The following is a 144,179-nucleotide window of genomic DNA, read 5'->3' as shown; positions in this document are numbered from 1 at the left end:
CCAGGGGTGTCACCACCCACAACAGGGTAGGTCCTCACCCATCAATCACTAATTAAGAAGACGCCCTATAGGCCTGCCTACAATCCAGTCTTAGAAAGAGGCATTTTCTCAATTGAGGGTCCCTCCTCTCAGATGACTTTAGCTTATGTCAAGTTGACATAAAACTATCCAGCACAACAAACTAAGGTATAGTTTCACATAAGTCCACGGGGAAACCACAGAGTTTAGATGGCTTGCTTACAGAACAAGGAGGAAGAAGTTATGGGCAGAAGAACAAGTGACCTTCAAGCCACCATCATGGACGGCTACCCAGCAGGCATGATGGCTTCCCCAAGGCTGCATAGACGGAGGCCTCCTTCCTCCATTCTTCCACACTTACATACTCACGCCCCTCCCAGAGACCCGAGACTACCTGCAATTGGGGCGGAACTGCATAGAAATGGTTGGCAAGGGTGGCTTGATCTCAGATGGGGTCCCATAATTCTCGCTAGCCCTCCTTCCTAGACGGAGTGTCAGCAGTCAGCAAGCCCAGCTGGGATGACCTTTGGTGAACAGCACCAGCTGTACTCCTGAAGACAGCAGCGGCTTGGCCCAGAGGGTGATCCTGTGCAAGAAGACAAAACATGAGCCAGGTGATGACTGGCTCTGTGAACCTGCCTCCTGTGGGTTAGAAGCCTGCCCCATCCCCTACGGCGCTTCTCCACGTTGATTGGATTCAATCAATAGTTGTCCTCTCTGGTTAAATTAGGCAATTTTCAATGTTTATCTTTGCCATCTGTACAAGTTAGAAGGGTTTTTTGGTTTTGTTTTTTGGGCTTTTTTGGTTTTGTTTGTTTGTTTGTTTTTGATGGTGTGTGATGGCTTTGAGGAAGGAATGAAGTCCTGGGAACCATGTGATGCTAAATTCTGCTTGACGTGGGAAGGGGGACGAAGGGGAGCCCAGCGACTGTGTGCCATGTGAGAAGACAGGGGCCTGTCCTACTCTCAGCAGCTCCTGCTCGGCAGGAGGGATGTCGATGGCGAGGACGGCCCAGGCTACCATCCCTGGTCATTTACTCCTCCCTCCTCTCTCCAACCCCTGGGTCATAGCCGGGGTCACCTGCCACAGAGACGGCGGTGGCAGTTAAGACCTGGGCAGGGTCTCGTCTTGCTGCTGTGTGGGAAGACGTCCTGCCAATTGCTGACACCCTGTTACTCCAGGGGAACTCCTGAAGGTAAATATTTCCTTAGTATTTCTTTGCAGGGGGACCTGAAAGTCACCGTAATCACAAATGATATTTTTATAATAAAATTCCTCTCTGAAATGTGGCCTTTGGTAGCCTGCCTTTTTTGACTGTGTTACCTGTTAGGATTCTGCCACTCCAGCTGCATGGCCGCACATGCGCAGTTCAGTAGCTAAGTAAGGGGTCTTACATCTTATATCATCAATGCTCTGCGTGATTGCACAAATGCACACAGCGTGGTCACACAATCTGCACATGCATGGCCCAGCTCGGCTTACACACCTTCGAATGTTCAGGGGAATCCTTAAAAAGCTGGAGACAGACTCCTCCCTCTCCTTCTGCTCTCTCCTCCCTCCTCTCTCTCTCCTGCACCTGTCTCTGCCCCAGGCCTGGCCATGCTCTCTTCTGTGCCCCCGTCTTCCTCCTAATAAAGCTCTGATACTGGATTTTGTCGTGCCTCTGACCGTTCCTCACACAGTAACCAGCACCGCTTATTATTTTTTAAAAACCAACGTTGGTGCTGTGACGAAGCAGGCTCTCCCAGTGTGTCTGGGATCCTGTACTGAGGTTTATTGGATCTACGACTGCACGACTGCCCGCTTTTCCCATTTGTCCAGCCGCTGGACCACTCTGCACAACACACCAGCTAACCAGATTGGTGAGTTTTCTCTTTCCGATCCCTCGCCATCACCCACGACTGTAGCCTGAGATATATTTCTTGCACCAGACCCTCGGGGGGTCCTCGGACTGTGTACCACAACACATTCTCTCTTGACTTAATATTGAATGCTGTTGGACTCCCAGAGGGTCCTCCAGTACGCACCCGTGACAATGGGTGGGGTAACTTGTGCTATTAATGTATGCTGGTCCACAGATTACCTGCTCTCCAGGATGCTCGAGATGAGAGTCTAGGATCAGGTTTGTTATTTTAATCTTTTTATTTTTTTCCTCTGGGCTGCAGTCATGGGACATAGAGGCTTCTTCCTCTTGGCCCCACTCCTCCTCTAAGAAATGCCTTAAATATCCTGATACCATGTATGATACACGTAATGGCTGCTTGAATCCTGATATTTCGTGGGAATTATCTAACTTCTGCCAGTGAACAGCAAATAAAAAGAGTTACCTGATCCCCACGATTTCTGAACCCTCCCTTTCTGAGTCTTTCTCTCCTCCCCACTTGCATTCCTGAGTGAGGAATCTCTGACTCCAAAGAACCTTCACCTACTGACGTCAGCTCTGTTCTCTGGTACTGGGCTGGCCACTAAGCACGGACAGGTCTGTAAACAGGCTAGGATGCATGCAAATGAGTTTATGATCAAGACCCACATTAGGATCATAATAATCCGGATGGCTCTTTAGCCAGAGATCAGTTTACAACCTGCCTCCTGGCAGGTCTTCCTAAAGCTGTCCTCAAACCATCAAACTATCAAAAAAAAAAAAAAAAAAAAAAAAAAAACTAATTCAAGACACAGAATAAAATCTGTCTCTTGTCTCCTAGAGCTTCCCGACATTAGGGATAAAACTTAAGCATCTGGAGAGCAAGGCTCCTAACCCCACAGGTGGAAATTTCAGCTATGGCATTTAAGGTGTACCATAGGAGAGACGAGAAAGCCAAATGTTGGCACGTGCTATCTGAGCAGCAGCTGCATAAGGGCTTCCAGGTCCCTGTTTTAGAAGGCCACATGGGCTAGTGCATGCCCTGCCAGGCCATCAGTTGAGCCTTGTTCCAAGTGCCACCTAGAGAGATGCTGGTCAGCTGACTGCCCTTATGCACCTCATGGCATGGGGACATCAAACAAAGACCTCCAGCAGACCTCCTAGGCTTGGTCACAGGCTCACAGAGAGCCCAGGATGCAGCATGGGGTGATCTGTTTCCTTCCTGTTGGACACTGAGCCACTTACTCAGTCCTGAGGGAGTTTTGGGGTCCCATCTCCCCTCATTTCCCTATTGTCAGGGTATGGGGACAGCCTTACCCACCTCACCAGACTTAATTGTATTTTCAGGGTTACCTAATGGGAAGAGATTTTCTAGCTAAGGTAGGAGCTTTCATTTCATTTGCTCCCTCCATGTGCCTCACTCCAGACCTGTCAGCAGTGCTTCTCCTCCTCATACACAGTGACACAGACAGGGCCCTGCTCTCTCTCAAGTTCCAGAGGACATCAGGATCCACTGCCTTGTCCCCAATTCTAGAATAATGAGGTCTCACCCCACAAGCTTTTCTCTTCCTGCTTCTCTCTTCTAATTAACTACTCAGCTAATTGTTACAGGATCACCATAGAGCCAGAGTCCAAGGACCATCAAAAATATACCCAGGTGGTAAAGGAACAGTAACAGTTAAAGGTATTTACACCCCCAGACCAAAAAGGGTCTGGGCTCTGCAAAAAAAACAGACTTTAATATAACCATTTATTACTGTTAAATGCTCTCAGCAATTGATCACCTGTGTTTCCTGCATGCTAAACTACTAAAGGAAACAGGTGACCTAAAATAATCTGTCTCTGATAAAGCTTATCTCGGGTAAAAATTAAAAACATGTTCCAATCTCTCTCTCTCTCTCTCTCTCTTTCTCTCTCTCTCTCTCTCATTAACACTAACCAATATAAGCAAAATACTAAACACTACAATGGTCACCAGCCCAAGACTTTAATTTTCTCATGACTGCTTCTCAATATGTTCAAAATTTTTTCTAAGCTCCAGAAACCAGCTTAAATCCATCAGACAGGTCGGATCTACTTCATTCTCCCAGACACAAGCAGCCAGAGTCTCAGGACAAGAGGGATGATGGACAGGTCCAAGGCAGCAGACAATAGCCCACCATCCCAGGACGCCTGTCTACCTCAGAAGCCCCCTTCCTTATGCCCTCAAGAGTCAACCAACACTCACCATGTCAACTGGAAGCAGTTTTTTTTGGGAGAAACGATGCCCCTATTCCTGTTCACCTGCCTTTTTTATAATAAGCAAAACTATTATAATGTTAGGATTCTGCCACTCCAGCTATATGACCACACATGCGCAGTTCAGTAGCTAAGTAAGGGGTCTTAAGTCATCCGTGCGCTGCGTGATTGCACAAAAGCACACAGCAAGGTCACGCAATCAGTGCATGCGTGGCATAGCTCTATAAGCCCACCTGTGCATGTGCAAGGGAATCCTTAAAAAGCCGGACACAGACACCTCCCTCTCCTTCTGCTCTCTCCTCCTCCTCCCTCCTCTCTCTCTCCTCCGCACATGTCTCTGCCCCAGGCCTGGCCATCCTCTCTTCTGGCCCCTCTCCTCCTAATAAAGCTCTGCTACTGGGTTTTGTCATGCTTCTTGCCTCATGGCCTCTCTCACACGATAACCAGCACCATTTTTAAAACCAACATTACCTCCTGCTCTTTCTTCTGTTCCCTTTGTTTGTGACTCTGCGATAGCCTTTCCCTAACTACTTCCTCTTCATGAAGCACCTTTAGCTTGTTCTTCTTGCCTGTTTCCTCTGCTTGTTCCATCTCTACCTTAAGGTCTTAGCTTCAGCTGCATTCAGTTTGTGCTGGCCCCTTCCTTTCCTTACAAGTTCCCATATTCTAATGAACAACCTCCTGTTTTGGTTTTCTGATTTGCTTTTTGACACAGGGACTCATGTAGCCCAGGCTGACCCTGAACTCCTGAGGCCTCTGCTTCTGCCTCCCAAGTCCTGGGATTACAGGCATGTGCCATCATACCCTGCTCACACCTTTCTTGGCACTCTTTCCCACTGGACTGCACCAGGGACAGGGTTATGTCTGTGTCAACTGTTAGACTCCCAACTGTGGTGATTTGAATGAAAATGGTCCCCATAGGCTCCTAGTGAGTGGCACAGTGAGGAATGTGGCCTTGTTGGAGGAAATGTGAAACTGGGGTGGGGGGCTTTGAGGTTTCAGATGTTTGAGACAGACGGGCCCAGTGTCACTCTCCCTTCCTGTTGCCTGCTAATCCAAATGTAGAGTTTTTAGCTAGCTCTCCAGCAACATGTCTGTCTGTGTGCTGCCATGCTTCCTGCCATGATGATAACAGACTAAATCTCTAAACTGTAAGCCAGCCCCAGTTAAATACTTTCCTTTATAAGAGTTGTCGTGGTCACTGTATCTCTTCACAGCAATAAGAAACCCTAAAAAAGACAAAAGTTGATACCAAAGACTGGGGTGCTGCTATGATAGGCAGGATCATGCTTTTGTTTGGAGGAATATGGAACACTTTGTCTTTGGACTAGAAAAGCAATTGATACTTTAAGCAGGCCATACAGTAGGAGCATGGATGACAGTGGTGGTGAGGATGATTTGAACTGTGGGGATCTGGCTCAAGAGGTTTCAGAGGAGAAGAATATTAGCATGTAGCCTAGAGACTGTTCTTGTGATATTTTGGTAAAGAATATGGTTGCTTTCCACTCTTGTCCAAAAACTCTGCCTGAGGCTAAATTGAAGAGTTATGGATTAACAGCTTTGTCAGAGGACCTTCCCAACAGTCTAGCACTGACTATGTTATGTGACTATTAGTGGCCAATCTTATGCAGATCTACAATGAAAAAGAGCAAGCTGAGCAAGGAAAAATACAAAATGTATTTTTTAATGTATTAAAATGTATTAAAGAAAAGCCTGTTGGATTCCTGAGCGCTGAGTGCACCCTGTGACTGCTGCTGAAGCCCAACATGGCAGAGACCTATTGGGCCTTCATGAAAAACTCTCCCCTTCTGATGCCAATGGGGATTGAGAGCCCAATATGGCCAGCTTTGGCAAGCATTAATGTAAGCCTAAGAACTGTATTCATGCGGTTGGATTCTCCAGAAGGTAATGTATGGTAACTGCTTTTTCAAGTATGTTTGAGAACGTGTCACCCAGACACCTTGAAGATTATGGATAACCCTGAAGGTCACTGACCTCCATTTGTTAACAGTTGCATGCCAGTTAAGTCTTTTCATTTTCAAAATCCTCTTCAAGCTGGTATAGTACCTACTTTTCAGGAGTGTCTCTGTGCAACATTTATTGGCCTCCTGAAATTCATTTAGCCCCCTTTGAAGATACCTTAAAATTTATGAGCCTGAATGTAGCCATTATAAGACCATTAGTTATGCTCCTTGTGAGCTGCCTGTTTTTTCTTTATGGTTCTTAGTTGTTCTTTTGCAGAGCTGCCAGCTTAAGTCGTGCTGGGATCAAGAAAAATGGGCCTTGGCAGTTCATGTTCCTGGAATTGTATCCATGCCAGTGGATGCCCACACTCTCCAGAAGAGAATTTGACATTGCTGCTGCCATTGTTGCTGTTACTGCAGTGGCGGCCACCACTGCTACTGTTTCTGGGATTACCATTTCATAATTGCTTACTACAGCTAGCACAGTGGAGACCCTGGCATCAAAAGTAGCTACCACAGTTAATTAATCTTTCGTTCTATTGGGCATGATAAATTTAATTCAATAGTTATATTCATTTCGATTGGCTTTGAAAATTATAAATTTATAAACTCAAGTTCCATTTGCTTTTGGGATACTATCTTACAAGGACTTCAATTTGCAGTAAGGCTCGTTAAAGAAGGGAATGGCTCAGTTGCCTTTAACCTACTGACTATGGGTGAGTTAGGACCTCTGTTGGTCTTTTCTGTATCGAACACACAGATTGCAAGCCCAGTGCCACTTTGAGATCTTTGGCAGCAGTTAACTCTGCAGTTCACACACGATTGAGCCTGTATGATAATGAGTATTCAGAGATGGGTAATTCCTGGGGGGCGCTCACCAACCTAAGACAGAGCACCTGTGTGACATGGGCAGGCATCTCCATGACGGGTAAGGTGACCTGCTGACATCCCACACAACCTAAGTCAGAAGCTCATTTTCTAGTAAAAGGGGAACCTGTAGGTTCCTGGCCCCCATTTTGGGTAACTGTTGCCTTGCTTGCTGACCTTGACTTTGATATCCTCCCTATGCTAATTCCCTGCCGGGTTCCAACCTCCTGAATGCTTAAGGGAAGTTCCTTGACTATGTATCCTGCATAATGGGTGTTAACAGCTTAGATGCAAGACTGTAAAACATCGGTAGTGAACTTCTGTCCTCTGGAGTTCTCCCATTGTGCTGTAAGCCTGTATTTAAGACCTCCTCCCTCCTTTAATAAATGGCATTCGGCAATCAATCAATCAATCAATAAAAGCCTGATGCTAAGTGGAATAAACGGAGTAGTGACCTCACAGCAAGACCCCACCCAGTCAAGCTTCCAACTTGTAAAAAGGAAATAAAGAAAAGCTTAGGGCCGGGCATGGTAGTGCACACCTCTAATCCCAGCACTCAGGAGACAGAGGCAGTCAGATCTCTGAGTTCAAAGCCAGCTTGGTCTACAGATTGAGTTTCTGGACAGCCAAGCTTAGGCAGTGAAGGAAACCATCAAAAACAGAAAGCTAATGAAAATGTTATTTGAACTAACAAAAACACCAATCCCTATGTGTGTCTGGAATTATAATCTTTAAAATTAAAGAAAAAAATGTATCTCAAAAGCCAGGCGGTGGTGGCGCACGCCTTTAATCCCAGCACTCGGAGGCAGAGTCAGGCGGATCTCTATGAGTTCGAGGCCAGCCTGGGCTACAGAGTGAGTTCCAAGAAAGGCACAAAGCTACACAGAGAAACCCTGTCTCAAAAAAACAAACAAAAAAAGTATCTCACAAGTTGATTTTTGAGAAACTTGTGTTTAATGAATGATTAAATAAATAGTTCAAAAGTTACATTTACAGAGAATAACTTTTTATTAAAATCTTACATCATCCCCTCATCCGGAAAACTGATTTGGTAGCTCCTTTTTTTTTTTTTTTTTTTTTGGTTTTTCAAGACAGGGTTCCTTGTGTAGTTTTGGTGCCTGTCTTGGATCTCACTCTGTAGACCAAGCTGGCCTCAAACTCACAGAGATCCGCCTGGCTCTGCCTCCCAAGTGCTGGGATTAAAGGCGTGCGCCACTGCCGCCCAGCTGGTAGTTTCTTAATAAGGTTCCTCTTGGAATATGCAATAAATGTCAACAATTGAATTGATTAGACACTAGGCAGGAAATAAGAATATCTCTTGTTAAAAAAATTAGTACTGGGGATTAAACCTATGGTCTCATGAATGCTAGACACGTACTCTATCACTAACCTACACTCTCAACCCTCTACTTGGTTTAGTTGGTGAACAAAGCCATGGGCTTCACTGTGACATCTTCAAGCACATATGTCATTATACCCTGTTCCCACTGAGTCACTCTCATTGCCGTTCTTATCCCTAAACTCTTTTAATTTGAGACGAGGGTCTTGTTGATTTACTCAGACTGGCTTTGAATTCACTTCGAAGCTCAGGCAGGTCTTGAACTTCTGATCCTCCCGCCTCAGCCTCCCAAGTTGTAGCGATCTGAGACTATGCCACCAGATCCAGCAAGGAATCTCTTTAAGTCTTTCATACAAAGGAAAAACAATGGGGGAAACCAGTGTTGGAAGAACTAAGATGTCCAAGAGTCTGGTGAGACCACCCAGCAGCCAGGACTACCATCCCTAGGCTCAGAGGAGCAAATACAAAATGTTGTCTTATTCCAAGATACATATCTGTCCTCATCCTTGACTTTTAAAAGTATTTCACGATATGTAGATATAATCATGTGAAGCGAATTCAGCCAATTTCAGAAAAACAAATATCGTATGTTTTCTTTAATTTACAGTTTCTTGATTTTATTTAGAAATTAAACTGTCTATGGGTCCACAGGGGACTAATAGAAGATAAGGGTAAGAAAAGGAAGGATAGCAGACAATGTGTGAGAATATGCTCAACATACAATACATAATGTATAAAACTTTTAAAAACTGCCCAATTGGACTAAAGGTCCACTCAGTAGGAGGGAATTCATCCCCAGTACTGGAAACCCAGACAACTACTCATGGCTGGAGAGGTCACAGACCCCAGAGGAGAACCTACTACTGCCATTTTCCCAAAGTCAGTGTAATTTCTAACTATATCTGTGATAGTCTGAATGTAATTGTCCCCCATAAGCTCACCGGAAGTGGCACTGTTAGGAGGTGTGGCCTTATTGGAGGAAGTGTGTCACTGTGGGGGTGGGCTTTGAGCTCTCTTTTGCTCAAGCTTCACTCAGTGTAGACTCAGACCACTTCTTTTTTTCTTTTCCTTTTTTATTACTAAGAAATTGTCTATTCATTTTACATACCAACCACAGATGCCCCCTCCTCCCTCTTCCCACCTCCCAGGTTTTCACCCCAATCCTCCCCCCATTCCCACCTCCTCCAAGGCAAGGTCTCCTATGGGGAGTCAGCAGAGCCTGGTACATTCAGTTGAGGCAGGTCCAAGGCCCTCCCCACTGCACCAAGGCTGCACAAGGTGTCCCACCATAGGCACTGGGTTCCAAGAAGCCTGCTCATACACCAGGGACGGATCCTGATCCCCCTGCCTGGGGCCCCCCAAACAGTTCAAGCTAAACAACTGTCTCCACTATCCAGAGGGACTAGTCCAGTCCCTCAGACCACTTCTTGTTACCTGCGGGTCAAGATGTAGAATTCTCAACTCCTTCACCAGCACCATGTCTTCCTGCCATGATGATAATGGACTAACCCTCTGAAACTGTAAGCCACCCAGTTAAATGTTTTCCTTTATAAGAGTTGCTGTGGTCGTGATGTCTCTTCACAACAATAGAAGCCCTAACTAAGACAGTATTCAAAATACTTATCCTAACCGGGCGGTGGTGGCGCACGCCTTTAATCCCAGCACTCGGGAGGCAGAGCCAGGCAGATCTCTGTGAGTTCGAGGCCAGCCTGGTCTCCAAAGCGAGTTCCAGGAAAGGCGCAAAGCTACACAGAGAAACCCTGTCTCGGAAAAAAAAAAAAAAAAAAATACTTATCCTAATGCCCACAGATAAATGTAGTTCTCATCCCTCATCAAAGAAGCTTATTTTTGCAGCAGATGGAGGCTGCTACAGAGGTCCACAACTGGTCAAAATGCAGAGCATACATGATGGTGGGGTGCTCAACCCAATTTATCCAACTGCAATGTAATCCCTGAACCCTACGATCCAGGAACATCATGGAAGAGGAGGGAGAAAGGATGAAAGAGTCAGAGAACCAGGATGCCTGCTACAAGATAGTGTCTTCCAGATACGACAAGGACCCTGAACCCATGAAATCTCAGCAACGTGGTTGCCTAAGCAAGACCTACATAATAACAATGCCAGTTGACATGCCAATGTAGATGGGGGAAAATTCACGAGGTCCCACCCCTCGATGAAAAGCTGCAGGCAACAGTAACTGCCGAAGAGGAAGACTCAGTTTTCTGTAGGGATAAGACCTCCTGAGAGGTTTTCTAATCCCAAGTGGTCAGCCTTAAACACTTGCGTGTGTGCGCGCGTGTGCGCGCATGTGCGTGCATGTCAAATAATAGTAATTTAAGAAGAGGTCATGAATTTAACAAGAAGTAGAGGGGCATGGAAGGAGTTGGATTAGGGAAAGAGAGTGGTAGAAATGATGTAAATAAAGTACTTATGTAAGAAATTCTCAAAAATTTTGAATAAAAACTAAAAATTCTTTTTACTTTTTGAGACAAGGTCTATCTGTGTAGCCCTGGCTGGCCTGGAACCTACTACGTAGACCAGGGTGGCCTCAAAATCACAAAGATCTGCCTGCCTCTGTCTCCCAAGTGCTGGGTTCAAGGGTGTGCACTACCGTGCCTGCCAAAAATACTTTTGAAAATGCAGGTTATGATTTTGTCCTGTGTAAAAGCTACTGTAGACAAGGCTAGAAGTGTTTGTCTAGCACGCATGAGGCCCCAGATTCAATCCCCGGCTTCAACAACAGCAAAAGAAGCTTCTAAAATTATATTTTGTTATACAACTCAGTAGCAAAAACTTACATTATTATTAATCTTACACTTATCAGTCAATACTAGGATTTCCCTTATGTTCATAAGTGGTGTTTTCATATCATTGTTATATAATTGCTACAAAATTAAATGGCTTGAAACAGCAACACTTGCTAATTTTCTCATTAATATGCACTTGGGTAGTATTGGGAGGGACAACTTGTCTCTTGGCCATGTAGGGTTACATGTGTTACCTCAGGACTCAAGATGTGGGCTAAAATACAAGGATATATTGCATTTTTTTTTGATTGGCTCAAAACAACTCCAGCTCGAAACAAGCCTTGCTTCTAGAATTTTCAGTCATTTGAAACAATGTTTTTTTTTTCAAGTCAGTTTAAGCTGTGTTTTTACTACTTACCTACTAATGCTTAACTAGAGACTTTTTAGGGGAAAGATAAGGGCATGAAGGCAGGAGTAAAGTATCTCTGAGGATCAAGAAGTGGCATCTAGCCTGGCGGTGTTGATGGTGGCATACACTTTAATCCCAGCACTCGGGAGGCAGAGGCAGGAGGATCTCTCTGAGTTCGTGGCCAGCCTGGTCTAAAAAGTGAATTCGAAGACAGCCAGGGCAGTTACACAGAGAAATTCTGTCTGGAAAAACCAAAACAAACAAACAAGCAAACAACAGCAACAGCAAGAAGCAACAAGAAGTGGCATCTGTGTCCCCAGAGACTAGGAAGAGTTACCTCCCACAGCAGAGGCCGAGCCGAACCCACGCTGCACTGTGGCAGTGCCCCCAGGGGACGACAGGTCGTGGCCAGAACTGGTGGAAACATGAACATTAAAACCCAGTCTAATCAGAACAGACTAGTCCTGTGCATCATAGAGCATGCGAAGTCAGCAAGTAATGTGGACGTCGGAAAGAGTCACATTAGGGAAACAACGGCCATTCCCACAGAGGCCAGCAAGGGCACACTGAGGGCTCCCAGACTGAACACACCGCTGGGGCCGTGTGCCTAGATACAGCCCCCAGGAAACAAAAGGGAAGAAAAACAGGTAGAGCCGGGCAGCGGTGGCGCACGCCTTTAATCCCAGCACTCGGGAGGCAGAGCCAGGCGGATCTCTGTGAGTATGAGGCCAGCCTGGGCTACAGAGTGAGTTCCAGGACAGGCTCAAAGCTACACAGAGAAACCCTGTCTCTGGGGTGGGGGTGGGGGGCGCGGAATACCAGGTAAGTTTCTTGCCAATTTGGTAAAGTAGAGGCATGGCATGAAAAGCGAAGTTGAGAGGAGGTAAGGAGCCCTGGCTGCTTTTGCAGAGGACCAGAGTTGGCTCCCAGCACCCAAATGGTGTCTCACAGCCATCTATAACTCTAGTTCCAAAGAATCTGATGCCTTCTTCTGCCTTGAGGACCCTATAAATATGTGGTGCACATACATACATGCAGACAAAACACTCATAGATATAAAGTAAAAATAATTTTTCTAGAAAAGAAATTAAATTGACACATAGAAAATAGTTTTCCAAGCTGGGTGGTAGTAATGCAGGCCTTTAACCCCAGCACTCGGGAGGTAGAGGTAGGCAGATCTCTGAATTCAATGCCAGCCTGTCTACAGAGTGAGTTCCAGGATGGCCAGGGATACACAGAGAAACCCTGTCTCGAAAGAAAGAGAGAGAGAGAGAGAGACAGAGACAGAGACAGAGACAGAGAAAGAGACAGACAGAGAGAGAGAGAGAAGGAAGGAAGGAAGGAAGGAAGGAAGGAAGGAAGGAAGGAAGGAAAGGAAGAAGGGAAATAACTTTCCTTTATACATATATCTTTAAAAACTAAAATTCATGGCCAGGTGGTGGTGGCACACACCTTTAATCCCAGCACTTGGAAGGAAGAGCCAAGCAGATCTCTGTGAGTTCGAGGCCAGCCTGGTCTACAGAGTGAGTTCTAGGACAGGCTCCAAAGCTACACAGAGAAACCCTGTCTGGGAGGGGGGGACTAAAATTCAGATCAACAAAATAAGGGTGATAAAGAGCTTGACTGGGGTGAAAGTTTCGAAGACTGGAGAAAACCTATGTGTGGGGACGGAGGCAGCTGCAGTGCATTTGGGGAGATTAGATACAGAATCCTCAGTAAGTCAGGATCTCCTTGAGGGTTGGGATAGACAGTTGGATTAAGGTGCTTCCATTCCAATAGGTCTTTGTGGTATGCAAATTAGTTTATAGATGATTGGTTGAGCAGAAATGATGTCAATGAAAGGCAAACCCTGTCATATGTATTCTATCTCTTCATTGATGTTTTTTCCCAACTTTTTTTCACTGAGTAACAGTGGCTGAAAGGCACACAGCTACACACACCATTGTGAGCCATAGAAGAATACAGTTCTGTATAGAACACCCATGATTCATCCACGTTGTCCTTTTGTCTACATTCAGCCTAGCTCTGTCTTCCCGGTGGATGTACCTGGCCTTTATTGAATTCTTGTCTCCATTAGGGTAACTTGTCCTTATATCCTTTACAAAAAGCCAGCTTTGGTTTTAGAAGTAAAGCCTAGTGTGTAATTGCTCACATGGAGACTAAACTCCTTGGGATCGTCCTATTGATGCTTCAGGTATTAAATTGCAGGCATTTAAGTGCCCAGTTCACCCTCATCTTTCATAAACCTGTTCCTTTAGCTGCACATCTTGCAGAATGGTCCACACAGGTCTGTACAGGTTCTTATGGGTCTTGTTTTGTACTTCTTTCACTGGCCTCCAGGTGGCATCAGCCGGTACCCGGCAACTTCATTGCTGTCCTGGAATGCGAGAGATTAAGGGTGAGAGGAAAGGGTCCGTTGGCCGGTGTCTGTTCTCACAGTCAGCGTGTGTATGTAACCTGCCTTCCTTTGATTACCTCTCAGTTTTGCCCAATAACTATTCTTAAAAATCTAGCCCGGCATGGTGCACTCACCTGTAATCCCAGCAGTCAAGAGGCAGAAGTGATAGAATAACCAGTCAGTGCCAGTGTGGGCTCAGAGTAAGACCCTGTCTAACAACAATAGTACCTTTGGTTTTGCAGACAGAGAGATCATTCTATCTATTTTTCTACCTTGAGCTCAAAATACTTGTCACTTTTGTGTGTTTTTTTCCAAGAACTCCTATCAGTTCTTTTGCGGTTTTGGTTACTATTTGAAGCAATCGCTAAATCTGCTTCTCTATACGAACACCTCTCCAAGTGCCAGCATGTCAGCATAGCAATGCCAACGGCCCCTGGTTTAACTCCTCAGTTCAAGCTCCATGGACCCATGCCCTTTAGGAAGCACTTCCACAGCCCCAAGAGACATGAAACACAGTCTCCTGGCATCATTCTGTGCTTTCTATCCCTCATCCCCTCCTTCCAACTGCTGTTGTTGATGGTACAGTTCTAACCTACACCCCCTCACTCCAGGTTTCTATGCTGTTCATTCTGTTTTCAGTTTGCATTTGACATACTTTTTCTAAGACATGAAAATCGACATGAGCCTCGTACGTAAATATACTGCCATATGTTGTCCAGCTATCCAATTCTTTGGAGCCTTCCATTTACTCCCTTTTAAATGTTCGGTTCTGTTTAACATGAATGCGACTTTCTACAAAACGCCTTCTGAGGCTCCTGTTAACCTGTATCCCTCGCCTTGCCCCATGTTTTGCATTCCTGTAACAGCCTCTAAATGCCCCTTTGGGGGGCTAGAGAGATGGCTCAGTGGTTAAGAGTACTGTCTGCTCTTCCAGAGGACCCAGGTTCAATTCCCAGCACCCACAACTGTCTGTAATTTCTGTTCCAGGGGATTTGACACCCTCACAGAGACATACATATAGGCAAAATACCAACGATCATAAAAATAAGTAAATCAGTTTTAGCCAGGCGGTAGTGGCGCACGCCTTTAATTCCAGCACTGGGAGGCAGAGCCAGGTGGATCTCTGTGAGTTCGAGGCCAGCCTGGGCTACAGAGTGAGTTCCAGGACAGGCTCCAAAGCTACACAGAGAAACCCTGTCGGGGGGGGGGGGGGGGGGGGGGGGGGGGGAGGGGAGCCCCTTTGGGAGAGGCCCTGGAGAGGAGTGGGAGGTTCTGGGCTTGGCTTCCTACCTTTTCCGTTTTGGAGCGCCAGTTGAGCTGACTGCTCTGGGCCTCGGTTCTGTCCTTGTGTTTGTCTCTTTGCTCGTTACTATGACAAAGTCCCTGACAAAGCAAACAAGACTCGGGGGAGGAACGGCTTGCTTCGGCTCACAGTTTGAGGGTACAGTCTACCACAACGGGACGGCTTGGCAGCAGGAATGCACCCCAAAAGCAGGAGAGATGGGTGTTGGGGTTTGGCTTGCTTTCCCCCTTTTCCTCAATCCAGGCTCCTCGCCCATGGGATGATGTCAACTCCAGGTAGTGTGGATCTTCCCACCCCATTTAATCTAATCTAGAAACTTCCGCATAGGTGCACTGTAGACAAAATTCTAAATGGTCTTATTAAATAAAAAAAAAAAAAACACGGAACCAGAAAGTTGGGTTAAAGCCTTAGAGAGATCAGGGAAATATGGAAAGCCACCAGCTGACCTCACCTCACCAACTCTGCACCTTCCAAGGAGAGCGACTTCCTGTCTACCCAGGCTTATATGCCTTGCTTTTCTGCCCTCTCATTGACTCTTAGCCCAGCTACCTCATTTCCTCTTCCTACACAGCTCTGTCACTGTCTGTCTGTCTGTACAAACTTCCAGGTCTCTGTTATGCCCAGATCGTGGGGACCCCCAAAAGACCACCATGGAGACTGAATCCGGAATGTAAAAGCAAATAGCCTTTATTTCAAGCTCCAGAGCTTGGTCCCTCTGTCTGTCCGACACAGCGGTGAGAGCAGAGAGCCCTGAGCTCAGGTGGGGCAGAGTTTTTAATCATAGCAGAGGTTGGAGTGAGGGGATTTCCAGGGTCCAGGGCCCTGATTGGCTGACAATTGTCTAGGGGTATCTGTATAACAAAAATAGGTGTGTGCTAGACTCAAGGACATCTGGACACCTTATCTAATGGTTGGAATGTCTGGGATGTCAGGTACTTCCTCACCCTTGGGTAGATCCCTGGGTGGTATCAGCTTAAGGCTTTCCCTGGATCTGGGTGTTGCCTGCCAGTAAGCCTGTCACGGAAGCTGAGTCTAGGCCCCTAAGCCTGTCATGGCTGCTGTGTGGTCAAGCTATTTGTGGGCCCCTCCACAGTCTCTATGGTTGGTACTGGGATTAACGGCGTGTGTCACCGCTAGGCTCTGTTCCCTAGTATGGCCTTGAACACACAGAGACCCTGCCTACTAAGTGATCGGATTAAGGGTGTGTGCTGCCTGACTTTGTTTACTTCAAATGGCTGGCCTTTCCCCCCTGATCTCCAGGCAAGCTTTATTTATTAACGCACAAATAAAATATCACCACATTTCAGCACCAATAAACTATCACCACGGTGTACCCAGCCGTTCATCTTCTAAGTGACTCTACAGTTTAATGGCGTGTTGTCCAAGGAGTTTTCCGACATTAACCTTCCGTCATCTTTTTGCACTCTGGCTCCTGCTCTTCCAGCACACAGCAGAAGCAGCCAAGCCCCTCTCTGACACGTTTTGACACCAACAATGGCAGCAGGGAAGGTGTGTGGGTGAGAGATGCTCTAGCTGTGGCTGTGGGAATGTGAGGCAGCTGATTACATTGTGTTCATACTCAGGAAGCAGGCAGATGCACACTGATACACAGCTCGATTTTTTTTTTTATGTTTTCCTTTTTATTAAGTCCAGGATCCCAGCTCACAGGATCGTGCCACCCCCATCTAGGGTGTGTCTTTCCTCAATTAAATCTCTAAGGAAACACTCTCCGACATGTCCAGAAGTATGTCTCCTTAGGTGATTCAAAATCCAGTTAAGCTGAAACAATTAACTATCATACTCATCTATAAAACTGGAATGAATGGTAATATGTAACTAATAGAGCTGTTGTGAAAATTAAATAAATAAAATAACATGTAAAGTACTCAGCAAACTGTATATAATAAATACAGTGGCTCTAAACCTAGCACATAGCACAGATTCAATTGGTCTTGGATATTATTAATTGTATTGTGGTATTTATTCATTCACTTAATAAATGCAGGACTTACTCTAAATGAGAGGGACACAGAAAACAGAACAAACATGTAACATAGACCAGGCACAGTGGGGCACATTTATAATCCCAAGTCTCTTCCATCCTCAGATGAGCCTGAGCTTTTCAGATGTCTAGAGCTGATCCTAAGATAAAAGTATTCAAGATGTTAACATTTTCGATCAGCACTAAGAAGTGAAGGCACAAGAATCAGGAGCTCAAGGCTATCTTCGGCTACGTAGTAAGTTTGAGGCCAGCCTGGACTACATGAGACCCTGTTAAAAAACAAAGCAGAATACTATTAGTTAATAATGAATGCTAGGAGCAGCTGCTGTCAAATTTCCATAGCTGAGCTGGATGTCTGTCCTAAACTCTCAGGCTACTCACTGTTCAAAACTGGTCTGTTCTAGGTCTTTTCAGTTGCTTCAAGATTTAAAAAAAAAAACAAAACAAAACAGGCTCTCATACTGCAGTGCAAGCTAAAACTCACTACGTAGCCCAGGCTAGCTTTGAACTTGTGGTGGTCCACGACAGAGACTCCAGGAGTGACATACCGACACTTCACTCAAGAATCGCCCCCCTCCTCCCCTCCCCCGCCTCCTACCTTCTTCCCTCTTCTCTCCCTCCTCCTCCCTCTTCTCCTCTTCCCTCTTGTGATTTCAAGATTAAACTCAGTTAATGATGAAGACCATCTTCTTACCCTTTCTTTAGGGCAACAACATCTGAGTTCTCAGATGCTTAAGGGACAGCACATCTCTTTATTTTCATTTTATTTATTTATTTTATCTATATAAGTGTTTTGCCTGCATGTACGTATGCACACCATATAGAGACCAGAAGAGAGCACCGGGTGCCCTAGAGCTGCAGTCATGGACAGAAGTGAGCTAGCATGTGGATGCTGGGAACTGAACCCAGATCCTCTGCAAGAAGAGCAAGTGCTCTTAACTGCTGAACCATCTCTCTAGTCCCTATTTTTTGTTTTTTAATTAGCATATAAGTATTAGATTTCACTGTGGTGTCTTAGTTTGGATTTATATTGCTACAAAGAGACACCATGACCACAGCAACTCTCACAAACTAAAACATTTAATTGGGGTGGCTCGCTTACCATTTCAGAGATTCAGTCCATTACCATTGTGGCCATGGTGGGGAGCTTGGCAGTATGCAGGCAGATGTGGTCCTGGAAGAGTAGCTGAGAGTTCTACGTCTTGCAGGCAACAGGAAGTTGACTGATACACTGGGCAGTTTCCTAAGCATAGGAAACCTCAAAACCCACCCTCACAGTGACACACTTCCTCCAACAAGGCCATACCCACTCCACATCTCCTAGTAGTGCCACTCCCTATGAGATTATGGGGGCCAATAGCATTCAAACCACCACATTTGACTTCCTAGCCCCATAAGCTTGTAATAATATCATAATGCAAAATCCATTTGGTCCAACTTCAAAAGCCCCCAGAGTCTATCACAGTCTCAATGATGTTTTAAAGTTCAAAGTTCAAAGTCTCTTCTGAGATTTCTGCAATCTCTTAACTGTAATCACCTGTAAAAAAAAATCAAAATAAAAAAACAGATCATATACTTCCAACAAATAATGGCACAGGATATACATTACCATTTCCAAATTCAGGGAAGGGTTCATAGTGAGGAATATTGGACCAAAGCAAGACCAAAAACCAACTGAGCAAACTCCAAACTCTTCATCTTTGTGTCTGATGTCAAAATGCTCTTCAGATCTCCAACCCTGTTCAGCTTTGTTGACTGTAACACACTTCTTTTTCTTGGGTTGGTTCCACTTCCTGTTAGCAGCATTCTTTGACTGGTATCCCATGGCTCTGGCATCTTTAACATCTTGGGGTCTCCAAGGCAATCCAGGCTTCAACTTCTCATCTTCATACAATGGCCTCTCTACTAGGCCTTCATTCAGGGACACCCCTGACACATGCCTAAACTCAGAGGCAAATTCCATAACTCTTTTCTTTTATCTTTAACTCTAAACCCAGAACTACATGGCCAAAACTGCCTAGTTCTACTGCTTGCTGGGGCTGGAACATAGCCCCCTTGTTCAATTACATCTTCACCAGCTTTCTGTCTTTCACTGCCCAAGCTTGGCTATCCTGAAACTGGATCTCTAGACCAGGCTGGCCTCAAACTCAGAGATCTGCCAGCCTCTGCCTTCCAAGTACTGGGATTAAAGGTATGCCCCACCACTTTTGGCTCTAAGCTTTTCTTTAGTTCCTTTTCACAAATTGGAAATTCAGCTGGATAGGATCTTGCCCTGAGGTTACCATTCCCTTTATTCCTTTTATCCATTTATCTCCTTGAACACAGAACTTAGCTCCATTCCACTTTCTGGTTCTCTTTTTCTCCTCAAATATTTTTCCTTGCTCAGATTGCTCCTTTTCATTACAAATCTTCATCAGAGTTAACACTAATAACCACACAATAGAGTATGTACTAGGCTGTTTTGAGAATTCTCCAGCCAATGCAATTAATCCAAAACTCTCCACTTTAGCCTCAGACAGACTCTTTGGACAAGGGCAAAAATCAGCCACTTTCTTCATCAAAATATCACAGGAATGATCTCTACGTAGTATACTGAAATTCTTCTCTAAAACCTCTTGAGTAAACTCCCAACAGTTCAAATCATTATCAGCACCACTGTCTTCTGTGCTCCTACTAGTATGGACCATTAAGCAGTGCTTAAAACATTCCACTGCTTTCCAAACCCAAAGTACCAAAGTCTAAATTTGTCCAAATGAAAACATGATCAAGTCTATCACAGCAATACTCAACTCCTGGTACCAACTTCTGTCTTAGTTTGGGTTTCTATTACTATGAAGAGACACCATGACCATGGTAACTCTTACTAAGAAAACATTTGATTGTGTGGCTTGCTTACATTTTTGGAGGTTCAGTCCATTATCATCATGGCAAGGAGTATGGCAGCGTGCAGGCAGATGTAGCCCTGGAGGAAGGTGTGAGTCCTATATCTTGCATGCAACAGGAAGTCGACTGAGACACTGGGCAGAATCCTGAGCACAGGAAACCTCAAAGCCTGGCCTCACAGTGATACACTTCCTCCAACAAGACCACACCCACTCCAACAAAGCCACATCTCCTAGTAGTGACACTCTCTTTGAGATTACGGGAGCCAATTACATTCAAGCTACCATGTGGCATTCTCAAATATAACTTATTTTAGTTAATCTTTCTCTCCTTCTTTCCCCTCTGACTCTTATACTCTCCTACTTGCAGGAGCCTCCTTTTCATGAAACATGTGTTCTACTGCCCTTCCATTCCTCAGTGCCTCTTTTCCATCTCATTGGTTCCCTTTATCATTTCATGACCTATGTTCACACACACACACACACACACACACACACACACACACACACACACACACACAGTCTTTCTGAGTCATCTCATTTAATATAATAATTTCCATATCTATCCACTTTCCTGAACTTTCATAATTTCATTTTTACAGATAAAGAAAATCCCATTTTGTTTATAGATTCATCTGACAATGAACATCTAGGCCCATTCCATTCCCTTGCTATTTAAGGACATCACATCTTGAGGAAGGCTGTCTATGCTGTAGTCTGATTTAGAGATGATCCTGTCTGATCCCCAAGCTATAATCTCTCCAAGTTGGCATTTACTGAACACCTATGTCCTCATCTGCCTGCTAGTCACAATTCCCTGTGGCCTTTTGCATCACACCATTCCTCTGTTATAACTCTTTAAGTAGCTTATTTTCTTTTTCAGCCAACTTTCACTTCCTCTGAGGAAGAGCAGACATGGAGACAAATCAAGCTGTGTGCTGGGATGTAGTAAAGAGGATAGGGTACTTGCCTGGCATGCACAAACCCCTGGGTTGAATCTCCAGCACCACATAGCCTGGCCATAGCGGCTCACCCCTGCAATTCCAGAGCTCGGAGGCCAAGGCAGGAGGATCAGAAGTCTAAAGTCATCAACTGTTACATAGGGAGTTGAAGGCAGCCTGGACTACATAAGAGCCTGTCTCCAAAATCAAAACGGGCTGGTGAGATGGCTCAGATATTAGGAGCACTTGCAGAAGATCCAGGTTCAGTTCCCAGAACCCACATGGTAGCTCACAACCATCTGTAACTCCAGTTCCAGGTGACCTCTTCTCAGCTCCTGGGATACCAGGCATGCAGATGGTGCACAGACATGCAGGCAGGTAAAACATTCATACACATAAAGTGAAACTAAAGAGTGAAACAATGGAGATGAAAGGTCTGGCTGTTCTCTTTAGCCAGCAGGGAGTTTGGGCTGTGCTTCCTGGGCCTCCTCTGTCCCATGGCATTCCATACATGCATTCTGGGTGGGAACACAAAAGTCTCAAATGGCACCTCTTCCATGGGACTTGGCCTCCTGATTTCAGATGGAAATTGGCATAAGTCCTTTCTATCCTCAGATCACCCAGAGTTTATCTAGGTAATCTGGAGCTGATCCTAGATAAAAAAGTATGTAAGATATTAATTATCTCCTTATTTTAGAGAAGGTTTGATCTCATTTGATCTTATTTTCCTGTACTTACGTCTCTGTCCAGTGTGGAGAGTGTCTATACAGTGTTGGTGGAGGAGTGGGGTGCTTACTGATTGCCACCTGGACCAGGCTTGAGTTCAGAACAAGACTTTGTCCTCTAGTGATGCTGCTCTGAGATCAGACCAGATCCCAGATGTTGGCCTCCTATCCAATGACCTGCACGGGGATCATCATAGGACAAAAAAAGTCTGTGGAAAGGAAAAAAAACATTGGCTAATATTTCACAATATCATATTGCTACATTTGTAACTATTTACACTTTCTAAATGCACTCAGTCAGCAAGGAGGATAAGAACCAGGGAGAGGGCTGTTCACAGGTACATCCTTATTAACTGGGTCAACTATGGATTGCATCAGTATACAGCCAGGAAACCAAAATGACTTGCCAAATCAAATGGGAAATATTCAGTAAGAGGAACTATGAGTTATAATAAGCAATTGACTAAGATAAATAGAGCTCCAAAGAATACCCCAGACCCATGCATGAGTACTAAGGACATATTTGGAATGGTGAAGCCAGGGACCTTCCCCAAGAGGAGGATTGACATCTCACTGGAGAAGGTGTGGCTACAGACACTGGATGAGGAAATTAGCCAGAAGAGCTCTCCAGTTACCACTGGGAGGCTGGGAGTGGCCCCCAAAATGCAGTTGGGCTGAGACTGGATAACCACCATCACGATGTCTGCCAGACTCTTTGGGAAGCCACCAACCACACTACTACTGAAACCTGATACAAACGGTTCATTACATGTCCATTCTCCAAGGGCTTCTGTCAACCACGGAGTAGGGGTCAGAAAAGGGAAACAAAAGCACACGAGAACTCAGAAGAGATGGACGCCTCAACTTCCCACCTCGCCTTCTACTGGCAGTGCGGAACGTAATGCCAGAGGCAAAGGAGATGTCCTTATGGGGTGTTGCTCTAACAAGAGTCAATGGAAGGTGAATTTGGAGCTGAGATGAGATAACTAATAACTGATGTGTAAAGTAGCGCAGTGTTATATGTGTTAGCATAGTCTCCAGAAGAATTTATTGTAGGATTGGAGAGATGGCTCAGCATCTCATATCACATGCTGAAGACCAAGCCTCTAACCCTGGGGGGACAGACCACACCCAAATCATAGCAATCCTGAAGAAGTTAATGCCAAGAGACTGAGGCAGTCTCTCCCTCTTGGTCCTATTTTATTTCTACTATCATGAAGTTGGACCCGACAAAAATTTTATCAGTAATTCTTTGTTCTCTCTCTCTCTCTCTCTCTCTCTCTCTCTCTCTCTCTCTCTCTCTCTCTCTCTCTCTCTCTCTTTCTCTCTCTCTCTGTGTGTGTGTGTGTGTGTGTGTGTGTGTGTGTGTGTGTGTGTGTGTGTGTTTTGAGGCAGGGCCTCACTAAGTAGCCTTGGCTGGTCCTGAACTCACAACAATCTTCCTGACTTGACCTCAAAGCTGCAGGAGACACCACAGTTAGTTCTTGACTATGCTTATACATAGACTTTACTGTGAAAGAATGGGGGGGGGGGTCAGTGATAGGCTGTAGGCCAAGAAAAGAGCTCTGGACTCAGAAAGAGTTTGGGCTTTTCATCCGGTTTTATTACTTATGTCCTGGAGTTTTACTTTCTTATCAATAAGATTTACCTTACCCTAACAGGTTTAACTGTATCCTAATAACATTATAAAGATTACACCCGACATGTCCTGCCACTAGTCCACAGACACAGGGTGCCTGTGCAGCCACCAAGAGGCTCTCCCTGTTGCTCTCAGTCCTGGTTTGGGGCTTGTCCACCACTTTGGAAAATCCAGCCCCTGCCCAGGCTGCCCCCATATCCATGGCATCTTAAAAAACCCACTGGACCCACAGGGTGGTTTGGAAATGCTCCTGGAAGACACAGCTTGGGCATCCGCTGACTGCATCAAATACAGAAAAGTTACTCTAAGAAAGACCTAGAACTGGTTTTCAGTGTGAAGAAGTTGAAAACTACCTTCTCCATGATGCCACAGCATAATCCCCTAATACCCACAAAAATGTTTCAGAGAAAAAGGTATCACAAATATCACTAATACACTGTATATAGAACATAGCACTTGCTCAATAAGTCATGGTTGTTATTAAATGGCAATCTCTATCATCCAATCTAAATGTATTTAACGGTCGATGTGCCATTGAAACCCTTTTTGTGTTTGAGGAATGCACTGTTGATACACTTTTATAAGATTAATGCTTCAATGCTAAAGTTACACAGACACCCATATGCTGTTAAAAAATTCATCTTTATTGAATGAACAATCCACAAACAGAAGTCAACTCTATGTGGATCAATTTTCTCTTCACTTCCCACCATTTCATTTGGATGCTTGAAAACAGTTTTTATGTCTTTAGAGACACTCTGCTTCCTTTCAAACTGCTCAAAGACAAACACAAAGCACCATGTTTTTTTTTAAGCTACAAAAATGGGTCCTGGAATACAACACAATCCGAGTGAAGGCACAGCTCTGTTGTCAGGTCTTCTGCATGGGTGACAAGAGGCTCAGAAGGTCCCTAGGAGTGACCACAAGAAGTTCACTCCTCTTTACAAAAATGAACAATATGCTTAATTCTCTATGGTTTTCATGTACATACTTTCAAATCTTCTGTGGAAACTAAAAACGGAAGAGCTACTACTGTGGCAACAGAAGCAGAGGTAGAAAGAAGTATTTAGACATTGGTTCCCTAAATCTGAAGTTAGTCTCTTGCTATCATTTGTTAGAGCGGCATTATAAAGTACTGCATACTAGGTAGCTCAAAGCAACAGTTCTAGAAGCCAGAAGTCCAAAAGCAGGCGTCGGGAGGGTCATGTGGTCTCTGAAGTCACTAAGGAAGGATGTTCCAGGGCTTTGCTGGCTCCTTCTAGTCCCTTGGTTTGTGGCCAACCATAATTTCAATCTTCACATGGCACTCTCTCTGTATGCATGTCTGCCTCTATGTCCAAACTTATCCTCTATTTGAGGACACTTATCACGTTAGATTAGGGTACACTTTAATGATTATCTCATCTTAAATTGGTTACATTCAAATATTTTGTTTCCAAATGTAGTCATTTTCACAGGTAAGGGGGTGTTGTAAGAATTTGAAGGGAACACAATTCAACCTATAACTAACACTATTTTATTTCTCTTTTTAACTTTGCCAAACATAGTGGTGCCAGGCAACTCTTCATTCATTTGTTCAATTAACATTTAATTACACATGTCAAGCTCTGTCCTTGATATTGATGGCACACAAAGATATGCTGGACTCAGAGACCCTGTCCTTGAGAAGTTACACTTTGGAGAGAAGCAAAAACACATTTTCTATAGTGGTAAGTGTTGTTGTTGAGGCAATGTAGCTAGGTATTATAATAAAAATGTTCATTAGTCTTCGTAACAGTATGTCAAGTGATGTATCAGACACATACTTGGAAGACTCAGGGAGGCGCTATATTTGTGCTAGAAGTAAAGAATATTTTCACAAATTAAGGAGCATTTATTTGAATCCAAAGGGATATGAGGAAATATACTTTAGGTAGTTCAAAGACGATTGATTGTAGTGAGCTGTAGACCCCAAAGAGCATTCCTCTACCAAAAGAAAATCCAGCACAATAAATAAGAAACAGAGCATAAACTCCACGAGGGCTGGGGTTTGTTGTTCTGTTTATCTGTTTTGTTATCTCCTTTGAACACACCTGCTTCATTCAGTAAGTAATTGCTATGTTGACCCTAGTAACACCAGGTACTCCTAAAGCTGAAACAGGGATGTATAATGACATTCCTGGGCTACAAAGTGAGTTAAAGGCCACCCTTAAACAACTTAACGATATCCTCCCTCTCTGCCTCTCCCTCTCTCTAGATGGATGGATGGACGGACGGACGGACAGACGGACGGACGGATGGACAGACAGATAGATATGGGTATAGGTATATATATTTATTTATATATTTATATTATATAGAGATATATACATTTTCATGGATGAATATAATAAGCACATAGGTGATGCTAGGACTCAGGGATGGCGACATGAGAATCAAGTGTCATTCTCAGTTACACGGCAGGTTCAAATTAAGCCAGTGCTACATGAGACCCTGCCTCAACAAAAAGGGCCTTGTATGTCTAAGGCATGACATGTGGCTCACTGCTGGAAAGTCTGGCAAAGGTGCACACGTAGCCCTGTGTTCTAGTTAGATTTCAATTGCTTGAATAAAACACCATGACCAAAGCCAACTTGGGCAGGAAGGGGTTTGTCGCAGATTTAGTTAATAGTCCGTCATGGAGAGAAGTCAGGGCAGGAATGCACAGCAGAAACCTGGGGGCCGGAGCTGAAGCGGAGGCCACGAAGGAAAGCTGTTTCCTGGCTTGTTCCCCCTTGGTTTGCTCAGCCTGCTTTCTTAGACAACCTGCCGAGGACCACCTGTCTAGCGGCGGCGCGACCCGCACTGGCCCGGTCCTCCCACATCAGTCCTTAACCAAGAAAATGCCCACAGACTCCTCCACAGGCAACCTGATGGAGGCCTTTACCAGTTGAGGTGCCTCTTCCCAGATTAACTTCAGTTGACAAAAAAAAAAAAAAAGAAAAAAAAAGGATACCCTCTTAAACTACACCTCGTGTAATAGGTCAGAGTTGATAAATGGACGATATATCGACAGTATTATGAAACGCCGGGAAGTGCTGAAGATGTGGTACCAGATCTGCCTTCTCCAGGGCTTGTGCAAAAGTGCCCGCGCCAAGCAGGAAAAAAAAAGGCTAAAGGGGGTGCTTTCCGCTCCTTCCAGAGCAGGGGACTCCGGTTAACGTGGGATCGAAGCACGCGGTGGCTCTCCTACCGGACCTCTCACCCAGCTCCGCCTGAACTCTCAGGGTAGCCCGAACTGGCCCCAGCCTTCCCTCCCACACCCGGGGAAGAACCCTGGGCGCGCTCCCGGCCCGGGGCCCCTCCGAGTGCACCGCGAGGGCGCACGCGCGCCGGGCCCAGCAGAGCGCGCGCCCGCGAGCTCCCCGCAGCCCCGTGCTCATCCGGGTCTCGGCGAGCCTCAGCCAATGGAAGCAGCTCCCGGCCCCCGGGAGCCGGACTACGCCTCCTCCCCCTCCCCCGCGGCCTGGGGCCTCCCCCGCCAGCGTCCGGGGGCTGCGGAGACCCGCAGAGGCGGCGAGCCCGGCTCCCAGGCGAGAACTGAGGTCCCGAGCGCCGAGCCGCCCCCCGCCGGCGCGGAAACGCCCGGCGCCGCAGCTCCCGCCGCGGTCCGGGCCCGGCGTAGTAAACACACTTCAGAAACGTGAGGTGCCGGTGGTCACGTGGGGCGCGCGCCGCCCAATGAGGGGCCGGGGGCGGGGCGGAGGCCGCTGACGCGGCGGAGTCACCCGGGCAGCCTCGGGACCGGTGACCGGCCCGGCGATAGTCCAGCGGCCTGGCGCTCCAGCCCGCGCGATCCGAGCTCCCTGCCCGCCCCGGGGCGCACAGGCCGCGTCGCGCGCAGCCCGCGGGGAGCTCGTGTCCGCCCGTGGAGAGCGCTTGGGACGCGCCGCCGTCTCGCTAAGGGCGAGGTTTCCGTGACGAGCCTCCCGGGGCTGCCGCGGCCAGCTCGGGCCGTCGTGGCGGCTCGAGCCCCGCGCGCTCGCTTGCGCTCCGGGGGTCGCAGGCCCTGGAAGGTATGCGTGTCCTCCGGACGCTGGCCGCGGGCGCGGGCTCCTGAAGGACGTCGCCCGTGGACCTCGGCGCCTCGGCAGCCTCCATTCATCTGCCAGCTGCGCGCTCGCCGCCTCCGCGCCCGGCCTCGGCGTCGCCTCCTCCCGTCCCCTCTCTGCCGTCCTTTCCCCACTCCTCGCGTGCGGAGGTTCTCCTGGAAGCGCAGGTGTCGGTTATGAGCCCGGCTTCCCTCCCTTGAAGCTCTCGGTAAAGGAAGTCGGGGTGACCCGCCGCGCCCCGGGCATGGGGGTGAACGCCGTGCACTGGTTCCGAAAGGGACTCCGGCTCCACGACAACCCCGCCCTGAAGGAGTGCATCCAGGGCGCGGACACCATCCGCTGCGTCTACATCCTCGACCCCTGGTTCGCCGGCTCCTCCAACGTGGGCATCAACAGGTGGCGGTGAGTCCGAAGCGCTTGGGAAATTGATCCTGGTGTACACGAATCGGGTGTTGATGAGTTAGTATCAGATCTGAGGTTTAGTCCAGGGACCGAATTGCGTACACCGTGTAAGAATTGTAGATGGGGTCCATATTAAATAGTACAGACTTAATAGGAGAGCCTACTGACGACCTGAACACCTTGGTCTTCATCGTAAGTTATGTGTCTGTGCTGATGGGAACTCTTTCCCTGATTTGTGAAGTAGAGGAATTAAACACTCCCAGGCCTTGGTTTTTTTGGCCTATGGAAGGGTTGTAATCTTTACTGTTGACGTGTGTGTCTAGGTAACGCATAATGTGGAGAAAAACCATTCATTTATTATAGCCGGTTCCAGATCCAGCTTTCTTCCCCCTTGAGGTTAGAGGAGGAAAAGCAAGGGAAAGAATTACCTGATTTCTTTGCTCAGCTCTCTCCTCAACTCCTCCTTGTGGTTGACAAGATAAAGCACAGCTTTTCTTTCGAGGCAAAGTATAATCCTTCTAGGGAATCCACACTGGAAGAAACCCTCGGGACATTTTATGAGCTCTTCCTGAACAAACAGGATAGATGGTCGTGCGGCTGAATGAAACGAAAGCGTTAGTTTGGCAGATGTATTGGTAGCGTATTTGCCGGGCGTAGCTTTGAATGTGAGGGAGAGAGCTGTGAACAAAGTCTGTCCTCTTCAGGCATATGTCTGAGAAAGAAAAATATATATGTAGTCTTTTAGGTGATGAGAAGTACTGCAGAGAGACGAGGTAAACAGGATTAGGATGGATGGAGCCCCAATTTAAAATACCGTTATTTAGCTGGGGATATAGCTCACCGGACAAATACTCACCTAGTATGTGTGAGATTCAGTCCTCAGAACCAGGGGGAAAACGTTGATGGTGTAAAAATAGTGGAGAACGTGATAGGTTAAGAAGTGATGGGATGCAGCTATCTAAAGGAAGAACATTCCAGGAAAAGGCCCTGAGATGAGAATGTGCTTGACCTTTGGAAGGAACAGCCAGCCAGAATGACCGGAGCAGAGTGAATGGGGAAGTAGTGGGTAATGAGGTCGGAGTTGTAATAGGTCCAAGTGAACAGAGCTTTAAGCGCTTACCAAGATCTGTGATTTTGCTCACAGTGAAGTGGAAATGATTACAGGGTTATGAGCAGAGAAGTGACGTGATCTGACTTAAGTTGGGAAAAATGTTGTTGGTTGTGATTCTGAGAACACACTGAATCGGGGAATGAAGACAAGAAGTGAGAAGACCACTTAGGACACTTGTATTTATCTAGATACAAGGTGAAAATGGCTTGCACAGAATGGTCTGGCAAGTTGCTTATGGGGTTGAGCAGAACAAAAGGAGCTATATTACCATAGTGAGAAGATGAAAACCCGAATGTCCATCAGCTGATTACTGGACTTCGTGCTGTGGTGTATCCTAGTACCAGTTAGTTGGCCATAAAGGAATGAAATATTGATGCATGCTGTATGATGTGTGGGTGAACCATGAAAGCATGCTAGGTGAAAGAAGCTAGTCCTAGAATTTCATATGTTATATGGCTCTGCTTATATGAAGTATCCACAATGGGCAAATAAATAAACAGGGACAGAGAGCAGTTTAGTGGTGACTTAGTCCTGGGAAAACTGGGAAGTTGGGAGGGAGTAGCTATGGCACAGGGGTGATAAAAACATCCTGGAAAGTTATCTCTGCGCACCTTTAAATAATCATTAAACTGTGAACTTTAAAAAGTCTGCTTATCTCTCCAAGACTCAGCCCAAACATCACTTTTTGTGTGATACCCTCATTATCTGGTCTAGGATGTTGCAGTCTTCTGAGCTCTTACACTATGTTTAGTATTGCTTCCTGTACATTCTTAGGATGTACTGTTTTGTTAATGGATATTTGGTATCATTAGCTGGTTTGGGCTGCTATCACAGAACACGTTAGATTGGGTAATTTACAAATAATAGACATGCATTTCTCTCAGCACCAGAAGCTAAGAAGTTCAAGGTGAAAGCACCAAGAGATCTGATACCTAGCAGGGGCATTTTACTTCATAGATGGCATGTTCTGTATGTTCTTACAGTATGGAGGAGATGAAAAGGCTCTCACAGGTCTGATGATGGGATTAATCACACTCATGAAGGTAGAGTTCTCCTAACTTGATTGCCCCATAATACCATCACATTGGAGATTAGGTTTCATCAAAGAGTTTGTGGGGATGGAAATGCAACATTCAGACCATAGAGGTGTAATAGGTATTCATTTCTCTCTTCCATTTAGCAGATTGTACCTTCCTGAAGAGAAGCTACAATTTCATTTACTCAAAAATTGATTGCTGTTCTTCCTATTCATAGAAGGCTCTGTTCCTAGGGGATTTGCAGCAGGGAATAAACCGAAGTCTCTGCTGTAGAAGACAGAATGTGTGTGTGCAGGGGGGTGTGTAATAGAGAGGAAAATAAAGCTGAGTGTGAGAACATGGACCTAAAGGAAACGAGGAAACAAGATGGGGTGGGGTCTGCATTCCTCATAGCATAGCGACTATAGTAGTCACCTGATGAATATTGGTTTAATTTTCCTTTCTAGATCTAGAGTTTAAGGATGAGGCAGTTACTCTATTTAACTTAGATACTAATGCATACCTTAAAGTTATGACTGAGAAAACCTGCTAGCCAGGTGTGGCTTATAAATAATCCCAGTACTTGGGAGGAAGAGGCTAGGAGAATCAGAAACTCAAGGTCGTCCTCAGCCTGGACTGTATTAAAACCAATCTCAGAAAACAAAATTAAAATTTTTTTCAGTGAATACATTACTTTTATTATTTAAACGTTAACTACATAATTGAAGCTATCACATATAAGGCCTCTTAATTTTTAAAAGCTAAAGCTACAAGTGTGCCTACATGCTTACCCATTTTTCCTTCTAGTATATGATTTCAGTAGGAAACATGTAGATCATCTTTGACATACTTTTCAACCCTATAGTTTCTACTTTATTTAACTTTATATTCATATTTTCTTCAAATGTCTATTTTTAATCTACAACTTCTTTTTTTATTTGTATTACTGAAATATATAGCACATTTAAACTCTTAATACAGTTATTGTTCGGTCTCTTGTTGCAAATAGGCATTTGGATTTTTCTCTTTTTTGTGTCTTAGGTTTACTAGCTGCTTTTCTATTTTATTTGTCATTACCTAACATGATAGTACACGCCTTTAATCCCAGCACTCAGGAGGCAGAGGCAGGCGGATCTCTGTGAGTTCGAGGCCAGCCTGGTCTACAGAGTGAGTTCCAGGACAGCTAGGGCTGTTGCACAGAGAAACCCTGTCCAGAAAAAAAAAAAAAAAAATTGCTGTAAGTTAGAGGACAGCCTGTACTCCACTGCAGGATGCTACCTCAGAAACAAACAAACAAACAAACAAGCAAGCAAAACAACCTTCTATAAAATTATAAATAATAGTAATATAAAAAGGATCACCTTCACAAAAAGCATGAGGTCCAGGGTCCAGATAGTTTCATAGTTAGGTTTGTTGAGTGACTTCCCAGGGAGATATAAAGTAACATCTACTGACTTCTCAGGGCATTGACAGACAAGGAAAGGATTCCATCCAAATCCAGCCTGTTGAACCAATGAGTATTTTGGATTTATTTACAGGAGCATGGTCAACTCAGATAGCTATGTCAGCAGGAAGTCCCACCCCAATCACTTGTTTGCTTCTTTTATATCCTCAGGAAGAGGATGGCCCTGGAGAGGGGCCTCATGATCCTTGTGACCCCCACTCTCTCTCCAGGAGGAGTGTTAGTAGCCAGATCTTGAGAGGTCTTGTGTGGGCCTCAAAATCTGTTCTGCTCTAAAACAGTGATAGTCGGGCCCGACCCAGAAGAAACAGCAGCACTTACAGGGTTCTATCTTAAGTTTTAAGAACAGGTAAGTTCTATACAAATGGTTCCTAAACGCAAAATGGTTCCCAAACACAGTGAAAATGAAAGGAAACCACATGAAGATTTGTTAAATAGAATATAAACACTTGAAATATACCTTAGACTCACCTCAAGAATGTAGGATAATTCAGTACTGGAAATACATTCATATAAATTGTTGATAATAGTTAATATAAGTAAGTAGATCAAAGAAAAAAATCATTTCCAGAGATGTTGAAAACACTTAATCAAATCCAGCATTCATTCTTACTAGTTCTAGGCCAGAAACAAAAGGATGATGATAGGGAAAAGCAACTCAGTCTCTGCTTGATGGGGGCAATGTTAAGAACCTGTCAAGTCTGCAGCAAGATAAAAGCTCTGTCAGCATCATATACCACAGGCACTATGCCCTGTTTGGAGCATAGACATGGAGGAGGAAGGTGGGTTATTGCTGTTTTTAGATGAGATGACGATGTATGTTGGAATATCCAAGGTCACATGGTAACAATTCAGAGGTGTTGCTGGATACATTGTGTCTTAATCTAAGATACAGAAGAGTTGGGCAATGTGTAGTTCAGCAGTGTCCATTTTATAAGGTCTCCTTGTCCTTGTTCTCCTGTAGGTTCAGGGATGTCTCTGAAGAGGGGATGGAAAGGTTGTCAGAGCCAGAGGTAGTGGTTATCTGCAGCAAGGCAGTATTTGCCGGACAGGACACTGCCTTACCCCAGAGCTAAGGTGCCTACAGATGCAGAGATGATAATGTGTGTGTTCTTCCCCAGGCTCTGCTGGTTAAGAGTGGGGGGTGGGGAGGGGTGTGACGGTAGGACTTGATCTTCAGGGCTCAGCAGAGGGCAGGGTGAGTCTTTCCAGCAAGAAGAGTTTCGGAGTCTTCTGAGCACTGTCACCTGCTCTGCTCATCCTCCTCCTTTTGTCCTCTCTTTGTCCCACACCTCAACACCTCAGGGATTCCCTCCACTGATCTCTGCTGTCTTGCTGTTAGAGTTGGTCATTTTCTCGTGGTCACAGAAGGTCTTGGGAAAGCTAATTTCTTGAAGATTTAAACTCAAAAGTAGGAGAATATTTAAACAAAATACAGCTAAAGTGGAAAATCCCTTTCTAACATATATCTCTGAAAACAATAAAAAAATTGGCAAATTCAACTGTCTAATATAGAAAAGTTATACATGCCAATATCAACATGCTAAAGAGAACATATTGGATATGCTAAGTGATAAAAGTATATATGATTAAAGTTTGATTTCCTTAACACATAGAGGCCTCTGTAAATCAGTGAGTTATGAATCATGCTATCTTACACCTTTTGTCAGCCTAGAGTATATAGGCTAAGTTGGCAGCTGCTTGGGTTTTAATGTGTTCCCCAGTGTCCTGATGTTATACATTTAATCCTGTGTCACAGTGTTGAGAGATTAGAACGTAAGAGCTGTGTTATTAAAATGGGTTTCCTTTCTTGTGTGAGCATGTGCAAGTATCTTTCCTTCCACTTTCTCCAATAGGATGATAAAGCAAGCAGGCACTCGCCAGACTTTCTAGACTGTGAGCAAAATTTCTATATATTATGGATTTTCCAGTCTTAGTTGATCCTGTTGTACAAAATGTCCAAAAATTGATAACTTTTTCTTAAAGGGATTACACAGTGAGTATTTTAGGCTTGTAAACCCTAAGTAGGGCCTCTTTTATATTTTTATGCAACCCTTTAAAAATATAAAAATGACTTTCAGCTTACAAGCCATACAGAAGCAAGCAGTGGATTATATGCATTCATCTTATGGACTGTGGCTTACAAATCCTTCTGTAATTTATTCCTTATTTCTTTTTTTTTTTTTTTTTTTTTTTTTTTTTTTGGTTTTTCGAGACAGGGTTTCTCCGTGTAGCTTTGCACTTTCCTGGAACTCACTTGGTAGCCCAGGCTGGCCTCGAACTCACAGAGATCCGCCTGGCTCTGCCTCCCGAGTGCTGGGATTAAAGGCGTGCGCCACCACCGCTCGGCTATTCCTTATTTCTTTTATTGAGTACTTTTGGCTTTGAATAATTTTGTTTATATTTATCTAGTTTATCTTTGCTTTTCCTTTTCCTTTAAATGATGATTCCTCTTCCTGCTACATTTTTTTGGGTGGAGGCGGTTGCAGGCAGTATTCGGGATTGCAAGCAGAGCCTCACACAGCTATACATAGGCTATATGGCTGAGCTACATCCTCAGCCTCATTTTGATTTTCTGAGATAGGATCTCATTAAGTTGCTGAGGTTTGCTTTGAACTTTGAATCCTCCTGCCTTAGCCTTCCAAGGAGCTGTAATTTCAGGCCTGTGCTACCAGGTCCAACTTGTGTGACTCTTCAATACCATAGATGAATAATCTGCTTTGAGTTTTTAGTATTTGACAGCAAAATATAATCCCTTCACATTTAATGTTATCACTGACTTTAGAATTTTATTCTTTTTTTTTTTTTTTTTTTGGTTTTTCGAGACAGGGTTTCTCTGTGTAGCTTTGCACCTTTCCTGGAACTCACTTGGTAGCCCAGGCTGGCCTCGAACTCACAGAGATCCGCCTGGCTCTGCCTCCCGAGTGCTGGGATTAAAGGCGTGCGCCACCACCGCCCGGCTTAGAATTTTATTCTTATGTTTTCCCTCTATATTTTTTCTTATTCTATTTTAAGTGTATTTTATCCTTATTGGCCTTTTTTGGTAGACTAACAATTTTATATTCTTTTATTTTTGTTTTACTAGTAGTTACTTTAAATTTCTAACAGTATATTTAAATCTAATTTTATCTTAACAATTAAGAAGCAGTGTCTGTGACCTTACCCTCAATAAAATAAACCTATCAACATGTTTTCTTTTCCATCTTCTTTTTTTTTTTAAGATTTATTTATTTATTATGTATACAGTGTTCTGTATGCATGTTTGCCTAAAGGCCAGAAGAGGGCACCAGATCTCAATACAGGTGGTTGTGAGCCACCATGTGGGTGCTGGGAATTGAACTCAGGTCCTCTGGAAGAGCAATCGGTGCTCTTAACCTCTGAGCCATCTCTTCTGCCCTCTTTTCCATCTTCTGTCTCCACATCTTAGCTCCACATTTATGTTTTATTTTATTTCTAGAATATTTCCCAGTAGTTACATTAAACTTTTATGGCCACATTAGTCTTAATTGTTTGGAATTAACTGCATTTTTAACTCTTTGATGACCACCATTCACGTACCACTTTTTGACAGTTTTGAGCCCCAGAAATTGCCGTAGATTACTTTCCTTTTCTCTAGGTCTCTTTATTCTTTGCGTACTGGGGCAGGGTGTTCATTTGTTTGTTTTGAGATAGGGTCTCACTATATAGCCAAAGTGACATTGTGGCAATCCTCCTGCCCTAGACATTCTGAGTGCTCGATTGTAGGCATACACCACCCACCATTCTGGCTAATCTTTGGATTTCTAAATAGTCTTAAGATTTAGATGATGTTAGGGCTTTTAAAACAATGACTTTTTTTTTTAAAAAACAAAATGATATTTCTTTATAGCAAAAACCAAGCAAATCAAAATAGTACGAAGAGGCTTAAAAACTTGATCCCTCAACTGGAAATTACATCTTAAATATTGTAAATATTTCTGTTATCTCTTTATGTACATTTAAAGGTAGAAGTTTGAGTGGGAAATAGAGTTTGAATAGGGAAATAAATATGGGTTCATATTACATATGTCACTAAAAAAAAAAAAAAGAAGGCCAAGCATGGTGGCAAATACCTGTAATCCCAGCACCTGGGAATTGGAGGCAAGAAGATGAGGAGTTCAAGGTCATCCTCAAACATAGGGAGTTTGAGACCAGCCTGAGCCAGATGAGACTTTGCCTCAAATCAGGTTGCAGAAATGGCTCAGATGTTCATAAGGATCTGAGTTTGGATCTCCAGTCTCCCTGCCACTCGTGTGTGGAAACAGGCAGATACCTAGAGATTAGCTCCAGGTTTAGTGAGAGATCCTATATTAAAAATAAAGTGCTATATGTAGTTGCACAGGCCTTTAATCTCAGAGGCAGAGGCAGGAGGAGCTCTGTGAGTTCATTGAGGCCAACTAGAGATACACAAAAGAGAAACACAGTCTCTATTAAATAAATGAGATCTAGAAGACACCTGAGCATATACATGCATACATACAAGCAAGCATGAACACACTTGTGCAACACACACACACACACAAACACCAGTGAATACACGCCAGGAGTTGTACTGCTGAAAATAATAGCTAGGCATGATGGTGCACACCTTTGAGGCCAGCCTGGTCTACAAAGTGAGTTCTAGGACAGTCAGAGCTACACAGAGAAACCTTGTCTCTAAAAACCAATCCAAAATAAATAAATAAATGAATGAATGATACACTGGTTCCCTTACCTACAGGGATACTTTCCAAGATGTTTCCAGGTGCCCCCAAACACCACCAAATATATAACCATATATATGCATATATATGTATATGTGTGTATATATACATATATGGCTATCAAACACTATAGATATATATAACACTTAAGAGGTTATTAGCGATAATTAATAAAATCGAGTAATTTTAGCAGTATAGTTCAATAAAAGTAATTTAAAACCCATGAATTGTTTATTTCTGGGATTTACTGTTTTGAGGCCTCACTTGACTATAGGTAATTGAGACTCTAGTGAATGAAACCATTGATAAAGGAAGGAGCTTTTAAAGATAGGGTTCCACATGAAAATGAGTAAAACTGTTTAGAGACAAAGTGGACCCCAAGAGAGGGGAGGATGAAAGAAAGAAAGACAGATTGGTTGATTGATTTCTGTAAATATGTAGTAAGAATGATCCTGGGATATCTCTGAATTAAGACAGATTTATTTAGACAGGGAGTCACAGACTGTCAGTTACTCTCTGACATTACTTTGTAGATGAATAGAGACTATACATAGACCCAGCATCTGAGAGGCTGAGACAGGAAGGAATGTTGAGACTTTGAGGCTATCCTGGGCTACAAAGAGAAATCTAATCTCAAAAAAGAAAGAAATAATGGAAGCTCATGTATTCTTGGTTTCCCTCTTATGATTATAAGATGACAGGGAGCTTTAAATATTGCATTTGTCATAAAAATAGCTTTCACCTCAAAGGGAAGAAGAGTTTATTTTGCAACCGAATATGAGTAGCCTGGCCTGGGAGCACAGATTCGAGTTGTCCCAAATACCATGTTTCACTGTGGAAGTACTTAGATGAGATTTTATAGTTACAGAACAAATAAAGTCATAAATGAAGGAATTTAACAAGCACTGCTGGGGACCACAGGAGGCTTTACAGCACAGCAAGGACACTATTAGAGGTCTCAGATTCCAGTTGGGGACATCCTGGGCTTTTGGAGTGATAGAAGCTGGTGGTCTGTTAACACATTTTAAAGTTTTGGTAGTTACCATCAGACACAGGGCAGGCAATGAAGGACTTTCAAAGGGACTGAAAATAGCTCAAAGTAATTTGTTTATGGCCTATAACATGTTTATTCTCCATAATCACACAGTTCAGCCATTTAGCCTTATAGAAAGTTTAACAATGATGGGGGTTATTTTTCCCCTCTGGGGACTTCAATTTATGTATCTTTACCATCATGAAACACAAAGCGGTGTACTTTAGAGCTCTTTCCTCACTTTTGCACCTGGGGCAGGCATTTTAGCACAAACTCCAAAGCATATGTCTTTTGCATCTCGCTAACTTCATTCTGTTCACACTACTGCTTGAGGCCAAAGGTCAGGGCAACTAGGTAGAGCTTTCCGTAAAGGTTCAAGAAATCAATCTGAGTGGGTGCAGTGGTACACACTTGTAATCCCAGCACTCCCGCTGAGGCAGGAAATTTCAAGCAATTTCCAGGCTATTCTGGGCAGCATAGCAAGACCTGGTCTTAAAAAAAAAAAAACAAAAAAGCAGTCTCCTACTAAATAATCTATGTAGTATGAAGATTGTTTAAGCAAGAAATGGGGTAAGGGTAGAGCTTTTAAAAAGGCACACAACATCCACCATAGAATATATACATCAATGTCTGGAAACAATCAGCATGTCCATTATAGATTAATGCAGTTTTAAAAATATGTCACAGGACTAGAGTAGCTATTAGTGACAGAATGCCTACCCAGGTATGAGGCTCTGGGTTTGACAATCAACACTACAAAAATAATTTAATAAAATGAATTTTTTTAATTGTCACCTGTGGGGCTGGAGAGATGGCTCAGTGGTTAAGAGTACTTGTAGCTCTTGCAGAAGATCAGGATTGGTTCCTAGCAGCCACATGGCAGATCACAATCATCTGTAACTCTAGTTCTAGGAGATCTGTTGCCCTCTTCTGACCTCCAAGGGCACTGCTCACACATGCTCCTTGTAAGTGCAGGTGAACCATTCCTACACAAAAAATAGTTAAACCCAAAACCTTTTATGAAGTTCTAATCTCTCTGGTTACATGATCATAAGGATTAATTAGAAACTGCTCCTTGCTCCCCACAACTCCTTCCTTTTATTTTCAATCTCTCTATAATTCCTTCTGCAAAAGAGAAACCCCTCCTGGGTTTTCATTTAAATAGCTGCAGGAGGTCAAAGTCCAGTGTGGTGTCCGTGTCTGGGTCTGCCTAAATATGTCATCATGTCACAAGCCTTCCAAACTTCCTTCTAAAACTACCCAGTTCTACCTCCACTCAGCACTGAGCAGCCAGGTTAGAATGACCTTGCCCCATGTCCCCTGGAAATGGAGTAATTGACAGTGGGAATATGCAGTATAAAGAGGAACCATATGTACTGTGGATGTTAAAGTATAGAAGATAGATAGATAGATAGATAGATAGATAGATAGATAGATAGATAGATAGATAGATAGATAGAGATGGATACACACACATATACACATACATGCATATTGTGGATGTAAAGATATAGAATAATGTCCAGAATAGTTATTAAGTTGGTTATTCGGGAAGTAAGATGATGAATTGGGAGCTGCATTGTTTGGAGAAGGCTGTGTGCTACCCATAGCTGAAGGAACTAGGCTGCCAAGTACATTGTTACAAGAGGTGTGGGTGTGCATGACCTGAAACCAAATGAAGGTCTCTTACATTTGCCTGCCTCAGGTCCTAAATCTATATAATTTGATGGGTTTTGATAAACTGATTAGGTCCAGGTAACAACAATCCCAGTTATAATACAATAACATATCTTTTTACCACAGAAAATCACTCATAGCCCTCTTCCAGTCTTTTGAAGGAAGTTTAAAAAAAAAGTTTATTTCAGTTTCTCCATCTATCAAATAGTTAGGGTGAGGCTTAATGTTTATGTCATAAGCTGGTTTTCCTGTGCCCCAGTATGACTGTGACAAACCCTGATTAAAAACTGTGACCCTAGGGGCTGGGGAAACTGGTCAGTGGGTAAAAGGGCTTGTTAAGCCTAAAAATCTGAGTTCTAGTCTGCTGGATCCGCCTTACCAGCCAGGCATATGTTGTGTCTGTATACTCCATGACTGGGGAGTGAGGTGATGAGGCAAGACAGACTACTCTCTGAACTCACTGTCGGGCCAGCCTAGCCATTCCTTTAGTTAGCTCTAGGGTCAAAGAGAGATCTTGTCTCAGAAACTAAGGTGGAGGGCAAAAGAACAAGACACCCAATGTTGATCTCTGACTTCTACACACACACACACACACACACACACACACAGCATTATTAACAATTTTTGCATTTAAAATTCATTTTAAAAATTCCTAACACATAAAAGTTCTTGTTAATTTTACTTGATTATGAGCTGATTCTCTCATCTTCAAGTTTTGGGCCTATGAGAAAACTCATAGGGTAGAAGGAGGTATTCTTTTACTTCTCCACTCTCAATCACAGTTTTTTCATTCTCATTCATAATTGCATAGACAGACTTTATCTTTTTAAACTGTTGTGTTATACTGCTTTCTGGTGTCCAGTTTATCAATCTTTGTGTGTTGAGTATTGCTATTATAAAATACTAGACACTGTACTATATAAAGACGGGTTTATTTGTATCACAGTTCCTCTAAATAACACGGAGCTGTTCTCACAGGTCACCTGTTTTTCCTGCCTAGTGTCATAACCTGGGTGAGAAGCAGAAAGGGAAATTGCTGCATGCAGAAGAGACCAAGTACATCAGGTGGCCTTGCTTTATGATAGCCTGCTCTCATGAAAACCAACTTGATCTTATGAGAGCTAAATTAATCCCTTCAAACGGTACAGAATCCATGACTTAGTCAACTTCTAACAGGGCCTTCCTCCTAAAGATCTACCACCACTTAATACCAGTAGATTAGAGAACGCGCTTCCAGATATCAACTCCAAGGACTCACTCAGAACATACACAGATCTTACCAAAGCACGTCATATCATTTATCATGCCTTCCTGTATACACAAGGCCTACACACACACTGCAGGAATCTTTCCACTTGGCATTTCTTGAGCTTTTTTATTCTGTTTTTGTGATTGTCTCATCAGTTCATATTTTTAGTCTTGTCTGCAGAAGCGTTATTAAATATTGTACAGTACTCTATAGTGTGTTGGGTGCTTCTGTAACTATTTCTTCCTATAGTGTGAGTACTTGAAAGGCATGAATCCAGTGCTTTTCTTACCTTTGTGTTTTTTCTTGCATGCCTTATAATCATCTGTGATCTTTTTACTTGTGCCTGAAACATAGAATTTAGAATTTCCTTCAGTGACATCTTTTTAAGAAAAATGCTTTTTTGTCAAAATGTGTCTTATGGTTTTTTTAATTATTGAAAGCTATTTTGATGAAGATAGACCTTTATGTTGCTGGGTTTATTTTCAGCTTATTAAAAATGCTGTGTCCTCTCTTAAATTCCATTGTTGCTATCAAGAATGATTGCTCCTTTAGAGGTAAACACAACCCATAGCCACATTGAAAATTTTCATATAGTCTTTGAAAAAAATATGGAGACATACAGAGGTACAGAAGTTGTTTAAACCAGAGAGAGTTTAAACTTCTTAGAGGTAGTAGAGTTACTGACTCCATTCCAGGGCATTCTAAGTTTTCTTGCAGCACACTGAAAATTACATTTTGGGCTGCAAAACCACTCTAGAGTTGGTCAGTGTTTTCCAGCTTACCCCTCCCCCGTGAGACAAGGAAATCTCACCATAAAGTGTAGAGGCGAGTTTATTTCTGCCCCACCCTTCCATACGATGTATGTGTGGCTTTTAGCACTGTTGGCTTAGTGTTTCCAAAGTCTTCATTTAGACTTCATGTCTACTCTGGTCCTAAGTCTTGACGCTGTCCTTGCATTGTGAAGCCGTCAGAGCCAGCAGTCCAGGTCCTCTGGGATCGGCACCCTGTCAGGGCAGAAGCTGACTGCACGCTCTGCTCACATTAGTTTGTGACTCCCTACTGTCTGTTAGCTCTTAGCTGCCTTTAGGAAGGTGTTCTGTATATCTATTGTAATTTCTGTTTCAGTGCCAGGACTGGCCTAAATCACCTGGTTATTATTTAAAATTGAATACATTTGACTTTTTTATGTGTTTGACTTAAATGTATATATCATCAATACTCATTTTGCCCTTTCATTTTCTTTTTTATCATAAATTTTTAATTCTTTTTTTCTTTTTTTTTAAAACAGGGCCCACATGGGAGGTTTATTGAGGGGAGGGGAGTGAAGGGACAGAGAAGGGGGCAGAGACAGGTCCCTGGGGATGAAAGCGAAGGAAGAGAGGGATGGGAGGTGGGCAAGACTCTCCTTTTATAAGGAAATGTAGCGAATGCACACACGGGGTACTTTTAGTGGCTGCAACTGAGGTATATCCTGTGAGGACCCTAAGAACAGGCCAGTACAGATGCCTAAATGCTAACATTCCTCCCTTTTGTTTATTATAAAAAGATGAGGCATTAGAAAGGGGTAGCAGGTGAGGCGGAATGAGGGCGCCATGTTCTCGAGATTGCTTCCTGCTGGCCTGAGGACATCGATCATCTTTGGGGGACCTGAGAAAACTAGGGTGCTGGCTGTTTCACTTCGCTGTCCAGGCTCTGTGGAACCGTCTGGCACCTGTTGGACCTGGCAAGATGCTGTTCGAGGTAGATCCAAGTAGACTCTCTGGAGCTCACGAGAAATCATGATGAGGTCACCAGTCAAGATGAAGGGGAGCCACGTGGTTGCAGTTGTCAGTGTTGGCTGGAGAGTCCCAAGGCTCCATTAGGTGGGAAAGTCGGGCTGTGGCGGGCACCCTCAGACTGCCAGGAGAGCCTGTCTGAGTCACAGCACCAAATGTTGTATTTTAAAAGTGGACGAAGGAGTCACACTGTACAACAGGGCCCACATGGGAGGTTTACTGAGGGGAGGGGAGTGAAGGGGCAGAGAAGGGAGCAGAGACCGGTCCCGGGGGGTGAGAAGGAAGGAAGAGAAAGAGAAAGAGTAATTATTTCTTTTATTTTTTGAGATCATAATATAATTATATCATTTCCCCTTCCTTTTCCTCCAAACCTTCCCATATACCCTTTTTTTTCTTTCTCTTTCAGATTTATAGCCTCTTTTTTCCTTATTGGAAAAAAAATTGTTTTCATATATTTTGATCTTGTTTTCCCTTTCTCCAGTTTCTCTCAGATCTTCCCCCATGGCCTCTTTATTTCATTAATTGTTACATACATCTATATATATGTATGTAACATATATCTCTATGTATGTATATATCTATATATACATATAGATATAGATATATACCCATTCCTAAATTACAAATACTACTTACTCAGTCTGTGTGATGTTACTTGGATGTACGTTTTTAGGAATGACCATTGGTATTGGGTAACCAATGGATGTGCTCTTCCTTGGGTAAGACTGTTTCTCCTGAGCTCAGCATCCTTAGTTGCCTGTAGTTCTTAGTGTGGGCCTCATGGGCTTTCTTAGTATATCTGTTGTTGTTGTCCTTGTTCAGCTCATGTTTAGGCAATCATGTTGGTAACACAGAACTCACCATGAAACTCTAGTTGTCCTGGAACTTGCTATGTAGACCAGGCTGGCCTTGAACTCAGAGAGATCCACTTGCCTCTGCCTCCTGAGCGCAGTGCTGGGATTAAAGACATGCGCCACCAGCCTGGACTTTTTCCACTTTTAGTAGTTTTTATTTATGTCTTTTCTCTTTTTGTCTTGATTAGATGTTAGTTAAAGATCTTTTGAGATCTAAATTTACTGTTCTTTTCTATTGGGTTTTGTTGTTGTTGTTTCTTCCTTATTTATTTCCCAGTATTAGGGATTGAATCCATGTCCTTGCATCTGCTAGGCAAGCATTCTACACTGAGCTATATCCACCAGCAACATGCATTTTTTTATTCTCACTAACCTCTTCTGGTTTCCTTCTGTAAATACTCTGATTTACTGAAATGCAGTTAGGCTTGAAATAGCCTATTATGCTTAACTAAGCTAAGTTTTTAGCCTTTTCATTTTTCTAGGGTCAGCATTACATAGTAAGTGTTCCTTTCCTTGACTTTACAGTTGTAGCTCACATTCTCTTTATGTGAGTTTCATTGTTAAGAATTTCCAAATTATTTTGTAAAGTTTATTATGCTTGTTTCCTTTTATTAGTGATTTAGAAACATTGATTATATACTTAATATTTATAACAGTACAGTTACCTTTTTGATAAAATAGGTACAGTTACCTATTTTTGAGCTTAAATACAAGAAGCTATAAAATATGCTATGTCTTATTTCAGTTCTTTGACAATGTTTTGACTTTTAATGTCTAACATATACTCAGATAAAATATCCTATATGTATACCTTATATATGGAAATATATTTATATATTCCAGACATATACACATTATGGTTCCTAAGGAGGATATGCTTGAATTTTTTTTTCCAATTAGGCCAGAGCTGTCCATGTATTGTCCAAATCTTCTCTACTTATTTTTGGTGTGCTTATCTCGATGACTGAATCCTGACAGAAATAGCTTAAGGGAGGAGTTGGTTACAGAGGAGTTGGTTGCAGAAGTGTCAGTCCATCATGGCAAGGGGCAGGGCAGAGCAGTTCATATGGTGGAAAGCCAGCAAGAGAGGTGGGAATGCCACTACTTTCTTTCCCTTCCATTCTGCCTAGGTCCCAGCCCATGGGATAGAATCTCCTATGGGTCTTCAGCATCATCTTCACGGCCACACCAGATGTCAAAATTGGCAATGAAGATTAGCCACCTCAGTCAGTTATTATCAGAGTAAAAATCCCTAGTCATGGAGCTGTCTGTGTGTGAAGATGTGTCAATTGGTACCTTATGCATTTGACATTATAATATTAGAAATATTTCTACCTGGCAAATTGAAGCCTTTTGCTTTTATTATTAGGAATTATAGTTGTATATATAAGCAATTATATTTTCCTGCTGTCTATTATTTTGAACTTAATAACACTATAGCAAGTTCTTTGGTATTTTTATAACAAACTTTCATATTTTATTTTTCAGCCTTTCTAGGGCCTATGTTTTACATCTTATGAATAGCAAGGTTTTACTTTTCTTTTAGTTGTTTGAATATTTTTTATTTTGATTAAAGCCCCTCTTTAGCCTGTTTATGTTTTTTATTACTAAGGTATTTGAATTTATGTAATTCATCTTTTTAAATTATTTACTTATATATTTTTATGTGTTTGGGTTTTGCCTACATGTATGTCCATACACCATGTGTGTACAGTGCCCAAGGAGGCCAGAAGAGGGTGTTGGATTCCCTGGAACTGGGTTTGCAGACAGTTAGGCACCTAGTTAGGTGTTAGGTATTGAACCAGCAAGTATTTTTAACTGCTGAGCCATCTCTGCAGCTGTATGTCAATCATCTTATTTCGTGTTTTCTTTCTGTTCATTCCTGTTCTGTTGCTTTGTCTCTGTTATTTTAATTTCACTGATTTAAATTTTATTAATATCTTTCTACTAGTTTGGAAAGTATATATTATTTTAACTATTCACTGTTTATTATCAAATGCATATAGAACCATGTCTGCAGCTAATGAATAATTTTTCCCTTTGTTGGGTAATAAAATACATTTAAATTGTACACTGATTCACCTCCTTCTGATGTGTACATATTTGTAGTCACTCTGGCTCCTCATCATTTATAAGGCCAGGGATGACTTCTGTCCATATTTAGCGTGTTCTTTGTTCTTTATTCCTCCTCACATAGGAACTTGGGATCACTTTCTGTTTATCTGGACTGACTTTAGAGTTCACTGTAGTGGAGGATCTAGGGAATCTAGGAGGATCTTTTGTCTGAAGATGCTGCAGTCAAGTCCATCACATCACAGGACACTGAGAATCAACTCAACGAGGAAAGTTGTGCTTTGACTCATGGTCTCAGACATTTCAGGTCATGGTTCTTGTGCCCCATGGATCAGACCTAGGTCAATGTAGAATGGCATGGAAGGGAATGTGTGTTAGAGCAAAGTGGTCAGTGACCTTACAGCGTCTAGGAAGCCACAAGAGGGAGAGGAGGTCAGGTCACAAGTGTCCCCCTTAATAGTCCTTTTCCCATGACAAGGCCCTATCTCTGAAAAATTCTTCTACCTGTCCCACAAACTGGCAATCAAGCATTTAGCATTAGTCATAAATTTTCCATCCATACCAGAGCCCATCTTTTTTTATACTGTGGTGGAGTATTACAAGATAGTAGTTATTTTTTTTCCCTGCATAATAGACGTGTGTGATCACCTGTTGCTCTCAATACTCATTCTGTGAGGGCAACATACTATCTTTGTCTGGTTTTCAATATTCTCTTTCTCTGATGCTGTACAATATTTTAAGTGACAGTTTGTGTATTACTCTATTAACTCCTTATCAGTGTATCCGGCTTTCTGAACCTATGCAGCAGTATCTTTTGTCAGTCTAGAAAATGTTTCACCTGTTATCTTTTTGAATACATTGATGATTTGTTCTCTTTTCTCCTTTTAAAAATCCATTTGAATGTGTTGGATATTTTTCATGTCTTCTTTATATTTTGTGTCTCATTGGCTCTATTTTGTTTTGTAAAATGTTTTATGCCAGCCTCTTTCAATTAAAAAATTAAATGACATAATAATAGCACATAATCATTATACATACATACAGTATGTAATGACCAAATCACATTAACATATTTATCACTTTCAACATTTATTATTTCTTCATGTTGAGAACCTTTAAATTCTTCCCTTTTAGCTCTTTATGACTGTATAATAACTATGATAAGCTATAGACCGCCAATTCCACACTAGAGCTGTTCCTTCTGTATAGCTGTCTTTTGATACCTGCTTTCCAGTCTTCCTCTCCCCCATTCCTTTCTCCTTCCTTGCTTTGTTCTGTAGCCATCCTCATTCTGTTCCATACTCTGTGAACCAGCTTCTCAGCTCCCACATACTGTCTCACGATAGCTGGATTATTCACTTGATGCAATGGCCATGTTGCCTCAGTCCATGAAAGGCTCCTTCTTCCTTGTCCTTGCCAGAATTTGTTATTTTTATCTTCTTGATAACAGCACTCTAGTTAGGGAAAGATAATATTTCTTTGTAGTTTGATTTGTATTTCCCTGATGAAGAACTTCTCATTATAAGATCTTGGCCATTTGTCAAATCTTCAGTAAACCAACTTAAACTGGTTGTGGATTTTTAAAAGTAGAATATTTTTATTATTATTAATCTGAAAGCCAGCAATTTCAAGTCAGACTACAGAAAGCATTAGACTTAGATCTAGGACAGCATGTTCTTAAACACGTTAGGCAGATGCTATTTAGTTATATGTAAGTCCTCTAAAGCCTAGAAGTGTACATTACACTTGCTTTAGCCTGACTTTGGGAGTCACAATGCAGGAGTGTCTAAAATTAGACAAGGATATGATTTCTAGATTATAAATAGCTGTGTTGTTTTTTGAGATCACAGAGGAATAAGAAAATTTTAGTTTTTAATCTTTCCTCTGTATGAAACAAGAACTTCTGTAAAATTAAAAATATCCATTCCTTGAATATTTGCTAGAAACTTGCCTATAAAGCTTTGATTTCTTTGTAACTTTTTAACTATTAATTTTTTAAAAATTTTCCCCTGTTTTTTTTGAGATGGTCTCATGCAGGCCAGGCTGACCTTGAACTCCTGGTCCTTCTGTCTCTACCTTCTGAGTAATAGGATCATAGCATACACTACCATGCCAGCTCTGATTGTTTGCTTGTTGTTTTGCTTGGCTATGTAACCCTGGCTGGCCCCTACTTACTATAGCCCACACTGGTCTAGTCTTTCAACAGTTCTCTTGCCTCTGTGGGCCAGCACCCGACTTTGATTTTCTTCATAGCTGTTAGGATCTTTCACATGTTCTCTTTGCACTTGAGTCCGTTCTGGTAAATTTTACATTTCTTCAAGTCATGTTTAGTAAGGAACTTATTCATCTTAAGTTTTTCATTTTTGTCTACATGGACTGTGTGTGTGTGTGTGTGTGTGTGTGTGTGTGTGTGTGTGTGTGTGTGTGAGAGAGAGAGAGAGAGAGAGAGAGAGAGACAGACAGACAGACAGACAGACAGACAGACAGACAGACAGACATTGCATATGGAGGCCACAGGTCAATGTTGAGTGTCCTTTAAAATTGTTTTCCAGAGACAGGGTCTCTCACTGAACCTGAAGCTTATCGAGTTAGACTGGATGATCCTTTTGTCTCCACCTCCACAGCACTGGGATTGCAGCTCCATGGATACTGGAAATCAGACTCAGGTCTTCATGACTACTGAGTAAACCATCTCCCCCAGGCCCTTAAGTTTTTAACTTATTTGCATAAAATTTCTCCACACTATCTTCTAAAGTTTAAAGCCATCCGTATCTGAGATTATGCCTTTTTTTCCTTAATAATGCTTATTTTGCCCTCTTATTTTCTTAATTATTCTTAACTAGAAGTTTATAGTATTTTGTTTTGTTTTTCTTTATTTTGTTGTTGTTGTTTTGAGGCAGGGTCTCACTTTGTAGCCCAGGATGGCCTAAAACTGTCCAGCCTCAACTGCCCAAATACTGGGATTGTAGGCATGAGCTGCCATACTTTTTATATTACTTTTGTATTACTTGTATTAGTAAAGTTTATATTACTTTCTTCATATGATCCCTTTGACCTTTTTTCTAGTATGAATTTGTGTTCTATTTTCATATCTTTATAATTTCTGTTTTTGACTTTTTTAGGGGTTTCTGTTGTTTTTTTTTTTTGTGGGTTTTTTTTTTTTTTTTTGAGACAGGGTTTCTCTGTGTAGCTTTGCGCCTTTTCCTGGATCTCGCTCTGTAGACCAGGCTGGCCTCGAACTCACAGAGATCCGCCTGCCTCTGCCTCCCGAGTGCTGGGATTAAAGGCGTGCGCCACCACCGCCCGGCGGTTTCTGTTGTTTTTATAACTTAATTTAAAGTCTTCTTTCCTAGTAAGTATTTAAGCTGATGTATGTCCTTCCTACCTGCTGTGGTGTAGACATTGGGTTGTGTGCTCCTCAAAGTTCCATGGCTGAAGATTTGGCGCACAAGTGGGTGCTGTTGTGAGGTGGTAGAGCCTTCAGGAGGTGGAGTCTAGTAGGAAGTCCTGGAGGATTGTAGGTCCACACTCATCATTTCATTCTTTCTTCTTCCCAGCCCCGACTCATGTCCCTCCACAGTCCCACAATGATTCATAGCACAGAGGGCTATCCAATCTACACTTCAACCTCCAAAAGTGTGTAGTTGTCTTGGACATCTTGTTGTGGTGAGGTAAAGCTGACTACTACAGTTCCACTTAAGATGCATTCAACAAGTTTTAGGTGTGTCTTCATTATTTTTCAGATCTGAGTCTTTTATAAATATTCCCATGGCCTCACATCCCCCTCTCCATATCTCTGTTTTCTGTTATTGATTTTCTTCTCCAAACATCTGCTGAAATCTTTCTCTTTGGTACCTTGCTTGAGATTTCTTAATTAGTACCTTTCATAAGTTCTAAAAAGTTGTTAATTATTTTCAGATCTCTTATTTTGCAACTCAAGTGATTCTCCTTTATTTTATGATTGATTTTTCGTGGAACTTTTGATGGGATTTCTTTGTAGCATGTATTGAAGTTAAGAATCTGAAAGGATTTGTTACTTGTGCGTGCATGTTTGTGGAGGGGTGGGGGTCATTGCATTCATGTCTGAGGGTGTAGAGAGACATAGACAGACTTCAGCTGTCTTAGATTGCTACTGCTCTAAGTGCTTGCTTTGCTTGAAGTGTTTTCTGTCACATAGTCCTTGAATTTTCTTTCTTTTTTAAGATTTATTTGTTATGTATACAGTGTTCTGTTTGTATGTTTGCCTGCACGCCAGAGGACAGCATCAGACCTCATTATAGATAGATGGTTGTGAGACACCATGTGGTTGCTGAGAATTGAACTCAGGCCTCTGGAAGAGCAGTCAATGCTCTTAACCTCTGAGCCATCTCTCCAGCCCAATTCCTTGAATTTTCAATGAGATGACATATTCTCGGGCAGATATTTGTCAATAAAACTTATTTTGAATTATTTTAGATACATGGAAAATGTGCCAAATAATGCAGAAAACTCCTGTGCTTTCTATCTCCAGCTCTCTCTAATATTAATATATCTTTTTTGTCAAAACTGAGATTCTACATTATTCACTAAAGTCCAGGCATTATTCAGATTTTACTATTGTTTTTTCTGTTCTGTATAATTTTATACAGAGTGTGACATTGAATTGAGTTAAATATTTCCTTCATCTATTTTCTAACAGTTTCTCAGGATTTTCCTGCTTTTTATGACCTTCATGGTTTTGAATATTGTTTCTATATTTTGTAGAATGGACTTAAGTTTGGGTTTTCTGATTTTTTTTTTATAGACTGGAGTTATAGGATTAGGAAAAATGTCTTATTAAAATGGTCTTCTTGGCACTGGAGAGACAGCTCAGTGGTTAAGAGCACTTGGAGCTCTTAAAGAGGACCCAAGTTCAGTTCCCAGCACCACATGGGAGTTCACTACCATCTGTAACTCCAGTTCCAGGAGATCCAGTGCCCTCTTCTGGCCCCATGAGCATCAGGCAAGCACATAGTATACATACATACATGCAGACACACACTCATACATACAAAAGAACTTCAAAACCAACAGAGTGCACAGGATACTGACATGGCTGACTTAGCATTGGTATGTTTAAGTTGACCATGGTGTTTACTCTGATGGTGCTGCTGTTGTCCACTGTAAATTTGCTGTTTCACTCTTTCCACTCAAGGGTAAATTTTGCTTCTTTCTGAGACTGGGAAGAAATAGGCCTTTTTTTTTTTTTTTTTTATGCTGACTTATTCTGTGACTTAATATTTACTGTATTTACATTTGAACTGGGACTGAAGCTTTTTTGAGCTCTGACTGGATAAGGAGGGTCTATTATTAGCTTCCTTACTCTGATGAGCCTTAGGCTTTTATTTATTGTCTTCCCTAACCTGGATTAAGCTCAAGTTTTCCAGGGCTTTGTAGAAATCCTCAGGCTAATGCTGACTGTAACACCTGCTTTTAGAGCAGCCCAGGGAATTACTTTAAGAAATGTTCAGTACTCTTATTTGTCAGCGTATTAGCTATTCCTGTTAGAGTATCTTAACCCAATGTACTGTCACCAAGGTTAGTAAAAGGCTTCATTTGGCATTGATTTTTAGTACATTTTGAAATGGTAAAACTTGAGGGACATACACATTATTTTAGAAAGTATGATGCTTATTGTAGTCATTTTTCCACTAACACATTCCCCACCATTCTCAGCTTTTATGAGGTTTCTTGATTTAGACATAGTATTTTCTCTGATTGCCTTTCCTGCTTCAACATCCTGACTGATTGGCACCTATCGTTCTTTCCTAACTTAACATACACGCACGCGCATGCGCGCGCACGCATCCACCCCCCCCACACACACACATATACACGTGCGCGCATGTCAGGTTTCTTCTGTGAGTAGAAATGCCTCAGCAGATCTCTAACACGGCTTGAGTAAGGAATCCACTACCTATGGAATACTTGGAGTCTGGGTGTAGCTTGTTGACATGACTAAAGTTCTTCACTCTCCATTTACCTTACACCCACTGTGGCTTAGGCATTGAAATGTTGGTCTCTGGCTTGTGACACTATTGAAAGGCTATTAGAACATGACGTTCTTTTATAAATGGATTAGTTCATTGATAGATTCATAAGTTGATGGAATTACTGGGAAGTGGTAGAGACTAGGACATGTGGCCTAGCTGGAAGAAGTACATCATGGAGTAGGGTGGGATGTGCCCTGAAAAGATAGTTCTTTTCCAGACATTGTCCTTGCTGCCTCACTTGCTTTTTACTTCATGCTGCCTAGTTAGTGATGTTCTAACTTAAGCAAAATGCACATGGACTGAGATCTGTGGAATGCTGGGACCAAACGCAGCCTTCCTCTCCTAAGTTGTTTCTGCAGGCACTTTGTCACAGTGAGAAACAATGAGTCGATACAGTGCTGATCATCCCCCACCTGAGGGAAAAGAAAGCTGTTCTAGTCATCTTATCGCTGTAGAGCTGTCAGGTTAGTTTTTCTGAGATGTTATTGTAATCATGTAAGAAATACAGACAACAACCATGCTGATCAAGGCAATTAAAATTATATGAGTTTTTCATTAGCCAGTGACGAAGAGCAGACTCGTGCCTCAGAGTCTCTTGCTGCCCAAGCTCAGCATCTTTAAAGACAAAAACCACAATGACCATAATTTATATCAAAGTTAGATAAGGGTCAGAGTAACCTTGAAATGTTCATTCCTGGCAGAGCATAGTAATTATTTCAGATATAACATGACAATTATTTTTGACATATACCTTCTTTAGTTATTTTGGTTTACATTAATTATTTTGGTTAATACATCTGGACCATGGAAACCTCAAATGTGTTGCCTAGGCAGACCTCTAGGTTAGAGTTCTGGAACTGTCTAAGTAGACACAAAAATAGAGTCAGAATAAGATGACTTAGTCTCTTCACTGTATTATTACATATGTTACAGAAAAGTAGTTGTTATATAATGTGGAGAGAACAGCTTTGGAGTCAGACACATCCCTTTTAAATTCTTAACTGCTGGACCATCTTTCCATCCCTTAAATTCTTTTTTTTTTTTTTTTGGGGTTTTTTTTTTTTTTTTTTTTTTTTTGGTTTTTCGAGACAGGGTTTCTCTGTGTAGCTTTGCACCTTTCCTGGAACTCACTTGGTAGCCCAGGCTGGCCTCGAACTCACAAAGATCCACCGGCCTCTGCCTCCCGGGTGCTGGGATTAAAGGCGTGCGCCACCACCGCCCAGCAAATTCTTTTTTTTTTTAATCTTATTTTTTTAACATTTATTTGTGTGTGCGCACATGCATGCACATATACACATACTTGCACACATACACCTGCATGCACTACATAGCTTGTGTTTGGAGACCAGACAATAATTACAGGAATCCATTCTCTCTTTCTACCATGTAGATCCCAGGGATTGAACTCAGGTCCTCAAGCTTGGTAGCAAGTGCCTCTACCCACTGGGCCACCTCACTATCCCCAAATGAAAACTTTTGTTTCAATTCATAGCTGAGCTTTGGAAAATGTACGTGATGAGTTCCCAACTTGCAAAATAGACCTGCAACAAATATTCCTTCCCTATCATACTTCTTCACTGACTATTGAGTCAAGCCTTTAAAATCCTTCTCATGACTTTGTTTGTTTGGTGATTAATTTGTTTCGTGATTTGTTTGTTTGGTGATTATGTCAGGAATTGTCTGGACATTGGAAAGTGATAAACCTATGGAAAAATCCAGGTCTCTGCTTCTCTTTCTCTACCTCCATTAAATTGTGTTGATCCTAAAGGTTCTCCTCTACCATCACTGTATCCTTGGAAACTTAATGTCTTCCTGCCTTAGAGAAGGAGGAAGAGCCAAGCAATGTTTTCTCCCTTCTGATTTTCATTGATTATCAATATTACCCATTTGTGCTACATGTGTTATCTTCCATCATAGCAGGCTGTAATGTGTTTCTGTATGTCATGTGCATGTTCAGGTACCTTTCCAAGTTCTCTGGACACTAGAACCACTCTCATAAATCAGCTGTCACTCCTCAGAAGGCACTTTAGAGGTTCTCAGAGGCACTTTGGTTGTTAACGTGGTTGAAGGAAGCTGGGGATGACTGGTGTAGAGAGGCCAGAAGTGGGTGGTGTCCGTGGTGCTGCCTCGCACAGTAACATGTTGTCTCAGGTTAGATCCCAGTAAAGAGTTTCCCATCTTCTGAACGGAAGATGACTTCACTGACCGTCAGACCAGCAGGTATTAGAACACTGTTTTACATGTTTACTACCTGTGCACATTAGGGAAGCTTCAGAACTTTAATAAATCTTCCTTAATGCTCCAGGGAATCACATCACCAGTAACAATAGTGCTCCTCCTGCTTAAGATACGAGGGACACAACTACATCAATCTGTTTTTGCAGCTTTTAAGTTTAAAATTATTATGTAATGTCTTTTTTTCAGTCAAGGTTTCACTGTGTTTCCCAGGTAGGCACTGAATTTAAATCCTGTATCAGTAGCTTATGTACCACAATTACAAGTATAAGTGTGCACTGTAAGCCTGGCTTTTGATTTTTGTTCATTACTTCTTTAATTTCTTGATTTTTGATGTTTGAGAATTGAACCTCGAGCCTTGACCATGCTGTGCAAGGGTTCAGCTGTTAGAGTGCACCCATGGTTATCTTGGTCATGCCTGAGCACCCACACTAAAGCCCTGTTCTGCCTCTATGGTTTCTCTGTGGGGAGGTCTGAGAGGGATATCTATAAATTTTGTTTTACGATTTTAAACAAAGTATTTGCCATAAAAAATAACTTCGTGTTCTTATATGAGTCTGTGGCTCTGTGCTCTTAATTTTGAGCCTAACAAGTGCAGAATATACATTTTATGTATGATATACATTTTATCATATTAAATGCTAAAGTACTGTCTTTGAAAAAAATGTGCATCACAGTGGACAGACTAAATGAAAGTACTAATTTGTTAGAATTTTTTAAAAAATGGAGTATATAAAAACCTTATTCCATACTTAGAAATGCAAATTGCAATTTATAATTTTAAAATCTCTAATAAAATGCTTTGGGGTATGATTGAGAAACTCCATTTTTTATTTATAATAGTAGGTCCAGATCTTTAATTTTTTCTAAATTTATCTTTTATTTCATATGTAGAGGAGATGTTCTTGATGTGCTTTTAATGATTTTAGTTTATATTCTTAAAGTAAGCTCTGTGGGGTCAACACTGTATAGTTTTGGTTTAGAAATTCTAAGAGTAGTTTCCATTGATGAGTGTATAAGACAGTGTGGAAGCTCCAATGGTTCAACAGATGGCTTTATTCTGGCGTGCACATGTGAATTCATAATGCCTCGTTTTCAGTAGCAGTGAGATTATGTTGTATCTTGCCATTGCCTTTTTCATACTATTTTATAGACAGAACTAGAAATACTAGTTATATAAGCTATTCTAGCACAGACTAGAAAGTAGGTCATTGTGATGGGAGTATGCAAAACCACCCACTGGTTGCTATAGCGATGACCTACTTTAGAAACTATTTCTGTTGATTCATGTTGAAATCATCTTTTGGAAGTGGTATAAGGAAGTTACTACATGTGCGCTTCTATAGTAGTAAAGACAGTGGTTTCTAGAGGAAAAGTCCTTAAAATGTTAAGTCTCTTCATTCAGTGTTGTAATTAAGTTGTGCCCCTATATAGTGAAGGATTGTAGTAAACTACCATTTGGCCTATTTAAAAGCCAGTCTGTTACTTTATTAGCTAAATCTTCAAATGGGAGTACACGACTCTGCTCAGTGTTAAATGCTATTTTAAGGCACATATCTTTATAACATATGAATGTTGAAATGATGTGTTCTCTGGAGCACACAGTCTATTTCAAGCGGAGGACAAAGGGTTAGATTTTGTGTAGTTTTCAAATAATGGTTTTCATTTATCACTAAAAGGAAATTGCACTAATCAGTGACTTGGTGCTTTGAACCTACACTGCTTAAGGTTTATTTTTATATAATACCACCACAGAATTACGGCTTAGAAATTAGTCAATTTTGAGTTTTAATTGTACTGTACCTTTTTAGTAAATAAGTATTTTTGTATAGCATTGGCCTTGTCACTGGGGAAGACCAAACCTTGGTTCACAGTCACATTCAGATGAAGTTATACATTCAGTGAGATTCTGTGTAGGCCTAGGCATCCAATTAATTCATTCTTTTCTATTGTCATGCCCAAGTATTTACATATATACACACACATGGGGTTTTGTTTTCAGAAATAAATATTACTCCTTTTTTCTTTTTATTTAAGCTGGGTCAGATGGGTCTGCCTATGTGGCCCTTGACCTTGGGATCCTTCTGCTTCATATCTTGAGTATTGGAATTACAAGTGTGCACCTGTAATCCCTGCCTACCTTAATAATAGGAATTATTCTGAAGGGAACATAACAACAGCTTCTGTTTAATGAATACTAGCTATATGCTACTAGTTGATTATGTGTTTCTGATCCTCTCAAAAGCTATGTACAACAAGCTGACTAGCATCTTATCCTACTTCAAGTCTTTCAATAGACTGTGCAAGACACGTAGTGATGACATTTGCCAGGTACAGAAACTAAAACCTAGGTAAAGAAGGTCATGGAATTGAGAATCAGACACAGGAAATCTACAGAAGGGGATGGTGTGTGTGTGTGTGTGTGTGTGTGTGTGTGTGTGTGTGTGTGTGTGTGTACATGTATGCATGTTTGCATGCAGAGTTTTGTGCTATAAGGAATGACTTGAACTTTCCTTAGGATGAAATACATTCTTCTTGACAGTTGAGAGAACAGAGAAACTAACTTCAGCTCTAAGACTTTAGACTTAGTAAGATTTAAACTCGAGACAGGACACGAATTGGCAAAAATACTTCAGACTGAGGAAAGAAGTTCTAAGAGAACGACTGTGTACAGCACAGGGTAGTAGCTTGGTTTAGTTCAAGCAGTGGGGGAGTGGTAGAAAATGAACCTGGAACCATTGGATGGCGGCTGAGAAAGTACTTTGCTCTTTATTAAGTAAAGAATGAGTCTTCAAGACCTTTGTACAAGAATGTGTGCCTTACAATGATTTGATAATGTGTACTGAAATGGATTACAGTGACAGAGATTGTTGGTAGGCAGATCTATTTTAAGACAGGTAGATCTATTTTAAGACAGGCAAATCTATTTTAAGACACCACAGCAAATACAAGCAAGAGATAAAACTACAATTATTGTAGTAAAAATAGAAGTCAGTAGCAAGGAGGAGACCAAGTATTCAGTATCACATAATAGTGCTCACTGTGTGCAGACACTGTTCTAAGAGCCTCACATATGGTAACGTATTCAGCTCTAACAAAATTCCCTTGATATGTGTCCTATTATACTCCAATTATAGACAAGGAAATTCAAGATTTTCCACAGGTGTATAATACTTACTGCTAGACTTGTTAAGATTATGGAACATCTGTGCAGTACATGCTGGGAAACACGAAATTACTGGTTGCCTTCTAAAGGTGTTTAGCACCAGTAAACCAGGTGCAGGAGATAGGGTCCCACCCTTCCTACTCCAGAGGAATGTGTGCTGGAATCAATTTCGAGATCAGTGCTTTTTTATCTGTGTCCAAAACTCTATTTCTCAAGGGTAAATATAGTAAGTACCCTGGTAAGTAACTTTCCAGTTATTTTCTTATCCACAGCTAAATATAAATTGATACATACAATATAAATTTTATTTAACCAAAGAAATACACATATAGTTTTTTCTGTGTTTGTGGTATCTACATGTTTATGATGTGTTCTTGTGGTGGTGTGAATATGAATTCACACATATGATGTTAATCTAGACTTGGTTATTCATCTTATTAATTCATTGTATCCTTTTGGCATTTTTCTTTCTTTTCCCACCTTACCACTTATATATTCCACCATTAAGTTCAGTATGAAGAACTCTTTATTCCAGTTTTTGTAGAAAACGTGGATTCAGTGATTAGAGATTACATCTGCCTTGGATTGTCTCTACAGGACATTTGAGTTTTGTGCTGTTTCTACTTAAGCAGACTAGTTCATTCCTTTTTTTTTAATCAAAAAATTCTTTGATGTTCTTTATTACATCTAAGATATCTCAAATATACCTTGGGGAGGGGTGAGTTGGAGACCTGGCTCAGTAGTTAAGAGCACTTACTGCTCAGTTGTGGAGACCAGAGTTCAGATCCCAGCAAACACATAACAAGCCTGGTGCCTCTCAAGTACCAGTAATGCTAGTGCTTCAGGGAGACAAAAACAAGACTGTTGGGGCCTGCTAGCTGCCACTATCGCAGAGATAAATGTGAGCTCCAGGTTCAGGGAGAGACCCTGCCTCAAAGGAATAGGTGGAGAGTTTTAGAGAAGGGCACTACACCCTTTTCTGCCCCCTATGGATATGCACAGGCACACACACACACACACCCCACAAACATGAATATCTACTGACATAGCCACATACACACAAATAATAAATACTCTTTAGCCATTATCAAAGAAAATAAAATATCTCTTTTGGGGCTATGACTGTACCTGAATTGATAGAATACTTGCCTCACATGCTGGATTCAATCTTTAGCACCATATAAAGAAACCTAGCATGGTGGCACATACTTAGAATCCCAGCACTCAGGATCAGAAACCATTCTTGACTTAACAGCAAGTTTAAGGCTAGCCTGCCTGAACTATACAAGACCATGTCCCCTCAATCCCCAAAGAAATCTTGCTAAGAAAACACATGAAATTACATGACTACCCATAAACCCTTCTCACTTACTAGATTATGAATATTTGTGGATAATATTATGAACCGCAGATGTTTTTGTATCACTGTGCATCTACTAACAGCAGCCTTCTCTCAAAATAGATAGAGAGCTACTGTAGTAGTGAGTTGGGGTAGGGTTCAGGTGTTAGAAAGTAACTCCAAACCAAGACAGAAAGATGATAGTTGAAATAGAAAGGTGAGAACAGTGGTTCTTTTTCCTGTTTGTTTAACAGCACCTTGAGACTTCCTACGATGATGAGATGGTAAGAGTGTTCTGTCATTCCTGTCTACATGGACACATCCCTGTGACAATCAAAGCTATGGAGAGTTACTAAGAGGAGACATGTCAAGCGTAACTGGTATACTTAGGCCACTAATAACTGCAGTTATAAAAATATCAGCAAGACTTTGAAGTATTGGTGGCATGAGAGTGGACAAAGAACACAAGCTAATCTCTAGACTCAGCAGCCTTCAGGACAGCACTGTGTGGTGTAACCTTGCAGTGATAGGAATGTTCTGCTCTGTGTTGGGATGGTGACTGCTGGCCATTGGAGATGGGGCATGTGGCTGCTGTGATAACTCAACATGGCTCCATTTAGCTTTTGGTTGGCGTACTGTATCATGTGTTTCAGCAATATGTTTTTTCTTTCCACTTAGCTTATTCCTCACAGTTACTTCTCAGTGAGGATGTAGCTTGTGGGAAAAGCAAACAAATAAGAAACTTTAACCGAGGAACATAGAAGAAACAAAGTCGAGACAAATTGCAATCTGCCCAGCTGAGAGGAACAGAATCTGGATGGAATTAACTGGACAATGAGATTGAACTCTCCAGAGTAGGCATCCCTTTTGGACGTATTCTGGGAAATTCTGTTTCCTCACAATAGAAGATGCACAGTAAGCTGTCTTCCCCACTGCTCCAGAATTTTCCCAGATGTCTGTCATATGTAAACTTCATTTCTGCTTACTTCACTGAAAAAGTCTGTGTAGTCCCACCCACTCCATGAAACCTTTGTTTCAAATTAGTATTCTCTACAGTCACGAGTTAATGCCATATGATTTAGCATCTATCTATTCCTTTTTCTTATTTTAGAAACTTTATTAGATTAAAAAAAGGACATTATGGCTTCTCTTAGGTGATTGCAATATCCTTTAGAAAAGTACTCATTTTTGCTCCTTTTGCTTTTTTGTTTTCTGTGTCAGGGTCTTTTGTGGCCCTACGGTCATCTCTCAAATGCTCTGTTTACTGGTATATAGCACCACACCACACCACCACACCACCCCATACTATACACCCCACCCCACCTCACCCTACCACACCACACCATGATACCACACCACACCCCAGATTCTTAAATTATTCAGATGTCCAAAACTGCCAAGTAGAATGTCTCCATTTTTCCCAATAAAAGATTTTCTAGATTTTTCAAAGTGGCTTTTCTATAAGAAATTTTTCATTTTATCACGTTTGAACAATGAAACTAGTTCAGTTAATTATTTTGATATTTATTTGCATAATTTTTATGATTACAAGGTAATTTTTTTATTACATTATTTAGTCAAGATTAGTGATTTCATTCAGGACTTGCTTAAAATATTGGAGATTACAATGTAATCAAAAACTCTTGTAAGTATGGTTTCTGAGAATACAGAGTTACCAGTAAATAGGATAAGTTGGCATTTTTCACTTGTAGAATAATGTAATGTCACAATATTTTATACCTTTTAAATACATATCTTAAGATCTATAATATTTTCTCTCTAGATTTTTGCTTCAGTGTCTTGAGGATCTTGATTCCAATCTACGAAAATTAAATTCTCGTCTGTTTGTGATTCGTGGACAACCAGCTGATGTGTTTCCCAGACTTTTCAAGGTAATTTGAAAAATATATGCATAAATAATAATCTTTGCCAGAGAAAATAAAGTATTTGGTAAATAAGGCCTTTTTAGCGAAAGCGTAGGAAGTAGTATTTTTTAACTTTTTACTGATTCTTTGTGGATTTCGGGTCATGCATCCCATTCATCTCCCTGTCCCTTTGTATCCACCCTCTGCCCTTGCAGCCTCTCCCTCAAAAGAAAAGAAAAGAAAAGTTGAAAGAAAAAAAATCTTGGCATGGAAGCTGGAGTGTGGCACAGTGAGTCACACAGTACACCCTTTAGTCCACACATCTTTTCTTGCAAGTGTTCATTGCAGTGAGTCATTGGTCTGGCTCTAGGCCTCTGGCTTCTGCTACACCATCAATACTGAGTCCTCACTGGGGCTCCTCCTGGATGTCCTGTTGTTGCCTGTGCCACGGAGGTCCTACAGCTGTGGGTCTGCGGGACCGGCCCCTTCACGTACTCCAGCAGTTCACAGATGGGGTGGGGTTTGGGGTGGGTCAACTCACAGCCCTGGTTCTGGGCCTAGGTGGTGGCTGGGTTGGTCAGTCCTCCAGCCCTCCCTCATCCTCGCCATCAGGGTGAGCTCTCCAGCACTGCCCCAGCTAACTCACCAGTGCAGCAGGTAGCAAGGGGCGGGGCCAGTTCTCCAGCTCTCACCTGCACCCATACCACCAGGGCCAGCTCTGACGATGTTGCCCAGGCGAGGTTCAGGGCCTGCTCTGCCAAGTGCTGCAGCCAGTGAGGGGGCAAGGCCAGGTCTCCTGCCTGCCAAGGGAGGCGGGGGCGTGCCACGGCATGGCAGATGAGGAGGCATGGCAGATGAGGACCGGGGTCAGCTCTCCCATGCTCACATTCTTGAGGCTGGCTCACCAGCGCCCCTGTCAACAGGATCAGCTCTACTGTGCTGCCCAGAGGAAACAGTGTTTTTAATTAAAAAACCTTGTGACCTTTCTTTAGTGACAGTGCTAATAGTAAAATCAGACATTAGAAAGGCTTAAAATGAAAAGTTCCTTCTTTGACCTCAGACTATTAGTTCTCTCCCTGCAAAGCAGCAGCTGTTTACATTTCTTGTGTATGCAAATAGAAATATCTTTTGTATGAACAAGAATTTATGTGTGTTTAGACATCCATGTGTTTGTCAATTGTTCTCTGCTTTAGCAGTCAAATGAGAACATACTATACACAGTCTTCTGTTCTGTGCTTTATTCATATGTTGGAGGACATTTCACATTATTTCCTGAGTCTTTTATTCGGCTCTATAGTACTAACATGTGTAGATGTATTATAATTTCTTTTGCTGGTTTTCTACTGAATGTTTAGTTATTCTTCCCTTAGGCCTCTTGCTAATACTTAAGGTATTGCCAGTGAACCTCCTTGTCCACATTGATGGGTTTTTTTTTTTTTTTTTTTTTTTGTGAGATATTTTTTTAAGAGAGCAGAGATGGTTCATCTCCATTGTCAATCTGATGATATTTAGAATCACCTGGGAGATGGACCTCTGAACATAACGGAGGGGGAATTGTCTCGACTGTGTGAATTGAGGTGGCAAGACCCATCCATCCACTGTGGGGACGCCATTCCTTGGCTGGGATCCTGGACTGTGAATGGAGAAGGGGAGCTGAGAAGGAGCATAGTTCATCCCTCTCTGCATCCTGACTGTGGGTGTGATGTGATTAAACTCTTAAGGGACTGTGAGCCAGTAAACGCTTCCTTCCCTAAGTTGCTTGCATCAGAGTGCTTTATCACCGCAACAGGAAAAGTAAGGCAAGGGCTTCCTGGGTCAAAGGAGTCTAGCACTGACATTTTACCAGTAATATATAGAGAATTAGAGTATTGGGGGTTTTGTTTTGATTTGATTTGATTTGAAAGAATCTTACTCCAGTGAAAACTTCTCAGGTGGAAAGCTTGGTCTAATTGAGATTAACGAATTGCCTGAGATCATACAGTTAGCTCATTTAAGCATCTCAGACATTGATTTTCCCGTCAGTCCTTTTATGTTCTCCCTTCCTACTTAACTGCACAGACACTTCCTAGCTATATATCTGCCTATGCTGCAGCTATTTGATACAGCATTTTTTTAATGGCTTTTTTTCCCTGGATGTTCAAGACAGGGTTTCTCTGTGTAGCCCTGGCTGTCCTGGAACTCCTGTAGACTAGGCTGGCCTTGAACTCAGATCCATCTGCCTCTGCCTCCCCAGTCTGTCTCTTAAGTCTGTTTGGTATGAGTAAAATGTCTTTAAAGATTTGGGTTGTTACAAATACCAAGGTTTTTATTTTGTTTTTAAACAAACTTTTTCTCAGGCCAGCAACTTTTTTGTACTGTGTTGGGTTTTCACACTGGGACTGGAGAGAGGGTTCAGTGATTATTTACTATTCTCCAGAGGACCTGAATTTGGTTTCTAGTCCCCACATAACAACTCATAATCATCTGTAACTCCAGTTCCAGGGAATCCAGTGCCCTCTCCTGGCCTCTGAGGACACGGCATGCATTGTGAAAAACTTACATGCAGGCAAAATACTCATACACATAAAATAAAAATAAATTTAAATCCGTATTTTTTTTAAAATTTTCTTCTGGGTAGAATAGCATTTTATTGTATCAAGCTACCTTGCACAGAGTCAGTGAGATGCTCCGCAGGGAGAGGCCCTTGTCACCAGATCTGACAACTGGAGTTTGGTCTCTGGACCCACATGGTGAAAGGAGAAAATTGACTCCTGCAGCCGTCCTCTGACCTCCATGGGCGTTGAGACATGCACTCTCTCACGCACATGCTAAAATACATTCATTAATTAATGTAATATAGGTACATGAATACACACACATAGAGAGAGAGCCTTATTTATTCTGATTTTTCTTCAGTTACATAAAGAAATTTGTACTAAAGTGCCAGTTGCAAAGAACTCCTTTGGATTTATTCACAATGTCATCAGTCAGATTTTTGTAACTGGTATTTATAGAACAGGACGTCCAGGAATTACAGAATAGACATGCATTTCTGATGCACAGAAAACATTCACCAAAATGGACCACACTCACTCATAAAATAGGTATCAGAAAAGTACAAACAGTTGAAGTCTAACAAATTCCATTCTCTGACTTCAACAGAATTAAATTTAAAATAAGTAGCAAGAAAATACCAAATATGTATAACACCCCCCCCAGCAATACTCAGAAAGTTCATAGTTTTCAATATTATTATAGAAAGGAAGGAGACAAAGAACTAATTTTTCACCTTAAAGATGGAAAAGGAATAAATTAAGCCAGTCATGAAGTAGAGGAAAGGAGACCGTAAAGGACTGGAGATGAGTGAAACAGAGACGCCCTGGAAAGCATCGGCAAGTGCCGACCCCTCTGTGCCCTGCATGGTGACGTGAGCTGGACACTGTAAGCATTCTCCTTTGCTGGCTGCCATGACATTAGGTTTTTTCAGTAGCCATTGCTGGTTGTTCTTCACAAGGATGTTTCAGAGAATGAGCTTCCTAGGAAAAGTTGGTATGTGAATTAATACATTCGATGTTCAGGGAATGTTCTTCTCCCTGGCTTTTCAGTTTTTCTTTCTTTTTTTTTTTTTTTTTTTGGTTTTTCGAGACAGGGTTTCTCTGTGTAGCTTTGCGCCTTTCCTGGAACTCGCTTTGGAGACCAGGCTGGCCTCGAACTCACAGAGATCCGCCTGGCTCTGCCTCCCAAGTGCTGGGATTAAAGGCGTGCGCCACCACCACCCGGCTCAGTTTTTCTTATAGAGAAATGTTCACTAATTTATTCCCAGGGAGGGAATGAATGACGTATTGCTGAGTTTAGGAGAAAGAACTGGGTGAGTATGGCTCACACCGTTCCTTTTCTCTTCCACATATATTTTATCCTCTTCTTCTGTATACTCTCTTAGAGCGACAGACAGCCCATAATGTAAGGGAGGCGCTTCTTATGATTAACAGAGTAATGTTAAGTACTGCTGTCCAGTTCAGTAGTGAACTATCAGCAAACTGATTTATCCTTAAACCTAGTAATATTTTCTCCAATTAAGCTTTACTAATAACGCTGCTTATATTTTTACCTTTAGCTCTCTGACTTATGTGCCTGAACTCAAAAAGCAAAAATAGCAGGGAGTATTATTTATTGACTCACCTCAAACACTTAACTTCTAAAATATTATTTCTCAAAAAATACATAAAACTAATTGCAAGATACTTGTTAGGCAGAGGTCTTGGTGACTTACACAGTAAAGGGTTGCTGCTGTTAAATTACAAGGAGCTCTAAGAAACCACACCGTTAGAACAGAATCAAGGGGACATTGGACACAATACACAGAAGTGCACACCAGGAAGCCATGATGCTTGGGGCTCACTGTGCTCCATACTTTCTGCTCACTACCACATGCTGCAGGCCAGGGGAGCTGTGTGTCTACAAAGTGAGCAGTCTTCTCTAGGCAAATTTCAACGTTCAATCCTGTACACCTCAGCATGAAACAAATGCTTAAATATGAATACACGATGTTTTCTACTTTCATTTACATTTTATTCTTAAATTTCAAAAATAGCACATTTGTACTAGCAAATATGAACAAGACAGCAAAATAAATATTTTCTGTTCTCAGTTCTTCTTGAAGGTAAACAACTATTAACTGTTGTTACATTTCAGAACTTCAATAAATGATTTATTTTTCTCCTAGTAGTTTCAAAGACATCTTTAAAAGATAACTAATCTATACAGCTGGCAATCACTCTAGGGTAGTGCTGATGGGAATATAAATCAGAGCTGCTGAATATAAATATATAACTGTGCCCAGCTATCCAAGCTTCACGTGTGCTCATGTGTAATCCATCTTTTTTCTCTCAAGGATTTATTTCTAGGAAAATAGGATAAATACCCAAATATGCTTTAAATGTATGTACTGGGCTAGAAAGATGGCTCATCAGACAGCTCACAATGGTCTATAACTCTATCTCCCAAACATCTGATACCTTCTTCTGGTTTCCATGGCACCCACACACACACACACTAAAAAATTAAAATCTTTATGAAAGGTAATCAGCTGCAAAATGTATAATGTACAATGCACCATTGGTAACACCTTTGGTCTATTACAATGTGGTATCGTTTAGTCAGTTAAATAGTAGTAGAATTATAGGATTTCTGTTCCTTTTTGGAATAAATCAGAATACATCTTAGAAATCAAAACTTGACTACTGTCCTGAGAAAATCATTTAATTCTCTTAAGCCATAGTTTCCTGATTTATAGTAACTATAAAGAGATGTAAGTTAGTTCTATAACAACAGTCAATAGTTGCTGTTTTTACTGCTGGTTCCACGTTTTCTGCTGTCAACTTTTTTTTTTCTAAGACAGAGTTTCTCTGAGTAGCTGTCCTGGAACTCACTTTATATAGACCAGGTTGGCCTAGAACTTGGAAATCTGCCTGTCTCTTCCTCCCAAGTGCTGGGATTAAAGGCATGCACCACCACTGCCCATTAAAAATGTTCACTGTCGGGGAGCTGGAGAGATGGCTCAGAGGTTAAGAGCACTGGCTGTTCTTCCAGAGGTCCTGAGTTCAATTCCCAGCAACCACATGGTGGCTCACAGCCATCTATAATGAGATCTGGTGCCCTCTTCTGGCATGCAAGCATACTTGGAGGCAGAATGTTGTATACATAATAAATAAATAATCTTTAAAAAAAAAAATGTTCACTGTCAACATTTTTAATAGTCCGAAATAAGTCATTCTAAGTGAAACAGTTCATACCATATCAGCTGAGGTTTTTTAAAGAGCAGTTCTTAGAATCAGCAGGCATAAGTTCACGTGTTCTGTCTCCATGAACCTGAGCATGCCCCTTTTTAGAAAAAAATAATAACCTTATCTGCAAAATGCTAAATGGAGGTGGGTTTCATTCAAAATTAAATAAGGTAATGAAAGTAATTGAAAGAAATGCTATCTAAGCACTTGAGTAAAAAGAGTGCATTTAAGCCGGGCGGTGGTGGCGCACGCCTTTAATCCCAGCACTCGGGAGGCAGAGCCAGGCGGATCTTTGTGAGTTCGAGGCCAGCCTGGTCTACACAGCGAGATCCAGGAAAGGCGCAAAGCTACACAGAGAAACCCTGTCTCGAAAAACCAAAAAAAAAAAAAAAAAAGAAAGAGTGCATTTAAGTATGTTCCTAGATTTTTTCAGGCCTGGTACAGTGCCTGAAATCTAGTTAGCATATATTTGTCTTTTGCATATTTTCACATTGACAGATTGTATATTTTCCACCTGCATATTTGAAATTTGGTTTATGTATAATTGTTTGATGTAGACTTTATAGAAGAACATAAAGTTGTAATGTTTTTTTACCCCCTCTTTTGTCTTGTTTTAGGAATGGAACATTACTAAACTTTCCATTGAGTATGATTCTGAGCCTTTTGGGAAGGAAAGAGATGCAGCTATCAAAAAGCTGGCCACGGAGGCTGGAGTGGAAGTCATCGTGCGCATTTCACACACACTGTACGACCTGGACAAGTAAGGCTGTGCCTTCTAGTACAAGAAAATACAGAATGACATTTACCATCTTTGACATTTTTAAGTACATAGTTGAGTAAGGTTATAAAATGGAAATAATAGAGAATCAGAATTGTAGAAGAATTCAATGGGCATATTACCAAGCCCTTAGCATTTTACTTAGCTGCTATGATTTTTATTCACTCAGTTGTAGTACCAAAATTGTAGATTAGGGCATAAGATAAAAATATTTACCATTTCAGTTTTAAACTAAGAAATGCTGTTTACACATTTTTTTTTTTTTTTTTTTTTTTTTTTGGTTTTTTGAGACAGGGTTTCTCTGTGTAGCTTTGCGCCTTTTCCTGGATCTTGCTCTGTAGCCCAGGCTGGCCTCGAACTCACAGAGATCCACCTGGCTCTGCCTCCCGAGTGCTGGGATTAAAGGCGTGCGCCACCACCGCCCGGCTACACATTTTTATTCAACTATTAACTCGGCCCACTGTTGCCTTTCTGGGCTGTCAGTATTATTAAATTTACAGCTTGTTTGACACATGGCCATAATTTACTTTGATATGTTTTGTGTGATTATGTTATGTGTACACTAGTTTGTCCTTTTATTAGATGAGATGAAAACTGAAGTAATATGACTGCCCAGCTAGAGTCCTCTGAACCATGATAGCATGCCCTGTCTGCCGGCGTGTTTATTGAAACAGCAAAGATTCTATGGCCAAATTGAGCTTAGGAAGTAACATGCACTAAGAGTTTAAGAAGTTCATAAGCTGTGTAAGTTTACAGTAACTTCTGGCATACAATTTATGTACCTATTAAATAATTTACCTTTTAAATTAGTTACACATTTTACCAATAACAAAACTAATTCTATGAGTAACAACAAACTAAATTGACTTCTGTTTGCAAGTGAATGAATAAAATTATGATTTGATTCAGACAAATGTCTTACCTTGTTATTAACCTAGAAGTGCTAGGCCCTTTAGGTATTAAAATGTGCCTTTTTGTTTACCAGTTTTCTTAATTTCAATGAGCGATTATAAGGAGGCAAAATAGGATAATAGAACTTGCTTCTAAGTGGGAGACTTAGCTATATTGTAAAATAGGTTTTGTTGGGTGGATTGTGAGTACATACTAAAGGCTGTCATATTTATATGTTATGTTAAAATGTTTTCTGTGAGTTTGCTCGTAGATAATTAGCAGACACTTGATAGTGTTGTCGGAGCATCATTGCATTCAGCAAAATTCATTTTAGTCCTATGTGTAATCTCAAGATACTCAACCAAAACAAACTTTACTTACAGCAAGGAGAGTAGCTTTCCTGATGGTTTCTTTCTGTAAACATAGTCGATAATCAATATATAAGGTATAGAGGAAAATACATAATGTTTGGGATAAAGAAATACTTGATTAGCAATTTTATCAGTTATGTCATCTTGGCTAATTTATTTAACCAGTGACAAAACTGGATTTAACCTGTAATTGTAAGCAAATAACTGGAATGAAAAGGCATAATTATTCTGAAACAGTGTCCAGACTTAATGCAGACCTTTGGAAATGCTGCTCTTTTCCTAGAAGTGTGACTGGATTGCGGTATCTAGTGGTCGGCAATAACTACATAACGCACATAAATCTAAATGATTCGGAATTTGGGGTGCATATATCCTTAGTATTTTCCTTTGTGTTCATGAGGGTGACATTCCAAAAGCCCTGGTGGATGCCCAAAACCACCAATTACTTAGAACCCTGGGTATACTGTACTGTCTGTCTAAATATTACACCATGATAAAGCTTGGTTTGTAAACTTTAAATTGTAGGAAGTTAACAATAGTATTGAACAGTTAACCCAGTATGCTACAATAAGTCCCATGAGTCTAGACATAATATTTGTGCAGCACAAGTGAACACAAGTAACTGAAACCGCAGAAAACCAAAGCTCCGATGGGGTTGCTCCTGTGTGACGGATAAACCTGTGCTGAAGTCTGTAACAAGGGCTCACACAGGAGCAAACAGCAGTGCAATCCTAGTGAAGAAGGCTGGTGAAGGAAATGGGGGACAGAGGAGAGGAGACAGGAGGAGCAGACACACAGGATGAGAACGTCTGGAGATGGAAGGCACACATGAGGCTGTAGTTAATGAGATACCGATGACTTGGAAGTTTTGCTACACAAGTAGATTTTGACTATTCAAGCCACGAAACAGTACCAGACTCCAGATATGCTCGTTTGCTTTTCAGTATGACTATTATCTGTATGTTTTCTGTAACATCATGGTATAAACCTCAAATACACACAGCAAATTTTATTTTTACTGGATTATTTCTTGCTGTAATTACTAGCCTAGTTTAGTTTTATTGATACCTCGGAGATTCCTTGAACTAGTTCAATTTTCACTTCTCCATTTATGTGTGTTTTTATAGACACAACCTGCAGGCTGGTTGAACCACTGTTATTTTTTATTCGTAGTCCTAAGTACTTGATATCAATGTTTTGATATTTGCATACTGTATTATTTGACACATAGTAGATATCTAAGAATTCAAGAGAATGATTTTTAGATTCATTATTTTGAACACATTTTTCAATTATATCAGAAGCTATCATTCGAAAGGTCTTAATAAATTTTCTGACTACGCCATCTTGAGCTTATCAAAGTGTATTGTCATTTACTGACTGTTTCACTCGCTCTTGTAATAGGATCATAGAACTCAATGGTGGACAACCTCCTCTAACTTATAAAAGATTCCAGACTCTCGTCAGCAAAATGGAGCCACTGGAGACGCCAGCAGAGACCATCACTTCAGATGTGATAGGAAAGTGCACGACCCCTTTGTCTGATGACCATGATGAGAAGTACGGAGTCCCTTCTCTGGAAGAGCTAGGTGGGTACAAATCTTCATAAATATGCTACTTAGGGGTTAATAATCCACCCAGAGTATATGGGTATCACAGAGTGGACCCGATGGGTTGTTAAGAAAAACAAAAAGAACACAGAGTCAGGATGGGTGGGTCAGGGAAGCTTTAGGGGGTGGGTAAGGAGAGTGAGAATGATCAAAATACATTGTATGACACTCTCAAATAATTTAAAAATATATTTTAAAGAGTTAATAATCATAAATCACTTGGAAAATTTTACTTATAATGTATTTTTATTGGAAGAAAAGTAAAGAGGAAAATAAAGGGAAAACCTCATAATCTAAATATTTTGTATATTCTGTGACCTGCTGTCATGTGAAGATGTACATCCTGAAGATAAGAGCTGAACTGTGGTCTCTGGGGCAGGAGTCTCACGTTGGGTGAGACCGGTGTAGGCCAGTGTGGGCCGGTGTGGGCCGGTGTGGGCCGGTGTGGGCCTGTGTGGGCCTGTGTGGGCCTGTGTGGGCCAGTGCGGGCCAGTGCAGTCCTGACGTTCTGTGCGGTCCTGACGTTCTGTGCGGTCCTGACGTTCTGTGCGGTCCTGACGTTCTGTGCGGTCCTGTGTAGGCCAGTATAAGCCTGTAGAGATGTATTTTGCGCTTATCATTTTTTTTTTCAGAGATATGGGGTCAGATACAAAATGATTTCTGTATCATAATAATGACAGTAATGGTGTTGGTTCTCTTCTCTCTTTTCCCTCAGGCTTTGATACAGATGGCTTGTCCTCTGCAGTGTGGCCAGGAGGAGAAACTGAAGCACTCACCCGTCTGGAAAGGCATTTGGAAAGAAAGGTACTGTGCAGATATGTCCTCTGCCCACACTGCCAGATGAGCCGTCGGAAATGATGTCAGTCTTGTTTACATGACATCAGGCACATCCAGGGCGCCTTACCCACAGGCTGTGAGACAAAGCACAGGCGCAGGGAAAAGACTGAGAGAAATGGTTAGAACCGCAGCAGGAATCTGACAGCTGTGAAGAAGTCACCCTCAGTCATCACTGGAATGCCTTTTCCTTCCTCTTGATTATGTCCCCTGTTGCATGCCGTTGCTTCTGTTCTTCCCACCTGTATCAACTGACCATAACTGGAGCTAGAGCAGGATTGTACCTATGGTAATGCTCCCCGTCCAAGACCCCAGCCACTCCTGAAACCAGATAATAATACAGATCCCTTTATTTACTGTGTGTGTCCTTTATGGCTAGATCATGATGCAATTTCACTCATTTATTTTGTTATTATTATTATTAATATTTTTTTTTTTTTGGTTTTTCCGAGACAGGGTTTCTCTGTGTAGCTTTGCGCCTTTCCTGGAACTCACTTGGTAGCCCAGGCTGGCCTCGAACTCACAGAGATCTGCCTGGCTCTGCCTCCCGAGTGCTGGGATTAAAGGCGTGTGCCACCACCGCCCGGCTTTATTTTGTTATTATTACTGTTAACACTTACTGATTATACAAATTAACAAGACTCACATGTATTGTTCATGTTTATCTACCCCCCTTAAAAGCCCCTTTTACTGATGACCCTCACCCATACACTCTCAGATCACTTTTCATAAGCTTGTTTGTAAGTTAGACACATCAGGATTAATGCAATCACTAATGGTAAAATAGAATAGTTATGATGTATACTGTAATAAGTTGTGTGGAACCCATAAGTTATTTGTGGAATTTTCCTTTTACTCTTTTCCAACTATCAGATGCTGTAAGCATCTGAAATCTTGGGAAAGGCAACAGTGGATAAGGGCAGAGTTGTATTCCACTTTTACCTCCGTGTTCAAAGAGACACGTGGAAGGTGCTTCGTGCCTGATGCTGGGAATCTGAAGGTCATTTAATCCACAGGAGAGCATGTTGCACATGGATGGCTTCGACAAAAGGGAACTCACCTTTTAAGTCCCTTTCTAAACTTACTAATCAGAACTTTGTAGCTGGGATAATAACATATTCCTCAAGGTCCGTGACTTTTCAGATTCTGTTTTGAACTCCATGTGTGTGAGTGGGGAGGGGCAGCATACACATGGCACAGGGTAGGTTCTCTCCTTCCATGCAGGGCTGGGGGGTTGAGCTCAATGTCTTCAGGCTTCTCACTAGCATAATTCTGGACACTCTTAACATGATTGAAGAAGTTAATGTGATCGTCTCTGTTTCCAGGCCTGGGTGGCAAACTTTGAAAGACCTCGAATGAACGCAAATTCCCTGCTTGCGAGCCCAACTGGACTCAGTCCTTATCTCCGATTTGGTTGTTTATCATGTCGGCTATTTTATTTCAAACTAACAGATCTCTACAAAAAGGTATTATCTGAAGTTAGAGCATATTTTTTGATACACTTTTAATATTTTTTTCTGATAATACTTCTATGCTTTTTAATTGCAGGTAAAGAAAAATAGTTCTCCTCCGCTCTCTCTTTATGGGCAACTTCTGTGGCGTGAATTTTTCTATACAGCAGCAACAAACAACCCACGCTTTGATAAAATGGAAGGGAACCCCATCTGTGTTCAGATTCCATGGGATAAGAATCCCGAGGCTCTGGCCAAATGGGCAGAAGGCCGGACAGGCTTTCCATGGATCGATGCCATCATGACGCAGCTTCGGCAGGAGGGCTGGATCCACCATTTAGCCAGACACGCGGTTGCGTGTTTCCTGACTCGCGGTGACCTGTGGATCAGTTGGGAAGAAGGAATGAAGGTGAGTGTTCTAAGGTAGCTATGACAGAAGCATCTGGAAGTCTGCCCTACACCTAGATGTGCTAGTGCCTGAAATGTGAGCAGCCTGGGAGGCCCAGGAAAGAGAAGTCCGTCTTGGGCTGCAGGCTGAGATGGGAAGAGGTTGGCGGGCTGGGATGTGGGGGTTGGGCACTTGTCTGTTTTGTAGTTTGGCCTTTCAGTGGATAAAGCATATGATGCCCACAATGGAGACACAGTTTTTGAGAGCAAGGCGTTAAACTCAGACAGGAGCTAGTTAAATTGTTTAACCAAAAGTCTTTTCTATGGTTAAGCCAGCCTCCCGTTAAGAAAACTATTACTGTTCAACACTCGCACACTGGCCTTGCACTCTGGCCTTGGGTGGTAGTGCAGGTCTGTAATCCCATCCAGCATGATAGCCATGAGAAGATCTGGAACCCAAGGCCAGTCTGGGCTACGTGGTAGGCCTGTCTTTAAGGGTAAGAAAAGGAATTTATTGGATAGGTGTATTTATAGAGGAGAGTTTCTGTCATATTCACCCATGAGCTCTTAGAAGCAGTGAGTTCCCATGACATGAAGTTTAAGCTCTAAGTCCTCTTACCTCATTTTACCATTTTAGTAAGCCTTTAATACAGACATTGGAGCATGCTACATTTCCTAACATCACCATATAGTTACACATAAGACTTAGAAATGGTTTACCTGTCGCTACCTCATAAAATTTGCCAATTCTAAGACTGTTTCTTTATAAAAAACTAGACTTTTAAAATTAACATTTATTTGTGTGTGTGTGTGTGTGTACAGGTGCCTGCGTATATTCATATGCATCACAGTGGATGTGTGGAGGTTAGAGCACAACTTGTAAGAGTTGGTTCGTTCCACCATGTGGGTTTTGGGAATTGTACTCAGTCGTCAGGCTTGACAGCAAGTACCCTTACCCACTGAGCCATCCCACCTCCTCAAGGACTATTTCTAATCCTGTTTTTTGTTATTTAATTGTTGAGGATTTTTTTTCATCTCATATATCTCCTAGTACCTATTTAACAAGTTTACTAATACATTATTTAGTTATATTTTCTCTTAGATCAGAAAATTTGAAATTTAAACTATAATGCATAGTACCTTATACTGGCATGCTCCCTTTGTCTGCAGTATACCAGACTTCTAGACTTTTCTTTGTGGTTTACTTGGTAATATTTTTGCTTTGTTTTGGTTGTAGTTGTTTTATTTATTTTTTTGAGACAGGGTTTCTCTATGTAGCCCTGGCTGTCCTGGAACTCATTCTGTAGACCAGACCAGGCTGGCCTTGAACTAATGGAGATCTGCCTGCCTCTGCCTCCCAAGTGCTGGGATTAAAGGCGTGCGCCACCACTGCCCGGCTCTTTTTGCTTTCTTAAAAGTGGGTTACTGCCTGATGGTGGTGGCACATGCCTTTAATCCCAACACTCAGAAGGCAGAGGCAGGCGGATCTCTCTGAGTTTGAGTCCAGCCTGGTCTACCACGACTGGTCCAGGACAACCAGAGCTGTTACACAAAGAAACATTGTCTTGAAAAACAAAAAACAAAAAAATTTAATTTACTAGTATCTTCCACTTCTTTTTTTTTTTTTTTTTGGTTTTTTGAGACAGGGTTTCTCTGTGTAGCTTTGCGCCTTTCCTGGGACTCACTTGGTAGCCCAGGCTGGCCTCGAACTCACAGAGATCCACCTGGCTCTGCCTCCCAAGTGCTGGGATTAAAGGCGTGTGCCACCACCGCCCGGCAATCTTCCACTTCTTTAAAAGTCAGTGATCTGAGTAATTTTTATTCTCCCTACAATCTCACTTCCAAGGTTTTTGTCTTAGCTACTTTTCTATTCTCATGACAAAACACCATGACCAAGGAACTTTGAAAGAAAGCATTTTATTGGGGTGACAGTTTCCGAGGGTGGTAGAATCTGTGACCATCATGGCAGGGAGCAGAGCAGCAGGTAGGCGGGCACGGAACTGGAGCAGTAGGTAAGAGCTTACATCTGATCCACAAGTCCAAAGCAGAGGGAGATCACACACACGGGACATGGAGTGGGCTTTTGAAACTTACGCCACTGCCAGTGACACACTGTCTCCATGGCCACACTCCTAATCCTTCCCAAACAGTTGTGTTGTGTGTGCGCGCGTGTGCGTGTGCGTGTGTTGTTCGCCTGTGGGGGCCGTTCTCATTCAAACCTCTGCAGTTGTGGATTCTATCCAGAAAACAGTATTTCCAGTGTATTCTTTTCCTGCAATTGCAGATTAGAACAGAACATAAACTTTGGAGTGTTTAGTTTTACAGTTCTATTCAGATTCTCTTGTCTGGACTGTTGATCTACGGTGACCTTAAGAATGCTGCTTTGGGCTGGGCAGTGGTGGCACACACCTTTAATCCCAGCACTCGGGAGGCAGAGCCAGGCTGATCTCTGTGAGTTCGAGGCCAGCCTGGGCTACAGAGTGAGATCCAGGAAAGGCGCAAAGCTACACAGAGAAACCCTGTCTCGAAAACCACCCCCCCCCCCAAAAAAAAAAGAATGCTGCTTTGGGTAAACAGGTGTGTACATTAATTGGTCACTGTTACTTCTGAAGGTCTTTGAAGAACTGCTGCTTGACGCCGACTGGAGCATAAACGCTGGGAGCTGGATGTGGCTGTCCTGCAGCTCCTTCTTCCAGCAGTTCTTCCACTGCTACTGCCCTGTCGGCTTTGGGCGGAGGACAGACCCCAATGGAGACTACATCAGGTATGGACTCCAGGGAAGAGCTTTCCTCCTTCAGCAGCACTTAGGAGTAGTCTCTAGTCTTGCGAGGCGTGGTGGCACACACTTTTAACCCCAGCACCCGGGAGGCAGAGGCAGGCTCACCTCTGAATTCAAGGTATTTTGTATTCTTGATGGGCAGCAGAGATGAGAAGAGTAACACATCATTTAAGTGATACTGATTTGTTTTCTGTCACTTGTAGTTTGCATTTTGTTGTAATGTGCTTAAGCTCAGTTCATTAAAAAATTCTCTTCTCCCAAAAGGCGTTATTTGCCTGTCCTGAGAGGCTTCCCTGCAAAGTATATCTACGATCCTTGGAATGCACCAGAAGGTATCCAGAAGGTAGCCAAATGTTTAATAGGAGTCAATTACCCCAAACCAATGGTGAACCATGCTGAGGCAAGCCGTTTGAATATTGAGAGAATGAAGCAGATCTATCAGCAGCTTTCCCGGTACAGAGGGCTAGGTATGTCAGTCCCTAGTTACTCTGGATCTGTCTCTTTGTCAGCTGAGTAGCTATCATTGAATTTTGTTGTGGTCACAATGTAATGGGAAAATGTTTCCCTTTAGGTCTTCTTGCATCCGTCCCTTCTAATCCTAATGGGAATGGAGGGCTCATGGGCTATGCTCCTGGAGAAAACATCCCAAGCTGTAGCACTGGTGGAAGTAAGTGAAAGTTTCTGTACTTGGTAATACACAGAAGTTAATGACACAGTGAGGCATTACTTTTTGCAAAGCTGTCTTTAAAATCATAAATTGTGTACTGCATACAATGCATACAAGTTGTCTTAGTTAGGGTTTCTATTTCTGTGAAGAGACACCATGACTGCAGCTACTCTTACAAAGGAAAACACTTAATTGAGGCTAGCTCGCTTACAGATCAGAGGTTCAGTCCATTATCATCATGACGGGACATGGCGGCATGCAGGCAGACTTGGTGCTAGAGAGGTAGCTGATATATGTTGATATGCATGTAACAGGAAGTAAACTGAGACACTGGGTGGTATCTTGAGCATATATGAGACCTCAAAGCCCACCTCCAGTGACACACTTCCTCCATCAAGATCACACGTACTCCAACAAGGCCACATCTCCTAATAGTGCCACTCCCTATGATATTTTGAGGGCCAAATACATTCCAACTACCACACAAGGATACACATGTACATCCCCTCTGTCCATTGGTAACATGTTAAAGATGCGAGAGTAGCTGAAGGATTTATCGTATACCTGCCTCATCCTTTTGCACATGAGTTTTAATTGCAAAGTCTTGTCTGTGATACTGGTTAGTTTCTTAGTTAATTTCTTAACCACTGCCACTCTTGCAGAGGACCCGAGTCAGGTTGCCAGAGCATACACCAGATGTCTCACAACTGCCTGTGACTCCAGCTCCAGGGATCTGACACCCTCTTCTGTCCTCCTCAGATACCTGCACACACACTATGTACATAAAGACAAGCAGACACACAGACAAACATAATTAAAATTCTTAATCTGTATTTTTTAAAAGTCGGTGTATATTAGAAATTTGAGTCATCATATTAGTTTTCTAGGGTTACAACCAAAAAAAATCACACAAGGCCGAGTAACTAGATTCAAAACAAAGTATCATTTCAGAAATTTTTTAAGGCACAGTTAGGCCTTTCTTCTGTCAGGTGTCCACCCCCCTTAAAAAGATTTACGTGCTTTCGGTTCCATCGCTTTATGCCCAGCACCCGTCCGTCCGTCCGTCCGTCCGTCCGTCCGTCCTTCCTGTGGGCTGCTAGCATATGAGCCTCCCAAGGCTCGTCCAAGTGCCTGACTCTCAATGGCCTTTTGGGTTGTATTCTGTCTTGGGGCTACATGGGCAGCTCTCTTTGGCAGATTTTCTTTTCTTTTCTTTTTCTTTTTTATTCTTTTTATTTATTTTACATACCAACCACAGTTTCCCCTCCCTTCTCTCCTCCTGTTCCCCCCCCCCTTCCTTCTCTCTCCCATCCACTCCTCAGAAAGGGTACGGCCTCCTATGGGAGTCAGCAAAGCATGCCAAAGCAAGTTGAAGCAGACACATTTTTTTTTAATTACTAGAAAATTCTTAATCTCTGAAATGCAAATGACATTTTTTTTTGTTTTGTTTTTACACTTTTCTATGCTCAGGAAATTAGCTATAGACCTAATTATGTCATAATGTACTTTAGTTTTTATAGTGAAATAACCACCATCTGTTTCCTAGTAGCAAATTGATTTAGTTTTAATTTAATTTTTCGTGTAACTTTTTCTGTTAAAAACTGTCTATTCATCAGCATTATTATTCATCAGAGAAATGCAGATTGAAAGTGTTGTGAGGTAGTGCCTGACACACACCCACGTAGAGTGAACAGCCACCCGGCGAACTGGGGCAAGATGATTGATTCCTGGATACATGCTAGAGTAGGGGAGAAATGCTAATACTGTGAAAAAGACTAAAATACAGAGGAAAACCTGCAAGCCGTGAGTGCAAAATGGCAGCAGTGCTTTGGAGAAACAGCGATTTGTGAAAAAGCAAGCATGAATTTACTGTATAACCCCCAACCCCATCTAACTAGTTTCCCAAAAGAAAACGTGTGTTCCCCACAAGCTAACAATTGATTGTTTATGGCAACTTCACTTGTAGTATGCCCATACAATGAAATCTTATTTATAAAAGAACAGTATGCTGATACATGTGTCCTATGTATGACCTCAAAAACACTGTGAGCCAGACAGGAAAAACAACATTATGCTAGTGTTATCTTTAGAGCAGTGGTTCTCAACCCTCCTAATGCTGTGACCTTTAATACAGTTCCTCATCTTGTGGTGACCCCCAGCCATAAAATTATTTTCATTGATACTTCATAACTAATGTTGCTGCTGTTATGAATCGTAATATAAATATTTGTATTTTTCCATGGTTTTATGCAGCCCCTCCCCCCGAAAGTGTCATTTGGGCCAAGGGGTTTGGACCCACAGGTTGAGAACCACTGCTTTACAGAAAACTGTAAGTTAGTGTTCACCTTGGGCATAGGAATGAAATGAATGCAGTGGGTGTGGGGGACCTTCCAGGTGTGAAGGGAAATGTGGCTGTGGTTGCACAGCGCTAATTTACTTTTAAAACAAAGCACTACTTAAAACCAGTGACATGTGAGGTTTACCCCAGATCTCTGGTCCTGTGACCCACTCCCCTGCTGCTAGCCAGGCCTCAGGGCTGGGGCAACAGTGCTCAGTGTCCTTGCTTCCTGGTTTTCTGACTCCTCGGGTTATTATTGCAGAGAAAACTCAGCATATCCTGGGGCAATCCTTGCACTTGCCCCTGAGCGACATCTTTTATGCCCCAGCTAGGCATACATCAATATACCTTTCCGTAGCAAGAGCTCAAACTGTGAGTTGTTCAAAGTAGCCCTGTAGGGAGAGTAAGAAGAGCCTTTCTCCTGGGTGCGCTGTGTCTGTCCAGGTGAGTGCTCGTGCCTGTCAGACTCACGTTTCACCTGTGGAGTGTGCATGCTTTCGTTTCACTTCAGTGCACTTTTAAAAGTACTGTTGAGGAAAATGAACTTGGCCTCTGGAAAACTGATAGCAAATATAATTCTTTACAAGCAGTTTTTATGTGGTCATGTGAAATTGATAGGCATGAGAAGTAATGGTTTTAATAACTGTTGTGCTGTTTAAAGTTCAAGAACCTTTGTTTCTTTTGAGATAGGTTCCTTTTTTGTTTTTTGTCTTTGTTTTCTGAGACAGGGTTTCTCTGTGTAGTCCTGGCTGTCCAGGAACTCACTCTGTAGACCAGGCTGGCTTCGAACTCAGAGATCCTTCTGCCTCTGCCTCCTGAGTGCTAGGATTACAGACATGTGTCCAGGTTTTATGAGACAGGGTCTTAATGTACCCCGGGCTGCTTTACATGTAGTCTCCTGCCTCTACCTCCTGAGTACTGGGATTACAGACATGTACCCAGTTTTTATGAGATGTTGAGGATTGAGCCCAGGGCTGCCTGCATGTTAGGCAAGTACTCTACCAACTGAGCTCCATCCATCCCTGACCCAGCTCCTAATTTTTATTTGAGACAGAGTCTGGCAGTTTGTCTTAGGCCAGCCTCAAATTCATTTTTCCTCCAGGGTTCTGGGATTATGGACATGATAAATAACTTGTAAGTTTGGTGTTTGGTTTTGCAAATGAGATCTCATAAGAAACTGGATTTGTTTAAAAATCAGAAGCTCTCCTCTCCCAGATGCCTAACGAACTGAGTTCAGTCCCTGGGGCCCACTGGGTAAAGGAGAAAATCCTGAAAGTTGTCCTATGATCGCCACACAGGTGTACATGTGTGCACCTGCGCACGCGCGCACACACACACACACACACATCTAACGTGTAAACCTGCCCATTACACGTACATCCACACACATATCACATCTAAACCTACATATTACACATACATATACACACACATATCACATCTAAACCTACACGTTACACATACATACACACACACATCACATCTAAACCTACCCATTACACGTTCATACACACACATATCACATCTAAACCTACACATTACACATATACACACACATATCACATCTAAACCTACACATTACACGTACATACACACATACCTCTCAAAATAATTTTGATTAATGTAAAAACAACTGGAAGCTTATACTACATTCTCAGCCATTGTATTAGTTACTCATTTTGTTGTGATAAAATATCTTTACAAAAGCAATGTAAGGGAGAAAGGAATTATTTTAGCTCACAATCAAGGATAGGATCTGCCATCGACAGGAAGTGATGGTGGCAGGAATTTAAGGCAGCTGGTCACATGACATCCACAGTGGAGAAGCAAATGGTGGATGTTGCTGCTCAGCTTGCTGTGTCCTTTTATTAATTTGGGACCCCAGCATATTGAAAGATGCTGCCCACAAGCATGCCCAGAGACTTACGTCTCAGGTGCTTCTAGATCCTGTCATAGTAACAGTATTATCCACCACAGCCATTTAGGTAACTATGTGCTAGAAGGCCTATTATGTGCTCCTTTCCCATACTGCACATAGACCTATAATAAACAGTAGGCATGAATGATTCACTTTAGGGGAAACAATTAAATAAGAATTTTCAGTGTAATTTAGAAAACTCAGAAAAGTATAAAAGAGAAAGGATGCCTTGTATGGTTCCAAAATGCAGACCCTATTACAATTTCAGTGCATTTCCTTTCAGAATCTTCTTTTGAGAATTTTGTACATGCATATAGTGTTTTAATCAAATCCACCCCTTCTCTCTCCTCCAGCCCCTCACCCTCACACATGCTACTCCAAGTCCCTGTGCTCTTTTTAAAACACTCACTGAGTCCACGTGGTGCTGGCCATGCTTAGGTAGAGCCCGAGCATCCCATCCCCTCAGGAGCCACACGTGCAGAAAGCCGACTCCTCTCCCAGCAGCCGTTGGTTGCAGTAGCTCCTCCAGCTGCTCCTCAAGGAGGGATTCATAATGCCCTCCCACAGCTGGGATTCGATCTGCCCTGACTGTGCACGCTGTCATAGCCATTGTCGTTTGTATGTGACTCCCCTGTGGTAGCTAGACAATTTCCAATATGTTTTATGTAGTTTTTGCCCAATGTGTTTAGTAGTTTTTCAAGTCAGAATTTTATGAGTAAAAACCCCATTCTGTGCTATTGATTGTATAACATAAAGGAAAAATGATCAAGTTTGCCCTTACAACACTTTCCTGAACAGGATTTTTTTCCAGTGCTGTTATCAACCCCACAGTCTGTATGCTCTGTAGTCTACCAGCTGAGTCATGCCTTAGTCCAGAAATAAGCTGCTTTTGTTTCCAAGATAATGCCTTCCTGGATAGCCCAGGTTGGCCTCAAGCTCAAGAGCAGCCTGTTACGGCCTCCTGAATGTGAGATTACAGACATGCATCACCATCCTGGTAGGGAATGCTTTTTTAAAAAGTTATTTTCAGGAGGGCAAGTTGGCACAGGAAGGTACCTGCTGCCAAGCCTGACCGCCTGAGCTTGATCCTTAGGACCCACGTGATAGAAAGACAGAACTCCTACAGGTTGTATACACACACACACACACACACACACACACACACACACACACACACACACGAAGTGTAATAAAACATTGTTATTTTTGACAGGCAGTGGTGGTGTGCACCTTTAATCCCAGCACTCGAGAGGCAGAGGCAGGAGGCTCTCTGTGAGTTCAAGGCCAGCCTGGTCTACAAAGTGAGTTCCAGGACAGCCAGGATTGTTACACAGTGAAACCCTGTGTTGAAAAACCAAAAAAGAAGAAAATGTTATTTTCAATTGTTTATATCTTACACACTGTCAGTACACGCTGTCAGCATTTTTAAAGTGTAGCTGTGCAGTAAAGACCCTGAAAGACATAGGGATTTATGTGTCTGTCTGTCTGTCCGTCTCTGTTTCTGTGTGTGTGGGTAAGGTCCAGCTGTGTTTACTCAGCACTTTGTTTTTGAGGTTATCACTTAGTATCTGATGAAGGAATAGGATTGATGAACTTGAGAAACTGAAACCAGGGTTATTACTATTTTGTGACTTACTGAAAAGTTGATCTTTCCCTCCTCAGAATCAGCACCATGTCCTAATAACATTGTAATTAGAGTTTATGTTCTGAGCCCTGTGGTGTAGACCTCTATCTTAATAATAGCTGTGTCCCTCATACCTGCAGCACCTGCACAAAACACAGAGAAGGTCACCTGGGAAGGTGTGAGGAAGAGCACTAGTTAACACGTGTTTGTTATCAGGAGAACTGATGCGCACGTGTTCTCAGGAGGGCCCTCGGGGTCAGAGTCAGCCTGAGTGAGACATACATAATGCGACCCTGTCTCAGAAAGGAATGTATTTGTTGCCCTTTTATTGTAATATGATACATAGAACATGAATTTACCGTGTCTCTATGTTTAGGTGGACATGTTAGTGACATTAAAAACACTAACGTAGATTCACGAAGGTGCAGATAGTGCTGTACAGTAATGCATGGCAACAAGTCCTAAACACGGTGACCCTGATCCCCATTACAAGGTCACGTGTTGTATGTTTTCAGTATACTTAGAAAATGGTCATTCTGTGAATGACAGAATCAAACATTTAAAAGACCGTGAATTAAAGTGTCAAGAGGAGTGCTGCTTTCCTGGTTTTTTTTTTGGGGGGGGGGGTGGCCGGGGGGGGGGGGGGGGTTGTTGTTTCTGCTTTGTTTTTTCGTTTGGTTTGGTTTTCTGAGACAGGGTCTCACTATGTAGCCCTGGCTGTCCTGGAACTCACTCTTTAGACTAGGCTGGCCTCGAACTCAGAGATCCACCTGCCTCTACCTCCTGAGTTCTGGGATTAAAGGTGTGTGCCACTACCCTTGGCTTGCTTCTTTATTATAGTATAGAGATATCCTTTCCCAGAGATGTATAAAAGCTGTTTTCTGTGATCCAAGGTAGCCAGTTTCCAAATATGAATACCTGAAAAAATGGAATTCTTTATTCAAAGAAACATGATGAGCATCTTTTAGAAATGAGTAGTCTTGAAGTACCATGCACAGGCCTATTCAGGTTTGTACCAAGTCCTCTGTGTATATACTCTCACTCTCAGCTTAGTGTTCATACGGGCTCCTGACTGTGATCAGGTGGGTCTCTGACTCTCGTGCCTGCTCTTTTCCTTCTGTTATTTTGTCGTGCTTGGTTATTATCTCTTAGAACTCTGTTATTTCCTAATGAAAGACAGAAAGGGAGTGGATTTGGAGGGGAGGGAAGGTGTGGAGGAACTAGGAGGAGTAGAGGGAAGGGAAACTGTAATCAGGATATACTATATGAGAAAAGAATCTATTTTCTTTTTTTAAGATTTATTTATTTATTATGTATACAATTTCTGCCTGCATGTATCCCTGCAGGCCAGAAGAGGGCACCAGATCTCACTACAGATGGTTGTGAGCCACCATGTGGTTGCTGGGAATTGAACTCAGGACCTCTGGAAGAACAGCCAGTGCTCTTAACCTCTGAGCCATCTCTCCAGCCCCAAAGGAAAAAAAGAAATAAGTAGTCTTCTTAGCATTTGTTTCTTTACTAAATGGGGTTTTGCTCTAGTCATAGCTGGCCTGGAACTTGTTGTGTAAACCAGGCTGACCTCAGACTTGTGACAGTCTCCCTGCCTTGACCTCCCCGTGTGGGATTGCAAGTATACACCACTATGCCCAGCAAAACTAAGTGTAATCTTGAGCTGACCTACCCTATGGGCCATGAGCTTGTATTTTCTTTTTCTCTCTTTCTCTGTAGTGTGTTTTGAGTTTTTGTTTGTTTCGGTTTTGGTTGGTTGGTTGGTTTTGTTTTTTGAGACAATTTCATGTAGCCAAGTCTGGCTTTGAACTCACTATGTGGTAGACAAGGATGCCCTTGAACTTTTATGCCTCCTGCCACTGGCCCTCATTTCTGGGGTTACAAATCACACCTGGCTTACATATACTTCTCATAACCTGGGCACACTGACCAAAAAAAAAAAAAAAAAAAATGCTTTGTAAAGCTTTCCTGTGCTAGGAAGTCAATTTCTTTTTGAAAGGGTTAATAAAATTGCTTAGGTAACTGTTCCATGTCTGATCTGAATTGTTAACTCTCAGTTAGAAGACCCTATTCCCTTATCTCCAGTGAAGTGCATTTGTGAAGGGTTCTGACAGAGGAGGTGGATAGAAGGCAGAGGACCTTTTCTCACTGCCGCCCATGTGTGCTCACATTCCCAGTTACCGTCTGGTAAAGAACTTAGGTTAGAAGACAAAAGCTTGAGAGACGGCTCAGGAGCACATACCGCACTTGTTATAACCCGAGTTCAGTTCCCAGCCTCCACTCTGGGTGCTCTGGAACTGCCTGTAACTCCAGCTCCAGGGGATTCTGATGCCTCTGGCCTCTGTGGGCACTTGTACTCATACGCACATCCCCACATACAAACATAACTAAAAATAAAATAAACCTTTAAAAATAAAATAGGGAGATGGCTCCCTTGACAGAGCTATGCAAGGGCTCACACATGTAAAACTAGGTGTGGTGATGCATGTCTGTAACCCTGGCACTGGCAGGAAACAAGAGGCCCCTGGAGCCCACTGGCCATTCAGTCTAGCCAGTTGGTGGGCTCTGGGCTCAGTGAGAGACCCTGTCTGAAAAATTAAGGTAGAGAGCAGTAGAGAAAGACACCTAACAACCTCTGTTCTCCACACATACGAGCACATACATGACATGTACATACACAAAAATACATAACATGTAAACACTACACACAAAATAAGAATAAATTATAACCAGTAGTTTTGCCTTGAACTGTCAACAATCAGCCTGGACTTAAGTTTTCTTGATTTTGAGATTGTGATTTTTAGCTCAGAGTTAAGGTTGAGAAAAGCTAATTCAAATACTAAGGAAAAAAAAGTCCTCTATTATGTACATCTTAAGTTTTTAAGTCCTTTTCTTTTGTTTGAAATACAGGTTGCTCTCAAGGAAGTGGGATTTTACATTACGCTCATGGAGACAGTCAGCAAACTCACCTGCAAAAGCAAGGTAAGGGCAGAGCGCTCGAGCACACTGAGCCCTCCTCCTGGCCCACCTCACACGTGCCTTTGTAAATGTGTAGGAAGAAGCTCCATGGGCACTGGCCTCAGCAACGGGAAGCGCCCTAGTCAGGAGGAAGACACACAGAGTGTTGGTCCCAAAGTCCAGCGACAGAGCAGTAACTGATATGGTAAATGCTTAGGTGTTTGTTTTCCCTGCTTTAGTATAGAATTAACTGATCTATTCTCTGGCATGTATGCAGCTGTTATAAACCCAGCTAATGACTGGACAGGAGAGAAGCCCCTGTACAGGACACAGCGCTGCACTCAGAGTCATGCTCCTGAACCCACTGTTTCCACTTGAAGAGCTGTGGTTTTCTTAAGATGGGACTATAAGCCTGAAAAAAGAGCCTCCTCAGTTCAGTAACTTGAACATACTCCCTCTAAAACCTCCACCCCAAACCTTTACTCTAAATGTTGATAATTAAGGAGGGAAGGGGTTTGAGACATGGTCTCAGTATGTAGTACAGGCTAGCCTCATCCTTGCTGTGGTCCTAGGATCATGCACTTGTCTTCTCTGGTGCTGCTTCTAAAACCCAAATCATTCATTTTAAGCAATGCTGGGCCTTTTTAGAAGTATCAAATTGCACCTACATCCAATTTAATTGATTTTGTGATACTATTTTGTGACTTAATAAGAAAAGTATTTATATGCTACTTTTGCCAGTTTTTAAAGATTTTTCATATTTTTGGTTATCTTAAACTGTTTACATTATCACTTAGTTTTTAATGCCACCTAATTATAAATTTCTTGAAGTTAAAGTCAGTAAATGCTCATCGTTTTTTATTATTTAATTCTTTGAACAAAGTTTTAATTGTTTTTTTTCCCCCTTTAAATCACAGAAAGCTTGCAGGAGGAGTTCTGGCGCAGCTGAAATTGGTGGGAAAGTCAGTACTCTTCATTTAAATTATTTAAAATGTCCTTCATTCATGGAAAACAGTCAGATTTTGAACATATTATTTCTAAAAACATTTCTGTGGTTTTTAACTTTTTAATGAATATCACATAGGACAAGTGCTAATTTGTATATAAAGAACTTGGTTAAAAGATTTGCTTAATGTAAATATAGTCACAGTTAGTATAGACTCATCAGTATATTTTTGATAATTTTTCATGTATGGTAAAAGTTAAAGTTAACAGATATTCTGATATAAAACTCAAGTTTTGAGAGTCATTGCAGGAAAATGGGATGTTTTTAGACTTTCTTAAAAGACTTTGTTAAAATTTTAGGACACGTTTTTCTTGACATCATTGTTTAACCTAGTTTTGCAGGGTTTGATAATAATGCTTTAGAAAATACATGTCATCAAAGTGAGTGGGCAGTACCTCTGTTCGCGGACAGTTTGTGTTCAAGCGCGTGTGCAGCTGCTCTGACTCACACTGTGGGTGTGCTCCGTCTTTTGTCTCCCTGTTTTTCATTTATAGCTAAAGTGACTTTGTTATTAAAGTATATGCAAATATGAATCTTGTGTGCTCGGTGTTCATTTTTTCTTTTTGTTTGTTTTGGGTAAGAGAATTGTGTGAGGTGTGATACAAATTACAGAGACGAATAATAAAAGAATAGGTATCAATCTAGCAAAATGGCATTTTTCAGAATTATCTGGAAGAAAGATGTAAAATCTCATTTGTTTGTATCACGTAATGGCTTTTATCACTGTAAGTCAGGCTGTGTAAGGCAGCAGTTAAGTGTGGGCTCCGAAATCAAAGCCTGTCTTTCCCCAGCTGTTAGCTTTGAGATGTTAGGCAAGACCTTCCCTTTCTGTCCTCAGTTTACCATCTTAAAATGGGAATAAGAACAGTATCTGCTGTACAGTCAGCTTTGTGTAAAGTGCTCATTAGCACTGCTGGCCACACAGCCCAGCCCAGTCACTCTCCTCCATCCTAAAGGCTGTTCGAACCACTGGCTTTTCATTTTCCTGTCACTCAGCATGGTGGGGGTCGGGGTCAGTAGTAGAGAGTTTGCCTAGAATGTGTAAGGCCCTGGGTTCAGTCCTAAGTACCACACACACAAAATCAGTGTAATTTTCTTTTAAAGGTAACTAAAAGGATAAATTTGAGTCAAGATGCAGAAACATGTTTTTATACGACAGGCTTTTTAAAAATATATACTGGGTAACAAATTAATACTGCTTAGTAAATTCCAGTAATAAGAAAAAAAGTGAAGAAGACAAGGCCTCACCTTTCTTGTCAGCACTGTTCAAAACAGTAGCCATCCAGTTGTCTTTCACCAAATCCCCGAGTGGACCCACCTGATCACTGTGCAGAACTGCCAAAGTCCGAGGCCTGAGAGCCATCACTGTCGGGGAGCAGGTTCGCTTGTAAGAGTATCCTGGCATCAGAACACAGCTGCCACGTGATGTTTTTTAGCAATATATTTTCTCTCCAGAGTTTTTCTGAAAGCTGCCCCAGTCTACATTGTGGCCAGAAAGAGTCACTAAAGGAAAAACAAGGTCTCAGAGTTCCAGGTCCTGCTGTCCTTGAATACAGGGTTCTCCCCTAATAAGCAGGTCAGGTCATCAGAACCCTACCAGAGGCTGAAGTATTAAAATTCTTTTATTTAAGTTAGGCGGAGTGGCATATGCCTTTAATCCCAGCACTCAGGTGGCAGAGGCAGGCAGATCTCTTTGAGTTTGAGGCCAGCCTGGTCTACAGAGTGAGTTCCAGGACAGCCAGGGCTACACAGAGAAACCCTGCCTCAGAAGACAAAAAACAACATCCTTAATCATCAGGGAAATACAAATCAAAACGACTCTGAGATACCATCTTATACCTGTCAGAATGGCTAAGATCAAAAACACTGAAGACAGCTTATGTTGGAGAGGATGTAGAGCTAGGGGAACTCTCCTTCACTGTTGGTGGGAATGCAAGCTTGTACAACCACTTTGGAAATCAGTATGGAGGTTTCTTAGAAAATTGGGAATCAATCTCCCTCAAGACCCAGCTCTACCACTCTTGGGCATATACCCAAGGAATGCTCAATCATACCACAAGGACACATGCTCAACTATGTTCATAGCAGCATTATTTGTAATAGCCAGAACCTGGAAACAACCTAGATGCCCTTCAACTGAAGAATGGATAAAGAAAATGTGGTACATATACACAATGGAGTACTACTCAGCAGAGAAAAACAATGACATCATGAGGTTTGCAGGCAAGTGGATGGAACTAGAAAATATCCTGAGTGAGGTAACCCAGACTCAGAAAGACAAACATGGTATGTACTCACTCATAAGTGGATACTAGATGTAAAGCAAAGGATAACCAGACTGCAACTCACAACTCCAGGGAGGCTACCTAGTAAAGAGGACCCTAAGAAAGACACAGGGATTGCCCAGCGATGGAGAAATGGATGAGATCTACATGAGCAAACTGGGGTTGGGGGGTAATGGAGGGCAAGGGTCGGGGGAAAGAGAGCTTAGGGGACCAGGAGGTCCTAGCTGGATCAGGAGCAGAGTGGGAGAACAAGGAAAGAGATACCATGATAATGAAGACACCATGGGAATAGGGAGAAGCAGAGTGCTAGGGAGGTCCCCAGGAATACACAGAGATGACTCCACTATAGACTACTGGCAATGGTCGAGAGGGTGCCTGAACTGACCTACTCTGGTGATCGGATGGCCGAACACACTAGCTGTCATGGTAGAACTCTCATCCAGTGACTGATGGAAGCAGATGCAGAGATCCACGGCCAAGTCCCAGGTGGAGCTCCAGGAGTCCAATCAGCGAGAGAGGGGAGGGATTATATGAACAAGAGATATTGAGACCATGGTTGAAAAAAGCACAGGAACAAATAGCCAAACTAGTGGAAACACATGAACTGTGGACCAATAGCTGAGGAGCCCCCATGGAACTGGACCGGGCCCTCTGGATAAGTGAGATAGTTGTTTAGCTTGAACTGTTTAGGGGGCCCCCAGGCAGTGAGACCGGGACCTGTCCTTAGTGCATGAGCTGGCTTTTTGGAACCTAGTGCCTATGCTGAGACAATTTGCTCAGCCTTGGTGCAGGGAGGAGGGGCTTGGACCTGCCTCAACTGAATGTATCAGGCTCTGCTGACTCCCCAGGGGTGACCTTGCCTTGGAGGAGGTGGGAATGGGGGGTGGGTTGAGGGGAAAGCTGGGGGGTGGGAGGAGGGAGGACAGGGGAATCCATAGTTGATATGTGAAATGAATAGAAAACCTCTTAATAAGAAAAAACAAAACAAAATGAAATCCAATAATAGTAATAAATTTATTTTATATATTTGGCTTCCTGAATTATTCTTTTAGGTTCAGAACAATTTTATTAGTGTTTAAGAGGAAGCACAGTAAGGTTAGGTGAAAACCCTGGCAGTGACAGGAGGAGAGAGAGTCGTACCTGTTAAGTTGGGTATAGACAGATTATTAAGAAAGGAAAAGGCATGCTGACGAACACAAGTGGCCTAGTGAGCAGAGGAAAGAGGCAGTTCCTGAGTCCTTGAATGCTTATGACTACACACAGTGGAAGACTGAATTGAAGGAACCAAACTTTTGAATTAACTTACAGTTTCCTTACGTTTTTTTCTCATTTCCTTAAATTAGTGAATTTTACATGTACAAGAGCAATAACCATTACCTAGTCACTTTGCTGCTGCTGTGATAAAACACCATGACCAATGCAGTTAGTTAATAAAGGAAAGCATTTAACGTGGCGTATGGGTTCAAAGGATTAGCGTCCATGATAGCAGAGCAAAAGAGCAGCTGAGAGCTCACATCTTGGTCCACAACGACAAGATCCAGAAAGAGCACTGGGAATGGCAAAAGTCTTTGGAAGCCTCCAAGCCTGCCCCAGTGCCTGCCACACCTCCTCCAAGGCCACACCTCTTTATCCTTCCCAGTTCTACCAACTGGGACCTGAGTATTCAAACAGTGAGCCTGTGGGGGCCATCCTCATTCAAACCACTGTAACCATTATAATTTGAATGCATTTCTTATATAATAGAGACCTCAGAATTCTCATTTTTGTAAATTCCTTATAGAAAATATGCAGAGTAGTAGTCTCATCACGTTGTTCCTCCTAAGGCTTTTTCTGAGTGTCAGGCCCTAGAAATGCACTGTGCCATGATGGCAAAGTCTGTAGCATTCATTTGATTAAGTTGGCGCAGTTGAGGTAGTGTCTACTTTTGATTATGGTGTGTGGGGTCATGCTCCTCCAGTAGCTGTGTGGAGCGGTGGTAGAAGCTTCCCCTGCTCTGGCGCTCAGTTCTACCCACCTCCCCACCCCCACCCCCACCTCCCACCCCACCCCCTCCAACAGTGACTGCAATATCATGCAATTCCAAGTCTTGACTTTACAACCTGTAACTTCATTTTCATTTTTGTTTGTGGTTTGTTTGTTTTTGTTGTTGTTGTTGTTGTTGTTGTTGTTGTTGTTGGTGGTGGTGGTGGTGGTGGTGGTGGTGGTGGTGGTGGTTTGGGTTTAGTTTTTTAAGACAGGATCTTATACTGTAACCCAAGTTGGCCTGGAAATTACTGTGTAGCCCAGGCTGTCCTTGAACCCACACCAATCCTCCCTTGTGGTGATATATTGTAAATTTACCTGAAGATCAGAGAACAGAACAAGCCACTCGATTAGACGTAGAGGTCAGGCAGTGGTGGCACACACCTTTAATCCAAGGACTTGGGAGGCAGAGATCAGTCTGGATCTCTGTGAGTTCAAAGCCACCCTGGATTATGTGAGATTGACTTAGTATAGGAGAGAAACAGAGCCAGGCGGTGGTGGCACACACTTTTAATCCGAGTACTTGGGACTCACATGCCTTTAATCCCAGCACTAAGATGGCTGGATGGAGAAAGGTATATAAGGCGTGAGGAGACAGCAACTAAAGGCTTTTCAGCAGAAGCATCCCTTTTAGCTAGACGTTTTTTTCTGCTGAAGCCTTTTCGGCTGAGGAAGCTCGCTCATTCGGCTAGAGGCCTATCGGCTGAGGCTTTTCAGGCTGAGGAGTCCTAGAGGTAAGAGGTGGCTTATTCCTTTGTCTCTGATATTTCAGCATTTACCCCAATATCTGGCTCCATATTTTTTTAAAAGACCATTTAGAATTCATGTTACACTCCCTCTTCCATCTCTTTTTTTTTTTTTTTCAGCTTGTAGGAACTTTATTTCCTTCCACCTTTTTCCCCTTTGCTCAGGTGTCTGCAGAGGAGCTCAGGACCACTCAGTGGTGGCTCCAACCCACTCGGTGGCCTGCGCTGTAGGAGCTGCGGACCAGTCCTCAGTGGCTGGCTGGGCACTCCAGTCTTCAGTAGGGAACTGCTGGATGGGTACAGAGGGCACCTGCTCACCCTCGGACCAGTCTGCCACCTCTGGCTGAGCAGCAGTGAACTCAGGAGCTGGTGCAGTCCATTCACCCTGGAATTCCTCCTTGGTCACAGCCTTCTCAGCAGCGGCCTGTTCCTCCTTCTCAATCTCCTCTGGGTCTCTGTAGAAGTAAAGATCAGGCATAACTTCCCATGGGTGCTCACGGGAGATAGTGCCAGGCATGCGGAGTACTTCCCGGGCCAGCATCCACCACATCAGACCCACTGAGTGTGCTCCCTTATTGTTGAATGGGAAGGCAATGTCCACGTAGCGCAGAGGAGAGTCTGTGTTACACAGCGCAATGGTGGGCAGGTTGACATAAGACGCCTCTGTGAGGGGCTGGTGGTCAGCTCTGGGATCAGTCACCACTAGAAGCCACGGCTCCCTGAAGGCTGCTTGGATCTGGTTAGTGAAGGTCCCAGGGGTGAAGCGGCCAGCAATCGGAGTGGCTCCAGTGGCGGCAGCAAACTTCAGCACAACTCACTGCCTGGTGTTCCTGGAGGAGATGACGCTGACATCAGCAGGGTTCTCAATCTCTTCCATCTCTTGAATGCTAGGATTACAGATGTGATGACTATTCCTGTCTATGTATTACTGTAATTTCGTATTCCCAATGAGAATAGCACATCTTAACCATGGATCCCAAACTCTTGTAAAAAATAAGTGTGTAATAAATCCACGAATAGAGTGTTGGTGTACCAAGAAGGGTTAGATACCCTACCCATCTGTGTAATGGCTGCTCAGTTAATTCCAGAGTATCCTACAGAACAGAATTGATCTTGACAAGTCAGGACTCTGCTACCATAAAACTCGAGGGCAAGCTGTTGATTCCTCTAAAGCCCACTGAGCATAAACCACAAGGCTACAATCAGATTTGATTAACATTTCCTGAGTTCTTAACTGGGTCAAGCACTGGTCTTGGGGACATAATCCGTAGCCACAGGCTTTGGCTCCACAAGAGGGGTGGGGAGGGGGTAGCCTCAGTATATCCCAGCCCTGTGTGTGAGGTCCTTAGAAATGGGATGAGGAGGGTCACCAGCCTGGGAAGCTCCCACTGCAGACAACACAAGGTGGCTCTAATTGTGATTAATACGTTGTTAATGTGAATTATTTCCTGTTTCCCCGTCCACATGCTTGACGCTGCTGCGGCAGGCCATAAATGTTGGTTGGATGGATGGAAGGATTCTGGCTTTGTTTGCTTTATGAGTTTGAGTATGACGAATGACTAAAATGTAAAGCTCTGGGCATTTTTGCAGTATTTGGGCAAAGTCATCTAGGAGGAAAAGGGAAGAACGGCTTTTAGGAAGTCAGCCCACAAGCAACAGCTTCTGAATTACTGTTTTTTCTTAACAAGTAGTGACATTCTCTAAGGGGCAAAGCGATCGAACCGCCGGTTAGCTGGGACGGAAGCGCCAGGTGGCACTGGCCAACAGTAGCCCTATTGTGTGACACGCCGATTCCCACGGGAGAGCGACGCGGCCTGTATCCCGTAGTCTAATTGGCTCCGCTGGGGTGGGGGCGTGGCTTCCTGCTCGTCAGTTTCCCGAGCTCTGATTGGTTACCAGCCAAGGGCAAAGCCCTGCGCCTTCCCTTGGGATCTGTTTCCAGGGTGGAGAGGCCTGCGGAGCTGGGTGGGAACTCAGAACCCAGGGCTCCCCGCTGTGCTCGCACTGCCGCCCACAGGTGAGCCACCCCTTTTCCTGCAGCTCGGGCTGAGCCCAAGCCAGCTCACGGGGTCAGGGTTAGCAGCTGCCCCCCGAGAACGACCCCACACTCCAACGGGGAGCACCATGGGTAGAAAGTTTCTCCGGATTTAAAAGGCCCTGGCGGTGCTATTCCTCTGACCAACTTTATGGTTCTTTGCTTGCAAAATTGGGATTCACTTACAACTGTTAGATCAGAAATTAATTGGTGTTATCGAGTGGACTGTTTTAAGTATAAAAATCACACCTTAAGATTGCTTAAGAAACGTGAAACCGTAGAGAGCAGGCTACATGACCTTTTTACCAAGAGCGTCTCTATACAAGGACCCAGGACCAAGAGTAGGACTGCCATGATCAGATGGGCAGCCTTCTTTGAGGTGGATTGTGGTCTAGTGAGCAGTAATGTGAGGGTTTTTTAAATGTTCTTCATGACTTGTAATATTAACTCGTTTAACACGCACTTTCACGGAGAAGTAGCATCCCCCTGTTCTTGATGCCCATGCTGCCGGCACAGAAAGGTAAAGTAACTTCCTGAAGTCACAGCTAATTGGAAATCAATCCCAAGGCAGTGCGACTGTGCAGAAGTAACCCCGACTTGCCTTCTGCATGGTTTCATTCTTCTTGCCTTGCTCTGTTCATTTGATTTCATTGCTTTGTGACCATGTTCTTTTCTCATCACAGAAAATAAACAACAGCATTGAGTCTCTTCCCTCCCCCGCCCACACAATTACTACTTGCTGCTCACTGATCCTGCTAAAGTCATTTCTGAAGTGGAAAAGGTGTGGGCCTTGTTTTTCTGGAAAGTCTGTAACTCTCAAGTTCTCAGATGGGCTGTGACCCCAACAGAACTATGAAGAAGTGTTTCACCAGGAGACCTAGTTCTAGCACCCCTGATGGCAGCCTGAGCTTAAAAAGCAAAGCAAAACAAAAAAAAACTACTAGTTAAATAAATGGACAACTGATAAATGCTACTGTAAAGTCGAAAGCACATAGGAAGGTGCCTGCCCCTCTCTTTGCCAGCCAGTGAAGGGCAGGGAACTAACTCATTAGATCATGGTGATGCAAAGGGTCTGCCCTTGTGGGATCCTGAAGCAGAAACATGAACAGTCACAGCCATCCTAGGTAGAGTTGCAGTCCGTGGTGGTACAAAAGCCTATAAAGGGCACATGAGGTTTCCTCTGAAAGGTCAGACGTTTCCTTCAGAGTGTGACACCTTGTTCTGGGGGTTAGCTGACAGAAGTACAGTGAGTAGTCCACAGCCTTTGAAGACCATGTAGTGGGGACAGACAGAGCCCCAGGCACTGGGGGGAGGCAGGCGTTCAGGTGACAGCAAGGCCCAAAGAGTCATTTCTACAAATGACTGTCTGTCCTAAAGTGCCACTGAATATTGCAAAGAAGTGACAAATCATCCCTGAGAAGCTACGGAGAAGCCCCAAGTGGACTGACTGTTGCCCTAGACAGTGGCGGGCTCTTGGGGAGACTGTGAGGTAAGGAGGAAAGGATACTTAATTACTTACTTCCTTTTTCTCCTCACGGGAAAACCTGTCCGTTTTCTTTTTCTTACTGTATTTTAATTAAAATATAATTACATCATGTCCCCTTCCCTTTTCTTTCTCCCTTGCCAAATACACACACACACACACACACACACACCACACCACACACACCTACCTCTCTTAAATTCATGGTCTTTATTTCTTTAATTGTAAAATATTTTGGGTTTTTTGTTTGTTTGTTTGAGACAAGTTACTTTGCAGCCTACGCTAACCTGGAAAACTCAAGGTAGACCAGGCTGGCCTAAAACTCATGCCTCAGCCTTCCTAGCACTGGAATTTCAGACTACCAAGCCTAAAGACGAGCCTGTAGAGGGGACAGATAAGGGGTGAGGAGTCCTGAGGACTAGGAGAGGAGAGCAGCTTGGAAGCAAGTGATCGAATGATGCCGAAAGCTACAAAAGCCAAGGAAACTAGGAACTGAAACTACTCATCAGCTCTGATCACAGGGCAGTCGCCTTTATTGAGAGCTGTGTGAACAGAACAGGAGGAGGAGGCGGCCCAGCAGGAATCAGCTAGGAGGATGGAACAAAGGGGCCCCTGTGGGGAGTCGTGGTAGTGGGGAGCAGCACAAGAGCAGGAAAGGGTGGAAAACCGAGGGGATGCAGCTGAAGCTGTAAATGTGAGTGACCACACTTGCCTGTTTCTCTTTATTGCTCTCCGGAGATAATGTGTTGGGTGGGGAGAGTTGAAAAGAGTATTTAGGGGTGGTGGGGAGGCGGGTGCCAAGGTGCATGTGTGATGTTGGAGAAGGGCTTGCAGAAGTCAGTCTCTTTCCGCCATGTTCGCCTCTGGGTTTAGAGTCACAGCAGCAGCCTTGGTGACAAGCACCTTTGCCTGCAGCCATCTCGCTGGCCTCTCTTTAGTTTTTTTGTAGGGTACTAAGTCCTAGGATATGGGTGGACTTCATGGAAAATCTTCTGGAGAGGATTCACTACCCCAGTTGTTGTTGAAAACATTTGTGGGAGGAGCCAAGATGTCAACATGACTGGAGCTGGAGGAAGCAGATTCAACCCTCTCTCGAGGGGTTGGGGCTTGTGAAGGAAGGAAGTACAGAGCGTGGTAGAAGGAGAGGTAGAAATGTGACTGCACTGTTCAGTCATTAGATAAAACTTGAGCAGATGTGGAGTTGTTCTTATGGATGACAGGAAGTGGTTACCTGAGGTGGAGTCCATTCCCCGTGACGATGACAGGCAGCAAAGGACTCGGAGTCACAGAGACTTAGATAAAGCCCTCGGTCCGAAAGGCCTGGCTCTGGGTTTGAAACAGTAGTTTGGGGAAAATGCTATCAAACAGCACTATAGGCTACCAAGAAGTCTTTTGTGAGAAGGCCAACTGAAGCAGCAGACTTCATTGTCTTGTTCTTTTTTTTTTATTAAAAAAAAACTTTTTCATTTTACATACCAGTCCCAGTTCCCCCTGCTTCCCCTACTTCCACTCCCCCACCTCCCCCAATCCCACCCCCATCCACTCCTCAGGGAGGAGGGTAAGGCCGCCCTTGGGGAGTCAACAAAGTGGCATACTAAGTTGGGGCAGGACCAACCCCCGCCCCCTCCCTCCTCGAGGCTGAGCAAGGTCGCTGTCTTATTTAAGAACTTGGCGGGGGCTGGTAAGATGGCTGAGCAAGTCAGGGTACTTGCTGAGCCAGCCTAATGCCGGAGTTCAATCCCAGAATCCATGGAAAGCTGGAAAGAGATCCAACTCCACTGAGTTGTCCTCTGACCCCCTCAGGTGCCTCCACACACTTTTGTTGCTGTTTTGTTTTTCGAGACAGGGTTTCTCTATGAAACAGTCCTGGCTGTCCCGGAACTTACTCTGTAGACCAGGCTGTCCTCGAACTCACAGAGGTCCGCCTGCCTCTGCCTCCCAAGTGCTGGGATTAAAGGCGGGCACCATCATCGCCTGGTTTACAAAATGCATTTTTGAAAAGTACATTTTCAAGTCATCCCAACCTTCAGCAATCAACACTGATCACTCCACAGCCATCAGGGGAGACAAAGCCATCTGCCACCAAGATTACAATTAATAAAGGCTCAGAGGATCAAGAGCATTTTTTAGCAATGGAGTTTTGTTTTTTTAATTAGGGATTTTTGTATACATAACGCTACACACAGTTAGCAGAGTATAGAGTATTGTAAATATAGCTTTTGGGGGGGCGGGGTTCGAGACAGGGTTTCTCTGTGTAGCTTTGTCCCTTTCCTGGAACTCACTCTGTAGCCCAGGCTGGCCTTGAACTCACAAAGATCCGCCTGCCTCTGCCTCCCAAGTGCTGGGATTAAAGGCGTGCGCCACCACCGCCCGGCCTTGTCCTGCATTTTAATGCCACAGTAAGACTTTAAAAGTTGTAATGTACACTTATTGTTCAGGTTTTCCACTTTCACTGCTAACCGTGTTTGCCCCGCAGATAGGCAGCCTTGACTGTCCCGATGACTACCTCCTCGTCTAGTCTACCTTTCAGGAGGCAGAACTTGGGTCACAGCCTGCCTATCCTTTGCCTCATCTCATAGATGCCTCTCAGTCAGTGGGAGTGGCTTGGCATGGAAATGGGCGCTGATGTTCTGTCATTGTGCAAGGTGAGACCCTCACAGCAAGCTACACAAGATCTGCCCCAACCCTCAAGGAACCCTTGGCTGTTTGCTCAGCGTTATAGACAGAATTCCCATGTGTAGCTTTGCTCTGTAGACTTAAAGATTATAACAAGGAAGTGAGAGAAGAAAAAGAACCCAGTAAAATATGAACAGCTGTCACCAAGCCTGGAATTCCAACTCAAGAGGCTGAGGCATGAGTGCCATGAGTTTGAGGCTAGCCTGGGCTACACATCCAGAGTGATATAGCAAGACCCTATCTCAAAAATAACCAAGTATTAAGTTACCTATAAATGGGGGGGTTGTAAGTTTTCACCTGCTTGTATTCCTCAGAATTCAGCAACTCTGCAGTGAGTGTGTATTAGTTTTATTTTGGAAGCAGACCTACTTAAACATCTTCATTTGCCCTTTGTAAATGGTACTTCTATCTAAATTCAGGCTTTGGGATTTGTTTAGCAGAAGAAAACATTTTGCTTTAGTGCATGTGGGCTGTTACAAGAGAGCAGCTTAGACTGGTTCATCACAATGGTCCAGGCTTCTTACTCATCTCATCTGTTCTGGAGGCTGCAGGGCCAAAACTAAGGTGCCCGCACAGATGGCATCTTTTATGTGTCTCACAGTGCAAGGACAGCAATCTCGTCAAAGCCTTTTTTAAGTAAAGTTTTATTCTTTGAGAAGCTCATGCACATATACAATGTGTTTTGGTCATATTCACCCGACTCCTTACCCTAACTCCTTCTCCAGATCCACCCCTCCAAATTCACATCAAAATTCAGTTTAAAGTTGTTTCACCACAAGACTCTGGCTCCCTGTAATTCCCGGCGATAACCACCATTTATTAGGATGAGACACTTACTAGGTGCCAGGCTGTATCAGAGTACTTGCAGTGCATTTGACTCTGACAGCGCCCTGTAAGGTGTGGTGATATTCTCATTTACAGAGCACTGCTGTTTTTAATGCTCATGGACAAGTTTCCCATGAGGCATGTTTGAATTACTGTTTAGTCTGAAGCTAACAAACTTCAAGATCACTCCGTAAGTTCAAGCCAGGGCTGGGCACAGGCAGTTCAGCTACAGAACCTCCCCCCTTCTCCAGCATGTGGTCTAGATGAGAGGCCTGAACCTGTAGAGTAACAACAGTGAGAAGGGAGGAGGCCCCAACCCAGATCTGCCTGGGCTCCGTCACACTTACGCCTCTTTCTGTTAAAACTGAAAGCTCTCATAGAAGCTGTTTAAAATATATCTTTATCTTGCCTTACGACATTAGGAATAATCTAAAGAAAACTAAACTGTGAGTAAAGCACGCTATGTCTACAGCGTTAGCCTCCATAGGCACCAGCAGTGAGCAACCACCACCAGTCAACAGTCTTTACAGAGTGATCGTCTGGATAGGACAGGTCTGCGGTCATCAGCCTGTATGGCAAGGGCATTGGTAGTGGCAGCGATTGGAAATGGCTGTCTTTGCATTGACCCTGTCAAATCTACGCACACAGGAAGCTGCAAAGGACTGGCTGACACACCAACACTCCCAGAAACTAAAATTTTACCAAACCCTAGGCCATGTGCATGTTGCCAGAAACAAGACACAGTGGTGAAGGAGGTGGTATATTAATACTTAATACCATGGCACATAGACTAACTATTTTGAATTAAAGCCACTTGAAAATAGGTGCTGGGTCATCCTGACTCTTCTGTTCCAGAGCAGGTGAAATTGTTAAGGGAAAGCACCCTTCTTAAAGATAACTAGACCGAGGCTTACCGAAATACCTCAGCTTTTAAGCTCCTCAGGTAGTGGAGTTGCTTCCTCAAATCTTACTGTTTGTCCACTTCAGCGCAGCCTGCCCTGCTCTGGGTCTTGTCTTCCTTGTATGGGTTTCCGTGACATGTACAACTTGTATGGGATAAATTTGCATGCTCTCCTGTTGACCATTCTATGTTGCCTTATTGCATGGGCCCAGCCAGGACCCTAAGATGGAGGTGGAGTGTTGCAGCCCCTTACTCTGGCAGAAGCCGCACTGCTTCAGACAGTGTGGCCTCTCCTAACAGATGGAGATGGTAAGGGTATGAGGGTGAACTGTGAGGTACTGCTCCAATCACTACTGTCTATTATAGTGGGGTAGTTTTCCTTGCTAGCTTAAATTTTTCTTACTGCTTAGAACTCAGGTTTCTAAGTGTCTGTTCTAAAAGTCAATGTTCCTTTAAAGTCTTCATCTTCCTTACAGGCACAGTGTGGACATTCTCCGTTTAGGATGTGGGAATTAGCCAGCGCTACAGCATGTCGTGGAGGTTGCTGACGGGACACCAGCTCTGCAGGCTGTGTCTTTTCAGAAAGCCGCAACCAGCTCTAAAAATCAAACCTTCAGCATGTGTCAGCTATGAAACGGGCAGCCAGACCAACAAAGAAAACACGAGAACAGTGGAAAGGCTCCAGGCATGTTCCGTTGACATCAGGAAGATCCGCAGACTGAAAGCATGGGTGCTTCTAGAGGATGACACCTACGTTGAAGAGATTGCAAATATTCTGAAAGAACTAGGCGCCAACAAAACTGTGATAGCCAGTATTTTAGAACGCTGTCCAGAAGCGATTGTCTGCAGTCCTGCCGCTGTTAATGCCAAAAGGAAACTTTGGCAGACGGTCTGCAAAAATGAGGCCCACCTAATCCAATTAATAGAGCAGTTTCCAGAACCTTTCTTTACTGTCAAGGACCAGGAGAACCAGAAGCTGAATGTTCAATTCTTTCAAGAGCTGGGACTCAAAAATGTGGTGATTAGCAGGTTTCTGACGACCGCCTCTAGCATTTTCCATAATCCTGTAGAGAACAACAAGCGAATGATAGGGGTTCTCCAGGAGAGCTACCTAAGCTTAGGTGGCTCTCAGGCCAACGCCAAAGTGTGGCTGCTGAAGTTATTAAGCCAGAATCCATTTGCTGTGTTAAGTCCTCCGACAGCTGTAGACCAAATACTAAAATGTCTTCAAGGACAAGGTTTCACAAACTCTCAAGTTCTTCAGCTTCTGTCCAAACTTAAAGGGTTTCTTTTTCAGCTTCAGCCAGGAAGCATCCAGAACAGTATTTCCTTCACTAAGACTACTTTTGAGTGCACAGATGATGAGCTGCGGCAGTTGGTTGTGAACTGTCCCGTGCTGCTGTATTACCCTGCCCCAGTCCTAGAAGAGAGGATCCAGGCGCTGCTGAAGGAAGGAATCTCCATGGCTCAGCTAAGAGAGTCACCAATGGTCCTTGAGTTAACACCACAGATAGTCCAATACAGGATAAGAAAGCTGAACTCTTTAGGCTACAGAATAAAGGATGGGCATCTAGCAAGTCTAAATGGAACAAAAAAGGAGTTTGAGGCTAACTTAAGCAAAATGCAAGCCAAGCAGGGAAGGCCACTATTTAACCCTGTGGCATCATTAAGTGTGGAAGAGTGATGTGGAGCTTATTTCTAGCAGGCAAAGTGACCAATTCACAAAGACTTAAGCAACTCAGCTTGTAAGCACTACTGAGTATCAGGACCTACTGAGCTTCTGAGTGGTGTTCAAGCACCTCATAATCGATGGCCTCTGACTCTTAATGTATTTTAAAATATAAAATAAATATAAATTGTGTTTAAATAACATCAGTAACTTTGACATTGAACTATTACTCCAAAACATCATATAGTGTGATAGTTCACATGGATAGTTTTGAAGGAATTGCCAAGTACACACTCTTTTTTTTTTTTTTTTCTTTTTTGGTTTTTTGAGACAGGGTTTCTCTGTGTAGCTTTGTGCCTTTCCTGGAGTACACACTGTTGATGGGGGTACATGAACATTTTTGTTCCTAGAGCCGCTACAAAGTGTAATTCCTCACCACCAGCCCTGAGTCACTAAGAGGCCAACAACACATTCCTTTAGAGAGAACTAACTTCACCTTGTGTTTGGAATGAGCGTCTCTGACAAGTGTCACCCATCCAAAGGGATTAGTTAAGAGCTTACTTCTATGGTCAGTTTGAAATCTCTTTTTTTTTTTTTAAGATTTATTTATCTATTATGTATAAAGTGTTCTGTCTGCATGTACACCTGCAGGCCAGAAGAGGGCACCAGATATCATTACAGATGGTTGTGAGCCACCATGTGGTTGCTGGGAATTGAACTCAGGACCTCTGGAAGAACAACCAGTGCTCTTAACTTCTGAGCCATCTCTCCAGCCCAGTTTGAAATCTCTTAAGGAACGCACACATTCGTTATGAACCTGAGGTTCATGAGAGGCCAGATGTATTAAGATCTCAGTTCTGGTCAGCCTCAGGAACAGAAAAGATCCCCACCTTTCCCTGCACAGCACAAGGAAGGAATGCAAATAGACTGTGGGGGAGGTGTATGGACACTGCAATCCAAACTTCGTTCAGGCACTTGAATACAGCTTCCTAGAAAGCCTGAGAATCTACTTCAGGTGACCCTACTTTTAGTTGTAGTGTTCCCACTTCCATTTCTAAATCTTGTGCTTGCAAGATAAACATTGCCCAAATCAAGACTGGCTCACTTTGAGCGCTACAGTTTGTAACAACTGTAACACTCACTGGTTGTAATGCACACCCAGTTGACTATGCAGTGTGTACAGCTTCTGAAATATAATGAAAATGCGGCCAGTATCCTTTGTCCATTCTCTTAGCAAATGCAAGTCTGTCTCACTATCTAAATCTGTTCAGTTCCTTAGTTGGGATATTGAGTAGCAACAAGTGTTCAGGAAGTTAAGACTACTTATTGTTCCACAGTGAGACTCAAGCTACGGCACTTACCCAAAGCACTCAGGACTGCCAAGAAAAATGTTAAGACCAGAGGCAGCTTAGTGCCAGAGTGCATGCTTCACCTCAGATTCAGTCACAAGTGTGTACTTGAAAAGACGCGGGAGAGACAGCACAGGCTTCATTCAGTGTAGCGCAAAATGAACAGCATCACTGATCCATCTAAAGAGCTGGAGTTCCTTCTACGTGTGATGGGGAACCTCTAGAGCATTGTCCTGGCAATCAACAGTAGTGCAAGCACTCGCCTGCTCTCACAGCAGGTTTGGAATACATTACAGGCTATGTGGTCCTCTATAGTTACCTGTCAACTGTGGGGTGGTTAGTAACAGGCAAATGACCAAGTACGGAGCTGTGAGAAGTCGGAAGTGGAGATAAACATCAGCACCACTTGCACTGCTGTGGCCTTAAAGCTATGGCTGTAGATAAGATTGCCACAAAGAGGCAACTAAGATGTAGAGAAGTGACCAATAAGCGTGGAAAAGGGCAACCATTGGTTGACCTTATCAACAGTGACTGGAGGAGCAGGGAAGCGAGAAGGCCATGTGGGGTGGGTTGATAGGAATGGAAGAGGAGGGTTCAGGACACAGATCAGCAGAGCATTTGGGACATGAGAACTTCAGTTAGTTTTGATTCTGAGAACTTATAAGAAAATGCCAATGTGATGACACTCACTTGTAATCCCAGCTCTGGAGAGGTGGCATGGGATCCTTGCGGCAGCAATCTAGGTTGTCCCCCTAACAATATACAGTGGAATAGTGTCCCTAGGTAACAGTGTCCCAAGGTGTAACTCACTGCATTCACACTTGTGCCTAAGCAGAACCCACCAAAGTTGTTAAAGTCTTGGCCTACCCTGCAGAGACCGAGCAAACAGATGACAAAACCTAGACATTCCGTTTTCAGTCTTAGTTGATTAAATTCTAGTTGAATTCTACTGTTCTGTCTGCATCCAAATACCATGTTGTAAACCATCACCCAAAACATTGGCTACAGCAATTCCTGAACTGCCATGTAACTGTTCACAAATTGCCTTTATTTCTGTAGGTCTTTATGAAACATTCCATCTTTGCAGATCATAGTCCTTTATTATCAGATTCATGTGTTCTTTCCCATTCCTTTAATACAAAAAAAAAAAAAAACCCGCATTATTCAATCAGCTATTTTCATCTGACATTTCACTAAGTACAGTATTCATATGTCAACATTAGATCAGTTATTCAAGTGGATCACACAAATTTATCTTCACTGTGCCAAAAACCCACTCAAAAAAGAAGCTGAATAACAGACACTTCCAGATGTACACAACACCCATAGTTTCTGAAGTGAGCTAGTCCTGTTTAACAGGTCACACTGCTAGTCTACGTCAATAAACTGGAAGAGACCTAAGTATACAGCTGTACACATCATCAAATGGCAAGTTCACTTCAGTTAGAACACAGCTAACTGGACGCTTGTACAATTCTCCGCTACTGTTGTAGAATTGTACTTTAGCATTTAAGACAATTGAGAAAATTTACCAGGTGGCTTTTCTGTAGCAGAAATTAACTATAGCCATTTCCTCAAGTGATTTTAAAGACAAGCAAAGTTGAAAATAAATATGCAAGCATATATAAACTAGGTCTACACTTCGATGAATTCAAGTACAACGCACAGCAGAGCCTTGAAGTTAGAAATACAAACCAGCAATGAATCAATAACTTCTAAACAGCAGGAAGCAAGTTCTCCAATACCATTATTGAGATCATTGAGAATGGGTCTATTAATTTTGGAATTAAAAAAAATGCCATTTGTTAAGACATTTCACCAGATGTACCAACAAATGTCTTAATTATATTTCATGAACTAAATGGCCATTTAATTCCTTCTAAATTTCACTCCTCAGTGATTTTAAGTTTTGTGTAAGCATAAAGGTTCCAGAACATTTATAGATTTGCTTGCAAGTCCTGCTGTTATTTATGAATGCTTTTAAAATTTCAAACATTTAAAACCTGCACGTTAGGGTGACGTTCTCAGGGACACTACGTCTTGACTTCTTTGTGTCAAGGCACCCCTCCCTTCCTCTCTCCAGGGAGTTAGAAAGGGCAGAATGGAGACAGAGTTCTAGTTTTAGGTATAAAGAAAATTAAGATTTTTTTCAGACTTAGATTATAAGATAAATACCAAACATAATGTCAGTTATTAAATTTTCATGAAACTGAACACTAAAACAAAAAGAAATGGACTTTTGAGTTACGTTCTATGAGAATAAATGAGCTATGATGACACATTAAGACACAACACACTTACCATCCATATCAAACAAAACGTCAACTCCCTATCTGAAACTGGCTTGAAAAATGGTATGTCTGCATCTGCTTTGAAGAGTTATAAGAGAACATATCTTAAAAGCATGAATAAATTTCGCTGCAGATGCAGCTCAGTTGGTACAATACTGATCTAACATGCATGTAGCCCTGGGTTCCATCCCCAGCATCACATAAACCAAGCATGGAGTTTCATGCATGTCTGTAGTCCCAGCACTTGGGAAGTGAAGGCAAGAGGATTAGGAGCTCAAGGTTTTCCTCAGCTACATAGTCAGTTCAAGACCAGTCTAGGCTACAGAAGATCCCATCTCAAAAACAAACAAAAAAAACTCTATATAAGTCACTGAAAGCACTTATGTATTTTTTTATTCAAAGCCAATGTATGGAGCCCATCTCATTCATTTAAAGAGTCAATCCTCATGTGTTTGTGGTTGCTTTTATTGTATTTTTAAAGGAATTGCTACTGATAATTTAAGACATCCTAAAGACAGAATATGCATGAAGGATTATCTTAGATGCTTCAAATAATTATAAGAACTTAAAAATTAATACTTGTTCTTCTTAATATAAAACTCTCCCCACACAGCTTTTGATCAGCTAAGAAATGTTCCATGGGCACTGTGGGGTGTATTAATGATGGGACCATGAACCCAACTAAAGCGTATGTTGGATGTTAACTACTGACAACAGCTAACAAGCACTATCTTACCCACTGACACCAGGAAACGCCTTTACCTCAATTCAATACTCCTGAGATTCTTAAGAGGGAAAACTAGTTTTACAACCTTTAAAATAATTCACTGATAATTATATGAACTGCACATATTTAAGGTATTAGAAAAAGATGTTTTCTTTTGTAAGGCATCAATGATTAAACAGATAAAATGTTTATCTAACAAAAAACAATTAACACTATCATAAAACCTTTTATCTTCTAAACTTTTGAATTCCTGCTACTTTTCTGCCAGCTTAAATAAGAATGCCTCTTGGCCTAAACCACTATAGTTATAAAAAACTAAGACATCTGAAACTATTAGGCACATCAAAGGTACAGTTTATGTAGTTCAAGAGTCCCTTTGTAAGGGTCATATGAGTTACCTGGCACACTGTACACATGGAACTGTAAAGTCATCTACTAAGTTGAACTTTCACATTTTTAGTCAAACTGAAAGACTTAGAGCAAATATTTAAACATACCATATCTTCAGTTACAACTGAGTAAGTGTAACATTTTACCAGATAGAAAGCTGAACTTAAGTATGAGAAGCCTCCATACACTGGGATGGTATTGGTCTCTTCTTGTTTTGGATGAAGCCAGCCATCGATACTTTCAACCCAGGAGTTTAGCGGTTGACTGGGCTGTAGTCTGTACTTGAGCAGTTCAATGCCACTGGCAACATATGCTGTAGAGAGCAAGTGTGCAAGTGTACAAGTGTACCTCATCTTAGTCAGACTTGTCTTTCTTCTTTCCTGATAAGGGCACTTTGTTTACAACAGCAGAACCAACAGCTGTCACACCTCCAGCCACAGCAGACACGCCTCCTTTCACCAGCCCTATTCCCATGGAAGGCACAGTTGTAACAGCTGTTTTGGTCACCTCCAGACTCTTTCCACCAATCCAAGCCACACCACCAATGGTGGCGCCAACAGCTCCCTTTGTAACACTGAAGATACCTCCAGTCACACGAGACAACATGCCTGGCTGCTGCTGTGGGTGATCTTTCATTGATCCTAATGAGAGAAAATAGTATGATGATTAAATACAAGTCTTTCTAAGAACAGTACAAACCATTAAGTAACCTTCCTTACAACCAGGAGCTTCATCTGATGAGGTCCACTATCTTGAGTGAACAGTAAGGAGACCTTGCCTAAGTACAGCTGCAGAAGTTTTATATTATACCTTGATCCAGAGCTAAGTGTTTTGAAGCAAGGTCTTGATAATATAGCCCTTGCTTTCCTCAAACTCACAATTTTCCTACTTTTGCCTCACAAAGACTGAGATTATAGGCATGCACCAGCACACTTAGTGTTGTGTAGCAATTTCCTCACAGATTAAAATCTTCTATTTTGGAAGGAAGCTGGTTAAGACACAGAATATTTTACTAAAAGGGAGATGAAATATTCCATTCTGCACAGAAGCTCCTTAAGCTCAAAAAGTAAACAAATCAAAACAGCTTCAGGAAGTTCCTGAAACTGACCAGATTCACTAAGATCCTCCCTCCCCAAGCATATATAAACAGTAAGGACTGCTGAGAGACATTCAGACAAGCTGAGGTGCCTGGAAGAAGCACAGAGCAACTTGGAAAGAACACTCTCCAACCTGTTGAGCTACCTTTAGGCTATATAATATGCTCTAGGTTTCCAGCCTCTGTGAGCTGTCACTCACACTGGAGTGGACTTTGTTGGTGTAACTGTCTTTAAATCATTTCTACTCCTATAAGTAACCCCAATTAAACTCACTGGTTCATCAAGTTGGACTTTGGTCTATCAGTGGTTCCCTATTGAGAGTGAGTAAACATATGTCCATATGTACCCTGAAATAGTATCACATAGCATGTGTGGCTCAGTGCTAAGTCTTGTCTATAACAAGAAATACTGTAAAGACTAAACCACTTTCTACAATATAATCCTATACTAAAAGATACATTTTAGCCGGGCGGTGGTGGCTCACGCCTTTAATCCCAGCACTCGGGAGGCAGAGACAGGCGGATCTCTGTGAGTTCGAGGCCAGCCTGGACTACCAAGTGAGTTCCAGGAAAGGCGCAAAGCTACACAGAGAAACCCTGTCTCGAAAAACCAAAAAATAAAAAATAAAAAATAAAAATAAAAGATACATTTTAAATATCTCCATGATTTACAGTTATGTTAATAAAATTTTACTTTAAAAAGTATGAAAAAATAAAAATATAAACATATATATCCTTCAATTTCTTATGCAGGATTCAATCAATAATTTAAAAAAAATCACCTTCATATAATGTGATTCTCAAGATTTTCTGGGGATCACTAAGGATTTTGGGGGAGGGGACACATGGTAAAAAAAAAAAGACCTCTTTCAAAATAATATTAAGATGGCATTGTCTTTTCCCTTCATTCTCTCATAAATCTATAGCTGAGAGTTCCAGAAACTGGGTACAAACAGAGACTGACTGCAGAAGCAGCTGCAAGAATGCTGTCTGTCTTCTATCACTCCAAACAGTAAAGAGATTTACAAAAAAATACAAACAGTATCACTTAGGTAACAAATCTCTTACTTGAAAGTTCTAAAATTGAGCTTTTCTAAGACACAAAACATAAGTTCATCTTAAGACTTCTTTTTTCATTGCTTTACATTCTAACTGGGAAAATCTTACTGATTATTCTAAATAGTGCATCAGGCAGGAACTAGCCCCCAGACTTAACAATTGGAACTACATGAAATTAAAGGTTATTGCACAGCACAAGAAACAGTGAGAAGGGCAAACAGCTTACGGAACAAGAGAACATCTTTGCCAGCTGTGCGACAGAGAACTAATACCCAGAGTTTATTCTCTTAAAGTACAAAAATCATAGACATAAAAAGCAAGAGCCAATCAAAGCATTTTATATCCTTAGCCCTCTGGAAAATGAAGTTAAAACTACTGTGAGATACCATTTCACCCAAGTAAGAATGGCTATCATCAAAACTTAATAAGGCCAGATGCACATGCCTTTAATCTCAGCACTCAGGAGGCTGAAGCAGGCAGAGATATACCGTGTCATCTTTTTGTTTTTCTAAATACTTATTTTTCACATTAACACACAAAGTATCATTATGGCATTTGCAAGCAAAATCGGTTCTGATTTCCCCCATCAACATGCAAAGCTCCCAACCAGCCAGGGCTACATAAAGAGAACCTGTCTCAAAACAAGCAAACAAAAATAAAAAAAACTAATAGCTGATGCTGGTGAGGATCTGAGGAAAGAGAAACCCTTGTTCACTGCTTGAAGGAATGCAAACCAGTACAGCCATTATGGAAATCAGTATGGAGGGCTCTCAAAAATTTAAAAATAGAACTATCCTATGACCCAGTTATGCCATTCCTGGGCATATACTCAAAGATAACATACCATACCACAGAGCTACTTGCACATTCATTGCTGCTCTATCTACAACAGCCAAGAAACAGAACTACCCTAGATGCCCATCAAGAGATGATATTGAAAATGTGGTGCATATATACAGTGGAATTATATTCAGCTATAAAAAGTGAAATTACAAAATGTACAGGAATATGAATGGAGTTGGAAAGTATTATATTAAGTGAGGTGACCCAAACTCAGAAAGAAGTAACTGTATGTTCTCTTTCATATATAGATCCTAGCTTATATGTGTATATACAAGTAGGAGGAAATGCAGATAAAACCTGAAAATCTAAAAAGGAAATCAAAAGAGGGCAAAAAAAGATGCTGAGGAAAAAGAGGACATGAAGGCAAAGGGATACATGTGACCGAAAAAACAGAATGGAGACAGAAAAAAGGAGGTGAGAAACGGGGAATGGGAAATAAGCTAAAACAAATTTTGCTTGAAAATGCCATGACACTTGTATGTTAAATATGGAAAATGAGTATTTACAAATGAACAAAACGCCGGGCGGTGGTGGCGCACGCCTTTAATCCCAGCACTTGGGAGGCAGAGGCAGGCGGATCTCTGTGAGTTCAAGGCCAGCCTGGACTACCAAGTGAGTTCCAGGAGAGGCGCAAAGCTACACAGAGAAACCCTGTCTCGAAAAACCAAAAAAAAAAAAAAAAAAAGAACAAAACATTACACGGGTGTAAGATACAGCCATTGATAAATTTGTTTTTTAAAATTCAAATATTAAAACTACTAAGCATAATACATTTTAAATTTTTACATGGTTAAAAATAAAGGCTGTTGTAGGATGTTTTTGCTCTTTTGGGGACCCTCCACCCAGCTCCCAAATAAATCACACATGGAGGTTTATTCTTAGTTACAAATGCTTGGCCTTAGCTTGGCTTGTTGCTAGCCAGCTTTTCCTAAATTATCCTGTCTACCTTTTGCCTCTGGACTTTTTCCTTTTCTTACCTCTGTGTATCTTACTTTCATTCTTACTCTGAGGCTGACTGGGTGGCTGACCCCTGGTGTCCTCCTCCTTCTCTCCTCCTAGATCTCTCTCCTCCCAGATCTCTCCTTCTATTCATTCTCTCTGGCTGCCAGCCCCGCCTGTCCTTTCTCCTGTCTTACTACTGACCACTCGGCTCTTTATTAGACCACTAGGTGTTTTAGACAGGCACAGTAACACAGCTTCACAGAATTAAACAAATGCAACATAAACAAAAGTAACACACCTTAAATAATATTCTACAACAAAAGGACTTAAGATACAGTTAAGCACTTGAATATATTAGTTATAAAATTTTATTAAATCCTAAAAAATAAAGCAAGGAGCTCTGTGTCATCAGACATGCCTGTAATTAGTGTACTGAGGAGGCATGAGGACCTCAGTTTAACGTTAGCCCAGGCTACATAAGAAAACCCTGTCTCAAAAAATAAGTATGTTTAACTTTATTATAATACACAATCTTTTCCTGAAGATGAGGACAAGGGAATAGTGGCACATACTTGTCAGATAGAAACCCTGTCTCCAAAAGACAACAAAAGAGGTGTTTTGTTTTGTTTTTCTTTTTTTGAGATAGGGTCTCACTATGTAGCCCTGGCTGTCCTGGAACTCACTATGTACACCAGGCTGGCCTTGAACTCAGAGATATGCCTGCTTCTCCCTCCCAAGTCCTGGGATTAAAGGCATGCACCATGACACCTGGTTAATAAGCTTTTAAAAACCAAAACACAGAAATAGAAAACATACATTCAAAAAATATATATCTGTAAATTATGTATTAAACATATACAAATTGTTCTTTAAAAAAAAAAGCAAAAAATTGAGCTAATAATTTTCAGGTTATTTTTCCACTAAACTAAATTAAACCAATTAGATAGTTCCTCTGTGTATGTGGGCAGGGGGAGAGGTCTCACTATGTAGCCAAACCTTGAACTTGATACCTCTGGCTTCTGCCTCACAGTACTGGAATTACATGTGTGAGCCACCATGGCAGACAAGTGCGTCCATCTTCTTTTAGGCTTACCTATAAGATTTTTATGTTATTTTTAAATTATGGAGGTTTTTTGTTTTATATCTTCCCAGAAAATTTGATTTGTGCTTAACACTGTGAGAAGAAAATGCAATACCTAGAGTTAGGACATCTAGCCTAGGGGCCACATGCAGCCCTAAGGAGGCTGTTGTTTATGTTAAGCTTAGAAAGTCTATACCAAAAACATGAGTGAAAAATATGACTACATGCATTTTCTGTACAGAGTCAGGACATTGAGGGACAGGAGGTAAACAGTGTTTCCAAAGCTTTTAGAAGCAAGTATGAGAGTAATTCATGTCACAATTTTCAAGCTAAAATAGTTTGATTTAGAAAGACAAATTAAGCAGAGCCCTAGATCATATATGAACATAGAGAGGTATCAATTATAATGTAATGAACAATAGGAATTTTTAAAATCTCAAGTCTTGAATTAGGTGTAGATGTGGGCAGGACATCAAAAATAAACAGTCCATCCTGTATGTCCCACACCTTTGTAAATGAAATATTTTTGCTTGTGAAATGGTCTTAAAATAAAAGTGCAACAAAAAAATAAACCTTAAATAATGGAAATTGTGTCTTTACCCCACAAGGTCTGTGCTTTCTTATTAAAGGCTAAAATTATTTATTTCAATTATTTTTGGACCGTGTTTACTGATCAGATAAAAAGGCTATGATTCTTTATATTTAATTTTTTTTTTTTATATTTAATTTTTTTAAATGATCATAGCTTTACTTTACCAGTACATTCCTACCATTCTTAGTGTCAGGTACATGCTTACCTTCTGGTGGTTCATCACTAAGATAAGATGGAATGTCTTGATTTTTGTCTGCCTGATTCATGATCACCTATAAAACAAAACGTATTTCAGAATAAGACTACCACTTCTCATATGCTGTATTAAATTAACTTAAGCAATTTCATTTAGATAGAGAACATTTTTAAATACCTACCACAAAAGTACCTCATCCTATCTCCTATTTCAAACTGTAGAGTTTACAAAGGACTTGAAATTACACCAATGGACAATAGGAATTTTATCAGCAACACTAATGAGGAGCAGCAGTGATGATACAAGTTTTCCTTTGTTGTTTTTACTGTGAAACTTCAACTGAAAATTGCTAGAGAAAGAGCTGGACAATAATAAAAACTGGAAAAATAAGATCCCTCTCTATACAGAGAAATGCCTAGTGTGAGTCAGCAAGACTTGAGTGTTTTTTGTTTTTCTTAGAGTTATATACAGAAGTAGTGACAGAATTGAAAAACCTGTGGAAAAATAAACTATGATTAATTCTAAGTAAAGGTACGAAAGAACTTTAAGATCTAATAAGCTGTGCTAGGATGAAGAAACTATGGTTAGAATTCCTTTTCCTTCATAATCTGAAAATATCTGCTTTTTTTTTTTTTAATGAACATGACTAAGTAAAGGCAAGACAAGATTGGCCTAAAATTGTTCTTTATAATATCCTATCTTGCTTGGAGAGAAAATAAGGACTATGATTCCAGCAGTCAACTACATATTTATCCTGTGTCTCTATAGCCCGACAGTCAACTACGTATTCATCCTGTGTCTCTCTGGCCTTACAGTCAACTGGTATTTGTCCTAAGTCCCTTCAGGTCTATAGTCAGCTAAGTGTGCATCCTGTGTCTCTAAGGACTAAGTTATTATGTCTATGCATAAACAAGGATACTGTGAGGAGGCCAGGCTGAGGGTTCAGTCAGTCAAGTGCTTACCACAGAAGCATTGAGGACCTGAGTTCTGTGTCCCAATACCCACTTTAAAGAAAAAAATTAAAAGCTGGGCACATGCTTACCCAGAAGTGCTGAGGAGGCTTGCTGGCCAGCCAATCTAACTGAATTGGTAAGCTCCAGGTCAGTGGGAGACCATGTCTTGAAAAAAGTAAAGTGGAGAACTAACTGAAGAACACAGCAAATATTGACCTCTGGCCTCTACATGCACACACATACTTGTGCTTGCATACCTATAGGCCATCATACACACACAAACACGTACACACCAACACAAAATGAAGAATTTTAAGACAATGTGAAAGGAACAATGAACTTTAGAACACTGATTAACAAGTAGTGATTAAGCTACACAATGTCCAAGGTACAAAGGGCAATCAATCCCTGCCATAGTGAAACAGTCACACTGGTTGGAGAGGATAATATATGAACACTATAGTGTATGTCAAACAGTGCTAAATGTTCCAGAAGTGGAGGAATGAAACAGAGAGAAAGGGGTGTTTTAAATGGATCATCTGTGAAGGCTTCATTTCAGGTGCATCTCCAAAGGTAAGATATCAGATATTTGGATGAAGAGTCCTCAAGCACAACACACAGCAAGAAAAAGGGCCTGAGGCGAAAGCTTATCAGGAGCAGCAAGTAACAGGAGCTAATAAATAATCAAGACCCTACATCAAAGGGGGACAGACGACGAAATCAAAGACCGGGGTCTAGGGCATACAGGCCCCTGAAGGCAGTGGTAGAAATCCTGACTAGGTGGAAAGTCAGTAAGACGCCCTGAACAGAACAATGAGGTGCTCTGAATTCCTTTTTCTTAAATAGTAAAACGGGTGTGGTGGTTCAGGCCTGTATTCATAGCACTCAGGAAGTTAAGGCCAAAAGACCAGGAGGAATTCAAGGCAATCCTTAGCTACCCAGCTATGCCCTACCAAAAAGAAAGAAAAAACAAACCAACCAACCAACCTTCTGAACTGTGGAAAGAACAAAGAGCAGGAAGCTCAAGCAGTCGCACAAAGACCTTACACTCTATTTCAGTAACTCACGCCAAAATACAGCAAAACGGTGACCTGGGTATGGGTGGTAGAGCAGATTGTAGAAAGTAAGACTTTCCAAGGTAATTTCAATTTCATGTATTATATCTTGCTATGGCTTTACAACCTAAATCCTAAAACAGACTTCTGTGGGCCTAAAATCCAACAATACAGATCATGTGATTGATAAATATCTTCTAGTTGCTCTGGTCAAAGTCCTGACTCAAGACACTTAGTAGCAGCACTTGATCTGGACTGATTTGTGAATTTAGCACATCATTTCATATGATTAAAAAGAGTAATAATATAATCTTGTACAAAAATAAAACAAAACCAAAGAGTATCACTTGGTACATTACTCCAAGATGAATTCCTGACTAATTTGACTTAATTAGAAAACTCCCTCAAACTAGAAAGCTATATTTATTTCCATTTGTATCTATAATCATGGTAAGAACATAACAAATTTTATAGTATAATGTTCAAGACTCTAGCATTAGAAACCCTAAGTTTGAATCCCAACTGATATAAAATATATGGCAAAGGAAAAAATAAGAGATTTAAAATAGTAATTAAGATATTCCAGTCCTAACCCTAAAATGAGAATATTATTTAACAAATTTGAAAGCAAAACATGCAGAAAATCCTGAAAAAATATGTGTGTTCCTTCTGTGGAAAAAAAAATGACTAATTTATAGCTACTTTCTTCCCCCAATAGACTGTTAATTTCAAGAGAAGACAAACTTCTGTGTAAACTATTCATTATATCCCATTATATAACACACAAATCTATATAAATCTACCTTTATACATAGAAATATGTGGTCAACATGATCAATAGACACTATAATAATCTATACAGAAGTTTGAAAATTACATGCAAACATACATCTTATGTCTTTTTTTCTTTTTAGGCAGAGTCTCCTATGTAGCTCAAGCTAACCTGAAACTCAAATCCTGCCTCAGTCTCACAAGTGCTGGGATCACAGGAATATGCCACCACCCCCTGGTTCATCTTACATATTTTAACTGTAATTCAAAAATATGTGTGAATGTGATTCCAACTGTATTCATTTCAAAAGTGTCCCTATCTCATAAATCCCTACTAATGGCATTACATTTTCCTCCTACTAGAGAACACTTTTTAAAAAATTATTTTTCATACTTTATCTATATGTATCTTATATCCAATATAGAATATCACCACATATAGATCATAGCTGCTTTATAATAGCCTACAGACATGAACACGAATCTAAACATGAACTGACTTCATCCATCTGTGGATAGGCAATGAGCAATCACGTGCAGAATAACAATGCCAGATCTGTGCTTTAAAAACTAGCTAAGAGTCCTTGTCCATAACCAGGTGAGGAGTCTCTGCTACAAGTTTCCAATACCATTAATTCTGCCATGCTTTTCTTGCTATGAGGGACTATATACCCTACAAATCCTTGAACCAAACTAAACCCCTCCTCCCTTAAAAAAAAAGCCACTAGCTAAAATCTTTAACACATCTAAGGAAACACCAGCATACTGAATAGATAGCCTACAGAATATACATCATATAGAGGATTAATATCCAGAATCTATAAATAAAGTTAAACACCAAAAGAACAAATAATATAATCAATAAGTGGGCAAGTGAACTAACCAATTTCCAATATAAAACGTACTCAACATCCTTAGCCATCAAGGAAATGCTAATCAAAACTGTAGATTCCCTCTCACCCCAATCAGCGTGGCTATAATCAAGAAAACAAAAAACAAATGCTGTCAGGATTAGGAGAGACTAATGGGATCCTTGTATAAATATCTCCTTATAAGATCTCTAGGCAAGCACTCTCTTCTACTCTATCATTTTTACTTTACTCTGATTTCCTCATAGCTTTTATTATCACTTAATATATATTTAAGTGTACCCTATTAGAATGTAAACTCTGTGAGAACAAAGGTTTGGGTTTTGTTCACCACTTCCTCTTCGGATCTTTAATGTCTAACATAGTCAAATACTTGAATTTTCGTATAAAGCCAACTTAGGTATTAATACAAGCTTATGGGAAAGATCTAGGGTGTTAGATTTCTAGTATGAGCAACCAAGTATGCAGAAATGATAATGAAGACAGGATATACTAGAAAAGAAACCATTTCATCAAAAGATGAAGGGCTTCTGAACAAGTTGTGTTGGAACATCCACAGGAAGTTTTATGAGATACCTTCAGGGAATCCACAGAAGACATTCATTAGGCAATTGTACTTAAGAAGCTGAGCCAGTCTGAGACAAGCTGAGGCTAGACCATGGCTTTAAGTGATAACCATCTATAGAGGTCTTGATGTGATCACAACAGTGAGTGGTGAGAATGGACTTAGAGCCTGCATGAGATTGTTGGTATTTAAGAGCCATCCAAAGAAGAGAATTTATCAAAAACAAACCTTCAAATGAACGGACAGTACTCACTGAATAGTTAATATAGCTTCATAGAGGGCAAGAAAGGCATTTATAAGATTCCTAAAAACTTAATGCAGGCATTAAAACAATTTATCAGGATCAAATGCTGGAGGGAAGTGTTAATTATCACAGAGATTAGTATAGAAGCTACTATCAAATGATCTGATCATTTTTACAATGCTCACAAAGACTGAGTCCTGAAGTTTTAACTACGATTGAAGTAGGAAGCCAGGTGTTCTGCAACCCCTGGAGACGGAAGCAGGACTACCATGAATCTGAGGCCAGCCTGGCTACAGTGAGCTCCAAACCAGCCAGAGCTAGAAAACAAGACAGAATCTCAAAAAGAAAGAAATATATAAAAGTTACCCGTTACCATCCAATCCCCTGGAACAGGAGTCACAGCTGATTGTGAGCCTCTGTGTGAGTGCTAGGAGTTGAACCCCCAGTCCTCTAGAAGAGCAGCCAGTTTTTTCAACCACTGAGCCATCTCTCCAGCCCCCCAAATTATTGATTTCTACACAAGCCATTCTGTTCTGAACTCACTGAGTCGTTGGTTTAACATACACTTGAACCCTACATACTGCGTCCTGTTATGCACTTAGACACACACAGGTACTACTCTAACCCAGAACTAACTCACATGGGAATACACTTTCCAAGCAATTACCACTTTGATCATTGCTTAAGAAACAAAATATAGTATCTGTTTTTTAGGAGCTCATGATGCATACAAGTTAATAATGCATACAAGTGTCTAGTTATAAAAGAGGGCAGTGATGACAACAGCCTTTAGATCAAAGCAAATGATTTATTTTATAAACATAATCAGTTCCATCTTTTGGTCCTGACATGGACAAACCATTATAACATCAACTATATGGACTTCTTTACTACAGACATGACAGGAGATTCAGCAGCAGAAAACTTTAATGGGAAAGGGATAATTCTTATCTAGTACAAAATACTACAGCAGCTGGCAAATATATTGAGCAAATATCAATACCACTATTCCCTAGAGAGTAATTTATTCCAATAATAGAAACAAGTAACCAAACACCTATTAAAAACATTTTCCTCTGTTGTGTGTGTGGATTTTTTTAAGAAAAATAAAATCACTCGTGAAGAAATGCTGTTTGTAACATTTTATATAAAACGGATTTTTTAAAAAGTCTGTGAGTATAATCCTCTAAAGTCACACAAGTTAACCGTATAAAGCTCAACTACAAAATACAGTGTGCAACACTTTACCTTCAAAGTCACTTCAAAACATGTTACACAAGCAAACTAACAGTCTTGCTATATAAGAAAAAGACTGAGCTAGGGATGGTGGCTCACACCCATAATCTCAGCTCTCGTGAAGCTATAGTAAAATCACCTCTAGGTAGGCCAGCTAGCTACATAGTGAGGTCCAGACCAGCCTAGGCTATAGAGTGAGAGCCTATTTAGGAGAGAGGGAGGGAGGGGAGGAGGGAGGGAGGGAATTCTGCATGTGCTATACAGAAACTGCCACATCCTCACTCTTTTGCCAACTAACTTTGAGGAGTTTCAAAATTACACATATACTAACAAGCAGTGTACAACAGACACCACCTTGCTGTCTTTATGCTTCTGTGGCTAACAATACTGAACACTGCCTGTATAAAGGGTGGCTCCTGCCAACTAAATTAACAGCAAATGGATAGAGGAAAGGCAAGAGTTTGTCAAGTAAGAAAAATGTATCAATGAAAGTTTTAAAAACACACACAAAATGACAAATAACAATACAGTCTCAAAACAGAAAATTTTAAGTGCTGTCCTTAAACGAAACATGACATAGGATTAAAATATTCTGCCAAGCCAGAAAACCAGTACATCAGTCATCCTCACTAAAATACACTTCATTGCTTCAATAGATACTGGCATCCCTACTTTGTGCCAGAGCTTGTTGAGACAATGAATGAACATACACACAGAGACTCTACTCTTAATTGTATGTAATCTGATGCAACACCATCAGGAAGTAGGCAAAGGGCAAAAAAACTCAAGGACGGAAACAGGAAAGTTAAGATTTTCCCAGAAAGAATAAAAAAAAAATCAAATACCTGACTTGTGAGTGTATTTGGCTAATGTAAAAATCATTTAAAAAAAAAAAAGTGAAAATAAAAAATGAAAGCAGATCTATATGACTTTATTAAACATTGCTAAAGCAGAAGTGGAAACACACCTGTTGGTGTGATAGCCCTTGAGGGCAACAACTAGTAGACATTTTAAACCCTAACCAATAGCAGATACAAATAGCCACAATGTTTCCTTTTGGATTAGCAGTGTTCACAAAAGGCAATATCAAATAAGATTCCACTTCCTAGTCTAGGTGTTTCTCACTCTTCCCAGAAGCCTATTCTCCCCCTCACTGATCCACCTTTAGCCTTTAGGCACAAGCCTTTTTTTTTTCTTTAGCAGAGGGAGTGACGTGGCAGGAGAGGCAGAAAATGACCCTAGAGGCTAGAGCTGACTTGGGCACCTCCTTCCTCCTCTCCTTCGCTGTCCACTCAGCACACCCTAGTTCCTGCAGAATCCCCAATGTAAAACGTGTTGAAGAGAGACATCCAATGTGATCCGGAGTGGAAGCTCGGGGGCCAGTCTAGAAGCTGCGTGTGCACGGGGTTTTGGATTAAGCCTGGGGTCGGCAGGGACTACACTGACGGGTGCTCCTGGACTGCCCAGTCCTTCCCTGACACTGCCAGCGCCCCCTTCATTCCCACACCTGCGGGTTTAGAATAGGCGTGGGAGGAGAGTTCCCAATTTAGGAAGAGCAGCGGGAATCTCCGCTTGGAGCCCTGGACTTGAACCCAGCCGGCCCGTTCATCAACAGGTCACAAGTTAAGTGGGGCGCGGAGGCCGGGCTCCTCCTCGGACGCCCCCACCTCCACCTCCTCCTCCTCTTCCTCCTCCTCCACGCCAGCCCGACCTAGGTCAGGCCGAGGCTTCCAGGAGCGAGCCCCCCATCTCCCAACACTGCGTCCGCGAACTCACGGCCCCGCCGGGGGTGACCCGGCCGCACAACCTCCATCCAACGACGCCCCCGCCCCTCCCCCTTCCCGCCCAGTGCCCCCCAAAAAGCCAGGCTGGGGCGGCCAGGCCCGGGGCCGCGCAGGGGAGGTGCAGAGGGGCTAACGGAAAGGAGCCGGAGGGCGGCCAGCCAGGCCCGCGCCCCCCACCCCCGGCACTCACCGCGGGGTCGGGGCCGGAGGTGCGGCCGGGCGGAGGGAGGAAAAGAGGGAGGGAGGGAGGGAGGGAGCGGCGGCGGCACCGACGACTGCAGCGGCGGCCGGGGCAGCAGGGCCCGAGACGCGGTCCGGGGCGGCTGCACGGTCCAGATGCTTCTCCTCTTCCTCCGCGGGGCTCCGGAGCCAGTCGCAAGGCTGGGTCCCAGGCGGCGGCGGCCTCCGGCTGCGGACGTGGCGCCTGACGCGACCCGCCCCCTCCGCAGCCTCCGGAGCGCCCGCCCCCTCCCGCGCCGCGGGTTCCTCCGCGCACGCGCGCTCGCGCCCCCGGCGCGCCCCCCCCCCCCCCCCCCGCCCACGTCCCGCGCCCACCGGTCGCTCGGCGCGCGCAGCGCTCCCAGCAGCCCCCGGCCCGCCTGCGCGCGCCTCCTGGGGGGGGCGTCCCCGCCCCCCCCTCCGCCCCGGCGTCCAATCAGAGCGGGCGAGGGGCGCGCGGGCGGCCCCCCGAGCCTGCGGGCGCGCGGGGAGTAACGGTTACGGGGGTTTAGGGCTGCTCCCCTGGTCGGCTGTCTCCCTCTCAGCCGCGCCCCGGGGCGCCATCCTTTAGCGGCTGCCCTAAGGGAGTGCCGGGCGGGGGCCTCGGTCAGCGCTTCTCCTCAGGGCAGTCTGCGAGCCTGGGTGACGAGGGAGAGGGAGAGGCGAGGCCTTGCTGGAGAGGGTGAGCTGTGGGGTCCCCTGTCCCCGCGCTCTGGAGTCGTTGGGAGTTAAAAATCTGCCAGGTGTGCCCTCATCACACACAGCAGCGCTTCGTGAGGTGCCAAGGCCTTGCAGGGGGCCTTGAGTTTGGGTGACGGAAAAGGTTGGTTCTTGGTGGTGAGACCTGCACTGGAAGGGAGAAAAACTGCCCCCGTGTCCCTCCTAACCAGGGCTGCTTCGGGGTCCTGGAACGGAGACCGCCCAAGAGGATGCTGTCTGTAGAGTCCTGCAAGTCCAGCCCTGCCTCAGCTGTGGTGGGAGGCGGACGGACACTGGGCTTCAAAGGGACCTTGTACTAGCCGACTATGAGGCTGTTTGGGGGAGCAAAGGAGATGAGTCGCTCAAAGGCTGCTGGACCAGCTAAATGCTGTTAGCTTTTCTTTGAGCACGTTTAAGACAAGACAGTAAACGCACCCTAAGCCTTTTGAGAGGATAAGAAGACATGATGGATGTAAAGGGGCTTTATAAACTGTGAAGTCTTCCCAAGATGTGCGATTTATCTTTTCACGACCTAATTAGCAAAAAAAAAAAAAAAGCAAGTGGAAAAAACCCAGGGTGGAGGACTTCAGTTTTTAAATGAAAGTAGTCGGCATGGTGTAACTGGAGAGTAAGTGTTGACAGGACTCAGAAAAAGGTCTGCTAAGAAAAAAATCCTGAGAGGGAGCTAACTTTCCTCTGGTTCTTAAATAGAATGGACTAGAGTATGACTTAATCGTTATCAAATTAGCGAATTAAATCCATTTAGATCACTGTGCTGAAATTATGATAATCTTGTTTTACAGAACTTAGAATACTGATCCTATCACTTTAATATGAGTTGTATGATTAAGAGAGTCTGAACTGTGGTGTCTACTGAGCATTATCTTTTACTGTCACAGAATCCTGAGTTCTTAATAGGATTTTAATAGGTGACTTTCAAGATTGAACTGTAGGCAAAATTACAATTGCAAAATTACACTTTATAACTTTCTTCCCAAAGTTGACTGATGGTTTTGCTAGTTATTAAGGCTATAATTCAAAGCAATGATTCACTCTTTCATAAACTAATGAAGATACTGGGGAGCTTTTGGTTCCTTCTGAAACTATAACTCTAGGTAATCCTGTATTTCTTAGAAATCTGACCCCAGTCATTTCTCACTACCTCAGTATCCTTTTACCTATAAAAATTGAACAGCATTGGCTGGGCGGTGGTGGCACACACCTTTAATCCCCGCACTCAGGAGGCAGAGCCAGGTGGATCTCTTTGAGTTCGAGGCCAGCCTGGTCTACAGAGCAAGCTCTAGGCCAGGCACCAAAACTACACAGAGAAACCCTGTCTTGAAAAACCAAAAAATGAATAGCATCTCATTCAGCTCTTACCCACTCCTGTCTATAGGAGAATATCTATGAAGATCTTGATGAGATTGTTTCTATCTTGATTTCAGATACCTTGATGCAACCAGAAAAAGCCCCAGTGAAATCAGACCCTATTTATTTTATAGGCTGATCTCCATTGTAGTTTTGTTGTTGTTTGTTTGTTAAGACTGGGTTTCTCTGTGTAGCCATGACTGTCCTGGAACCTGCTTTGTAAACCAGGCTAGCCTTGAACTCAGAGATCTGCCTCTGCCTCCCCAGTGCTGGGATTAAAGGCATCTGCCACTGCACCCAGAACCATTGTAGTTCTTGATCTTATTCTGTAATGTCTTTATTTCTAGATAGTATTTTGAAAAAATATGTCTTCAAATGTGTTCTTAAGGGAGTAACTTAAAGCAAAATTTTCAACACATTATAAATTATACCTGAGCTTATGACTTAATTTAGAGCACTTGCCTAGTATGCCCCAAACTGCACCACCACCACCTAAAAAAAGTAAACTAGCTTAAGTGGCTGAGTTTTACTCTAATTGATTACATTCAGAGAGTTATTTACCTTATTGAGACACTGGAGGAATAACAAGTGACATTACTTAACAGGGTGGGGTAGTTCAAAATGTTAAGACCAGAAAGTAGCAAGACAGAAGATAGAACTGTGAAAGCAGGCCTAGGTCATTTGTATGCCGATAGCATACAAAGGTGGTCCAGCCTTCTTCCACCCCAGGTGTGAACCTGGTCCAGTTCTTTGCACTCTGCTCAGTTGAGCTCTGTCACCTTCGCAATGTTTCCATTGGACTTTATAAGACGAATTACTCAGTGGAAGGGCAGCTTTTTTTTTTTTCTGAGATAGGGTTTCTCTGTACAACTCTGGCTGTCCTAGAACTAGCTCTATAGACCAGGCTGGCCTTGACCTCACAAAGATATGTCTGCCTCTGCCAAGGGCTGGGATTAAAGCCGTGCGGTACCACAGCCCAACAGCAACACACTTTTATGTTTCCTGTGTAATACATTCTTTTGGTGTTTTGAAATTAACTGAATGATAGATAGCAACTTTGAATAGGTTACCATCCAATGTAAATAATAATGCTTTCCTATTCTCACATTCTTACTGGTGTCCTGGCACAATTACTGAAACTTGTTTTTTTCCTTCCCTTGACTCACTATCCCTTCTAATTTATGATTTGACATGAGCTGTTAGGTTGTGTCATCTCGTTTCTCTCAATAATGAGGCAGACACTTTTGTACTCATAAAGGAACAGAAGCAGATATGTTAATTTAGTCTATCTTTACAACTTTTGAAGATAAAATTCTACAATCCAATTTTGTGACCTCAACCCAAGTTCTTAACCATCATATTCTTATTTAAGATGAGATCTCTATAAAAAGCCAGGCTGGCCTCAACTTTTGATCTAAGTGCTGAGCTTAAGGTAAGCCTCTACATTCAAATTTAACCAGTATGTTCTGAGAGGAAAGCAGTCCCTGAAATCTAGCAAATGTCCCAGTGCTATCAAGAAGGCTGTAATGTTGGTAGGAGCTGGCCCGACATAACTAGACCTTGGCATTTTCTAGTTAAAAAACTTCAATCAGTAATGGTCAAAACAGAAATAAGACAACTTTCTAATACTTGAACAAAATCATGACCACTGTCCAGGTCACCAAATAGAATACACAAAGTGAGAATGACAAACTAGTAAGTGGCTGCTGCTTCTTCACTGCTTACAGTTTTACTCACTCTAGCCTTTCCTCTTTATAGGTAACATTCATGAAGATAAGGAATCATAAAAATCATCCCTGCTTCGTCACAAAAGTAAGGCAAGAAGGTTCTACTTCCTTAAACCCTCCTTCAGAACATCTAACTCAATCCTAAATCTAAATAGCCCTGCTTTACATCCTGTGACTGAGATGCCATCTGACTCACTGTGATATGTGTTCTCCATTTCTCTGATGAGTGATAACCTCAACCTGTCCAGCTTGCTGGAATTCTTGGTAGTCTTTGGCTAAAGTACACTGGCAATTCTTTGTGTTATCTGTACCAGCTATTTCTATAGAGTGGAAACCATGCTGTGAGGTAGAAGACAGACATGAGTAGTGGAGCTGGCAAGAGTGGTCCTAGAAGACAGCCCAAACCCTCTTCCTTTTGTACAGCCTGATCAGCTACTGCAAATCCTAACTTCATATCCACCACCCAGTGGACAGCCTATACAGCTGCATGGGCAAGCATCTCCAGGCACAGCCCATCCCAAACACATCCTGTTCTTGGCACATCCAGTGTGAGGTCCCCCAGCTATAAGGCGCCATGTCTGAGCGGCTCCACTGCCACTACTGTCAGGATTCCTTGCAGGGGAAGAAGTATGTGCAGAAGGATGGTAACAACTGCTGCCTGGAGTGCTTTGACAAGCACTGTGCTAATACTTGTGAGCAATGCCGCAAGCCCATAAGTGCAGATTCCAAAGAGGTGCATTATAAGAACCGCTACTGGCACAACACCTGCTTCAATTGCAACAAGTGCCGTCAGCCTTTGGCCAGTGAGACCTTTGTGACCTGGAATGACAAGATCCTGTGCAACAATTGTGCCGCTCATGTGGCCATCCCCAAATGCAAAGGGTGCGAAAAGGATATTGTGGCAGGAGATGAGAATGTGGAGTACAAGGGTACCATCTGGCATAAAAACTGCTTCACCTGCAACAACTGCAAGCAAATCATTGGAACCCAAAGTTTCTTCCCTGTAGAGCAGGAGTTCTACTGTGTGGCTTGCCATGAAGCTAAGTTTGCCAAGCGTTGTGTGAAATGCAACAAACCCATTACATCCGGAGGAATCAGTTACCAGGATCAGCCCTGGCATTCTTCGTGCTTTGTATGTGTTTCCTGCTCTAAGGAGCTGAGTGGGCAGCGTTTCACTGCTGTAGATAACCAGTATTATTGCGTGGATTGCTACAAGAACTTTGTGGCCAAGAAGTGTGCTGGATGCAAGAACCCCATCACTGGGTTTGGTAAAGGCTCCAATGTGGTAACCCACGAAGAACATTCCTGGCATGACTTCTGCTTCAACTGCAAAAGCTGCTCTGCAAATCTGGCCAACAAGCGTTTTGTATTTCATGAGCAGCAGGTGTATTGTCCTGAGTGTGCCAAAAAGCTAATGACTTGACAAGGGCTCCTATCCTGTAAAATGGCATTTGAACCATGATCTGTGTTCTTACTCTCTCTGCCCTGCACCAACCACAGAGGAACAGTGGGCTTTCACCTTCATCAAGGTGCTCCTCTGTCTTTTCTTACATTTCACAGTACTATTCGGCTAAGGGCACAAGTGATCATATTAGGACTCAACATAGAACAACCTTGCAGCAAAGGTAATTTCTCTGTTGCTGCAATGGAAAAATAAAAACTTACTCTTTTACATGTTTCTTATAGATCAGAAAAGTAACCATGTAGCCACATGATTTAAGCAAGAAGCATCAGCAATAAAGCCTCCCCTGAGATGTTCCACGCTCAGCTAGGATCCACTGTGTTGTCACACAACATGCAAGAGGTGTAGCAATTGCTCCAACTCACTGCTTACCCTCTTCTGTGAACAGAAAAAACTTTCCAGAATGCATGGTTTAACTTCCTCATCAAAACTTTTGTGCTTTCACATTACATGAATTTCCAGAAAATAAACATTTTGAGCCAGGTGATGGTGGTGCACACCTTTATCCCAGTACTGGGGAGGCAGAGGCAGGTGGATCTCTGAGTTTGAGGCCAGCCTGGGCTACAGAGACGGTTCCAGGACAGCCAAAGCTGTTACAGAGAAACCCTTGAAAAACGACAACAAACATTTTGAATTTAGCTGTAATTCTCAGCTGACCTTTTCCACATACTGACTTTCTTCTGCATGTTTCTTATAGATCACAAAAGTGCTAACCATGTAGTGATTAGGGACATGGAAATCAAAGCGATGGTAAGGGGTTCAAGAGATGGCTCGTTTGATATTTGCTTGCCATGCAAACATGAACACTCCTGTAAAAAGCTGTCTAGCACTAGAAGATAAAGGACAGCTATATTGGTGGTGTGCTTCTGTGACCCCAGGGCTGGCATCTCGGAGACAGGCAGATCCCTAGGGTTCATTGACTAACCAACCTAACCAATCAGTGAAGAACAAGATGCCAGAAGTAGATCTGTGTCCTCTGCATGTGTATATTTGCATACACTTACACATACATGCCCCTCAGTGAAAATCTACTTGGTTAATTTTTTTAGTCTAAATACTATTAATGGAAAGAAGCCAAAACACTTAATAGAAATGTAGACTTGAACAAACACTTGGAAAAATGGCTTGAGAGTTCATTTACTTACAAAATTTATGATCCAGATATCCCACTAGATATCAACTCAAAACAGATATACATATATACAAAAACAAAATGTTTTATAACAACTTAAAATTAGAAATGTCTAAGTACCCTATAATTAGTGAATATATAAACAGATGTTGATACATATGCTCAGTGGAATCTACTTGGAAACAAACTACACAAAATGAATAGGTACCATTCTCAGTGAAAGACTTAAGACCAAGAAGTATACATACAGTATGAATCCATATATATGACATTGTTGAAAGACAAAAACCATAGAAAACATTTGTTGATAGGAAGTAGGAATGGTTGACTAGAGGGGCTTGAGGGATTTGGGGGAAGCAGTGGAACTATTCTGTTTCTTGATTGTGATATGGGTGTACAATGTATCTGTCAAAACTATGCTAACAAATTATTAATTCATGATACTTTAGTAAGCTTGATTTAAAACAGAAAAAAGCTGAAATGGGAAAAATACAGTTGAAATGATGTGAGACCACCTGGCACCATGAATATAAAGGCTCTTCTAAAAGTAGACATCCCCTCCATGCTCCTAATGGACAACCCTTCAAGGGAGTATCAATAATGCTGCTAAATTTTAAAACACTCCATTTGCTCTTAGATTTTTGCATAATTATTCATCAGATTTGACCACAATTGGCTACTTTCTGCTCTCAAATGCCCTTCTATAGAAACAGAGAAACTTGAGTACCACTGTTTGAGTCTGGGTTCTATCCTAGCATAGTGAAACATAAGATATGCTATAGTAATTCTGCTACAGGTCCTATTTTTCCTGTGGACTACTGCCTGGGCTTTGTCCACATTCCATTTCTGTAATCTTCCTTGTTACTTAAGGAAGTTTTCTTGTAACCAGGATATCTAACCAAAATAATGAGTATTTTTACATATTTCCCATGTGTTTAGCACTTGATAAAAGACATTTTAATGTTAAAGAGCTTACTCCATTAAAAAATACATGTCAATCAAGCATAAATTATATTAAATATGATACAAATAAACCCTAAAATGAGTAGTCAAAAAAGTTGGGATTAAGCCAGGAAGTGGTGGTGCACATCTTTAATCCCAGCGCTCCAGAGGCAGAGCCTGGGCTACAGAGTGAGTTCCAGGACAGGTACCAAAACTACACAGAGAAACCCTGTCTCGAAAAACCAAAAAAAAAAAAAAAGTTGTGATTGAATGAGTGCATGAAAGATAGCTATGGGAGACTAGAGAGAGAGCTCAATGGCTACTAGCTACTCTTTTTAAGGACTAGAGTTCAATTCCCAGCAACCTCCCCAGAGGCTCACAATCATCTGTAATTACAGTTCCAGGAGTTACAGTGCCCTCTTCTGGCCTCCAAGGATATAGGCATGCACGTGTTACATATACATCCATGCAGGCAAAACACCCATATACCAAAAAAGTCTTTTTAAAGATAGAGGGGTGGAGAGATCACTCAGTCCGCAAAGTGCTTACTTTGCAAGCATGAGCACCCAAGTGCAATCCCTAGGGCTCATTTCTGTTTTTAACCAAATACAGTGCTGGGAAATCAGAGATGGAAGGATTCCTGGGGCTCATTGACAGTTCCAGGCCAGTGGTCAATGTCTCAAAAAAAAATGGACAAGCATCTGAGAAATGACACCCATCTGGCCTGCACATGCACTTACACAAAGATATAGCTATAGATGTGAGTTGGAAAAAGAATCTGGATAAGAAGGGACTTAAAATTTTGAAGGCAGACATCAAGATATAGCACTAACTTCTCAAACATTCCATCCTATTGCTATCACACCCAGCTTTGTCATCTTTTAATAAGTGTAAAAGTGGAGCTGGATAGTGCTAAGTCACCACAGAAGAACCATTACTGTTACCCACATAATATAAAAAGAGGACTGACATGAGCCTCTGCTTAACCTTGGAGCAAACAAATTCCAGTTGTTCAGAAATTACACAGCATTAGCTTTATCAATGGTGTCTTAGGGTTTCTATGAACTGAAAATGGGCATAACTCACCCAGCATTAGCTTATCAATGGTGTCTTAGGGTTTCTATTGCTGTGAAGAGACACCATGACCACAGCAACTCTTAAAAAGGAAAATATTTAACTGGGGTGGCTTACAGTTTCAGAAGTTCAGTCCATTATCATCATGGCAGGATATGGTGGTATCCAGGTATACTTGGTCCTGGAGGAACTGAGAGTTCTACGTCTTGATCTGCAGACAATGGGAAGTGAATTGTGTCACTAGGTGTGGCTTGAGCATAGGAGAACTCAAAGCCCAGTGACATATTTCCTCCAACAAGGCCATACCTACTGCAACAAAGTCACACCTCCTAATAGTGCCACTCTCTAAGGGGGCCATTTTCTTTCAAACCACCGCATTCCACTCCCTGGTCCCCAAAGGCTTGTAGCTATATCATAATGCAAAAATGCTTTTAGTCCAATTTCAAAAGTCCCCATAGTCTATAACAGTCTCAAACTTAAAAGTATAGTTCAAAGTCTCTTCTGAGATTCATGCAATCTCTTAACTGTAATCCCCTCAGCAGATCACGTACTTCCAACATACATTGGCATAAGAAATACATTACCATTCCAAAACATAGGAAGGGACTATAGTGAGGAAATACTGGACCAAGTCAAGACCAAAAACCAACTGGGCAAACTCTAAACTCTGCACCTCTATGTTTAATATCAAAATATTCTTCAGCTCTCCAACTCCTTTCAACTTTGTTGACTACAACACACTTGTTTCTCTTAGGCTGGTTTCATTCCCTGTTAGCAGCTCTCCTCAACAGGTATCTCATGGCTCTGGTATCTCCAACATCTTGGGGTCTCCAAGAACATCACAGTTGCACACGATGGCCTCTCTAGGCCTCCATTCAGGGACACCCCTGACACATGCCTAGCCTCAGCAGCTTTCCTCAATCACTCCTTGACTATAAAGCCAGAACCACGTGGCCGAAGCTGCCAAGTTCTGCTGCTTACTGGGATTGGAACATGGCACTCTTGTTCAATTACAACTTCACCTGCTGTGGGATAATCCTTTGCTACACTGTGAAAATGTGTTGCTCTCAAAAGCTGATTGGCCAATGGCTAGGCAGGATTTTCAGGAGAGAGAGAGTGCTGGGAAGAAGAAGGGTGGAGTCTGGAAGAGACACCATGAGAAACAGAGCAAGCAGGATGGGAAGTATAGATATGAGGTAAACAAACGTCTGGGCAGCAACATAGATTAATAAAAAGTTATAAGAGCTAGCTAAAAATGAGCCTAAGCTATTGGCCAAGCATTTATAATTTAAAGTTTTTGTGTGGTAATTTGGGAGCAGCTGGTGGGACAGAAAAGTCTACCTACCATTCACCAGCTTTCTGTCTTCCTTAATTTCCTTCACTGCCTAAGATTGGTTATCCTGGAACTTGCTCTGTAGACCAGGCTAGGCTTGAACTCAAAGAACTTTCACCAGCTTTCTGTTTTCAATGGTTTCCTTCACTGCCTAATTTCTGCTTGGCTCTTCTGGAACTTGCTCTGTAGACCAGGATGGCCTCAAACTAAGAGACCCACTAGCCTCTGACTTCCCAGTGCTGAGATTAGAGGCATGCACCACCACACCCAGCTCTAGGCTTCTCTTTAATTCCTTTTCACAAGTTGGAAACTTAGCTGAGTGGGATCTTGGGTACCACTTGTAAGCAAAGGTATGAGAGTCTGTGAAAAGGGTATGAAGGATTATTAAGATATAAAATAAGGAGAAAATGCACCCACAGATACAGAACAAAGTAAACAGCCAGCATGGTCCTCTGTTCTGCCTGTGAGTGAATGGAACCACTAGTCCAATCTCTGACCACCACAAGAGAGGGCAGGCATGCCTCTATCCTCAGTTTTAAGCAGTCACATAAACGGCCAAGAGGGCATGCCCTAAGGCTGGTACTCCAAAGCTATTGGTTGAACCAATACCCACTACACTCCCTTTATTTCTTTTCTTAATCTGTTTATTTCCTTGAACACAAGATGTAGCTCCTTTCCACTTCCTGGTGTCCCTTTTCAATCTCTACATTTTATATTTTTACTTACTCAGCTTGCTCCTTTTCCTTATAAATCTTCCTTAGAGTTAACACTAATAACTACATGACAGAGTCATTACTAGGCTATTTTGAGATTTTCTCTGCCAACAGAATTAATCCAAAAACTCTTCAATTTAGCCTCAGGCAGACTTTTCAGAGAAGGGCACATTCTTCACCAAAATAACACAAGAATGATCTCTAGGCAACATGCTAAATTCTCCTCTGAAACCTCTTGAGCCAGGCCCCACAGTTCAAATCACCCTCAGCACCACTGTCCTCCAGGCTCCTACTAGGATGGCCCATTAAGCAGCACTTAAAATGTTCAACTGCTTGTCTATTCCACAATCCCAAGGTCTATATTCCTTCAAACAAAAGCATGGTCAGGTCTAGCACATCAAAACCCCACTTCTGGTACCAACTTCTGCCTTAGTTAGGTTTTCTATTGCTGTGAAGAGACACCATGACCATGGCAACTCTTATAAAGGAAAGCGTTTAATTTGGGTGACTTACAGTTTCAGAGGTTTAGTCCGTTATCATCATGGAGGGACCTGGCAGCATGCAGGCAAACATGGTGCTGGAGAAGGAGCTGAGATTTCTACATCTCGATCTGCAGGCAAAAGGAAGTGAACTGTGTCACTAGGCATAGCTTACATATAGGGGACCTCAAAGCCCACCCCCAAAGCGACACACTTCCTCCAACTAGGCCATACCTACTCCAACAAAGACTACTCCAACACTTCCTAGTAATGCCACTCCCTATGGGGGCCATTTTCTTTCAAACCACCACAGAGAGGAAAAGGTTTATTCAGCTTACACTTCTACATCATTGTTCATCACCAAAGGACAGGAACTCAAACAGGACAAGAACCTAGAGGCAGGAGCTGATGCAGAGGCAATGGAGGAGTGCTGCTTCGTGGCTTGCGTCACGTGGCTTGCTCAAGCCTGCTTTCTTATAGAACCAGGACCACAAGCCCATGGATGGCTCTACCTACAATTTTCTGGGCCCTTCCACATCAATCACTATTTAAGAAAATGACTTACAGCTGGATCTTATGGAGGCATTTTCTCAATTGAGGCTCCTTCCTCTTTCATAACTGATAACTCAAGTTGACATAAAATCAGCCAGTACAAATGGTAAAGGGATAAATGGGGATTGGTGAAAACCAGCAAGATGGAACTTTATTTAAAAAAAAAGAAAAAAGTCTTTCAAAACTAACCCTCAGAGTCTTTTGTTGTCGTATGCAGTAGCTGGTTGTAAAGAAGGGACATGGATGGTCGTCTTGAGAAGTGAGACTTACTGATATAAGTTTTTTTCATGTGATCCCATGTCATGAAAACTCCCAAGTGAACTTCAAGTAAGAGATCTTCTTGGTTTAGCCTCTACTTATGAGCAGTTGCCCATCATCTCCTTTAGGCATTGAAGTCTGCCTTCTCAAAGGCATGGTCTTCCTTGTACAGTAAAGGCTAAGTATGCCTAGCCATCTTGCCTCGAGTCTAGCCAGTGGGGATGGATTTCCACCAGCCTGAAACACTAATATCATCTGCAGAAGCAAATGAGTCAGTGTTGGAAAGAACTCTGTTTTCAGGTATTTTTTAAAGTCTGCCCTTCATATTTACATTGAAATGGGAAGGAAGCAGCAGCCAATCCTTGTATGAGTGTGAAGAAGCCAACATTAATACCTCCGAGCTGAAATTTACGTCCGTGATGACTCGACCTCCTTTCCTTCCTTGCCTTCAGGGCACATCCTTATGAGTCTAATCATTTCTTTTCCAAGAGATCAATTACTTTCAGCACCTCCCTGCTGGGCTGGTTAATAACCCAGAATACAGCACTCACACAGCGGCTGTTTCATAGAAGGCTAGATTATAGAAACAGCAGAATTGAAGGAGAATATACAGGCAGCACTTCTACACTTAGAAAAGACTTTAGCTTCAACTCCTTTGGTCTCCTATCAAGATTTCCGGAGCCTTGAGAAGATGGAACTTGAGTTTCACGGTAACATGATTAGGCAGTAGGGCCCGGAAACAGTCCAGTTGCTATAACCACTCTGGTTTTGCATCATGATTCTGCTGCTGTGGTCAAGTTTGCTGCTGCTGTTGTTGGTTTATCTTTGTTTTTAACGGGTGTGTATGTTTGGGAGTGTGTGTGTGTGTGTGTGTGTGTGTGTGTGTGTGTGTGTGTGTGTGTAAGTGGGTCATCCTCAGTAATGCTACTCACCTCTTTTGGGACAGGGTCTCTCAATGGCCTGGAGTTCACCAATTAGGCCAGACTGGCTAACCAGTGAACCCCAAGGATCTACCTACCTCTGCTTCCTCATTTCTGGGATTACAAGTACACGCCACTGAGCTTAGCAAGTTCACATGGATTCTGGGACCCAAACTCAGGCCTTCATGACTGTGAGGTCTGAGCCATCTCCCTAGCTCTGGTCAAGGTTCTTAACTCATCAGGACTTCTTTTCTCTCATTTCAGAAATGGGAGCTAATAGCCCTCATCCCCTAGGAGTGTGGTGATGATTAAATAATATAATTGTGTTAGTCAGCTTTCTATTTCTATAACAAACACCGGAGATGATCCACTCATAAAGAGAAACAATTTGTTCTGACTCATGGTTTGAGAGATTCTGGTCAATAATTGGTTCATCCTGTTGCTTCAAGCCGGAGATCAAGCACATCATAGCAGGATGTGGCAGGGAAAAACTCTCAACTCATATCTGTGAAGCAAATGAAAGGAAGAGGAAGAGATGGAGTCCCACAGCTCCCGTCAGGGGCAGACCTCAATGACTTAAGACTTCCCACTTGGCCTACATTCTGAAGGTTCTTCCAACTACCAGTGCTGCCTGATGAGCAAGCCTTCACCTTATGACTCTTTGGGGGACACTTGGGATCCAAACTACAGGAATAATGTGAAGGGAAGGGCAAGGTAGAGCTCAGTGGTAGAACGTTTGACCACAGAGAAAGTACTCAGTATACAGTAGCCGTTTTCCGATGACGGCAGGGTGGACAGTCTGGTTTTGCCAGTTATTAACTCTTTTCTTTCTGCCATAGAGAGGCCTTTCAAGGTCAACTTGACCTTTTTAGGGATAAATGCTTTGTCTTTTACAGATATCTTCACTTTTCCTTCCCAAGCTTCCTGCTTTTTATAACTGAGTTCATGACAACATGAACAGGGTGAATGGATTCTTGAACCCTCCCCTCAGACCTCATTGGTCTGACTTCCTCTGACTCTCGTGTTAGTGCCTTTTCACCCTGACTTCTAAACTTTGTAGAACCCCAGGGTTCAGGTGTAGACACCTTAATCAAAAGTGATTAGTAAATTCCATCCATTACATTGCCCCTCATCTTAGTACTATAAATTTAAATATTCATGTTCTGGCTACTCTTAAATCTATAGCCATAGTCCATGTCTTTGACCTGAACAACAGATTTCAGGTATAACTGTGTAGCTAGAGTTTTCCTGCCTGGACCACAGTCGGGACAAATCTCTCTCACCTGCCAGTCCCACAGCCACTCAGACCCGACCAAGTAAACACAGAGACTTATATTGCTTACACACTGTACGGCCGTGGCAGGCTTCTTGTTAACTGTTCTTATAGCTTAAATTAATCCATTTCCATTAATCTATACCTTGCCATGTGGCTCGTGGCTTACCAGCATCTTCACATGCTGTTTCTCATCGTGGCAGCTGGCAGTGTCTCTCTGATTCAGCCTTCCACTTCCCAGCTTTATCCTCCTCCTTGTCCCGCCTATACTTCCTGCCTGGCCACTGGCCAATCAGTGATTTATTTATTGACCAATCAGCAACATACTTGACATACAGACCATCCCACAGCATAACTGTCTACTGGAAAGTTTCCACTGAGGTCTATGATTGGCATTTCAAACCTGAAGTACAAAATTCTTGACCTTACTCCTCAAATTTCATCTTCTATCAGACTTTCCCAAGGTAGTTGATGCAATTGCATCCTTGTAACTGCTCAATTAAAAATCTTGGAGGGATTCTCTGGTCTCTCTTTGCCCACACCTTTTATCAACTCTTTGAGGAAGTCCAATTACATCCATTTTCAAACATATTTTGCAAACTCGATCAATTCTCCCCACTTTGGCTTGCTACTATTGTGACTTAGGCTCCTACTATTTCTGTCTGGACTATAGTCACAGCCTCCTAAACAGTCTCAGTACTTTTTTCCTTATAGTCTGTTTTCGACAAGGATTCAATGTGAACTTTTCAAAAGCTACATCAGATTACATCAACTCATCCGCTAAACATCTTTCTGTGACCTCCATCGCATTCAGAGTGAGAGCCAAACCCTAGGAGACTTTGAGACTTGGTACTCCTCCCATCTTACCCACCTTGACCTGCCGTCCACTCTGTTTCTCCTAAATGACCCTGCTCTAGCCATTATGGCCTCTGATGGCCTTCATACTTGATTGTTCAAATCAAGTATTCTTCTTACTCAGGGCCTTCATACTTGATTGTTCAAAATCATGGTGAGATCACACATACGAAAATGGTTACTACAAAAAAACAAACAAAAAACCCACAATAAGCCAAATGCTGGGGTTGGGGATTTAGCTCAGTGGTAGAGCACTTGCCTAGCAAGCACAAGGCCCTGGGTTCGGTCCTCAGCTCAAAAAAAATTTTAAAAAAATAAGCCAAATGCTATAGTGCTTTAGTGAATGCCTATTGCTCTCAGAAGGCTGAAGTAGGAAGATCACAAGTCTGAGGCCACCTGGACCACATATGGCAAGAGTCTATCAAAAACAAAAAACCCTCAATAATAAACCTTGGTGAGGATGTGGAGAAATACGCCCTAAAGACATGGCTAGTAGGAATGTAAACAGGCATTTTGGACAGGTGCCTGAAGAGTGCTGTTGGCCATGTTCAACTAGCTTGCCTTAAATAAGATTTCTTTAACCATCAACAATAACAACAACAAAACCACCCGCTTTAGCTGGTGATGTATTGATTGGTGAAAACATAACATAGGACAGGAACCTAATCTTACATTCCCTCTGGGACAGTGTTTGATAATTCAGTATTCTCAGCAACCTTATGAATGACAGAAATAAAGATAACTAACTGTATATATCCATACAAAGAAGTATTACTCATGTGCAGTACACTATGTACAAATTTCAAAAACAGTATGCTACTCATGTAGGAAAAATGAGAAGTTGAGACTCAGTGAAACATTCTAGCCCATAAATATATAGAATTACATAATTTTGTTACTGATCAAAAATACCAGAATAAAAAAATACCAGAATGCATACCAATAACCCACAAGTGAATTCAGAATGATAGTGGATTTTCAGCTCACTTTATCTGAAATCAAAACTCCAGTTGTTATGTCTCATCCATGTTTAATAAACAGAAGCACGTTTCAAACATGTGTTAGTAATCATATTGAGTTGATCCAAACATCTTTCTCATAATTCTCTGTCCAGCGTGCTCTGGTGTCTTGATTTTCATCATTATCAGGTTTGCTCAGATGCTCTGCACTTCACCTCCTGTGGTTGCCTCTGGGGTACATTTAGCATAATGATTAGTTATACGCTTCAACATTCTTCAGTAATTTAAATGAGTGGTTTCCTATGTGTGAAAGAACCCAGATGCTAAGGACTGCATATTGTATGTTTTCATTTATATGAAATGTCCAGAAAAGGCAAATCTAGATTGACAGAAAGCAAGTCCACAGTTACCTAGGACTGGGGGTGGGACTAAGGATTTACAGCACATGGGCATGAGGGCCTAGTCAGGGTGATGCAAATGTTGTAATAGTAGATTGTGGCAAAATGGTTGCACACTATGTAAATTTACTAAAGTTCATTGTTTTGTACATGAAAAACAGACAGGAGTTATATAAATTTTGTTCATCAAAGCTGTTGATTAAAAAAGAGAGGAAATATTTGGGTAGCCACACAGAAAAAAGAAGAAAAAATGAGTTTTCCATTAGTTTCACCTCTCATTTCATGTCTTCTCAGTGTGGCTTTGTAGCACAAATCCTAATCGGTCTTAATAATAAAAGCCTGGAGCCAGATATTGAGGTAAGTGCTGAAAGATCAGTAAAGGAGCCAGCCACTAGAGAGACTTGACTTCTACTGAATCCTCAGCCTGAAAGGGCTGAGCTCCAGTCTCCACCCTGCTTTATCACTTCCTCTCTCCACCCAGCCATGTCACTTCCTGTTTCCTCCTCTCAAGTGCTGGGATTAAAGGTGTGTGCCACCACTGCCTGGCCTCTATGATTAACCAGTGGCTGGCTCTGCACTCTGATCTCCAGGCAAGATTTATCTGTTAAAGCACAAACAAAATATCACCACACAGCTTTATCACTCTATTAATCAAAAGTGGGGCCTAAAGTCATGCAAGATGACCCAAGCCTGTAATCCCAGCACTCAGGATCCCAAATTCAAGGCCAGCCTGGATTATAAAAGTAGTGGAAGCCAGGTAGTGGTGGCACATGCCTTTAATCCCAGCAAACAGGAGGCAGAGGCAGGCAGATCTCTGTGAGTTTGAGGGCAGCCTGGTCTACAGAGTGAGTTCCAGGACAGTCAGGGCTACACAGAGAAACCCTGTCTCAAAAAAAAAATAAATAAATAAAAACAAAACAAAAACATAAAAAACAAAAAAGGAAGGAAGGAAGGGAGGGAGGGATGGACGGAGGGATGGAGGGAAGGAGGGAGGGAGGGAGGAAGAAGCAGACCATTAGAATGAGGCAGAAGTGATGATGCATGTCTTCCAATGCTGGCTTATAAAAGCCTCACAGCTCCTTCAGAAGCCTACTGAACTCTCTCTCCTCTCCTGCATGGGTACTGTGTCTCCGAACTCAGTACCAACCTGTGAGAAGCACAAAACCATATGGAGAGGCCGGGTCTTAGGGTTTCTATTGCGAGGATAAAAAACAAAGACTAAAATCAACTTGGGAGGAAAGGATTTATTTCAGTTTACAGTTTTACATCACAGCCCGTCATTGAAGAAAACCAGGGCAGGCACTCAAGCAGGGCAGAAGCCTGGGGGCATGAACAAAGCAGAAGCCGTGGAGGAATGCTGCTCACTGGCTTGCCTACTGTGGCTTGATCAGCTTGCTTTCTTATGCTGCTCAGGACCACCTGCCCAGGGTGGCACCGTGCCTCTCACAACACTAATCAAGACAATACCCAACAGACTGGCCTGCAGGTCACTCTTATGGAGGCATTTTCTCAATTGTGATTTCCTCTTCTCAGATAATTTTAATCTGTGTCAAGTTGACAATAAACTAACTAGCACAGGCCGTGGGTACACACTGCTTCAAGGACCACACCCAAGCCCAGCACCTTTGAACTTTTCCCTACCAGACAAAAACTGAGCAGAGAAGCTTTCAGATTGTTCTGCACCTGATTTGTTTCAGTCACCCAGAAGTTATGGCTTTCCTAACTGCGGCCATGGGTGTTGTAGAACAAGACAATCCCTTGGCTGTAGTTAATGCAAATTCTGCCCCTGTGAGCATGGTGGACAGCTGTGTTTTCTTTCAAGTATTTGAAGTAACTTGTTAAGCATCAAGAGTTAACTACAGAGCAGCAGCATGCCAGAGTGATGCTGTGTTCTAGCTCGGTCTGCCTCATCATATTCCCTTTAATAACTTGTCTAATCCAGTATCCCATAAGGCTAGTCTTTCCTTAATATAATAAATTGGTGGGTTTTGCAGAGACAGTGTGAGACTTTGTAAATGTTCCCATTTTTCACCTAATTTGATTTGTTTTCTTATTTAAATGAATACAGACTCGTGGATTCATATTTTACTTGATATTTTGTTATCCACTATTGTTATTGGATGCTCATCGGAGCCTAGACTTGAGTAGTGAGAGTCCCTTCAGGTTGGCAGAACTCTGTATTATACATAGATACATAGAGAGGTGTATAATGTTTCTCCTCCAGTATTTCTAATTCCAAATTGTCAGCACACAGGTAATTTGGGGTTCCTGCCTTTCCACACTGTGTCTTGCTGACAGTGGCGCACCCGTTACTATTATTCTTACTGTGCTTACTTGTCTATTCCCACTCCGACACTGTTTCCCTGCCTCCTCTTCTGTGTGGGCCCTCCTCTCCCCCCAGCCTTAGTGCCACAGAGGTGACAGAGGGACAGACAGACAGGACGGGAAGACAGGGCTGGGGAAGACGTGCATGTGTGGCTCAGGATTTCAGAATAGTCACGGAATGTACCTTACCAGCACCCTTAGGGTCTTAGACTGAGTTTTGCACAAAGTGAAAAAAAGAAGGAAAAAAATAAGAAGAAAGAAAAAAGAAAAGAGAGCCGGGAGGTGGTGGCACATGCCTTTAATCCCAGCACTCAGAAGGCAGGGGCAGGTGGGTCTCTGTGAGTTCGAGGCCAGCCTGGGCTACAGAGTGAGATCCAGGACAGTCAGGGCTACACAGAGAAACCTCGTCTCAAAAAAAAAAAAAAAAAAAAGAAAAAGAAAAAAAAGAAAAGAGGGAACTTAACAATTTGAGGGGGTAAAATACATTTTTGACAAATATACAAACAAGTTTGTGCTTTAAAATATCAAGCACTTACATCCATTTCTGTACTAAACTATAGTCACGGGTTTTTTTTTTTTTTTTTTTTTGTTTTTTTCTTCTGAGACAGGGTTTCTCTGTGCAGCCCTAGCTGTCCTGGAACTCGCGCTGTGGACCAGGGTGGCCTGGAACTCACAGAGCTCCGCCTGCCTCTGCCTTCCGAGTGCCATGTCATTTTCAGCCTTAAAATCTTAAAATCTGCTACCCGGGGTCATGGTAACATCCAGGCCCAAGCTGCTGCTGAGGGCCATGTCTGGGTCTGTGGTCCTGCTGCAGCTGAGGTCTGTGTTGATGTATGCGGTCTGTATTACCACAGGGGCTCATGCGAGTCCTGCATGTTGAGATTCAAGGGCCATGCTGAACCAGCCCCGCCCCTCACGGGCCTCACCCCTCACAGGAGAGCTGGCCCCACCCCTCACCATGGAGGCGGAAAAGATGACTCCACCCCTCATCAGAAGTGAGTGGTCCCAGCAGCCAGGACAGACCAAATCGGCTACTACCCAGACCCACATCTGGAGCTTTGAGCTGGCCCACCCAAACATCTACCCCATCTATGACCTGCTGGTGTCCACAAAGGGACTGGTACAGCAGAACCATAGCTGCAGGGTCTCCATGACTTGGGACAACAGCAAGATATCCTAGAGGAGTTTTGGTGAAGGTCCAGTATTGATGGTGTACCAGAAACCAGAGGCCTTGAACCTGACCAACAACTCATTACACAATGAACATTTGCGAATAAAGCTGTTTGGACAAAAGGGCCTACTGTGTGACACACCGCAGCTCCCAAGGCCACTGGGGCAAGTGAAGAGCTGATGGAAAGGAGGGAAAGATGGAGCGGCGAAGTGTGTTTTGTTTGTTTGTTTTTGTTTTGCTTTTTTGTTGTTGTTTTGTGTTTTTTGTTTGTTTTAATTAATATTTTTATTTTTTATTGTATCTTTACTTCTTTTTAAATTTTCTTTGAAGGGTAGATGCTTCAAAAGGTGAGGAGCAGATATGGGACTGGGGTGCATGGTGTGAAATTCCCAAAAAAACAATAAAAATTTATGTTCAATAAAAAAAAGAAATCTTAGTCACTTCTTAATGAAGTCTTTGTTTACAAATACAGTAACAGCTCAGCTTGCTCCCTTGCTCTTTATATGAGCACATACACTTAGTCACATCTTAAGCATCTTGATTTAAAATACATAGGCAAAGACATCAAATTTGTCATTAAAATGTTAATTAAAACCCACAATTTCAACAAGATAGTTACTCAAAATAAGTAATAAATTAAAGAAAACTTATAATGCACCAGAAGTCACATTTCTTATAAGAAATTTGTTTTCCTAAAGTACTGAAGTGATGTAGGTGCATTTCCCCCTCGGGATGGCCTCTGGACAAAGCGCGGTGACTGAAGGACAGGTGTGGGGAAGGAAACAGCTCTGTTAGGTTCCGCCCCTGAGGCAGAGCAACTTGTCTCAATGTAGGACAGCTACACTTTATATATGTATTGCCCTGGATTTTTATGTTAATGTTAGTTTCCAAAAATAGCAGACTTTAATAACTCAGTGACCCAGGTGTCTAAAAATAAGGCAATATGGGTGAAATTTAAAAAGAACAGTTTACTAATCACATCTCAAGAATTTATATGAACTGTCTAATGAACTCAACACATAACAATACTTAATGTTTTCAAGTGTTTATTTTAAAGCATAATCTAAAAAAATATTTATTAAACAACCATCTATATAAGACCCGTCTATTTTTTCCCGAAGATATTTTTAATAAAAATATTAATTATAAAAAAAAATCTTATAGCCAGGCAGTGGTGGTGCATGCCTTTAATCCCAACAGGGGCAGGCAGATCTCTGTGAGTTCGAGGCCAGCCTGGTCTACAGAGCTAGCTCAGGGCAGCCAGGGCTCCACAGAGAAACCCTGTCTCAGAAAACCAAACAAAATTCTTGAGGTCGGGCATGATAGTACACGCCTTTGTTATGCCCAGATTGGGACCCCAAAGATACCACCTAAGACCTTAGGTACAGAATGCAAAAGCATGGTTTATTTCTGTTTGTTTGCGGGCAGGGAAGCTTGATCCAAAGCACTCACTCATAGTAACCGTGAGGCCAGGAGGAACTTGCTTTTTCTTTGTGTGGCTAGCTTTTTAAAGGCAAAATCCATAAGCCCTTCAGGGGGGTTGGGGGAGTTTTGCACGGGTGCAACTTGGATTGGTTTATTTTTATCTCTGTTCTCTTTTAATTGGGTGAGGGTATGTAACCTTTGAATTTACTGGTTGGTGGTTACAATTTATTACTTTGGGGGCAGTCCAGCACAAGTCCCAGGCTTTGTCCTTGAGCCACCATGGGGGCTGGCTGGCCAAGCACGTACTGCACATAACTCTAAGTTGGTGAGGGGCCCCAGAGAGTAAACATCAGGCTGAACTTTGAGCAGTCAGAGTATGTCAGAAAGGGAGCTACTGCAAGGACTATGTCTTTTGTTCATGGCCCTCCCAGAAACTGCTTGCTCAAGTCTCAGGAAACTGAAATTGAGGCCTGATCTCTGAGAGAAGACTGAGCAGCCTGTTATGGCATCTGCTTGGTCCTTTCACCATTATTCCTGGAACTTGGGGGACAGAGGTAGGTGGTGCTCTGTGAGTGAGAGAAGCCTGGTCTACCCAGAGTTCCAAGCCAGCTAGAGCTGCATAGTGAGACCTGCCAAATAAATAAATATATAATAAAATGTTGAAATGGTTTGTCGGTACAGTTGCAGATTCCATCAATAACTCACATCATCTTAAGTAGTAAGTATATGGTGTTAGCTCCCACCGGCCTGGCTTTTGGCGGCTGCAGCTTACAGTCATCAGCTCGCTCTAGGTGCAGCGCCATTTCCGCTGTCCTTACAAGCTGCACACTTACTTCCCTTTGAGACACTACAGCCCTTAGAAGTGTTCGTCAGCCACTTTCCTCTCTCTTGCTCTTTTGTCTGTTCTGTCTGCCTGTCTGTCTCTCTCATCCCCCCCCAACCATGGCCTTGAGCTCTGTCGCTCTCTCCCCTCCCCCATAAGCCTCTTTCACTAACCCTGTCATGCCTGGTGCGTTCTGTTAGCCACCCACCTTCGCCTGCCTGCCAGGGGTGCCCTGTTTTCTGTCACTTTATCATTACATATGGTTTCATAAACAAATTCTAGCAAAAAGCTGTTCATTATAACTAATTAAAATGCTCTCCCTTAGCTTTCCATATAAAACAAATAAAAACCACATTTGAATTCTTCAGTGAATGCCCTCCTAAGAATAATAAAATGAGCCAGAAGACCAGGTAGCTGCCCTTAGACCGTCCTTTCTCTCTCAGACACCCTTATGTTCCCTTAGCAGACACCCCATGACTAAAGCGCCTCCGCCACCCTCTGTGCACCCGCCAGCATTAACCCCAATCCTCCTTCCCTCTTCCAACTCAGTCAGGGACTCCCTGCTGGTTCAGAGGCCACACAGGCCACCAGAACTTAATCCCCCACCTCTGGTGCAGACATCCTGTTCAGCCACAGGCCACACAGTCCAGACAACCAGAGAAGAAACAAAAACCAAGGAACAAAACACTCCCATCCAACAAAGACAAACCCAGAAATCAGCACCCAGACCTGTACTCACTCCAAAGCCAGCTGCCTAGATGCCAGCACAAGAACACCATTAACAGCCAGGGCAATATGCCCTAACTAGTGTAGTTGGACCTTTTCATTGGGACCATTGGCTCCCCAATAATGACATCAATTATTTATTATGAATGCTTGGCCAATAGCTTAGGCTTGTTTCTAACTAGCTCTTATGACTTAAATTAACCCATATTTTTGAATCTAGGTTCTTTTACATGGCTTGGTTACCTTTACTCTGTTCCACCCATGCTGCTCCCTCTTCATGTCCTGGTGTCTCCACTCTTCTTCCCAGCATCCTCTGTGCCTGGAAATTCTGCCTAGCTATTGGTCATTCAGCTTTTTATTAAACCAATCAGAGTGATGTATCTTCACAGTGTACAAAAAGATTATTCCAAACATTTCCCCCTTTTTGTCTAAATAAAAAAGGAAAGGTTTTAGCTCTAACACAGTAAAACTATATACAGTAAGAGCAATTATCAGGTAAGAATTACATTTACAATATCCAATCCATTTATATTTGGCAAATTTGGAGATAGTACCATGTTAGCTATCCTATCTTGTTGTGACAAAAGTTGTGTACCTGATTTGTATTCTATCATAATTAAGGAAACTTTAGCTATAACTGTATCTAGTCTTCAACTCCATCAAAGCCCTGAGAAGGATATAATATTACTTGAGTAAACAGGAAGTACAGAGCAAGCAACTTCCAAACTATAGAAATGACAAAAACAGTTGACTGATGTTAGTTATTTTGCAGCACTCTTACCCTGCGAGGAAATGTCACGAAACATGACAGAATCTGCTAATAAGAGTTTCATTAAGATGAAAGGGACAGAGAGTGCCCAGGCCTGTGGGAGACACGTATGTAGAGAAGAAGAAGAAGCTGGGAATATGGCGCCAGCTTGTAAAGGCTGGATGTGCACAGGTCGATGTAACTACTCCACGCATGTGTGTAGATCACATGGCTACGTTGCGCGCTTAAGTAACCATGCAAAGACATGGATCCTGGTCACGCGAGACGTCTTGACCCGGAAATGGCTATCTTGACCTGGAACTGGCTAGGCGGAAGTGTCCAGGTCTGCCGGGTATATGCAAACATGCCCAACCATGGGGGCATGTTGTGAACCCATCAACTGACTAGACAGTCAGTCACCCAAGGTTCCTCAGTAACATTGAGGCATCCATCTTCAGCCTACAGGCCTAGAATATCTGACAGACTTTTCTGTGCAGCAGGAATTTTGAAGGACCATCCTACCTTGTCTTGAAAAAGTTCAGCAGTCACCTTCTTTTGTTTTCTGCTTATCTGATTTGGACAGTTTACTGTCAACAATCAAGGTAAGGGCAGTTTCTTGCCTAGTGAATAATTTTGCCACAATGAAAGAAAACTCCATATGGAGGTTCTTTAATACCCATAATCCTTTTTTGAAGTAAATTGGTGCTGTCAGGAGCAGACATGTCTCACTGTCATAAAAAGTCTTTTTTTTTTTTTTAAAGATTTATTTATTTATTATGTATACAGAAGAAGGTGCCAGCTCTCATTACAGATGGTTGTAAGCCACCATGTGGTTGCTGGGAATTGAACTCAGGACCTCTGGAAGAGCAGTGAGTGCTCTTAACCTCTGAGCCATCTCTCCAGCCCCATAAAAAGTCTTATGTTATTAAAACATCCTAAATATGATATTCTGTAGGTCTCTGAAGTGTTCAAAGACTACCTATCTATCTAAAATATATCTGTTTAACCTTGAAAACATACCTAACATTACTACAAGTTTGTTTGTTATAGATGACTAACTACTAACTACATTTCTTAATTATCTTAAACAACTTGTAATAATAGCCTTTAAGGACTAGAACTTTACATTACATTTTAAAATGAGCTACATAGGTACAATACCTTGAACAAGAGTAGAAAAATATATACAGTATAACGAAAATAACCTTAAATTTGTATCGATATCCAAAAATCCATACCGATGTAAAATATGTAAGACTAGTAGTTGCTTTTTAGTTTAAAAGTAGATTCAATAACCTACCCTTTATCCTATCATTTCTATACTATATCCCCCTTTTTTTCTTTAAAACGAGATCCCTGAATCTAACCTCCTTTGCTCAACTTTCTCCCTAACCATGACCACCAACAACTTTCAATTAACTTCTCTAAATGATGATAAACATCCATAATCCATTGAAAGACCAAAAAATTACCCACCTTACCTCTTGGGAATCTGATCATCCTGTTCTCTAGATTGCTTCCTGTTGCCTGGGGGTGGTGGCATCTTTAGGGGACCCTGAGAAAAATTGAGACAATGGCCAAGTCCTAGGAGAGTTAGCTGTCTTGTTTGTTGCCAGTCTCTGTGTAACGGGAAAGTGTAGGGCTTATCTGAAGTCCTGGCTGGAGTAGTGTATGAGGGTGGACCATCTCAGCTGGCAGCCTTGAAGCTGTTCTGGATGCAGAACTCTGAGGGAACTGCAACAGAGGTACCCTGAGAATCTGAATCAACTGGGCTACCCATTCTCATTGGTCTGGTCCCCTTGTGTCACAGGCCACAGGAGTATGAAATACAACTCTAGCTGTATATAATAAAACTATGTCTTGATAGGTCATGAAATCCTTCAAGAGGGAAGCCATTTATCAGGGAATATTTGATGTTATTCAGCTTTTAATATGCAGTGGTTTCTTGCTATGAATTTCTTGTGCTCATAATTTCCCCAAGAACAGTGTGTATGAACCATTCCTTTTGCATATATACTCAAAGTACTTAGATAAGGTCATGTAGACAAGGTCTTCTGCCTCTGGGCTCCCTGATCCCTTTTTAGCATTTGAATTGGGTATCTGCCTTTTGCAAATATCTCCTTTAACTACATACAAAGATAGGGCCAGCTCCAAACAAAGCACCCAAGGACAACCAGACCACCCACTAGATGCCTGAAGCCCCTGAATTAAGGTAAAACATCGTTTTGGAGACATAGCCTACCTCCTAGGCCAAGCGCCTGGCTCCTAGGTGCATAGCTTTGCTTCTTGTGCAAATCACACTCAGGTCTCCCCTCCTCTTACAGTCCTAGAGCTACTTCTTAGAACAAAAGGTTTTCTTCATATCAGGTGCTTCAAGCTGTGATGCAGATTGACTGGCTGTCAGTACTCCTCCCCAGCCCTGTCAGAAAAACTGCAGCTTGGGAAAATAGAGGCAGTTTTATTTTAGTGACTTATAGATTTCTTTACCTTATCACCTGTGAGTTTGTAGTTTGAGCACATTTATGATGGACTCGTAATGTTTTCACCTAACTGCTGTGGAATGTTCTATATGGCAAATGTGTTGCTAATTAGTTAATAAATAAAACACTGATTGGCCATTGGCTAGGCAGGAAGTGTAGGCGGGACAAGGAGGAGAATAAAGCTGGGAAGTGGAAGGCTGAGTCAGAGAGACGCTGCCAGCCGCCACGATGAGAAACAGAATGTGAAGATACCGGTAAGCCACGAGCCATGTGACGAGGTATAGATTAATGGAAATGAATTAATTTAAGCTGTAAGAACAGTTAGCAAGAAGCCTGCCACGGCCATACAGTTTGTAACCAGTATAAGTCTCTGTGTTTACTTGGTCGGGTCTGAGTGGCTGTGGGACTGGCGGGTGACAGAGATTTGTCCTGACTGTGGGCCAGGCAGGAAAACTCCAACTACACCTAACCACATATGAGGATATATTTCTAGCACGTAAATTTCTTTTTCTGATTTATTCCAACCCTTATCTGACTCCACCTTTATTCACTCCCCCTTTGGGTTGCAAGTGAAGTTAACCAGGAAGGTTCTGGTGGGGACCTTGCAATTCTTGTGTTGAACTGTAAACATGAGAGTTGTTGCTGTTTTTGGAGAG

The 144,179-nt window shown here is 42.4% G+C and overlaps 4 protein-coding genes and 1 pseudogene across 10 annotated transcripts; 3 read left to right on the top strand and 2 right to left on the bottom strand.

The window, feature by feature from the left end:
- Nucleotides 1-27,100: 27,100 nt before the first annotated feature.
- Cry1 (cryptochrome circadian regulator 1) lies at nucleotides 27,101-85,310 on the top strand. 3 transcript variants are annotated; one of them, XM_052752940.1, is made up of 13 exons: nucleotides 27,104-27,807; nucleotides 59,313-59,421; nucleotides 65,774-65,916; nucleotides 68,601-68,785; nucleotides 69,522-69,610; nucleotides 70,966-71,106; nucleotides 71,189-71,500; nucleotides 74,091-74,242; nucleotides 74,522-74,724; nucleotides 74,829-74,924; nucleotides 83,724-83,795; nucleotides 83,869-83,976; nucleotides 84,689-85,310. In XM_052752940.1, the coding sequence occupies exons 1-12, from the start codon at nucleotides 27,650-27,652 to the stop codon at nucleotides 83,970-83,972; spliced, it is 1,764 nt and encodes a 587-aa protein (XP_052608900.1). In that variant the 5' UTR covers nucleotides 27,104-27,649; the 3' UTR covers nucleotides 83,973-83,976; nucleotides 84,689-85,310. The 3 variants fall into 3 exon arrangements, with proteins under 3 accessions (XP_052608901.1, XP_052608900.1, XP_052608902.1); XM_052752941.1 differs by lacking the exon at nucleotides 83,869-83,976 and having other exon boundaries at nucleotides 27,101-27,807; XM_052752942.1 differs by lacking the exons at nucleotides 27,104-27,807; nucleotides 59,313-59,421; nucleotides 65,774-65,916 and adding an exon at nucleotides 66,518-66,678.
- Nucleotides 85,311-89,955: 4,645 nt separating this feature from the next.
- LOC128119593 (40S ribosomal protein SA-like) lies at nucleotides 89,956-90,829 on the bottom strand (annotated as a pseudogene).
- A 700-nt stretch (nucleotides 90,830-91,529) lies between these two features.
- On the top strand, nucleotides 91,530-99,625 carry Mterf2 (mitochondrial transcription termination factor 2). 3 transcript variants are annotated; one of them, XM_052752937.1, is made up of 3 exons: nucleotides 91,773-91,847; nucleotides 93,243-93,354; nucleotides 98,227-99,625. In XM_052752937.1, the coding sequence occupies exon 3, from the start codon at nucleotides 98,280-98,282 to the stop codon at nucleotides 99,432-99,434; it is 1,155 nt and encodes a 384-aa protein (XP_052608897.1). In that variant the 5' UTR covers nucleotides 91,773-91,847; nucleotides 93,243-93,354; nucleotides 98,227-98,279; the 3' UTR covers nucleotides 99,435-99,625. The 3 variants fall into 3 exon arrangements, with proteins under 3 accessions (XP_052608895.1, XP_052608897.1, XP_052608898.1); XM_052752935.1 differs by lacking the exon at nucleotides 93,243-93,354 and having other exon boundaries at nucleotides 91,530-91,847; XM_052752938.1 differs by lacking the exons at nucleotides 91,773-91,847; nucleotides 93,243-93,354 and adding an exon at nucleotides 94,902-95,993.
- A 2,170-nt stretch (nucleotides 99,626-101,795) lies between these two features.
- Tmem263 (transmembrane protein 263) lies at nucleotides 101,796-117,907 on the bottom strand. The gene is made up of 3 exons (XM_052752939.1): nucleotides 117,653-117,907; nucleotides 109,995-110,061; nucleotides 101,796-104,817 (listed from the first exon to the last, which is right to left on the bottom strand). The coding sequence occupies exons 2-3, from the start codon at nucleotides 110,053-110,055 to the stop codon at nucleotides 104,531-104,533; spliced, it is 348 nt and encodes a 115-aa protein (XP_052608899.1). The 5' UTR covers nucleotides 110,056-110,061; nucleotides 117,653-117,907; the 3' UTR covers nucleotides 101,796-104,530.
- Nucleotides 117,908-118,054: 147 nt separating this feature from the next.
- On the top strand, nucleotides 118,055-123,424 carry LOC128119591 (four and a half LIM domains protein 1-like). 3 transcript variants are annotated; one of them, XM_052752933.1, is made up of 2 exons: nucleotides 118,055-118,363; nucleotides 121,507-123,424. In XM_052752933.1, exon 2 carries the CDS (start codon nucleotides 122,050-122,052, stop codon nucleotides 122,896-122,898), a length of 849 nt encoding a protein of 282 aa, XP_052608893.1. In that variant the 5' UTR covers nucleotides 118,055-118,363; nucleotides 121,507-122,049; the 3' UTR covers nucleotides 122,899-123,424. The 3 variants fall into 3 exon arrangements, with proteins under 3 accessions (XP_052608893.1, XP_052608892.1, XP_052608894.1); XM_052752932.1 differs by having other exon boundaries at nucleotides 118,055-118,504; XM_052752934.1 differs by lacking the exon at nucleotides 118,055-118,363 and adding an exon at nucleotides 118,945-119,008.
- Nucleotides 123,425-144,179: the final 20,755 nt, after the last annotated feature.

The sequence above is a fragment of the Peromyscus californicus genome, unplaced genomic scaffold, assembly GCF_007827085.1.
Source record: "Peromyscus californicus insignis strain IS unplaced genomic scaffold, ASM782708v3 Scaffold_24__1_contigs__length_46423439, whole genome shotgun sequence".
NCBI classification, from domain to species: domain Eukaryota; kingdom Metazoa; phylum Chordata; class Mammalia; order Rodentia; family Cricetidae; genus Peromyscus; species Peromyscus californicus.
The sequence above is the reverse complement of the archived record's forward strand: the minus strand, read 5'-3'. Positions and strand labels throughout refer to the sequence as shown.

Bases quoted from the DNA above. Each gene is read 5' to 3' on its own strand.
- Tmem263 (XM_052752939.1), bottom strand. From the start codon at position 110,055: ATGAATCAGGCAGACAAAAATCAAGACATTCCATCTTATCTTAGTGAT. The intron at 104,818-109,994 runs GTAAGCATGTAC...TTCTCTCATTAG, and splicing joins TAGTGATGAACCACCAGAAG to GATCAATGAAAGATCACCCA.
- LOC128119591 (XM_052752933.1), top strand. From the start codon at position 122,050: ATGTCTGAGCGGCTCCACTGCCACTACTGTCAGGATTCCTTGCAGGGG.
- Mterf2 (XM_052752935.1), top strand. From the start codon at position 98,280: ATGTCGTGGAGGTTGCTGACGGGACACCAGCTCTGCAGGCTGTGTCTT.
- Cry1 (XM_052752940.1), top strand. From the start codon at position 27,650: ATGGGGGTGAACGCCGTGCACTGGTTCCGAAAGGGACTCCGGCTCCAC. The intron at 74,243-74,521 runs GTATGGACTCCA...TTCTCCCAAAAG, and splicing joins CCCAATGGAGACTACATCAG to GCGTTATTTGCCTGTCCTGA. The intron at 74,725-74,828 runs GTATGTCAGTCC...GTTTCCCTTTAG, and splicing joins TTCCCGGTACAGAGGGCTAG to GTCTTCTTGCATCCGTCCCT.